Source organism: Schistocerca piceifrons, chromosome 2, assembly GCF_021461385.2.
Source record: "Schistocerca piceifrons isolate TAMUIC-IGC-003096 chromosome 2, iqSchPice1.1, whole genome shotgun sequence".
In the NCBI taxonomy this organism is placed as follows: domain Eukaryota; kingdom Metazoa; phylum Arthropoda; class Insecta; order Orthoptera; family Acrididae; genus Schistocerca; species Schistocerca piceifrons.
Window position 1 is genome coordinate 908,027,232 of NC_060139.1, and position 144,179 is coordinate 908,171,410.

The 144,179-nt window shown below is 41.6% G+C and overlaps 1 protein-coding gene across 2 annotated transcripts; it reads right to left on the reverse strand.

Moving 5' to 3' along the window:
• Positions 1–24,184: 24,184 nt before the first annotated feature.
• LOC124772690 (transcription initiation factor TFIID subunit 3-like) lies at positions 24,185–93,082 on the reverse strand. 2 transcript variants are annotated; one of them, XM_047249341.1, is made up of 2 exons: positions 92,831–93,082; positions 24,185–28,255 (listed from the first exon to the last, which is right to left on the reverse strand). In XM_047249341.1, the coding sequence occupies exon 2, from the start codon at positions 28,157–28,159 to the stop codon at positions 24,971–24,973; it is 3,189 nt and encodes a 1,062-aa protein (XP_047105297.1). In that variant the 5' UTR covers positions 28,160–28,255; positions 92,831–93,082; the 3' UTR covers positions 24,185–24,970. The 2 variants fall into 2 exon arrangements, with proteins under 2 accessions (XP_047105297.1, XP_047105298.1); XM_047249342.1 differs by lacking the exon at positions 92,831–93,082 and adding an exon at positions 49,712–50,114 and having other exon boundaries at positions 24,185–28,251.
• Between the last annotated feature and the right edge of the window lie 51,097 nt (positions 93,083–144,179).

Genomic DNA, 144,179 nt, shown 5'->3' on the forward strand with positions numbered 1-144,179 from the left:
CCAGTAGGCCACTCGTGGCCTGAAGACGGAGTGCTTTTTTTACTGTAAACATTAGGGTTTTAGTATCATTTCTACCTTATATTGTAAGACCGATGTTATTCTACATTTTGGGGATAGTAACTTTGTTTTTCTGTTTACATGTTAAACTATACAAAGACACTCGTCAAAGGCAGTCCATGCATGCCCCTGCATTTGTCAAGAAATTTATCAAGATGTTTTTGTACCATATGACAAAAATACTTTCTAAGGATCTTTGGCCAATTCCCCAATATTTTGTAAAACTGTAACATTGATATCTCCGATATTCTCTTCAGAACTGGTCTGTTTAAACATGTTATTAATACGTTTGCCTTTAAAAGTTCTGTATGGTATAATAGAATTCCTGATATGCTTTACGTATGAGACATGGCCATTATTTAAGTAATGACATATGATGATGTGGCTTAAACTGTTTTAACCATGTTAGTATTCATGTATATTTTGCACTTCTTTGGAAAAGAATTTGTAACATTTCCTGTGTACCACATGTATTTTTTTGTATCTTCGATAAAATCTATGAAGATGGTATGCAACTGAAATTGAACAATATTTGGGTTTTAAGTAAAATAAGCAGCTGATGGTCAAACACACATTTCTGAAATAACATTAAGGTTCAACTTGAATGATTTGGCAACTCAAGCACCTTATTTGGCTCTCCACATGGTGAACTGTTGCTCCTAATGCAGTGGCACCACTGTTTAGGATAGGGAAAGTTAGTTTTGTGCAATATTCTGAGCACAAGTTACAGCCAGGTGCAGGCCGGATTGCAGTGAGTTATACATACCAACAATTGCAAAGTAGAATAGAGGCCACAGGGCCGTCAAATAGCTGAAAGAGTATACGTAGTGGTTTTGCATGTCGCAAATCACAGGCACAAGGGGCCCACTGATCAACATAGTGTGTTGTGAGTACGTGATGCGAAGCAGCAAGTATGGCAAAACAGAGGCGCACAACTGCATATAAATAGGTGCGGGTTTCTAGTGAGATTCGTTCAAGTGTGTGGCGGCTCTCCTGGAAGGTGGGGAGTATCACACCATCAGCTACATGCAGCAGCAGATGGGGTGCCAGCGTTCCAGTCCATGGCGGGTCGCTGGTTCGACTCTTTGAGGCCAACGCGGGGTCCATAGACAGTCAGCGGTGGGACACTCCACGGCTCGCTACCGAGGGCAGTCGTCCTGGATTCCAACACATGCCGGAGGCATCCTGAGGCAAGTGCCGCAGATTCGGACTCTGGATCGCAGGCGCGCATTGTCGCCCCAGTCTCAGCCACGCTGGCAAGAAGGATGCAGCTGGCTGTCCCCGGCTCACACCGAGTGGTGCTGAGTCAGCAGGGACAGAGACCACCGAGTCAACACAACAAGGCCGATCGACACAGCATTGCACCCCCTCTGGGGTGCTTCCTCAGCATTGCAAGGCCCTGTGACGCAGACGAGGTGTATGAGGGCACTGTGGTTGGAAGCAATAGATCATTCGGAAAGCTCTGACGAGTCTTAATACGGCACCTAGTGGCACTAGACACTACATTTGGTGTCAGAATAGCGGACGTCATCTGTCCAGTACAACGTTCAAGCTTACTGCCCACAATACATTCACAAGATGTGGTGAGTTTTGACCAGTTTTCTTTTGAGTATTGGACGTTTTCTTACCTTTGTGTGCTTTTGAGTATGGCTCATGGCAGGCCATTTTAGATGTTTTGCATAGGCATATTAATTTTTTTTTTTTTTTTTTTTTTTTTTTGTCAGAATAAGTCTTAGTGTATTTGGGGCAGTAAGATCTATTATTTTTCTTTTTGTGACATTTAATTACTTTTGTATTAGTTTGAGTATGATGTTACTGAGTATGATGACACTGAGGTGCAGGGAGTTGAGTTTGTCTTGTACTTAAATGTTTTGTTTCCGGACTAACTGGGAACGAAAGCAACACAATGGCAGAGTTAGGGACGTGAGGTGTGTCGGAACCAGAAGCGGTACGGATTTTGTTGGAAAAAGTAGCACAATTGACAGCAGACAATACCCAGTTGAGAAATGAATTAACATCTAGAAGTGAGCGGGAAACCGCATCTGATCAGTCGTTGTTGCCTAGGGAGCAGGGGATTGATCCAGCCGCCGCAAGTTTGTTTACTCCTTTTTCTGGCAAGGCATCTGAGGATGTGCGTTCATTTGTGGAGGACTTAGAAATTTCAGCTGCGATGAATGGTTGGTCTGATGATCAGTTGTTACATGTAGCCAAGACTAGACTAATGGGTGAAGCGAAAACATATGTAAGGTGTTCTGAGGCCTTAAGGAAGGTAGGACAGTTTAAGCAGTTAAAGGAAGGGCTTTTACAAAGATACAAGAAACAGAATAGTGATTGGTACTTTAGGGAGAGGTTAAGTACAATGATGAAGATACAGGGGGAGAGGGTGGAGAAATTTGCGGACAGGATAAGGGAAATTAATGAGTATACTTATGAGTTGGGACAGAGCAATGAAGTGAATAGTGTTCTGTTGCAGGAGGCTGAGCAAAGGGCACTTGATGTATTTTTGAAAGGGTTACTGGCATATTTGTCACGGAAAGTGCGTGGGAAAATTTCTATTCGGCCATTCAGCTGGCAATTCAGTGTGAGGAAATAGACGTGACAACAGGAATACGCGAGAGGCAAACAGTATTTGCAGCAGGTATAAAATGTTATAAGTGTGGTCGTACAGGACATGTGCAGAGGCAATGTACAAAGTCACCAAGGAATAGAGGAAGGGGTGGAAATCAGCAGCTTGGAGGACGGAGAAATGGAGATAGGAGAGGTGGACAAGCGTTAAATGACAGACGGGGCCCAAGACCCACCTAAAGGAGCTCCTGTTTAATTTCAATGCTACGAATACGTATACAGAGGTGGAATGTTCAGTGGTAAGATCCGTAGGACCTAAAAAATTTAAGATTTTGTTAGACACAGGGGCGCAAGTGTCAGTGGCTACAAGAATATAATAGGACGAAGGAAGTTAGACCTGCCACGTTATAGGTTGCGTGGAGTGGGGGATAAAGAGGTCACACTTTTGGGGTCGGTGACAGTTGACTTTCGCATAGGGATGCAAATTTAGATGTGCCAGATGATGAAGACTGGTGTTCGAGAGGTAGGCGAAGCGATCAACCACTAACTGCCGATAGAACTGCATTGCGTGACAAAATTAAGCATTTGAAAGGACAAGAAAGGGAGCAGATGGAAGAATTATTGTGGGAATTTAAGGATTTGTTTTTTTCCACAAGGGCCGTTACCAGCAACTCCATTAGTTCAACATAGGATACCAACAGGGAATGAAGCACTGGTTTACTGTAAATCATACAGAATACCGAGGTATTTGCAGCCGATTGTGGAGGATTTCATCGATCAGCAGCTTGCAGACGGTATTATAGAGCAGAGAAATAGTTGCTGGGGAGGGGCATTGTTGACGTGCCTAAAAAAAAAGATCTATGGATGGAACTAAGAAATACAGGTTCTGTTGTGACTACCGACACCTCAGTAATAAGACAGTAACAGACGCATACCCCATTCCAAACATATTGGAGACTTTGGATTACTTAGGACAGTGCCAGTACTTCTCTACGATGGATTTGACAAGTGGTTATCATCAGTTAGAGGTGGCTCCAGAGGATCATCCAAAAACTGCTTTCTCTACTCCTGGAGGCCATTACCAGTACATTAGAATGCCATTTGGTTTGCAAAATGCTCAGGCAACATTTCAGAGGTTGCTAGAGAATGTCTTGATGGGTTTGAAACCACGGCAGTGTCTGGTTAATTTGGATGATATTATAGTGTTTTCGAGTGGTGTGGAGCAACATAGACAGCAGTTAAGTGAAGTCTTTGGAGCAGCTCGTTTGATGCTGAGACTGGAGAAGTGTCATTTTGCATTAGAAGAAGTATAATATTTGGGTCATATTATCAGTAAGGACAGAGTGCGAACAGATCCAAGGTTGCTACAGGCTGTAAGGGATTTTCAGGAACAGAAAACAGTTAAGGAACTGCAGTCATCCATCAGAATATGCAATTTATATCGAAAGTTCGTGAAGGGTTTTGCAGATTTAGCACAGCTGTTGACGCGATTTTTACGGAAGGGTGTAAATTTTGAGTGGACAGAAGAGTGTAAGAAAGTGTTTGACAAACTGAAAGAAGTGTTGACATCAAGTCCGGTTCTTGTGTTTCCAGATTTTGAAAAGGAGTTTACACTAGCATACGATGCATCAAATCAAGCATTAGGATGTGTTCTTATTGTTAGTCAGGAAATTGATGGGAAAGAACATCCTGCAGCCTATGCGTCTTGACAGTTGAATGCAGCAGAGAGGAATTACTCAACAACTGAGAGGGAGATGCTTAGCGTAATCCATGGAATCAGATATTTTAAATGTTATTTATATGGGAGAAGATTTCGGGTAGTGACAGATCATGCTGCATTGAATTGGTTGTTGGGGTTGAAGGATCCATCCACTAGACTTGCTAGATGGGCTGTGAGGCTTAGTGAATTTGACTACAAGGTGGTGCACAAGCCTGGGAAGAAGCACGGTAATAGGAAGGCGGCAAAAGTAGAAGTCATATGTTATGACCTAGCAGTATGGCAAGAATTACAGGATGCGGACAACGATTGTAAATTGTATTGGACACAGCCACAATTTAATATGTATGATGGTCTTCTGCGCAGGGAAACAAAGTTAGGACCAAGCGTAGTAGTGCCAGCGAAGTTGAGGGATGAGGTTTTAAAGAAAGCACACGATAACGTGCTATCTGGTCATGGCGAGTGTAGAGCGATAAATAGGAGAGTGGTGGAGAAGTATTGGTGAAGAGGTAGGAAAGGAGATGTGGATCAGTATGTCAAGAATTGTATACCATGTGTGCAAAGAGCAGATTTGAGCTGGGAACAGATACAGCTACAATGATTACCAGAAGCGACATGTCCATTTTCTCTGTTGGGGATCAATGTCTTAGGACCTTTCAGGTGAACACCATCAGGGAACAGATTCGTTCTCACAATAATAGATCATTTTTCGAGGTATGTGGAGATAGATGGTGGCTATGCCAAATCAACAGGCAGCAATGGTCACGCAAGTGTTGGTAAACAACTGGACTTTGAAGTTTGGTGTACCAGAAACAATAATTACTGACCAACTTCATGTCGGATTTAATGAAGGAACTGTGTAAACTGTTGAACATAAAGAAGTTGAGAACGAGCGCGTTACATCCACAGGCAAACGGTAGGACAGAACGGGTGCACAGAACAATCGGGAAAATGTTGAGTTTTTATGTGGATTCTCATCACTATCAGTGGGACGAGTATATGAAGCATGTTGTATGTGCATATAATGCAAAAGTCTATACAAATTCCGGTATGTCTCCAAATGAGGTAGTGTACGAGTGAAAAATGCCGTCACCATTTGATTTAGTGAACCTACAGAAAAGGAAGACTGTCAATCTGTATGTCAATTTGCAAGGACAATTCGGGATGTTTGGAAACAGGTACAAAAGGTGAATATAAAGGCTTTGGAAAGGCAGGAAGATGCAGTAAAGCAGAAAGGAAGTTTAACGCAGTATAGAGTGGGGCAATGGGTAATGCTGTCCAGCCCCTATATGCAAAAAGGGAAAATGATGAGTCCCTCACGAGGTCTCAAGGGCCATACCAAGTTGTTGAAACCACATCCCCCATTAGTGTTAAGCTTCAGCTGCCAACTAGAACAACAACAGTACACATTGGGTGGTTACGGCCATTTAAGTGTTGCCCAAATAAGATTCCAGGTGTGTCACAGGAAGGAAAGAGGATGAGAGAGAGAAGAGAGGTGCTAAGCACAGAGAGAACCAGGAAATTGGAGTACAGCATGAAGTACCGTATGCTTTGTGATCCAGAAAGTAGTAGAGTATTTGTAGTTTTCTGTTTGTTTTCATGTCATGTATCATTGGGTTTGCGTAGAGTAATTAGGCATTGTATTTTCATATGTTGTATGTATTTTCGAATAAGCCTGCTGCAGACAGCTGTCCTTTTGAAGAGGGAGGAAGGCTGCTGGTGATCCCTGTCCTCAGGTCACTGAAAAGGGGAGCATTGAGCAAGTTTGTGGAAGTGAAAACTGAAGAGGTGTTGCTGATCTCAGCAACTAGAAACTGGTACGCCGAGATTGCAAGGGAGGAATTATGAAGCTGCCATAGAGAGAAGGTAAAGGTATGTCCAGCCAGGGTGGTAAGTACCAATCTGGACATATGCACAGTGCAATTATATTTAGCCAGGGGAAAAGGAATAGACTGTCCAAGGGACATTGTGGAGCCAAAATTGAGCTTGCAACAGGTCGGGATGCATTGGATCTTCTCCACCTACGAGAATTTGGTAGTAGTAGCAGCAGGTTGTCTTGAGCGGGGAGTATTTGCAGAAGCGAAACACATAGAGCTCGGAGGGAGCAGAATTTTAATCAGTGGAACTAAGTGTAACATAATAGGACCAACCTCCCACCTGCCAGCATCAATTTCAGGAGTCACGCAACTGAATGTTACGCAGCCACAGCTGTACTGGTCAGAAGCCACTTTAGAGTTTTTGCCAAGGCAGAATCTGACCTTGTTAAATCAAACTCTGGAGCCAGGTCTGTTGAGATCCATAAACCAGTTCATTTTAGAGCAAGAGGGGCACATATCATCCAAACAGCTTGTGCAACATGTCGCTCAGTATAGAGAAAGGCAACGACGAGTAACAACCATTTTGAGCACCTCTGTGCCAAGTGTCACCTCAGCCTTCACTTTGTTATGTGTTGTTTTCTTTCTGATCAAGCGGAGAGCTAATTCCACGAGGGAACCAAGGGTAGTCAAAATCCCAGTGGATTGGATACAGAGGTCATGAGATGAGTAGGTAAGGGGTTGATCAAGCAGTGGTCGTCCAGTAAGGAATTTTTACATTTCATGTCATGGTTTTAAGAGGCACTAAACCACATTTAAGATTTCTAATAGTAAGGATATATGCCATAGGTGCCGACCCAAACAAGTTAAGAGCTACTTAAGGGTTGACCCAGGGACCGGGTCTTTCTGAAGAGGGGAATAATGTAGTGACACCACCGTTTAGGACAGGGAAAGTTAGTTTTGTGCAATATTCTGAACACAAGTTACAGCCAGGTGCAGGCCGGATTGCAGTGAGTTAATGCATACCAACAGCTGCGAAGTAGAATAGAGGCCACAGGGCCGTCAAATTGCTGAAAGAGTATACGTAGCGGTTTTGCATGTCGCAAATGACAGGCAGAAGGGGCCCACTGGCCAACCTTGTGTGTTGTGAGTACATGACGCGAAGCGGCGCGTATGGCAAAACAGAGGCACACAGTCGCATATAAATAGGTGCGGGTTTCTAATGAGATTCATTCAAGTGTGGCAGCTCTACTAGATGGCGGGGTATGTCATGCCACCAGCTACACACAGCAGCAGATGGATACCAGCGTTCCAGTCCACGGCGCTCGCTGGTTTGACTCTCTGAGGCCGACGTGGGGTCCGTAGCCAGCCAGCAGCGGTCCACTCCACGGCTTGCTACCAAGGGCAGTCGTCGGAGGCATCTCGAGGCCAGGGCCACAGATTCGGACTCCGAATCGCAGGCACTCGTCACCGCGATCTCAGCCACGCCAGCGAGAAGGATTCAGCTGGCCGCCTGTGGCTCACACTAAGCGGCGCTGAGTTAGCAGGGACACAGACCGCCGAGTCAACTGCCGGCATCCTGACGACGACGCAACACCGCTGGCATACGAGGCAGGCTTGACACAGCATTCCATTGCACGGGCTGCTGGGGTGCTTCCTCAGCATTGCAGGGCCCTATGACGCAGATGAGGTGTATGAGGGCACTGTGGTTGGAAACAATACATCATTTGGAAAGCTCAGACTAGTCTTAACATGGTGCCTTCTACCTCTTCCAGCTACATTTTGGTCATCCTTGATACATTCGGTGGCCGAAGTTGCCACTGCACTAAGGATTTAGCTAAGGAGGTCAAGGAGAGGACACAAATACTTGGCAAGCTTGTACTCTCAGAGTCGTGTCCTAAGCAGTACACTCCTGTGAAAAGGACATTACACCCACACACATTGAAATGTGGACACCAATACAGGGAGTAAAAATTACTGGCGTTTAAATTCAAAATAACGGGCATGAATATAAATGCCAGGGGTGACTCAAAGATAGACTAATCCACTGCAATTTAGGTTTTACACTGATGCGCTAAAACCTTATGACTACCAGCATAATAGTGTGTTGGTCCAGTTTTTAAATGCAAAGTAGCAGTGATTCTGAATGACTTGGATTCAACAAGTCCACATACATGGCACCAGATGTCTATGCACAGGTCATGCACTTCCTATGAATGTGGCATGTGGGTGCACAGCTGGCACCCAATAGCATCCCAGATGTGTTCCATCAGGTTCAGATCAGGTGAATTCGGTGACCAAGACATTATGAGTTCACCACTATGCTTTTCAAACCACTGCAGCAAGATTTTGGCCTTGTAACATCCGTTTGCTTGTTGGATGATGGCATCGCCAGTGGGGAAGATGTCAAGCTTACCCAGGTGACTGTCCCCAAAACACAATACTGCCCCCCCCCCTCCCCCCAATGGCCTGCACTCATGGTGCAGTCCACGTCTTGAGCAGCCATCTACCTGGATGATTATGTCCTGGTCAAGACCACAGACCTGGTGTAACAAGGAATGTGATTCACATGACCACGCAACACATTTCCACTGAGCCACAATACAATCTAGACGATCCCAAGCCCACAGAAATCTTAATTGATGATGATGGGTCAACATGGTAAAACGTAAAGATTGTCTTTTGTGGAGCTCCATGATCAGTACCATGCACTAAATGCTGTGCCTGCATCAAATCTTTACCTATCCTGCTTTAAAGAGTGGGCTAGCCTCTGTCTTCCACATTATGTGATGAAGTGCGGACATCCAACACCCTGTCACTTATTCATGGTTTCACCGTCCCTCACCAAAGACTGCATTTTATTGGCAGAACACTTGTAACTACTAAAAGCCTGTCTATAATATGCTTGTCTGTCCTCTGTTAAAGTACTGCTGTGCAGTATGGGATCCTTACCAGATAGGACTGATGGAAGACATTAAAAAAAATTCAAAGAAGGGCAGCTAGTTTTGTATTATCAGGAAGTAGTGGGGTGAGTGTCACGGATATAGTACACGAATTGAGATGGCAATCGTTAAAACAAAGGCATCTTTTGTTGCTGTGAGATCTTTTCACAAAATTTCCATCCCCAATGTTCTCATCTGAATGTGAAAATGTTTTGCTGGCACCAAACTACACAGGGAGAAATGATGACCATAAAAAAAATAAGAGGAATCTGAGGTTGCACAGAAAGACCTTTTTTTCCTTTCCTGCGCACTGTTTAAGAATGGAGTGGTAGAGAAATAGTGTGCAAGTGGTTCGATTAACCCTCTGCTAGGCACTTCAGTGTGAATTGCAGAGTAGTCATGTAGATGTAGCAAGCTCGTACTCTCAGAGTTGTGTTCTATGCATTATATTGCTATGAAAAGGGCATTACACCTGCACATACTTAAGTGTGGACATCAACATACGCACTGGGCCATTCCCTTTGTCAAAATTGCTCATCGTGGATTTCCAATTTGTGACCCATGTCATCACTTTAATATTTCCAATTTATCTCTGCTCTGCTTATAAACTTTTCTTAATGTGCCATATGCCCACAATGTCACTAGATGGGATTCCCTGTCACGTGGCTTGTCAGTGCCGCTTGTTCGAGAACTACAATCTCAACAGCTGAAAACTAGTCTGGTACTCCTCTTGCACTTCTTTAGTTGTAGGGATCACGAAATTATCTTCAGCTACACACACATACTCTGCAGACCACTGGGTAGTGCACAGCAGAGGGTACTTAGCACGGTACCACATGTTAAGGTTTGTTCAGATGTGTGTGAATTCCTGAGGGATCAAACTGCTGAGGTCATTGGTCCATAGACTTACACACTACTTAAACTAACTTATCTTACGAACAACACAAACACCCATGCCCTAGGGAGGACTCGAACCTCTGGCAGGAGGGGCCACGCAATCCGTGAAATGGCGCCTCAAACCACCCGGTCGTTAAGGTTTCTTCCCTTTCCAGTTGCATATGGAATGTGGTAAGAATGACTGTGTAGACTAATTACAGCATGCACAGAGGCATTTAATTTTGTCTTCATAATACCTATGGGAGCAATACATATGGGGTGAATAATAAGTCTAGATTCTACATTTGATACTAGTTCTTCTTGTCCGCATGAAAATTTGCGTCTAAGAGTCCGCCAATTCAGATTTTCATCATTTCCATGACGCTCTTGCAAGAATTAAAAAATCACTGGCCATTCATGCCATCTTTTTTTGTACACATTCTTATTTGGCATGGGTCTTACACACTCGAGCAATATCCTAAGACTAGATGCAAAAGTGTTTTGTAAGCTGTCTCCCCGTCTGGACTGACTACAGCCTGCCAATGAACTGAAGTCTGCTATCTTCCATACTCAACAATTGAGCACATGCCATAATTCCATTTCATATCCCTACAAATTGCTATGTCAGTTACTTTTACAAGTTAATGTTTCCTGAAATGTGCAACTTTACATTTCTGCACACACATAAAGCAAGTTGTCAATTTTTGCATCACTTTGAAATCTTATCAAAATTTGTTGGAATATTTCTGTAGCTTATTTAAGACAGTACTTCATTATAGATAAAAGCACCGTCTGTGAAAAGTCTGAGGTTCCTATTAGCACTGTCGCATGGTAACAACAACCAAGTACAAATCTGACAATCAAGTACAAATTTGGAAGCTGGGTCATCAATGTAGTACAGCACTTGGCACTAAAAGCACATATGTTATGGAAAGCAACATATAGGCATTACAGAACTACCTCCTGGATAGAGTGTACTGCTATCAATACAAACATAGAATATGCAAACATTACAACATAAGAAATTTTGAGAACCATCTAGAAAAAATAAATACTAAACAACAAATGCTTGCTAATGACTGGATTTGAACTGGTGACCTGCAGCACACTAGCCAGCAACACTAACTGATACTCCACGCTGAAAGCATCACTGACGGTGACAATATTGTCTGCCGGTTCATTTATACAAGGGCGAGTCAAATGAAAACCTTAAATATTTTTTTTAAATATTATTTATTGTGCAGGAGTGGTACAAAGCTGTATTACTTTTCAACGTAATCTCCCCCACAGTCAACGCAAGTCCTCCGGCACTTACAAAGTGCACAAATTCCTTTAGAAAAAAATTCTTTTGGTAGTCCGCGCAACCACTCATGCACCGCGTGGCGTACCTCTTCATCAGAACGGAACTTCTTTCCTCCCATTTCGTCTTTGAGTGGTTCAAACATAAGGAAATCACTTGGGACAAGGTCTGGTCAGTATGGTGGATGAGGAAGACACTCAAAATGCAGGTCTGTGATTGTTTCAACTGTTGTACGGGCAGTGTGGGGCCTTGCATTGTCATGTTGCAAAAGGACACCTCCTGACAGCAATCCACATTGCTTTGATTTGATTGCAGGCCACAGATGAATTTTTTAGGAGATCTGTGTATGATGCACTGGTGACAGTGGTCCCTCTAGGCATGTAATGTTCCATAATGATGCCTTTTTTGTCCCAAAAGAGTCAGCATAACCTTCCCTGCTGACGGTTCTGTTTGAAACTACTTTGGTTTTGGTGATGAGGAATTATGCCATTCCTTGCTCACTCTCTTCATTTCCGGCTGGTGGAATTGAACCCAGGTTTTCAACCCCAGGAATGATTCTTGCAAGGAAACCGTCACCTCCTCGTTCAAAGAGCCGAAGAATCTTCACAAGCATCAACATGTCGTTCTCTCATTTCAGGAGTCAGCTGCCATGGCACCCATCTTGCAGACACTTTGTGAAACTGGAACACATCATGCACAATGTGGTGTGCTGACCCATGACTAATCTGTAAACATGCTGCAGTGTCATTCAGTGTCACTCGGCAGTTTTCCTTCACTATGGCTTCCACTGCTGCAGTGTTCTGTGGTGTCACAACTCGTTGTGCCTGACCTGGACAAGGAGCATCTTCCACTAAAGTCACACCATTTGTGAACTTCCTACTCCATTCGTAGACTTGCTGCTGTGACAAACATTTATCACTGTACTGAACCTTCGTTCATCGAAGAATTTCAATAGGTTTCACATCTTCACTATGTAAAAACCTTACTGCAAACATAAGTAGAGTGCAAGCCCATTAACATCACTCCATTTTGTATTTGTTGAAAATATAATGACTGAAAAAGTTATACAGACAAGGTATCTAAATTTGAATACCATACTAACAAATTGTGTCCCCTTAGGTAAAATATTCCGGAGGTAAAATAGTCCCCCATTCGGATCTCCGGGCAGGGACTACTCAAGAGGACGTCATTATCAGGAGAAAGAAAACTGGCGTTCTACAGATCAGAGCATGGAATGTCAGATCCCTTAATCGGGCAGGTAGGTTAGAAAATTTAAAAAGGGAAATGGATAGGTTAAAGTTGGATATAGTGGGAATTAGTGAAGTTCGGTGGCAGGAGGAACAAGACTTTTGGTCAGGTGAATACAGGGATATACAAACAAAATCAAATAGGGGTAATTCAGGAGTAGGTTTAATAATGAATAAAAAAATAGGAGTGCGGGTAAGCTACTACAAACAGCATAGTGAACACATTATTGTGGCCAAGATAGACACAAAGCCCACGCCTACTACAGTGGTACAAGTTCATATGCCAACTAGCTATGCAGATGACGAAGAAATTGAAAAAAATGTATGATGAGATAAAAGAAATTATTCAGATAGTGAAGGGAGACGAAAATTTAATAGTCATGGGTGACTGGAATTTGGTAGTAGGAAAAGGGAGAGAAGGAAACGTAGTAGGTGAATATGGATTGGGGGTAAGAAATGAAAGAGGAAGCCGCCTGGTGGAATTTTGCACAGAGCACAACTTAATCAGAGCTAACACTTGGTTCAAGAATCATAAAAGAAGGTTGTATACATGGAAGAACCCTGGAGATACTAGAAGGTATCAGATAGATTATATAATGGTAAGACAGAGATTTAGGAACCAGGTTTTAAATTGTAAGACATTGCCAGGGGCAGATGTGGACTCTGACCACAATCTATTGGTTATGAACTGTAGATTAAAACTTAAGAAACTGCAAAAAGGTGGGAATTTAAGGGGATGGGACCTGGATAAACTGACTAAACCAGAGGTTGTACAGAGTTTAAGGGAGAGCATAAGGGAACAACTGACAGGAATGGGAGGAAAGAAATACAGTAGAACAAGAATGGGTAGCTTTGAGGGATGAAGTAGTGAAGGCAGCAGAGGATCAAGTAGGTAAAAAGACGAGGGCTAGTAGAAATCCTTGAACAAAAGAAATATTGAATTTAATTGATGAAAGGAGAAAATATAAAAATGCAGTAAATGAAGCAGGCAAAAAGGAATACAAATGTTTCAAAAATGAGATCGACAGGAAGTGCAAAATGGCTAAGCAGGGGTGGCTAGAACAGATGTAAGGATGTAGAGGCTTATCTCACTAGGGGTAAGATAGATACTGCCCACAGGAAAATTAAAGAGACCTTCGAAGAAAAGAGAACCAATTGCATGAATGTCAAGTGCTCAGATGGAAACCCAAGTCTACGCAAAGAAGGGAAAGCAGAAAGGTGGAAGGAGTATATAGAGGGTCTATACAAGGGTGATGTACTTGAGGACAATATTATGGAAATGGAAGAGGATGTAGATGAGGATGAAATGGGAGATATGATACTGCGTGAAGAGTTTGACAAAGCACTGAAAGACCTAAGTCGAAACAAGGTCCCGGGAGTAGACAACATTCCATTAGAACTACTGACAGCCTTGGGAGAGCCAGTTCTGACAAAACTCTACCATTTGGTGAGCAAGATGTATGAGACAGGCGAAATACCCTCAGACTTCAAGAAGAATATATTAATTCCAATCCCAAAGAAAGCAGGTGTTCACAAATGCGAAAATTATCGAACTATCGGTTTGATAAGTCACGGCTGCAAAATACTAACGCGAATTCTTTACAGATGAATGGAAAAACTGGTAGACGAAGACCTCGGGGAAGATCAGTTTGGATTCCGTAGAAATATTGAAACAATTGAGGCAATGCTGACCCTATGACTTATCTTAGAAGCTAGATTAAGAAAAGGCAAAGCTATGTTTATAGCAATTGTGGACTCGGAAAAAGCTTTTGACAATGTTGACTGGAATACTCTCTTTCAAATTCTGAAGGTGGCGGGGGTAAAATACAGGGAGTGAAAGGCTATTTACAATTTGTACGGGAACCAGATGGCAGTTATAAGAGTCGAGGGGCACGAAAGGGAAGCAGTGGTTGGGAAGGGAGTGAGACAGGGTTGTAGCCTCTCCCCAATGTTATTCAATCTGTATACTGAGCAAGCAGTAAAGTAAACAGAAGAAAAATTCAGAATAGGAATTAAAATCCATGGAGAAGAAATAAAAACTTTGAGCTTCACCGATGACACTGTAATTCTGTCAGAGACAGCAAAGGACTTGGAAGAGCAGTTGAACGGAATGGACAGTGTCTTGAAAGGAGGATATAAGATGAACATCAACAAAAGTAAAACGAGGATAATGGAATGTAATCGAATTAAGTCAGGTGACACTGAGGGAATTAGATTAGGAAATAAGACACTTAAAGTGGTAAAGGAGTTTTGCTATTTGGGGAGCAAAATAACTGATTATGGTCGAAATAGAGAGGATATAAAATGTAGACTGGCAATGGCAAGGAAAGCGTTTCTGAAGAAGAGAAATTTGTTAACATTGAGTATAGATTGAAGTGTGAGGAAGTCGTTTCTGAAAGTATTTGTATGGAGCGTAGCCATGTATGGAAGTGAAACATGGACGATGAATAGCTTAGACAAGAAGAGAATAGAAGCTTTTGAAATGTGGTGCTACAGAAGAATGCTGAAGATTAGATGGGTAGATCACATAACTAATGAGGAGGTTTTGAATAGAATTGGGGAGAAGAGGAGTTTGTGGCACAACTTGACCAGAAGAAGGGATGGGTTGGTAGGACATGTTTTGAGGCATCAAGGGATCACCAATTTAGTATTGGAGGGCACCGTGGAGGGTAAAAATCGTAGAGGGAGACCAAGAGATGAATACACTAAGCAAATTCAGAAGCATGTAGGTTGCGGTGGGTACTGGGAGATGAAGAATCTTGCACAGGATAGAGTAGCATGGAGAGCTGCATCAAACCAGTCAAGACTGAAGACCACAACAACAACAACAACAACAACAACAAAGAAATGCACAAATATTTTTAGAATTGTTTCATTACTAAGAGTCATAACTTTCCTGAGTTTTTGATACAATTGCAGTTTAAAAGAAATGTGCAATATTCATCTCAGTAACACCACTTTCCTCCCTAGTCACAAAACCATAGCACACTTTAATCCTTACCAAGCGAGGTGGTGCAGTGGTTAGCACACTGGACTCGCATTTGGGTGGACGACGGTTCAAGCCCGCGTCCAGCCATCCTGATAGTTTTCCGTGGTTTCCCTAAATCGCTTCATGCAAATGACAGGATGGTTCCTTTGAACGGGCACAGCTGACTTTGTTCCCCATCCTTCCCTAATGGACCCAGTGATGTTTTCAAGAGACATTACATTTTATAATTAACTTGTTCAATCTATTTTCTCAACCCCCATGTTTACAAACACCCTGCATACAGGTGTTTGAAACAAATATTGATGTGTGTATAGGATTGCTGCAGACAGGTGTCCCAGTCACAAAATTCAGGTTGTGAGAGAAGCATCTGCTGATGGTAGTAGTGTTGAATGATGAATGGACTTTTAAAAGTTTATGGAGACAGATAATGGATGTAGCTGTTGCCACATAGTGAAGAGCTTACTGACACTGTTTGGCACTATTTGGATACTGCACAGCAATTTTAACCGCCAGTCAGTTATTAAGAACTTTGTATATTAGTGTGTACCAGTTGTGTGGCACATAGAATATCATCAGAACCAAATGTACACCAAACTACCAATAGCTTTTGATTAATTTTCTTGAACTAGGGAACTTTCATAGCTTATAAATTACTTCAAATACAACAAACTCTTAGTTAAATACTGCAAAAGGCTTCTCTGCAAGTGGCAATTTCTGAACTAACAGGCATTTATTAATCCATGAAGGAGTTCTTATTGACTGAGTATTAAGTCTTTAGCCACTCTAAGCCAGATCTAGCTAAATTTCTCTTTAAGTTTCTGAAACTATACAGTTATTGTTCAGTAAGCTAATTGAGATTTCAGCATGTGGAAAGCAGAAAGCAGGTAATCAGTTTCTGATTATTTTTTAATTACCCATATTAGTGTTTTGTTGGCCATTGTTCAGTTGGTGGCAAGAACAATTGTTTACAAACATTGGTGAGAATGGTAACAAACTATTGGAAAGAACTATACAAAACCTACAGGTAACTGCACTGCCTCTCCACAGTGTGGCATTAGGGCTTGTAACATCGCCGTGTCAATAAAGCAGCAATAAGCTGCATTTAAGAACCTTTAACTAATTCTGTGTTATACTTTGTTTAAATAAACGAAAGATTGTTTTGTCTCACTCACTGCCATGAAGAAGACACCTTCTGTTTTACCTCTAGTTACGATTAGACATCTTTTTCCATTAGAGGTGCGGTGACCATTTTGCAATGTGTAATATTTACTTAACTATCATAAAATATATTTATGTGAACTCAGTCATTCTAATAATTTAATTAACAAAACTGAGAGACTGTCGCTGTATGTCAATAAAGAGATACATTTGACCAGCAGAAGTTGTCAATGCTGCTAGTGCAAATTGAACGGCCAAAATATCTAAGAACCTTGTCTTCTCGAATGTTTAATTCAGGGATTTCAAACTCTGATGCCTTAAAATTATCTTGTCCTTATTTCAGTTTCAAGTAACACAGTCAAAGCATCCCTTTTGTTTAACAGGCAATGGCACAACTGTTAATATTTTTGCAATAAGACTGCAGGTCTTCCAGATAGTCTCACGTACTGATGTCATTGCACAAGTAAGGTGCTTCTTTCAATCCGATCCTCGCATCTGACCTAAACTTTATTTCAATCTCTAATTCCGAAATCCAATATCCAGCCGCAAAACCTTTCACACAATTGTCTGGTAAACATTATTGTCTTTTTTTCACGTCACCCCTTCTTAGTAAAAGAACAGATATAAACTAATGAAATACATGACGGAGGAAGATACAGATATAGGCTTTCACACAATCTGTACTTACTGGCTGATTAAAATTTTTTTTTAAATAATGAGTGAATTAAGCACACTAAACATAAAGACACTCATCAATAGTATTTAACAAAAGCAAAGAATAAATAAATAGGTCTAAATGTAGGATATACAGTAACCAGAGAAGTACAATCTTTCAGTATGTCGGTAAACCTAGTATAACTTCTGGTTGTGCCATAAACTTCAAAGATCTACTGAAACGTCTTAAATGTTTCATCCATGAAAAGCGTATCACTCCTCACCCTCCGGTCATTTCTCTGTTTATCATTTCCGCCTTGCTCTCAAAATAGCAGAACTTCCAGACAGAATCAGTTACATTAAGTCTAGAATTTTTAAAATTGAAGGAGAAACTTTGGCAAATGTCCTTGTTCACCCAACCCATATCCAAGTATGGATGACAAAGTATACTAGAAATTGCCCGAGTTTTGAAATACATATTTACTTTCCTTCAAATGCACGGAACTCCGGAAATGAAAGAAATTTTTTTCGTTAGGTTATGGCTATGAAATTATCATAAAGATACATGAAGTGATTATCTTGCACACTTTTGTGAAAAAACATCTGCTGTGTGTGTGTGTGTGTGTGTGTGTGTGTGTGTGTGTGTGTGTGTGTGTGTGTGAGAGAGAGAGAGAGAGAGAGAGAGAGAGAGAGAGAGAGAGAGAGAGAGAGAGACTCCTCAGTTATCACTGGAAATGCCAGAGCTCCGTTAGCAGAGATCAGGTGATCAGAATTCAACTAAAAATGTTACTCTGGCCACCTGCTCTCCCCCAACTCTCACCACGAGGAGGTGGAGATGGTCTTTGAGAGTCACACAAATTTTTTATATTATGCAACAGTGAATAGCACCATAACAACTTAAAAGAACATTAGCTAACTTTGCAAAAGGCTTCTTAATTGTGTAACACAGCCAAATTCACTTTAAAGGAAAAATGAAGCAAAAAGCTTAAAAATTACCTAATCACTGTATATTAAAAAATATACTATAAATTTTGACAATTTCAATTCTGGACATTAACCAATGTTTATATTTGTGACTGAGTAAATGTTTATTGTATCTGCAGGAATCTGAAATCATGTATCATCTTTTCAGGCTATTGGGCCTTACAACTGCTGCTATGGAAGTACAGATCCTTGTTCTGCATCATCAGTGTCAAAAATGGCCCTACTTTGAAAATAAATGAGTAGTACATTGAAATGTGTGTAGTTCATTATCTGATGATTATCATTATCTGGAATAATGTAACAATTTCATAGTCTGTACCTCAACGATTCCAATCACAGCAAACACTTAACCATTTTTAAATTATTTTGTACGAGTATAACACATTAACTGCTACCTGGAATCTGTGTACACAACAGGTGCCTCTGCTGCGCCATCACCGGCCTTGTGACAGTAAGCATGTTAAACTCTACAAATGCTTCATATAGATATTTTATCCAGTGCTTTTAAATTTTACATAAGCAAATATTTAACACTTTCTCATTACCGTGCACAGGTACAATATTTGGACTACCTTCTTTTCAACAGAAACAAATATTAACACAAACAATAAGGATACAATGAAATTATTTTATTTCAGTTTTCTGGTGGTATGAATGTGCAGCATTTCAATGACTTTTTGGGAGGAGAAAGAATTTTGAGGCCATTATTTAATGTTTAAATTAAAATAGGGAAAATACCATTCTCATGTTGTACAAGTTCATCTAAAGTAGTCAAAAAGTGCAGCAAACAAGTCATTTTTAACTTAGACCAACTTAGTTATTTCCAATATTCTCCCACCCCTTTCTTCGTTCAATTTCTAATGCTTCAGAAAGGAACAAGTTGGTGCTGCCACTTCAGAAACTGTTGCATTATAAAAATTATCTTTTGATTTGATCCATTATGAATGGTTTTTGAAAGCCTGCGACTGTAGATACAATAGGTTTCTTTATAAATAAATAAATCTTCTGCTACCAGTCACGATTTTTCTTTATTTTACTATTCGCACGACATGTTTCGAGAAATAATTCCCATTTTCAAGTGCGTTTTTTGATGTGTGTTAAGCCATTTCTTTTGATGTTGTCAGTGTGTGTGAGTCTGCTTCATTTTGTTGACTTTTACTGTAACACATAAGAAACGCGATTTTTAGTTGGGTATCAATTCTTTCTGTGAGGTTAGTGGCTAAGTTTGAGAACAATTTGTACTTACAGTTTTCTAATGGTCCATTTGTGTAGAGTCTCACACACACTTAACATTACACACAACTTGTACACTTTACACATCGAAAATATCTTATATAAACAAAATGGTTACAAAGATCTTCTTACAGGTAGTTCACAGAGATAACATTATAGGTCTTCCACAGATTATGTTATGCTTTTGTACAGAGGTTATTTATCTTAACAATTTGGCTCATGAAAACTTATATTGATTTTACAATTGTGCTTATTTCTATGTTTTTACTATTTTTATTTCGGCCTGTTTGGCCTACATAGAACTTGGAGCATTCCTGGCATGTTATCTTGTATATTCCAGAGTCTGAATATGGATCATGATTACATTTTATATTTTGTGTTAGTTTTTGGTGTACTTTATTGGATGTAGAAAACCCAATTTTTACTCTGTGATTTTTGAAAATATTTGCAATCTTCTGTGATACATTGCCTATGTATGGAATGCTAGATATATATTTGTTTTTCTCTTTTTCTTCTGTGGTGCAGTTTGTACCTGGGTTTCTCTTCAGTTTGTCTAAGATTGTGTCAACCATGGAAGCATTGTAACCATTGGCAACTGCAATCTTCTTCACTGTGTTTATTTCTTGTTGCATATTTTCCTGGTTCAATGGTATTTTTGTTGCCCTATGCAGCATTGACCTGTAAGCTGCCTGTCTATGGATATTTGGGTGACATGAGGTTGCAGGGATTGTGGTGTCAGTCATTGCGTTTTTCCTATAAATTTTGAATGTGCATGTGTTGTTGTGTCTTGTAATATTTAGGTCCAGAAAGTTGATACTTTTATTTTGCTCATGTTCCACTGTAAATTTGATTTTCTCATTTAGATTATTGAAATGATTAAGAATGTCTGTGATGTCTTTGGTATCTCCTTTCACTAACAGTAGTGTCTCATCTACAGATCTCCTATAAAATTCTATTTTCCTTAGGCAAGGTTCTTGGCTGTCAAATAATTTTTGTTCTAAGTGATTTATGTATATGTCAGCTATGGTACCGGATATACATGATTCCATTGCTAGGCCATCTGGTTGCTTATAAATGTTGTCATTAAAGGTAAAGTAGTTGTAGCTTAGGGTTAGCTGAAGGACTTCCATAAATTCGTCAATCTCTGTGTATGAAAGTTTCTTGTGTTGCATAAGGTTCTTTTGTATTACTGTTAGAGCTTCTTGTATGGGTATGTTTGAATAAAGGTTGGTGATGTCAAGTGATATAAACTGTGCATCTTGGGGGAGCTTTCTAGTTCTTAGTTCTTTGGCTGGAATCATGCTGTTTTTTATGGAATATGTTGTTTCATATGTATAATTTTTCACCAGTATGTTATTCAGTTTTTGTAACAGTTTGTATGCTGGGCTGTTTATAGAGTTGACCACGGAACGTATAAGGGTATCCATTTTTGTGTATTTTTGGCTGTGCTCTTAGGCGTGGTGCTTTTGGATTCATACATGTAAGGTATTTCTTTTCAGTTTCTGTCAACAGGAAATGTGTGTTCTTTAATTGTTCCTTAATTTTACTTTGGAAATGTTTGGTTGGATCTTTTTCAATGTGCTGAATGTTATTAGCAGCAAAAAATTCATTTGTTTTGTCTATGTATTCTTTTTCTTTCATCACAACTAATGTATTACTTTTGTCTGACTTTACAACTATGGATTGGTTGTTTTTCAAATTATTATTTATAGATTTTAAAGTTTTTGTTTTATTTATTGCATATTTAGATCTAAAATTATCTTTATTCATCTCTTTCTCAAGAAGCTTGCTTACTTTGTCACCTATATTGCTGCTTTTGTATTTGAATTTAATTTTGCAGCATCTGCTGCACTTTTAGTTGCAACTATAACCTGTTTCAGTGTATGATTGTTGAGGTTAGGTTTTACATTGTATTTTAGTCCTTTTTGGAGTAGATCGTTTTCTCTTTGGTTGAACTTTATGTCAGTGTTGTTCACCACTCTACTGTAAAATGTGTGTTTGCTTTTGTCAGTTATCTCAAGGTTGGATCTCTTGTCTTGTTTGGATGTCAAGGTCCATAGTTTCTTGTTATGTGTGTTGCAAATGGTCAAGTACTCCTTGTCGACTATGTCCTGGATATGCCTGCAAATGCTGTCATAAACAATGCTTCCATGGTTGACACAATCTTAGACAAAATGAAGAGAAACCTAGGTACAAACTGCACCACAGAAGAAAAAGAGAAAAACAAATATATATCTAGCATTCCATACATAGGCAATGTATCACAGAAGATTGCAAATATTTTCAAAAATCACAGAGTAAAAATTGGGTTTTCTACATCCAATAAAGTACACCAAAAACTAACACAAAATATAAAATGTAATCATGATCCATATTCAGACTCTGGAATATACAAGATAACATGCCAGGAATGCTCCAAGTTCTATGTAGGACAAACAGGCCGAAATATCAACACCAGGTACACAGAGCACATTAGAGCATACACACACAACAAACACACTACATCAGCAATAGCAACACACATACATAATACAGGACACCCATTTGGAAAAATAGAGCAAAATGTCAAAGTACTCCACCGACTAAATAAAGGACATAAAATGGATTTGCTTGAAGAACTGGAGATATATTCACATTACACACAATATGAAGATAAAATATTAAATGAAAAACTTGAAAGTGAATCAGTGAATTTCTTCAGATGTTTCAATAATATACTTAAATAAAAATAGTAAAAACATAGAAATAAGCACAATTGTAAAATCAATATAAGTATTCATGAGCCAAATTGTTAAGATAAATAACCTCTGTACAAAAGCATAACATAATCTGTGGAAGACCTACAATGTTATCTCTGTGAACTACCTGTAAGAAGATCTTTGTAACCGTTTTGTTTATATAAGATATTTTCGATGTGTAAAGTGTACAAGTTGTATGTAATGTTAAGTGTGTGTGAGACTCTACACAAATGGACCATTAGAAAACTGTAAGTACAAATTGTTCTCAAACTTTAGCCACTAACCTCACAGAAAGAATTGATACCCAACTAAAAATCGCATTTCTTATGTATTACAGTAAAAGTCAACAAAATGAAGCAGACTCACACACACTGACAACATCAAAAGAAATGGCTTAACACACATCAAAAAATGCACTTGAAAATGGGAATTATTTCTCGAAACGCGTCGTGCGAATAGTAAAATAAAGAAAAATCGTGACTGGTAGCAGAAGATTTATTTATTTATAAAGAAACCTAAAATTATCTTTTTTGTGTGTGTTCATTTTGTTATGTTTAACAAATACACCATATTGTGGCTGAAAGTCATTAGAAAAAACTATATCTTATACTTCGCAAGCCATAATACAGCGCGTGGCAGAGCATTTAAAGTTATTTTTAAAACAAAAAACCAGCAGGCCTTTTAAGACACACCAAATGATGCTGAATTATCAGGTTTACTTTGCATTAATGGAGGCAGTACACGCTATGTTTTTCCTGCTTGGTTACTGATTTATTGAAATGCCAAGTTGGGCACCACCACCACCAAGAACTTTCCATCCTGGTAGACTAATTGCCATGGAAAAGAAGACAGTACCATCTAATCCATACACAGAATATGAAGCTATACAGTGTGGAAATTAAAGTTATGGGCCTTATATAATGCCACAAGTTAAAAATTGAAAAATTAAGAATTATCCAATCAGCTGACAGGTCCCCTCAAACCTGCAACTTGCTCTTATAAATCAGTGACATCTCTTCAATCCCGTACTAAAGTCTGGATGTAAGAAAATTGTGCATCCATAATTAAGAGTAACAACTGTAAACTTACAGTCACAACAAAGATGAATCACAAACTAATTAATGCTCTCCAAATGAAATGTGAACACTGACTTTACAGAACAGCCATCACAAAGTATAAGCCTTTTTATTTTGACAATAACTCAATAATGAAGACACCAATATTTTTGAAGAAATTTGGTTGACAATAACTCAATAATGAAGACACCAATATTTTTGAAGAAATTTGGTTGACTTCCAGTTACTGAACATACAGGCATGTGTGTGTGTGTGTGTGTGTGTGTGTGTGTGTGTGTGTGTGTGTGTGTGTGTGTGTGTGTGTGTGTGTGTGTGAGAGAGAGAGAGAGAGAGAGAGAGAGAGAGAGAGAGAGAGAGAGAGAGAAAATATGGCTGAAATTGGAATTGTTACCAGGACGTTCTTGTTTACTTTCCAGTTTTTAGGTGTTTTCACAAAAACATTTTAGGTTTCTTAAAAAGAATTATTCTGGGACCTTAATCGACCCAAATGTAATGTGTTACCATGTTGTAGGATATAAATAAATAAATCTCTGGATATACACAAATTAATTATAAAGTACGTAAGTGCCAGCATATTTTTATGCCACATAATGACTATCTTACAGAACATTTAAGACTTAAGTTATGTTTATTACCTTATTGCTGAATATATCTGAACAATACTTTTTATATTTTCTGTAACAATGTACCAAAACATTAAACAAATATGGTACAAAAACATAACTTTCCTCTGACATATTTAACAATATCCACTTTTTATCACAGTACAACTACAAATAACAATTAAAACACAAATATAACAGTTTATTTCTTAACATAAGCAAGGTTTTGCACACACTTTCTAATTACAAAACATTTTGGCATGGATTACAAACACATTTCATTAACACATACACAAATTAAACCATTATAGCAAATGACAATGGAAACATATAAAAATACAGTCTTATCAGAGGAAGTTTTATCTTTAAAGCTTGCTTTCATAGGTAACAGTACAAAATTCTTTGGTGCATAACATGCACAGGAAAATAATCATCATTCTAATACATCAAATAACTGAATTAGTGCTCTGTTTTAGTTTTATGTTGTCCTTAGAGGTACATCTAGCAGTATCAGTCAGAGTTACAAACCAATATCCACTGTACAAAATTTAGGTAATTATGAAGTATGCAGACAAAAAAAAAAACCATCAAAAGCTGTAAAATGATGGATAAACAATCTGCAACTTTTAAAAGGTTCAGTCTTTTGTAAATTCTACAATTACTGCACTCACAAAAATACTTTCTTCATAGAATGACTTACAGGTTTTGTACTAATAATACAGATGGACTGGAAGGAATATCACAGTGGCAACAGAAAAAACAAAAACACACAATTCAAGTAGCCAGAAATAATATGTCAAAAGGATGCATTACTACAGCTTTTAACAAAATGAAATCAATTTTTCAAATGATTTGAAAACAACTTTCACAACTCACCTTCCTACACCACAGATGATATATATGTATCCGTTTCACTCACATATTTAAAAAACAGAATTTGCATTTAACATGTAAGCAAAAGACATGACCTTAAACCCTTCAAAAGTGTTAATATAATTTCTTCAGGTACACGAGTATATCATTTTTTCGAAGATTTGCTATGAGATTTTTTACGATGGACTGAAGAACTTTTATGTTTCTTCATCTGCCTATCATTTTTGGAAAAGCAATATGAGCAAAACCAATCAACATTTTCATCTGGTGCAGAGTCAATTCCTACACATGCCCAGTGGTACCATGCATAGCAGTCATCGCAGCGTATCATTGGGCTACCATCATCTTGTCCACCACATGAAGGGCACACCCAAACACGGTTGCCAGATTCATCAAAATAGAATCCAACAGGACCATCATCTGAAATAGTTACAGGAAGGCCATTCACTGGTACTTGAACTTTGGGAAGCGAGGGTTGTTGCGAGACAGAAGGAATAACAACAGGTGAAGATGGAGCCACAGGTAATGATGCTGACAACCCATGGCGCTTTTTGGAGTGTTCTGTCAGTGCTGAATGTTTGTGTTTTCTCTTCACACCGGAAACAGTTTCTTTGTGCGACAGATCACCAGACCGTTTATCACCTGAGAATGATGTCAACTGCATCAGACCTTCCGCAGCCACTAGATCACTCTTTGAGTGAACCTTATCTCCATCAAACTGTACCTTTTCTTTCTTTGGGCTATGTTTCTTTTCATGCTTCTTTTTCTTTTTCTTATGTTTGTGCTTCTCTCTGCCTATTTCAACAACAGGTGGTGTCACTTTACCCGGTGTTGGTGGTCTTGCAGGTGGGGGAGTGCCTAAATCTAAGCCAAGCTGTACCTCTTGGGCATCACTTATAACTTTTTTACATCTAGAATGTACAGAGATTCCTGTAGGAACATCTGGAGTACGTGGTGTTTTTGGTGTTTCAGTGATTCTTACAGCTGATGGTGTTCCAAATAAAGCTTTAGCTGGTTTCACCACATCAATTTCTGAGTCACTGCTACTGCTATAAATGAGAGCTGCCCTTACACGCCAAGTGGGCATATTAGTTGAACTAGATATTTCTTCTTTCACCCTTTTATGCGAGTGCTTTGACAATGACTCTTCTGTTGTAACAGAAGATGTTCTCTTACTTGAAACACACTCTTTTTCCTTTCCTTTAATGTCCATATTAGCAGGTGTCATTACCTTACTTGTTTTGTTGGGTTTTGTTGTATCATTTCCCACAACTTTATTCACAACTGGGGGCTGGGAGATTCCTTTATCACTGTGCAGCTTCTGTACTTCATTTGTAACTGGAGGTACCTTCTGTGCACGTATGAGATCTGTTCCCTTGGTAGTGTTTGATTTATGATCTTTGTCCTTAACAATGTCACACTTTTTCTTCTTTTGGACAATGTCTGGAGCAAATAGATTATCTAAAGTAGTATCCCATTGGCTACCTGTTTTCTGGGGGAGTTTAGAAAATGATCCAGCATGTTTCACTTTTTTACTAGAAAGGTTCCCTTTATTGCTTGTGCATGCTTCTTTTGTGGATGATTTTGCAGAGGAATTAAGCAGCTTTTTTGACGGTGTTGCAGTTTCAGTCTTTTTATCTTGCTTTTCTCTTAATTTATCAGCTGGCACAGGAAGATGGGAAGTTCTTTCCTTCGATACAGGTTTATTTCTCTCGTTGATATTCATATCCACAACTGTAGCTAAGCTATTGCTTTTATATGTCGAAGATGGTGTAACAGCAGTATCTGTGACCTTATTAATTTTTGGTTGCTTATTCTCAATAGGATCAACACTTGACTGAGTTTCAGCAGAATTACCACCTACACACTTTGGACTGTTCCTTTGGTGATTGATAGGCTCAGACTTATCTACAGTCTTTACTGATTGGGGATCTGTCAATAACAAAGGTTTAGCAATTTCTTTTGGAGTGCATGTGAGACTTCCATCATCTAATGAGCTCTTTCCTTCCTTATTATTAATTGTTATTTCAGTCTTAATTTGTGACTTTTGAGGCATTAAATTATTTGAATTAAGAGTAGATGAAGTTTGATCACTTGTTACAGGATTTACATCCATGGGTTCTTTTTTAATAGGAACATCGCTCCACTGCGAACTCTCAAGTGGTTCAGACTTTGGTTTATCCCCTAATTTTTTACACTGAGGTAGCAGATTATTAACAGTTGTGTCTGGTCCAAAATCAGAACTATCTTTATAAGATGTAGCACCAGGCACAGGTTGCATATTGTGCTTGAATGCCAATTTATTGTCCGTTGAAATATGCTTTGCACCAGGTAATTGTAATGGCTTAGGATTTCTCTCTTTTGCTGATGCAAGGGTTAAGGATTTTTTATCCACATGATGAGAATGTTGCAGAATATCCTTTGAAGTCATAGAATTCAATGGATTCCCCTTAGAATTAATGTATTTTTGTGAATTGAATGGTTGTGTTTTGTCACAAAATCTTGAAGTAAAAGCTGAGTCAATGCTTTGTCCAGAGGAACATTCAGGTGGAGGTCTTACCTTACCCATCCCTAAAACAGTTTTGATTTTTGTTTTACCAACTCCTGTGTTCTCCTTCCCTTTAATTTTTTTCTTTTCCTTCTTTGTATGGAAGCCACTCAAAGCACGCTGTCTGTCAGGAGATGGCGAATATCGAGGTGGTGTAGTTGGCCTGCGAGCAGATGGCTGTCTACCATCACGTGATGCTGAGAGGATACCACATTCTGTCATCGCCACCACTGAGGCTTGTGATGCCTGAGGTATATTGTCTGTTGATCTGGATATATCCTCAGCCTTACAAGATCCTCCTGTGACATCAACTGAAACTTCAGATGGATATATACCAACATTTGAATCTGTATGCTGTGTGGGTGGTACCAGATGGCTACAGCATTCATCTTCTGATTCAGCCCAACTGTCAAAGAACTGAAGATGTTGTTCCACCCCATTACGGCGGGAAGGCACTTGCACTGGGAAGACTGGGACTGCACCAGAAGAGGTAGTGCCACTGTTCTCAGGCCACGGAACTTGGCCAACTTCATGAATATACTCCTCTAGAGGAGGGATAGTAACTCCTGCATCACTAAGAGCAAGAGCAAGATCTTCAAGAACTGGAACTGTTGAACCACGTTGTTCAGCATACTCATGAGTTCCCTTACCAAGGCTTTTGATATAATGTTCTAGAAGATCAATCAGTACTTCCATAGATGTTGGTTTTATCTTCCTCCAACCAATCGTCTGGCAGAGTGCAGCAACAACAATTCGTAGACATTTTCTTGCGAACACATTTGCCATCGCAGTCACTCCTCCAAATTCACTTGGAGCTACAGCAAACTGGCACTAACGAATGTGTGTGCCATGTTTCTTCATAAAATTTCGCAGTGCCTCTTTCTGGAAAATCATAGGAATTACATACACACACACACATCATCAAGACAGAGTTTACAACAATATTTATTTCTGATAAGTAAAGGAATGACAGGGAAATTTCTTTAACGTAGAAAGAGCTCAAAGTTGTTCTCACTGTAAACTAAAATAATGGGCTCTGCTAGGATTCCAAATGCATAATCAAATATTCAACACACAAACAGTTATCAATTCCTATTTGAACATTTATATGTGAGTTTAAAACTATAGTTAAGTTCTGAAAACTTAAACTGGAATTACTATACAGTGTTGCATTGAATGGGGGTGGGGGTGGGACATGAATAATCAAAATCAAGTTTAATTAAACAATGACAAAATAAATTTACATTGTATGAGCTAAATCACTGTTTAATTAAAAATAATAATAAAATAAACTTTCATTATACTACTCTGATGCCACTGCATACAAATCTTACCCACAGTAATGACACACTATGCATTAAAGAGCGCAGTTGTATCCGATCACAGCCAATCACTTATTAGATTGCTAATTACCTTGTATAGACCTACCTCATTGTTGGATTGTGGTGCTAGCTCAGAATCTAGGTAATTTTCTTGCACATATCATACATCTTTTCCCACCCAGCACTCAGTGTATTTTATATTACTGCTGTTGGGGCGGCACAACTAATCACTGGGTTAGCTGAAGCAACAACGAAGGAATAGGTATGGGCTCATATTTGTAAAGCGAAAATGGGACAGCAGAAGCCAATATTATTTGTGGTTGGTGTACTTTATACGAAAGTGCATCTGCTGGAGGGTTAATATAATAGGGGGAATGATAAAGTAATGGCAAGAACCAGGTAATGCAGTAACAACTATTATTACAAACAGCAGCCTGGTATAATGACAAAAATTTGTATTCATGTGCAGCATTAACACAAATTCAAAGCCATCAAATTTCGGATGGATGATTTTCCTGAAGCTGTGAATGTCAAAATTTTGATAACTCCATCAACAGAATGCTTAGGAAAAAAAGTTTAGGAGACTCTAAAGGAAGATATTTCGTTTTTCATCTCAGGATCTTCTCCTGACATTTGTTTAATGATTTTTCTGATTTTTGTCAGCACTAATTGCACTGTCAAAGGTTCACCCTACATTGTTGGTTGTGGGCAACTAAAGCCTCAACAGTTTTTCTGTTTGAAGTTTGGGTGGCACTCTAGCTCAACTAACCACAGATCAAATGGCAAATAGGCTGCAGCTCAGTGAGGGAATTATCTTGGCATTCACCTGAACAACAGGTGAACCACACTATGGGAAACTAAATACATTGACAAGGTGGAAATTTTAAGCCTGCTCCTCCTGCACACAAATCCAATGCCTTAATCCTTTGAATGTCAAGGTAACAATCTATCTTTATCCTTTACAGATGCCAGTACTGTCAGAGACGCAATTTGTCGCTACTCTGTTTACTTTCACATAGCTTATAATTGTAGCTAGCAGGCTTGTATTGATGCTCAACATTTCGATTTACATGTACATTGATAGTTAACAACTTTTGAGCACCACTGCAGTAAAATATTGAATATTGACAACACTGCTACTGCATTATTAGTTTGCTGACATCATGCTTTGTAACTTTTTTACATTTTGTTATTTCATCAGCAGGCATTATTTAGGCGAAGTATTTTTATTTACTGTTTTTTTTTTCTGTGCTATTTCTCTTTAAGCTAATGCTCTCAGTTTGTTTCATTTGCCTTTGCAATTTATTTTTTTTAAATTTGTCCAACAACGAAATTTGAAAGTTACTGGAAAATAATGGTGATACAGAGTATTTTCATGAAAGTAGCTGTGGTTCAGAAAGTAAATCATGTTCCTGCTGATATACTGATTGAAACAGAAGACAGAATGAAAAATACACAATACACTGAAGTGATTGCACTTTAACCCATTATATCCCATTGAATGATTTATCATACACTTGCTCTTCTCAGGCAGATTTGTTTTCAGAAGCTCTCAGTCAACAACTGAAATATTCCTTTTATGTTTTACTGTTAATCTGAAACTCCATCATTGAAACTAACAGTAGCAGTGGAGATCAGGATTGTTTATTTCCTGGTGGAAAGCATTTGTTCTAGTGGTATTTACTCTGCTGCTTCTCATCATGGACAGTTGGTAAGTAATAAAAGTATGATGTGCAGGTTCATAATTTCGCTCATATTATTACGGATTAGTAATTTGAATATTTAAATGCAATATATAAGCACACACTGGAAAAGAGTACTTTATATGCTTTGTTGTGGTACTTACTTATGTCTTTATGTATGAAATATCATACAGTGGGCAATAAGGGGTCATTTTCTTGCAGTTGGTCCGATTTATTTCAGATATAATTTCGAAAAGGAGTGGGACTCAGAAGAAGTTCTAAATATCCTGTTCTCCACAGATGATGATGAAACTTTGTCAGACATGTTTGATACATGCCAGGAGCTAGAATTTGTTCTTGTTATGCCAAATGATGGTGTGGACACTGATGATGAAGGTAGTGATGCAATAGTTGCTGGTTTAGGGAAGAAGGTTCTGGGACAAACTGCAGGGATAAGATTAGTAAATACTTACAGCCTTGCTGAAAATGTTACATCTTCATCCACTTAAGAGGAAAATCCCTGCTGTTCCAAATCGCGAAAGTGGTCTCGAGTTAGGAAAACAAGACACTGTATAGAAGACTAGGCTCTTCACCAAAAATTGGCGTATCTCGTGATCCTACACCTGATATAATAGAACATCTCCCCACATCAAACTCTACTCCAATAGATCTTTTTCGGAAAGTTTTTGATGCTGATTTGGTTGAGATTCTGACGAGAGATAGAGAGAGAGAGAGAGAGAGAGATAGAGATAGAGATAGAGATAGAGATAGAGATAGAGATAGAGATAGAGATAGAGATAGAGATAGAGATAGAGATAGAGATAGAGATAGAGATAGAGATAGAGATAGAGATAGAGATAGAGATAGAGATAGAGATAGAGATAGAGATAGAGATAGAGATAGAGATAGAGAGAGAGAGAGAGAGAGAGTAAATATGCTGTTCAAAAAGGACACGACATACAAATAAGTCATAATGACATACAAATAAGTCATAATGACATCCACAAATACATTGCTAGTTTGCTGTTATCCGAATATTGTGAATATTGTAAGATCATGCGTAGACATATGCACTGGGAGACCAGACCTGACACAAACAATGACCTTGTTTCGAATTCTATCTCCAGAAATACTTTTGACAAAATTCATAGACTCTTCTGTGTTAATGATAATGACAGCATTGAAAAAGAAGATGAAGTCTATAAGGTTCAGCCATTATTTCACATCTAAATAAAAAATTTCAAGATATCATATAGCCTCTAGAGTCAAACATCTCCTTGGATGAGGTCATGGAGCCTTATTATGGTCATCACTTCATGAAACAGATTATAAGAGGCAAGCCAATTCACTATAGTTTCAAATGATGGTGTTTACTACATCTAATGGATATCTCAGCCAATGACCTTGCCGCAATGGTAACACCGGTTCCTGTGAGATTACTGAAGCTAAGTGCTGTTGGGCTGGGCTAGCACTTGGATGGGTGACCATCTGGTCTGCTGAGCGCTGTTGGCAAGTGGGGTGCACTCAGCACTTGTGAGGCCAACTGAGCAGCTACTTGATTAAGAAGTAGTGGCTCCGGTCTTGTACACTGACATATGGCCGGGAGAGCTGTGTGCTGACCACATGCCCTTCCATATCCGCATCCAGTGACACCTGTGGGCTGAGGATGGCATGGCAGCCGGTCGGTACCATTGGGCCTTCCAAGGCCTGTTCGGAGTTTATTTTAGTTTGGTTTAATGGATATCTCATCGAATTTAAGCCATATGTTGGAGTAAGTTGAAGAGATCCCCATAAGCCACTGGGGCATACTGTAGTTGAAAAGCTCTCTGTGGGCTACATCCCTCGCAACAGCACAGTGTAGATTTATAATTACTTTAACTCTTTGCCCCTACTTGAATCTCTTACTTCAAATTGAATCAAATGCATAGAAACCCTAAGAAATGACTGCTTGGATAAGGCACCCATACCAGATATAAAGAAGGCACCATGAGGTACTACTCTTGTGTTACATGATACAGAGAATACTATCACACTTTTAAGATGGAATGACAATCGTCAAGTGACTCTGGGGACAAATGTACTGGATGAAAGTGTATTGGGTGAAAGTACAAGTTGGTGGTGGAATGGACAATCAAGAAAGAAGGTTTCCATACCACAGCCTTCCCTTAGTTGCCACGTGGGAGGGGTAGATCTTTTTTACGATCTACAAAGTCTACATCGCATTCGAATAAGATCAAAGAAATGGTGCTGGCCAATGATCAGGTTCTGCCTAAATGGTGCTGTTGTGAATATGTGGATTCTATACCAGCAGCTAAATAACAATGTAAGCTTAATGGAATTTACCAGACATATTGTACTATCCGTTCTGACTTCACCCAACATTGAAAAGCTAAGAGTTGTGAGGCCAAGATTTCTGTCACAGGTGAAAGACATAAGACATAAGATTTGATAATGCTGAATACATGATTCATGTGCAGAGCACACAAAGAAGATGTGGGCAGTGTGGTAAATGCACAAAATTCTACTGCGTAAAATGCAATGTGAGACTCCATCCGAAGTGATGTTTCATTTTGTATCAACAGTGGTAAGAAGACTAAGTTGTCTAATGAACTATTATTTTTATCATTTGTCCTTTATTATTGCAACGTCTTACTTTATTCATGTAATGCAGTAGTTATTTTGTTGGTTCTACTATATAGATTTGCCATGTCTACTTGATGTATAAATAAATACTTTAACCTTAACCCTTTAGTGACCAGTGGGAACTATAGTTCCCACTTATTTGTTTTCGCTGTAAGTTCAGTGGCAACCCGTGTTCCCACTTCTAACTTGTGCTGTCAGCTCTGTTAGAGGATGCTACCTACATGTAAATTGTCAACGGGTGTGCGAAAGCGGTTGTATTTCTACCTTGTTAGTCAATCAATGCAGAAGCGCAGTTTCCACGTGAAAACGAGCCACTGTTTCGACCACCACAGCGTTTTTTGTAGTGTGCTTTCCTTTTACGTGTGTATTTATCTACTTTTACATTTGTGAGGGAGATAGTATTCGTGTATATTTGCTGGATTTGACTGAAAATTACATAAATATTACAAGGTAAGTTAGTGGGAATTATTTTTCCCACTGAACTTGGGTGAAGTGCAATGCATATGGCTGCGTAATTGGCATCATAGTTATTGTTTGTTTCTTATTGTTTAGAATGCCTGGACTGATGGCAGAAGATGTTTTCAGAATTTCGTATGCTTTACCAGAAGATGTAGAAGATTCAGATATCGATGCTGATTTTGAGTCACCAAATACTTCACAGATATGCTGAAAAAAAATTCTAGACTTAGCAGGGGAGAATTCGAATTTTCTGTCAGGTCGTGTGTTGCTGCAGTGAAGTGGCAGGATAGCAAACCTGTTTGTATACTATCAAATTACCACAATCCAAACACATTACAACTGTTTTGAGAAGAAACAGAGATGGAAGCAGAAGTGAAGTAAGTATTCTGCCCATTGGCTGTGGCAGAGTATAATAAAATAATGGGAGGAGTGGATGGATTTGATCACCTGCGTGAATGGTATGCTGTAGGCTATCGTTCATGAAAGTGGTGGCACAGACTGTTTTTCTTTCTTGTAGATTTGGCAGCTGTCAATACCTACATTATGTGGAAGCTACAGAAGACAGAATCAGACCAGCTAACATTTAGACTGCACTTGGCGAGGCAGCTTATCTCTGGAATCTCAGGTCATAAGCGAAGAGGAAGGCCTGTTCATTTCCAAACACCAGAAAGGGGACAGGTCTGGAGTGCCAGATGAAGTTCATCTGGAGAAAGTTGGAACTCATTTGCCTACAAAAGGTACAACAAACACAAGATGCAGCCAATGTAGCATCAAGAACAAAGAAAAGAACAAAACTAATGTGCAGCAACTGTCGGGTACCTTTGTGTGTAGCACCATGCTTCTCTAAGTTCCATAGTACATCACCTTAGTGAACTCTAAGGACAATATGAACATATACTAATATAAATGTAATGTTTAACATGCTTTTTGTACTAAAAAAGGATATACATTTTTTTTTTAATTGGCAAGAGAAGTTAGTCCAGAGTTCGGTGGGAACAATAGTTCCCACTAATTTTTTTATACTCTTAGGCTAATCTCTCACTTTTAAGATTTAAACTATGATTTTATGAATGGTTCCTTAACCCAATAAAGTGTTCATAAAAAGTCTACAACTTATGGAAATAATTTGGTCACTAAAGGGTTAAAATATAAATAAAATGAACATTACAATACCTAGGTATTATTATTGTACTTTCTCTTAATTTATTTGTGTAATGAACGATAATCATGAAAAATTCAACATATTACTTGTGAAAAAATTGTGTAAGGAATTCTACCTCTTACTGCCCACCGTATGTTATATCATATGTAAAAATGATTTATGAACTGACGACTATCATCATAAACTAACATCAATACTGTGATTATTAATCCACGGGGGTAGTGGATCTGAAATTTTATCAAAACCTAAAAAAAAATAATTCTGGGATATAATGGGTTAAACACAACAGCTACTACCACATCCATCTCACAATGTGCCTGGACCAAAGCACATGCCAACAGTGTGGGATATTCTGCACCTGAATATTTGAATTCATTTTTCAGTGGAGTGTTACTTCAACTAATTGTCACCACAAGAAATCATTCAGCTAAGTTATATATATATATATATATATATATATATATATATGAGAGAGGGAGGGAAACATTCCACGTGGGAAAAATTTATCAAAAAACAAAGATGATGTGACTTACCAAACGAAAGAGCTGGCAGGTCGAAAGACACACAAACAAACACACAAAATTCAAGCTTTCGCAACAAACTGTTGCCTCATCAGCAAAGAGGGAAGGAGAGGGAAAAACGAAAATATGTGGGTTTTAAGGGAGAGGGTTAAGGAGTCATTCCAATCCCAGGAGCGGAAAGACTTACCTTAGGAGGAAAAAAGGACGAGTATACACTCGCGCACACACACACACTTATCCATCCACACATATACAGACACAAGCAGACATATTTAAAGACAAAGAGTTTGGGCAGAGATGTCAGTCGAGGCGGAAGTGCAGAGGCAAAGATGTTGTTCAATGACAGGTGAGGTATGAGTGGCGGCAACTTGAAATTAGCGGAGATTGAGGCCTGGTGGGTAACGGGAAGAAAGGATATATTGAAGAGCAAGTTCCCATCTCCGGAGTTCGGATAGGTTGGTGTTGGTGGAAAGTATCCAGATAACCCGGACGGTGTAACACTGTGCCAAGATGTGCTGGCCGTGCACCAAGGCATGTTTAGCCACAGGGTGATCCTCATTACCAACAAACACTGTCTGCCTGTGTCCATTCATGCGAATGGACAGTTTGTTGCTGGTCATTCCCACATAGAATGCATCACAGTGTAGGCAGGTCAGTTGGTAAATCACGTGGGTGCTTTCACACGTGGCTCTACCTTTGATCGTGTACACCTTCCGGGTTACAGGACTGGAGTAGGTGGTGGTGGGAGGGTGCATGGGACAGGTTTTACACCGGGGGTGGTTACAAGGATAGGATCCAGAGGGTAGGGAAGGTGGTTTGGGGATTTCAAAGGGATGAACTAAGAGGTTACGAATGTTAGGTGGACGGCGGAAAGACACTCTTGGTGGAGTGGGGAGGATTTCATGAAGGATGGATCTCATTTCAGGGCAGGATTTGAGGAAGTCGTATCCCTGCTGGAGAGCCACATTCAGAGTCTGGTCCAGTCCCGGAAAGTATCCTGTCACAAGTGGGGCACTTTTGTGGTTCTTCTGTGGGAGGTTCTGGGTTTGAGGGGATGAGGAAGTGGCTCTGGTTATTTGCTTCTGTACCAAGTCGGGAGGGTAGTTACGGGATGCGAAAGCTGTTGTCAGGTTGTTGGTGTAATGGTTCAGAGATTCCGGACTGGAGCAGATTCGTTTGCCACGAAGACCTAGGCTGTAGGGAAGGGACCGTTTGATGTGGAATGGGTGGCAGCTGTCATAATGCAGGTACTGTTGCTTGTTGGTGGGTTTGATGTGGACGGACGTGTGAAGGATGGTTTCCGGGGGTAACAGATTGGGTAAGGATTCCAGGCGTTCGAGAAAGTGGTTGGTGTCTTTGATGAAGGATGGGAGACTGCATGTAATGGGCTGAAGGTGTTGATCTACATAGGCAGAGATACGTTCTGTGGGGGCTTGGTAACCAGCTACAATGGGGCGGCCGGGATGATTGGGTTTGTGAATTTTAGGAAGAAGGCAGAACGTAGGGGTGCAGGGTGTCGGTGGGGTCAGGAGGTTGATGGAGTCAGGTGAAAGGTTTTGCAGGGGGCCTAAGGTTCTGAGGATTCCTTGAAGCTCCGCCTGGACATCGGGAATGGGATTACCTGAGCAAACTTAATCTTTCCCTCTCCTTCCCTCTTTCCTGATGAGGCAACAGTTTGTTGCGAAAGCTTTAATTTTGTGTGTATTTTTGTGTTTGTTTGTGTGTCTTTCGACCTGCCAGCACTTTCGTTTGGTAAGTCACATCATCTTTGTTTTTTGATAAATTTTTCCCACGTGGAATGTTTCCCTCTATTATATTAATATCATTAATTTGAACCCAACAATTACGTTTGTAATTGTCACTGTTGCATTTCGAAATCTTTCCTGTCGTCTTATTTTCTCTTTGTGTTTTTGCCAGTAGTTTCACTTTGTATTCACCTTCTCCTTTTTACTGCAATCTGCTATACAATTTTATCCCGCCTATATATACTCATTAATACGTAACCCACTTTTAAACCATAACCAAAAAAAATTTTTTTGCCGCTTTCAACACTGCCGCTGCTATAAAATCCACCGTTTCTAGTTCACAAACAGTTCCTTTCACCTTTTCAACAACCATTTCGGCTATTTCTAATAACTTTCGCTTTATTTCCGTTTCCGTTTTTCCCACATCACTGATAATTTTTAGCCGCTTCCCACAGGTTTTAACATCATTATTTCTTCGTCAGACAATTGTTAGCCTCATTTTCATAATCTGCCACCACAAAACCACTCCTTTTAATACATTACACGCAGTTTTTTCGAAATTTTCCCGAATTTCTCCGTCCTTTAGCGTGTTTTGGTGGCAACACAACCACCTAACCTTTGTGCACATCGTTGTCTACCAACCCAAGTCCAACATAGCCCAGCTGTAACCAACACCTTTTCGCCTTTTTCACACCAGATCTCCAGTTACTTTCCAGTTCACCTTTATATCTCCCCATATATTTTTATTTTCATTTTCATTTCAGCCTCATGTTACACTTTCCACCTTCCAATACCATGTCACCCTCACAACACCCCCACAACGACCCCATTAAGTTTTATTTACATTCCCTCCGCAAACATGCCTTCGCCCTAGCCAGATTACGCTCCCATATTCTATTTTCTCAGGCTTGTCTAACATTTGGCATTACCCCCAAAGGCTTCACACAAAGTTCCCATTTCTGGCTGCAACCCTTCTTTCCATCAGTCCCTATACCAGTTCCAAACTGAACAATCCATTACCCTCACCCACCTAATCCTTCACCTACACATCAACTTAGCCAATGAACACAACCGTCAACTCCTATCCTTAATAAAAGTCCTTAATCTTTCCTCTCCCACATCCACACCGGCTGTTCAGAGCATCCTCCTACAGGCCAACTGCAAATTACTCCTACAGGCCAACCACAAATTAGAACAGCATGCCACCCTCCACCTCAAAAAACTATCCAATCTCCTGGTTTCCCACCTCCGGAAAGGCAACTCACTCACCCTTCACAACCTTTCCAGCAAATCTCAACCTCCTCTCATTGCACACAAACCCAGTCTCTCCCATCTACTCAACCTCCCACTTCCAGCTCCACTCCCTCCAAAACCTCAAAATTCCAATCAACACTATTTGGAACCACAATCAGTAGTTAACTTTCCTCCAAACCTCTCTCCCAATCCGAAACCTCTGTCCTATCCAAAGGCCTCACCTTCAGCCCCACTCCCAGATTCAACCAAACAGCCCTCGTCAAATATTTACTGTCCTACACTCTTACTCTCTGCTGGAAGTATCACTTTGCCACAAAGAAAAATGATCCTAATCCTACTCCTAATGATCCAACTCCCCAAGACACTATCCAAATTAAACCCTGCCTGGAACAGTTCCGTCCTCTGTCACAGCGGGACCCACCTCCTCTTCCTCAAAATCACCCTCTCCAAACCTTCCAGGAATTTCTGACTTCCAGCCTTGCCTCTCAATCCTTCTTAAGAAACCTTAATCCTACTGCCAACATCACCACTGCTGAAGCCCGGGCTATCCGTGATCTGAAGGCTGACCAGTCCATCGTCATCCTTCCGGCGGACAAGGGTTCCACGACCGTGGTACTTGATCGTCAGGAGTATGTGGCTGAGGGACTGTGTCAGCTTTCAGACAACACCACATACAAAGTTTGCCAAGGTAATCCCATTCCTGATGTCCAGGCGGAGCTTCAAGGACTCCTCAGAACCTTAGGCCCCCTACAAAACCTTTCACCTGACTCCATCAACCTCCTGACCCCACCGACACCCCGCACCCCTACCTTCTACCTAAAATTCACAAACCCAATCATCCCGGCCGCCCCATTGTAGCTGGTTACCAAGCCCCCACAGAACGTATCTCTGTCTACGTAGATCAACACCTTCAACCCATTACATGCAGTCTCCCATCCTCCATCAAAGACACCAACCACTTTCTCGAACGCCTGGAATCCTTATCCAATCCGTTACCCCTGGAAACCATCCTTGTAACCATTGATGCCACTTCCTTATACACAAATATCCCCCACGTCCAGGGCCTCGCTGCGATGGAGCACTTACTTTCACGCCGATCACCTGCCACCCTACCTAAAACCTCTTTCCTCATTACCTTAGCCAGCTTCATCCTGACCCACAACTTCTTCACTTGTGAAGGCCAGACATACCAACAATTAAAGGGAACAGCCATGGGTACCAGGATGGTCCCCTCGTACGCCAACCTACTCATGGGTCGCTTAGAGGAAGCCTTCTTGGTTACCCAAGCCTGCCAACCCAAAGTTTGGTACAGATTTATTGATGACATCTTCATGATCTGGACTCACAGTGAAGAAGAACTCCAGAATTTCCTCTCCAACCTCAACTCCTTTGGTTCCATCACATTCACCTGGTCCTACTCCAAATCCCATGCCACTTTCCTTGATGTTGACCTCCACCTGTCCAATGGCCAGCTTCACATGTCCGTCCACATCAAACCCACCAACAAGCAACAGTACCTCCATTATGACAGCTGCCACCCATTCCACATCAAACGGTCCCTTCCCTACAGCTTAGGTCTTCGTGGCAAACGAATCTGCGCCAGTCCGGAATCCCTGAACCACTACACCAACAACCTGAAAACAGCTTTCGCATCTCGCAACTACCTTCCTGACCTGGTACAGAAGCAAATAACCAGAGCCACTTCCTCGTCCCCTCAAACCCAGAACCTCCCACAGAAGAACCACAAAAGTGCCCCACTTGTGACAGGATACTTTCCGGGACTGGATCAGACTCTGAATGTGGCTCTCCAGCAGGGATACGACTTCCTCAAATCCTGCCCTGAAATGAGATCCATCCTTCATGAAATCCTCCCCACTCCACCAAGAGTGTCTTTCCGCCGTCCACCCAACCTTCGTAACCTCTTAGTTCATCCCTATGAAATCCCCAAACCACCTTCCCTACCATCTGGATCCTATCCTTGTAACCACCCCCGGTGTAAAACCTGTCCCATGCACCCTCCCACCACCACCTACTCCAGTCCCATAACCCGGAAGGTGTACACGATCAAAGGTAGAGCCACGTGTGAAAGCACCCACGTGATTTACCAACTGACCTGCCTACAATGTGATGCATTCTATGTGGGAATGACCAGCAACAAACTGTCCATTCGCATGAATGGACACAGGCAGACAGTGTTTGTTGGTAATGAGGATCACCCTGTGGCTAAACATGCCTTGGTGCACGGCCAGCACATCTTGGCACAGTGTTACACCGTCCGGGTTATCTGGATACTTCCCACTAACACCAACCTATCCGAACTCCGGAGATGGGAACTTGCTCTTCAATATATCCTCTCTTCCCGTTATCCACCAGGCCTCAATCTCCGCTAACTTCAAGTTGCCGCCACTCATACCTCACCTGTCTTTCAACAACATCTTTGCCTCTGCACTCCCGCCTCGACTTGACATCTCTGCCCAAACTCTTTGCCTCTGTATATGTCTGCTTGTGTCTGTATATGTGTGTGTGTGTGTGTGTGTGTGTACCCGTCCTTTTTTCCCCCTAAGGTAAGTCTTTCCGCTCCCGGGATTGGAATGACTCCTTACCCTCTCCCTTAAAACCCAAATCCTTTCGTCTTTCCCTCTCTCCTGACGAAGCAACCGTTGGTTGCGAAAGCTAGTATTTTGTGTGTATGTTTGTGTGTCTATCAAAGTGCCAGCACTTTCGTTTGAAGTACACACAAAATTTCAAGCTTTCGTCAGGAAAGAGGGAAGGAGAGGGAAAGATGAAAGGATGTGGGTTTTAAGGGAGAGGGTAAGGAGTCATTCCAAACCCGGGAGCGGAAAGACTTACCTTAGGGGGAAAAAAAGGACAGGTATACACTCGCACACACATATCCATCCACACATATACAGACACAAGCAGACATCAGATGTCACATTGGCTGCAGTAAGAGATTTTATAACATGCTTACAGAACATGGGATTCAGCAAACGAATTACACTGTTTTCACACAGGAGCACAAAACCATCTACGGCATTTCCATGGTTTGGTAAAATGTATTCTGCTCCAAAACACAACTGCATACATTGAACGTATTAGTTAACTGTCCAGTTATTATCTTTGTAAACAATATTAAAAAATTCCTTTTTCTTGTGTCACTTTACTCAGCAATTTGTATAGATATTAAAAACATTAGTGAGCTTCCTTTAAAGCAAGTACAGTGTTAATTATGTTGAAACAAAATCGAATCAAATTAATATTTACTATTTTTTAGAAATGCTTTTTACTTCATCACTTACATAAACAATTTTAAGTGGAGAAGTGTGACAATCTGGATATACCATAACAAACTACACATTTTTGTGTGTAAGTGGCATTTTTTCCATGTTTTTAAATTGAATGCAGCATGATATATGGTAATTTAAACAGAATACTATATGACAATGTATAAACTGTAAGACATTTTTAGCAGTCACCATTGTAAAAGGCTGATTAAAAAAAGGTTAACTAATGCATCATAAGCTTAGTTCCAATCAGTGAAAATGAAGTAGTAAAGGTAATTAACCACTTCAATGCTATAGAGTTCCTCTTTGCATTCCACGCTGAGGCGGCTTTTGCTATGACTGTACTGCTTGCCAAATGCTGGTGCCTGTGCTGAGAGACAGCATTACAGCTGATGTGAAATACGTATCACCCAATTTTTCAAAAATTATTAAGTGGGGGGGAATGAGTTTTGCATATCTTACCATCTGATATCTTCGACTGATAAAGGACTAATTTTTTTTCCGCTAAATGTCAGCTATTATAATGCACCACATTAGGTAAAGCATTGCTTCGACTGATAAGGGACTGAATTTTTTTTCTTCCTTTTTCATTATATGCTGTAGTTATTATTATACTGCTTCAAATTAAGTACAACATAGAACAATACTACACTCCTGGAAATGGAAAAAAGAACACATTGACACCAGTCTGTCAGACCCACCATACTTGCTCCGGACACTGCGAGAGGGCTGTACAAGCAATGATCACACGCACGGCACAGCGGACACACCAGGAACCGCGGTGTTGGCCGTCGAATGGCGCTAGCTGCGCAGCATTTGTGCACCGCCGCCGTCAGTGTCAGCCAGTTTGCCGTGGCATGCGGAGCTCCATCGCAGTCTTTAACACTGGTAGCATGCCGCGACAGCGTGGACATGAACCGTATGTGCAGTTGACGGACTTTGAGCGAGGGCGTATAGTGGGCATGCGGGAGGCCGGGTGGACGTACCGCCGAATTGCTCAACACGGGGGGCGTGAGGTCTCCACAGTACATCGATGTTGTCGCCAGTGGTCGGCGGAAGGTGCACGTGCCCATCGACCTGGGACCGGACCGCAGCGACGCACGGATGCACGCCAAGACCGTAGGATCCTACGCAGTGCCGTAGGGGACTGCACCGCCACTTCCCAGCAAATTAGGGACACTGTTGCTCCTGGGGTATCGGCGAGGACCATTCGCAACAGTCTCCATGAAGCTGGGCTACAGTCCCACACACCGTTAGGCCGTCTTCCGCTCACGCCCCAACATCGTGCAGCCCGCCTCCAGTGGTGTCGCGACAGGCGTGAATGGAGGGACGAATGGAGACGTGTCGTCTTCAGCGATAAGAGTCGCTTCTGCCTTGGTGCCAATGATGGTCGTATGCGTGTTTGGAGCCGTGCAGGTGAGCGCCACAATCAGGACTGCATACGACCAAGGCACACAGGGCCAACACCCGGCATCATGGTGTGGGGAGCGATCTCCTACACTGGCCGTACACCACTGGTGTTTGTCGAGGGGACACTGAATAGTGCACGGTACATCCAAACCGTCATCGAACCCATCGTTCTACCATTCCTAGACCGGCAAGGGAACTTGCTGTTCCAACAGGACAATGCACGTCCGCATGTATCCCGTGCCACCCAACGTGCTCTAGAAGGTGTAAGTCAACTACCCTGGCCAGCAAGATCTCCGGATCTGTCCCCCATTGAGCATGTTTGGGACTGGATGAAGCGTCGTCTCATGCGGTCTGCACGTCCAGCACGAATGCTGGTCCAACTGAGGCGCCAGGTGGAAATGGCATGGCAAGCCGTTCCACAGGACTACATCCAGCATCTCTACGATTGTCTCCATGGGAGAATAGCAGCCTGCATTGCTGCGAAAGGTGGATATACACTGTACTAGTGCCGACATTGTGCATGCTCTGTTGCCTGTGTCTATGTGCCTGTGGTTCTGTCAGTGTGATCATGTGATGTATCTGACCCCAGGAATGTGTCAATAAAGTTTCCCCTTCCTGGGACAATGAATTCACGGTGTTCTTATTTCAATTTCCAGGAGTGTATAAAGATTTTACAGAGACAAAAACGCATTGCCTAAATGTTGCACATGGTTGATTCAGCTCGTACGTTGCAGTGAATTAAATGTAGATAAGACATTTTCATCCCCTTGCACATCATGAATCACTTGGTCATAACAATCGCATTATCTCAAACAATTCAAGATGTCAAAATAAGGTTTTTTGCAAATCACATGCACTGAGGCACATATGTTGTATGATAAATACTCAAAAGTTTTTTTATTAAATGAGATACTGAAGTAACTCGTCCACAGCAGTGAGAGGTCAGCAGCTCAGGACACAATCAGGTGTCCATACCACTGTAGGAAAATCCAAGCAGTACGCATATAGAAGTCCACATCACGTGGCGAACAGCTTAGCAGCAAAAGTGTTGAAAACCTTAAACTCAACAGCCAGTAGATGCAGATGAAATACCAGTGTCACTTATTATGCAAAGTGCTTCAGTAACTGCAAAATCCTTGGTACACAAATGAGGAAGTAGATCCTGAGACATTAACCATTTCTCAGTTGATAGCTTTATTTAAAAGCTATCAACTTATTATTCCTCTCAGCATTTTCTAAATTCCTTGAGAGATCATATGAAACAACAAATCTATTACTTAAATGACCACAAGCTATTTAATAGTAATAAACATGACTTTCAAAACTGGCAGATGTAAAGAAACAGAAATAATGGATTAGACACACAAAAAATTTAGTAAACAACAAGACAGTTGTAGGAATTAATTTTGAGCTTTCCAAAGCTTTTATACTGTTTGTCATCAAATTGAGATAAGAGAGAAGCAACTGGAATCAAAATAGTAAAAAGTAAGTGGTTCAAATCCTATATATCCAAAATACAACACAAGTAGTGGAACTTGCATCAACTCATTCTAATCATGAAGTCAGATTAGTATCTGTCACCAAGAAAGTTAAACAGAACAGGTAAAGAGCAAGATGGTATGGAGGACCCCTTTTGTTCCTTACTAAGGGGCTCCGGAAAGGCTCAAAATCATGAAAAGTTCAATTTTTACTTTTTTGCGTTTTCTGAATCTGCAGACTATTACCTTTTAATAGATATATAATTTATTCAATTCCGAAGACTACAACCATTTTTAAATTTTTTTTGAAATGTGTTCTACATGAGCGTGACCCACTGTGGCGCTGTTAAACTGCTGTCAAATGGTGTTATTATTAACGTCCGTGTTCATCAGGTACATTTTAGTGATGTGAGATAAAGTATGTGTTGTGGCTAACCTGTGATGGTTAAATATATATCGCTGGTGTGATTGTCGATTGTTTCATGTTTATTTACTCTGTCGTTATCTCGAAAATATTCGTAATTAATTCTGTTTCTTGAGTCTCTGTTTTGTTGAAGTATAATAATGAGTAAAATTAAAGTTATTAGAAATCCTCTGAAGCCTTTTAAGAAAAGGAGAAATGTTGGAAAGCCAAAGGTATGTGTTATTACTGTAAACAATAAAGACGATAACCAAGTGAGTGAACCTAACCTCTCAAGTACACCTGCCCATAGCAGTCAAAGTGGGAAAGAAAATACTTCACAGAAGAAGCTTGGTTCAATGAGTGAAAACTATGAATGTTTTATGGGCAAATCGGATGTGAATGAAATATTTGATATGTCGGTTCTCAAAGGAATTTTTTCAAACTGTGTAAGATGTATTCATTGTAGTGAAGTTGGTCTGGAACTCGCCATAATAAAGCACATAGGACTTGCTAGTAAAATACAACTGAAATGTGATAAGTGTTCATACATGACCACCTTTTGGAACAGTGTTGCAGTAACTGCAACTGAAGAAAATGGTAGCAAAATCTACGAACACAACAACGAGCGATGCTTGCTTTAGACAAGGAACGCCTTCGGGCTGCAGACAGGGCTGTAAAGTCTAGAAATACAAGCAAGAGTAAACAGGAGGAGGAACAAGAGGAAGCTGGAGGAGGAGTTTGCAGAGGATGAAGATAATCCATCCTATGGACCTGGAATGCACTAAAAAGTTAATCCAATCTTTGTCGCTCGATTCCCAAAACTTTTATTTTCTCATACTAATTACATGTTTTCTAAGGATCTTCCAAACATATTTGTTTCAAACTTTCAGTAAATGTTACACAGTACCTTTTGCATAATTTAACACAGCCTTTTTCCAAAAAACTGTATATTTTTGAATATATAAATAAAAAATTGCAAAAAAATGTTGTGAATTTTCATACAATTGAAAAAAAATCATCTTTAATAACTGAACTAAAATTTTGTAAAATCCCTGTGGTAAGTTGTAGCCCATATTCCAATAAATAATCTGTAAAAAGTTCAACTTCCTACCTCAAATACTTTGTGAGGAAAGATGTAATTTATAAGCGTTATTTTAACATTGCAAGTATAGGGTGTTCCGGAGCCCCTTAACATAAACAATATACAGACCTCAGACACTGCATCTAAATTACATTTGCAGATGATACTAATGTAATGAATGAATTTAATTCTTTGGGGAGGCTGAAAGGGACTAAACATGGTATTGCTGGCATGTGATCGGCAGAGGTGATACCCTTCACAAAGGGCAAAGAAAGATGATCATGCATTCGTGACACCTTTTACGGTACACAGCTTGTTAGTAGTGATGCCATTCTCCGTTTCAAGCCTCCAAAAGAAGAATACATAGTGTCAACTGCAAATTGGATCACAGTATCCACATCTCCAGGGTTTCTATCTCAGTGCTTCCTTTGCTAACTGGTCTATAAGATAATTTCCAGGAATCCCAACGTGACTTGGGGCCCAGAAGAATATAATTGAGCAACAAGTATTGTGGACACAAGAAAGATGATCATGTCAAGACCAACGGGTTTCAAGGATAGCATTTGGCTTATGGCTAGTAAGCTGCTTGGAGCGTTACAACAGATAGGAAATTTTCATGAGTGCAAATGTAGAGGAGAATTTTGATAATGCCCACTAATTGTAATGTAAACACACTACACCCGGACAGCAGTGAGTGCTGAAAAATGTGCCCAGGAACGTGTGAAGGCATAACTGATTTAATTGTCGACCTCTGCGTTGTCACTACAGATGACTATTGAACCATGAACTTCACCAAGAACTGAAAGAAACAAATGCCATAATGCAGGCCAACTGAAATGTTCAGCCAGATCTTTGGATGAAGTACACACAACTGTTGTAGGGGAGGTTGGTTTCACGAAGGTAACCTGACAAGAGGAAACCGAGGTCAGGGTGAAGAGACTCCAGGTAAACTGCTGTTAGAACACCAGGCTTAGGTCACCCTTGTGGGCGGTAAATCCCCCTGTGAGGGGAATGTAAATAGTAATTTGGGCGTACAGGGTAACTGTGGATCTGTAGGACGATGAATCCCAGTCTCTATCAGGAGACAATGAGGGTGGTTTGATAAGACTGGTAAATTTCCAAGCAAGAATGGAACATTTTTGTTGCAACTTCACAGTTGGTAAGTTCGATTGTTCCAGGATTGTGACTAATCTCAACAATGTACAGCATACTGTTCAGAGTTGACAGCTGTCCAAATTGCTCGGTGTGTCCACTGTGATTGAAAATGGAGAACAAGAGAGTTCTGTGCTAAACATGGTTGGACAAGCACTGAAGACGAAACATGCTCCCTTCGTCCAACTGAGGTCACCACCAAGGAAACCATCGATGAAATTCATGATTTGGTAATGCAGACTGCCGAATAAAAATGCATGAGATTGCCAAGACTGTAGGCATCTCACTGAGCAAGTGCATAACACCTTGCATGGAGAATGGACTACGAAGAAACTGTGTGCGAGGTGGGTGCCGCGATTGCTCAGTCAATGAAAAGTACATGTGGCACAACATTTCAATACCATGTTTCACGATGTATAACCACAATCCTAATAAACGTTTTGTGCTGATTTGTGACTGTTTATGAAATCTTGGTCCATCATTACACTACAGAATCAAAATGGCAGTCGAAACAATGAAGAACGCTGGTGAACGTGCACCAAAGAAGGCAAAGATAATAATTTTATCAGTTGGTAGGTGATGGTCACTGCCTTTTGGGGTTTGCAAGGAATAACTCTTGTAGATTACTTGGGGAAAGGTAAAATCATAACTGGAGCCTATTAGAATGACCAAGGTTGGTATGCAAATATTGCTCTTTCAGCAGGATAACTACCACCCACACACCATCAATAACAATGGCAACAGTGCATGAACTGGGTTTTAAATTGGTTCCTCATCCACCCTATTCACCACACTAGCCCCAATTGACTTTTCTCCGTTTCCTAACTTGAAATTTTGATTTGCTGGGAACAAATTTTCTCAAATGAAGAAGTGATGCTTGTAGTTGATGAGTATTTTGTGGAGTTTGACAGAACCTATTTTTCCGATGGGATGAAAAAAGCTGGTGGAGTGCTGGATCAAATGCATATCCCTCAAAGGAGACTATGTCAAGAAAGTCAAATCCTGCAGTAGTGAACTGGGTCTGACTGCTGTTATATTGAACGGCTGCTTATTCATACACGAGGCACCTCAAATCAAGACGGGACAAGACTAGTACTTTGTACAGATGCAAGAGGGTGTAGTAGTCTCCAGGCAGTAGTGTTGAGTTTTAATTGGCACTTCTTTTTAAGTTGGCAAATATCTGGTAGCCATGTCAACTGAGAATTTAAAAACCCTAAACAATGATATGACAATCACATTGAGCAGTTCATTACAAAAGTAAAGTTCAATGTGCGGATGGACAGTTCCATGTTAAATCTGTGAGTGAGAACCCAGTATTGTCCTTTGCTAATGACAAATGTGCAGCTGTCATTCAGAAAAATTCATGGTTATAGATACATAGTAAATACAAAAGTCATTTGGATGCGCAGACATTGAGAAAAGGGCCCCCCTGCCTCTTCAGGCCTATTATTTGCTATTGGAAAAAGGATTACACTGAGCATGGACCTCTGTGGGACTCCCTTTTGCTATATATGGAGGATGCTGTAGGACACTCCAACTCCTACAGGCAACTGCAGAGAAAGAGAAAATTCTGGATGGAGATCAGGACAGGGTCTCTATAATCTCACTTGTACAATGTGGTAAGGATGTGGTAGCACCATGAGGTCACATTGGCCTTCCTTAAGTCAATGAAGAAAACAGTGAGTTCCTGGGGAATCGCCAGTTCTACTGTGTGTAGCACTGAAGCAGTATTATTGTGTATTACCTATTCACTGTTTTGTTGGTTAGTAGCACTGGTGTTTATAAAGTATGGCCGTCACATTCTTGAAGGCCCATCACTGAGGGCATTTGGTTGGTTAATTACAGGTGGAGACATATGACAAGCAGGAAGTGACCACTCTTGTAGAGACTGCCAAGAACAACAGACTAAAAGATCGATAGCAGTATAAGTTCCATTTGCCTTGATAAATGGGTTGGTGTGCCACTCTTTAGCAAATAGCATTCAGCCCCCCATTCACTGATTCTTTAAAAATCTAACTCCCACATACAAATCAGCTTCAAATACATGATTACCTTGCAAGTGAGTTAATGTACTAAATATTTGATATCAAAGGCATGCAAGAGTGAAAAGTTCAGAAAAGGTTTGAAATTGAATGTAAAGTTTGTTTGAAGTCACTAAGTGCTCTCACTCTCAAATAATGGATGAATAGTTGGCAAAATATTGCATGCCCTGAGTTACATTGCCTCAAGACACACAGACATTTTCGAACTTTAGCACTCAACTTTTGTGTTCGACCTTTAACGTAAGACTATACCTCTTAATGAGCAGACTATGACAGCATTTAAATTTGGTCAATCACTATTTGAAATACTGGAAATCAAAATTTTGTTGCCCTGGAAGTAGTTAGGTAAGCAACCTGCAACTGGAAATGGGCACTGCTTTACCCATTTTGCAGTACAGGTATGCGAAGGTCTGTGATTATTTCTTCAACTAGAGTACTTTCATTACATGTTCTATTACCACCCCACACTGGGTTACGGGATCACCAAGGTGAAAAGGTGGAGGTAGCGGACAAGATCAGTTCAACTATATCTTGTTATTTCATCTCCCTGTGTGGAGAAAAACAGGCATTACACAGAGTAAAATCTGTAGTTGTCTGTGTGTAAACAATCACAGCCTCTAATGCTGTATTGTGTGGTACTTTATCACTAAAAATGTCCACCAGTATCAATTTACAGACCACCTGACAGGGGCATACTTACCATGTTTGCATCATTTATGGTCATTTGAACTGGATGGCATTATTCATATTTTTCTTGCCCTCAGAATGCAAAAGGTAGTCAAGGGTTTTTTATTCCTGCAACTTGTTTTCTTTAGCATCAGACAGTTCAAAGAATTATGGGAATGTTCCTCTCCTCAGTTTATATATGAGGGCCACTCAGAAAGTAAAGAACATTTGCACTTCTAGTTCGTGCACATGTCTTGTGGCAGCTGCTCATTGGATCCTGGTGTCAGTCTGAAGTGGACAGTTGCCACACGTGGTTGTTAAATTGGACCTTGTCACATGGTAAGAGCAGAAATATCTGTGACCATGGCTGTGCTAAATGCAAATCCCGCCAACTGAAGTGCAAGGTGATATTCCTTTTTTGAAGGTGGAAAACATTAGACCCTGTGATATTCACCACAGACTCGTTACCACTTATTGCGAAGGTGTAAGAATGCAGCCCGTCTCCGAAAATGGTGTATACTGTTTAACAATGGGAGAACCGATGTTCAATACCCTCCATCATCACCGATGCACTGAAACAAAACATAGATTGCATCATTCGAGAGAATCTATGATTCACACGCATGAAATTGTTACTTAGAATACCACAAATATCTTTGCACAGTGGGTGACTCGCACGCTCATTAATAACTAAAAAGTTGGGGGGATGGGGGCTGCATTAGTGTTCTTGGCGTATTATAAAACAGACGGCAACATGTTCATTGACTATACTGCTACAGGAGATTGAACATGGGCTTCTCACAACACCCCCACGATGAAGAAACAGTCTTTGGTGTGGCATCATCCTCAATCGCCACAGAAGACAATCAAGTTTAAACAAACTGCACCAACTCAAAAACTGACGGATTCTATATTCTGGAATGGTGAAGGGTCCTTACTTGGTAAATTCACACCCTGCAAGACAACAATGAATAGTGATGCATACTGTACTACTCTTTAATATTTCTGTCAGGCTATTCAGAACTGCCAAACAGGCAAGTTCTAGCAAGAGTTTTTCCTAGTGCACAACAGTGCACCTCCACATGCTGCCTGACGGACAAGCCTACTGCATGAGAAATTCCAGTAGAACATCGAGCAGCCTCTTTACAGTTCAGACCTGGCACTGACTGACTTTTTTCTGTTTCCGAAACTGAAGTAGGACTTTGCTGGTACAAGTTTTGCACATGGAACTGGTTCGAACAGCAAGGCAGCCACATGGTAAGAAGACGGTATATACAAACTGGTGCCAATGTACATCAAGTGGCTTACTTCAAAGGTGACTACAAGGGGAAATAGATGAAGTATGTGCCAACACGTGTACATTCAGATGCTGTATTATTATTATTATTATTATTATTATTATTATTACTTCCTTTCTCAGACGTTATGTCTGGTTAACAATGAAAAGTGACGCGGACCTTGATCAAGGGTGACTTCCTTTCAACTGTATGGTATATATTACATTGCATTTAGGAACTTTCGGGTAATTGAACATGTATCAATAATTACAGATTTCTGTAGTTTTATATATACGTTTGGATGTAGCTGTATTGCGTTGATGTACTGGTGGATATTGGGTGGTATGACTCCTGTAGTTGATAGTATAATTGGTATAATGTCAACTTTATCCTGATGCCACATGTCCTTGACTTCATCAGTGTTATATCCTAGCCGGTAATGCCACCCGAGCCCGCTGCCAAAAGGTTGGCAGCATCAAAGTCCGGACGCCGTCCGCATAAGCAGCGCCAGCGAGACAGGAAATCGCCGCAAGTCTGCGCGCGCCACCGCTGGCTTCTGGCTTCTTAAGCGCTGGAGTCGCGAGCGCTAGGACAGTTCTGTATTTGCCGCTCAGTTGTATACTCGCCACCGAATTGTGTACTTGCTAGTCAGTTGTGTGTTCATCGCAGCAGAGTTGTTGTTTGTCGTCAGCCGACGCTGACCTAGCCGCTCCGACTCGAACTAGACAGATCTCTGTAGACACGGAGTTCACTATTGTGTTTCTGTATCTTCATCAATAAAGATAAGTACCGACTTTTATTTAATCAGAGTGTTTGGGTTTTCATCTTTCTGTTCACTGTTCCAGCGGACCGGTCGGCCCGCTATTAAAAGTGTGGCGGTGACTTCGTAAGCCGTTTCTACAGCGAATTGTTTGTCGCTACGAACGCCGCCACAAAAATCAGCCAGTTGGATGTATTTTTCAATTTTTTCTCCTGTTTTCTTCTGTATTTTGTTGTATTGGGTATGGATATTTTGATTAGTTGTGTTAATTTCTTCTTTTTATTGGTGAGAATGATGTCAGGTTTGTTACGTGGTGGTGTTTTATCTGTTATAATGGTTCTGTTCCAGTATAATTTGTATTCATCATTCTCCAGTACATTTTGTGGTGCATACTTGTATGTGGGAACGTGTTGTTTTATTAGTTTATGTTGTATGGCAAGTTGTTGATGTATTATTTTTGCTACATTGTCATGTCTTCTGGGGTATTCTGTATTTGCTAGTACTGAACATCCGCTTGTTATGTGATCTACTGTTTCTATTTGTTGTTTGCAAAGTCTGTATTTATCTGTTGTGGTATTGGGATCTTTAATAATATGCTTGCTGTAACATCTGGTGTTTATTGTTTGATCCTGTATCGCAATCATGAATCCCTCCGTCTTACTGTATATATTGCCTTTTCTTAGCCATGTGTTGGATGCGTCTTGATCACTGTGTGGCTGTGTTATATGATACGGGTGCTTGCCATGTAGTGTTTTCTTTTTCCAATTTACTTTCTTCGTATCTGTTGACGTTATGTGATCTAAAGGGTTGTAGAAGTGGTTATGAAATTGCAATGGTGTAGCCGATGTATTTATTTGAGTGATTGCTTTGTGCATTTTGCTCGTTTCTGTTTGTTCTATAAAGAATTTTCTTAAATTGTCTACCTGTCCATAATGTAGGTTTTTTATGTCGATAAATCCCCTTCCTCCTTCCTTTCTGCTTAATGTGAATCTTTCTGTTGCTGAATGTATGTGATGTATTCTATATTTGTGGCATTGAGATCGTGTAAGTGTATTGAGTGCTTCTAGGTCTGTGTTACTCCATTTCACTACACCAAATGAGTGGGTCGATATTGGTATAGCATAAGTATTTATAGCTTTTGTCTTGTTTCTTGCTGTCAATTCTGTTTTCAGTATTTTTGTTAGTCTTTGTCTATATTTTTCTTTTAGTTCTTCTTTAATATTTGTATTATCTATTCCTTTTTTTTGTCTGTATCCTAGATATTTATAGGCATCTGTTTTTTCCATTGCTTCTATGCAGTCGCTGTGGTTATCCAATATGTAATCTTCTTGTTTAGTGTGTTTTCCCTTGACTATGCTATTTTTCTTACATTTGTCTGTTCCAAAAGCCATATTTATATCATTGCTGAATACTTCTGTTACCTTTAGTAATTGGTTGAGTTGCTGATTTGTTGCTGCCAGTAGTTTTAGATCATCCATGTATAGCAAATGTGTGATTTTGTGTGGGTATGTTCCAGTAATATTATAGCCATAATTTGTATTATTTAGCATGTTGGATAGTGGGTTCAGAGCAAGGCAGAACCAGAAAGGACTTAATGAGTCTCCTTGGTACATTCCATGCTTAATCTGTACAGGCTGTGATGTGATATTATTTGAATTTGTTTGGATATTAGGTGCAGTTTTCCAATTTTTCATTACTATGTTTAGGAACTGTACCAATTTAGGATCTACTTTGTATATTTCCAATATTTGTAGTAACCATGAGTGGGGTACACTATCAAAAGCTTTTTGGTAATCAATGTATGCGTAGTGTAGCGACCTTTGTTTAGTTTTAGCTTGATTTGTCACCTCTGCATCTATTATCAGTTGCTCTTTACATCCTCTTGCTCCTTTGCAGCAGCCTTTTTGTTCTTCATTTATAATTTTGTTCTGTGTTGTGTCATTAATTTCTGTGTAATGACTGAAGTTAATATTTTGTATATTGTTGGTAGGCATGTTATGGGACGATATTTAAGCTGGGTTTGCTGTGTCTGCTTGATCTTTAAGTTTCAGATAAGTTATTCCATGTGTAAGTGTATCAGGGAATGTGTATGGGTCTGCAATGTAACTGTTAAATAATTTAGTTAGATGTGAATGTGTTGAGGTGAACTTCTTTAGCCAGAAATTTGCTATTTTATCTTTTCCAGGGGCTTCCCAACTGTGAGTAGAATTAATTGCTTGGGTGACTTCATGTTGCAAGATTATCACTTCAGGCATTTGTGGTATCATCTGGTAGGTGTCTGTTTCTGCTTGTATCCACCGTGCATGCTTGTTATGTTGTACCGGGTTTGACCATATGTTGCTCCAGAAGTGTTCCATGTCTGTTATGTTTGGTGGATTGTCTATTTTAATGTGTGTGTTATCTATTGTCTGGTAAAATTTCTTTTGGTTTGTGTTGAATTTTTGGTTTTGTTTCCTTCTATTTTCACTTGTTTTGTATCTTCTAAGTCGTTTGGCCAATGCTTGTAATTTCTGCTTCTTTTCATCTAATTGCTCTATCGCTTCTTGATGTGAGATTTTACCTAACCTTTTTCGTTTTTTTTTCTGACATTTTATTTCTTATAAATTGTGTTAGCTGTCCGATGTCTTTTCTCAGTTTTTCTGTTCTGATCTGTAGCCTGTGTTGCCATGCTGGTTTTGTGGGTTTCTTCTGTGTGTTGGTTGGTTCTGATCTCTGCCTAGTGTGTATATTTAGTGTATTGAGTGCTCCTATATAAACCAGTAGTAGTAACTCTTCCATAGTTATGTTTTCATTTATTTTGTTGTGTATGATTGTGTTGATAGTTTTTATTGTTGTTTCGATTTTTGGGTTATTTGGCAGTCTATGCAAGAATGGTCTAATGTCTGTATTTGTGTCTTTGTATTCTATATATGTCAGCTGAAATTTCTCTTCTATATCTAACATGTGTGTCACTTCGTGTTCTATTTGTGCTTGTTCTGGTGGCTGTCTTAAGATTTCGTTTTCCTCTGATTGTTTAATTGATGCGTGTTGGTCTTTGTTTGTTTGCTCTGGGATGTTTGAGTCCATTACTGTATTTTCTTCTTCTTCTGATTGCACATTATTTTGTTCCAGTATTTGTTGTACTTGTTGTTTGATGTTTTCTAATTCTGACTGGGGTATCCTGTTATTTTTGATTATTACATGAATCTGATCAGCTAGACGTTCTGTTAAAAATTTTAATTCTGGGTATCTGGTAATAAATGTTGTGTATACTTGTGATATGTATCCAGTTGTGTTGGTTCCTAGGTTTGTTGATTGGTAATAACAGAACATGAGGTGTCGGTTAACTTCATCTGACCATCTCATGCTCTGTCTTTGTTTTCCTTCTATGGTGGTTGCAGGAAGCATATCCTACAAAACACCTCTATTTGGATTTAAATCATTTTCCAGTTGGCTAGCAGTGTCGTTACCATTGTGGGCGGGCACAGGGTTCAAGCGTCGTCCCCGACCATGATGGCGCTTGTCCGAGGCTTCTTTAGTTCTGTCCTGAACCAACTAATCACACACCCTATTAGTGGTTTGTTCTTTTCGTCGCCTTTTACGACTGGCAGAACATACCGGAGGCCTATTCTTTTCCCGGGCCTCCACGGGGATTATTATTATTATTTTAATGAGTATCTTGGAATACCGAATGTTCTTTGTTTTCTGGATGGCCTTTGTATATTGGCAGTTGGACACATGGAATGTTCTGTTACTTCAACCATCTGCTGTCACCACATACAGGTATTGTTGCAGTGAGATGTGTCCAAAACAAGAACATGGAGCGATGGAGAGTATAGTTTTACATCAGATTGGCAAGCCATTACTCTGATCTTTTCAGGTAATACAATGGCTCTCTGATACACTCTGCTATCCTCTGGCCCCATCGGATATGTCAAACATAACGGATGATACATTCTGTGAAGTTTGTTGTGCAGTTCTTCAAATGTCTGTAAGGTGAGATCTTGATGAAAAATAATACCCTGTGTGTGTGTGTGTGTGTGTGTGTGTGTGTGTGTATGTGTGTGTGCGCGCGCGCAGGAGAGCAGTGTCTGTGACTGATCACTTGTTGCTGATTTAATAAGGATGCTCCCACTTTGCATTTTGCTAATGGATGCTACTTCCACAAATTTTTCTTCAATATTTTTAACAAAGAATAATGACTTTGCAGTAAAAAAGAACCTCCCATCAGTTTGAGGACCAACTAGGTATTGAGGACACATTTCTCTTCACCTTTATTGAATTTACTTCGACCTTTTGAACTTTCACATTTCTGCATTTCACAGATATGTTCAGCCTGGTGAGGCTGCTGGGGTCTTGCAGCTGCCAGCATACAAAGTTTGATACTTTTCATTGTGGATCATCTGCAATGGTGTCACCCACTCTGAGCAAAGACTCTTGCTATGGGCCACACACTGTCACAGCAATGGCTGTCTGGCACTGTAACCAGTGCTTTGAGCATCCATACCCCAATTAAGACTGGGATCCTTTATGTGCATTGGGTGAGGGAATGCAGCTCTTGCACCAACAATTTGTTCCACCTGTTGTGAGGGTGCTACAACTGCAGGTACCTGATGACCACCCTACAACAGCCTGGCTAATGTGTTTAATCTTTAGCACCTAACTAGACTTTTCACAAAAAATGAGATCAAGACAGAATTGCATAGTGAGTGGAATGTGTGTCACAACATACCTGATACGCACTACTATAAAACTGGAGGTCAAACTGGTTATGGGGACCAAATGTAAGTTAGTCAACAGATGTGGAAAAGACAGTAAGAAAGAAAAGTAAGCTTATTCTGTGTCCAAAAGAAAAGCCAGGTTGCTGACAGGGAAGGTGTCCTACAGATGGATTACGAGAGGAGGTGCAGTCAGATAGTAGGCTCAAGCACCAAAAAGACAGTCTTGTGAAATACTTCTGAACACGTTTTCTGAAAACTGTCTTGAGCAGCTAGCTCAGCAGCCCGCACATAATGAGAATATCTTTAAGTCATTGGCACACGGGATGAGTTATGTAACATTGACGTGGCACTGAACGAGTTTTGTTATGTCACTTTCTGTTACTTCTCATTGAGAAGCATTTCGTCACGTGAAACACACAATAAGTTCTGTGATATTTCAGCAACTTGTCATGTAAAGTAGAACCGAAAGGAAGCAACAGCGCTCCCTATGACAAGCAGAAAGCCGTGTTCATGCCGTGTTCAGCAGGAAGCCCACATTTGATGTGTTTTATGTTATACATTACCTCCTATGAATATATGCTGTTTCTAAGCACCAGCATATTGAATGTCTCGAGATGACTCATTATTGGTAAGAGTTGCTATAATAAAATGGCCGTAAAGTCATACTGGTGGTTAAAGAATTTTCATATTTAGTTATTTTCAAGTTATAGATGGGTGAAAACATTGTTATTATGATATATTATATAATTAAGAATCAACAACATTTCTCCGAATAAAATACAAAAAAAGGTGATATACATAAGGCGTGCTTCAACTTAGCATTGTTGGTTGAGGCACTGTGACAAAGAACCAGCAGTAGTTTGGACAGGACATGGGTACATGCCCCACTACATCCATTTTTATTTTTCACCTCCACATTTTCCAGAGAGTTGTGGGAGTTTGATACAAAATTAACAGAAATAATTTCTGTGATGTAAGTGCACTCACTGTCAGAAGTGAGTGTGTCTGATTTGGTGAACTTTCATAAGCCGATGTCTTTCCCGAGTGGACATGCATCCATTTTTGTTTTGTTACATATTCATGGATATCAAAACTTTTATTTATGTATACCACAGAACATGACTGTCATACAGCCAGGAAAGGAAATGTTTGTTTTAACAGAGCTAAGGTCGGAATTCTAGGCGCATTCATTTTTGTGAACAAGCTGTATGGTTCGTGAGCCAAATAAATCCAACAACTGCTGATGGAGAGTGCAGGAGTGCAAAATCACATCCACCAGGTCATGCTGCGTGCCAGCGGGGCATGTCTTGTGACGTGGGATATCCCTCTGCGTGCATATCAACGTTAGCTGCCTAGTCCTGTATGCCGATGGCTTTAGACCTGGTAGCTACAAATATGCTGGACCTTATAAACAATGCTGGTACAGAAACAGGGATTAGCGATCATTATGTCATTACAGAAACTATGATTATGAAAATTAATAAAGCAGTCAAGAAGGTTAGGAGTGTGTGTCTGCTAGATATAGCAGATAATCAGTTATTAGCATCTCACTTAGACAGTGAATTGGCATTACTTAGTTCCAGTACGACGGATGTAGAGGAATTACGGGCTAAGTTTTAACACATTATAAATTGTGGTCTGGAGAGTTTTGTGCCTTGTTTAAGTGGACAAAGAATGGAAAATACCCACCATAGTTTAATAACGAAACATGGAGGATGCTGTGGAAGTGCAGGCTGATGCACTCTGTTCAAAAGGGAACACACAAATGACAAGTGGAAATTAGTAGAGATTCACGCATCTGTGAAAAGATCTACGCATGAAGCATAGAACAACTACCACTGTCAAATCTTAACAAAAGATCTTGCAAGAGAGCCCGAGAAAATTCTGGTCTTACGTAAAATCGCTATGCGGGTCTAACGCTTCCATTCAGTCGCTAGTTGACCAACTGGTGCGGCATTTGAAGATAGCGAAACAAAAGCTTAAGTTTTAAATTCGATGTTCAAGAAATCATTCACACAGGAGAATCATACAAACTTAATGTCATTTGACAGTGGACAGCCTCCCGTGTGGATGACATAGTAATTCACATTACTGGCATAGAGAAACAACCAAAAGATTTAAAAGCAAATAAATTACCTGGTCCAGATAGAAGCTTTCATTCATCATGAATCTCTCACTCAGCACGAAGTCCCAAGCAAGTGGAGAAAAGTGCAGGTGACTCAAGTAATAAGGATGAAAGAACGGACCCACAAAATTACAGACCAATATCCATAATTTCTGTTTGCTGCAAAATCCTTGAACATATTCTCAGTTTGAATATAATAAACCTTCTTGAGGCTGAGAAGTTTATGTCCACAAATAAGCATGGCTTTAGAAAGCATCACTCATGCCAAATTCACCTTGTTCTTTTTTCATATGATCTACTGAGAACTTTGGATGAAGGGAACAGGCAAATTCCATATTTCTAGATTTCCAGAAAGCATTTGACATGATGCCCCACTGCTGGCTGTTAACAAAGCTACTAGCATATGGTATAAGTTCACAGATATGTAACTGGCTTGAAGACTTCTTAAATAACAGAACCCAGTATGTTGTCCTCGACGGCGAATGTTAATCAGAGACAAGGGTGTTGTCAGGAGTGTCCCAGGGAAGTGTGATAGGACTGCTGTTGTTCTCTATACACATAAATAATTTACAGGCTAGGGTGGGCGACAAACTGTGGTTGCTTGTTGACAATGCCGTGTTGTACGGTAGGGTGTCGAAGTTGAGTGACTGTAGGATGATATAAGAAGACTTTGACAAAATTTCCAGTTTGTATGATGAATGGCAGCTAGCCCCAAATGTGGAAAAATGTAAGTTAATGTGAATGAGTAGGGAGATCAAACCTGTGATGTTCGGATACAGTATTACTAGCGTCCTGCTTGACACAGTCAAATTGTTTAAATATCTGAGCATAACCTTGCAAAGCGATACGAGATGGAACAAACTTGTGAGAACTGTGGTAGGGAAGGTGAATGGTTGACTTCAGTTTATTGGGAATATTTTTGGGAAAGAGTGGTTCACCTTCAAAGGAGACCCACATACAGGATGCTGGTGTGACCTATTCTCGAGTACTGTTCAAGTGTTTGGGACCTGTACCAATAAAGGAAGACATTGAAGCAATTCAGAGGTGGACTGCCAGATTTATTACCTGTAGGTTCAAAGAACACATTAAGTGAGATGCTTCAGGAACTCAAATGGGAATCCCTGTAGAGTAGGCGACATTCTTTTCGAGAAACACTACTGAGAAAATTAAAAAAAACCAGCATTTGAAGCTAACTGCTGAACGATTGTATTGCCACCAACATATAGAGCTTAAGGTCCACAAAGATAAGGTATGAGACATTAGGGCTCATATGGAGGCACACAGACAACCATTTTTCCCCTCACTCTATTTGCAAGTGGAACAGGAAAGGAAATGATCACCAGTAGTGGTACAGGGTACCCTCTGTCACGCAGCATGTGGTGGCTTGCAGAGTACCGATGTAGATGTACATGCCTCAGCGCTTCATGCTCACCACACACATATTCACAAAATAATTGTTAACCCCTGCAGAGAGCAAAAAGTTAGTTAGTTGGTTGGTTGGTTGGTTTAAAAGAGGGGGAGGGGGGGTACCAAACTACAAGGTCATCAGTCCCTTGTTCCTAATAAATCAATGCCAGAAGTGTGAAAATAAAATGGACAAGACATATAACACAAAACGGAAAGAAAGGAAAAATCACAAGAACGAAGGAAAGGCAAGAACACTAAAAGGAACGAATGAGGACTAGAAAACAACAGGGAGACGCTAGAAACAGAACAGAGTAAAACAATAAAGCAGATTACAGTGGCTGGCCGACCATGAGAATAAAAAGGAGAAGCCAGACACTCTGCAACACATTAAAACCTCCACCCGAAAAGCACTAGGGTGGAGGACACAGAGGAACAAAGGACATGCGCTAAAATCTACATAGAAGTATAAAACCCACTCTCACCGATAAAACATAAAACTAAAGTTGCTGTTGAGGCATTGTCGCCCAACACTGAAAGCAAGGTGCTGAGAAAGTTAAAAGTCTGCCGCAGAGCAGCTAAAACTGGGCAGTCCAGCAAGAGGTGGACGACTGTCATTTGGGAACCACAGCGACACAGGTGGGTCCTTGCGATGGAGTAGGTACCCATGCGTTAGCCATGTACGGCCAATGCCGAGCCGGCAGAGGACAACTGACTCCCTGCGAGCGGACTGCGATGAAGACTTCCACACATTCGCAGTCTCCTTAATGACACGCAGTTTGCTGTATGTACTGTTACGCCATTCCGTCTCCCAAAGCCGGTAAACCCTGTGGCGTAAGACAGAATGCAGGTCAGCTTCAGAGGTGCCCATCTCCAGAAGTGGTTTCCACGTCGCCTGTCGGCAAGTTTGTTACCAGGGATTCCGACATGTGCTGGGGTACACACAAACACCACTGAACGGCGGGACCGTTCCAGAGCATAGATGGACTCTTGTATGGACACTACCAGATGATGGCAAGGGTAGCACTGGTCGATAGCTTGTAGGCTGCTCAACGAGTCAGAACACAGGAGAAATGACGCGCCAGGGCACGAGCGGTTGAGCTCACGAGCACGAGATATGGCCGCCAGCTCTGCAGTGAAAACACTGCAGCCATGTGGGATGGAGTGCTGTTCAATATGTACTCCATGAACATAATCAGAGTCACGGAACACATCAAAAATCAAGAGGAGGTGACAGCGGAGAGCGGCAGGGTTAACGGAGTCCTTAGGGCCACGCAAAAGGTCCAGACGAAGCTGCGGCCGAGGCGTACACCATGGAGGTGTATGAACAGACCGCAAGTAGAAGTGATAAAGGAAAGGACTCCAGTTCAGAGAGAAGGAACCGCACGCAAACAGCAATCATAGCCCCGACCTGGGCTGCCAATGCGGGAGATGGACTGCCGTGGGCGAGAGATGGAGACGTTAATTCAGATGTTCAGGAGACCTATGAATGTGTACAATGTCACTGGCAAGCAGTTGTGCACTCTGATCTTCAATCGACGGACTCCAGCCTCCACCAGTATGCCCGTCACCGGAATCGTTCTAAGACCTCCTGTCGCTAGTCAAACTCCACAACGATGCAATGGGTCGAGCAAACGTAATGCTGAGGGCACCGCCGAACCATAGTCAAGACTGGATTGAACAAGGGCTCTGTAAAGCTGCAGCAGCGTGGAGCGATCTGCACCCCAGTTGGTGTTGCTCACGCAGCGCAGCAGAAGGCATTGAGGTGCTGCCAACACTTCCGTTTAAGCTGACGAAGACGAGGAAGCCAAGTCAAACGAGCGTCGAAAAAAAGACCTAAGAATCGATGTCTCCACTACAGTGAGTGGATCATTATTAAGGTAAAATGCTGGTTCTGGATGAACGGTAAGATGCCGACATAAATGCATGACACACGTCTTCATGGCAGAAAACTGAAGTCAAGAGCTAGAGCCCATGACTGTGCCTTGTGGATGGCTCCCTATAGGCGTCGCTCAGCAACACCAGTACTGGAGCAGCAGTATGAAATGCAGAAGTTGTCTGCATACAGAGAAGGCAAGACAGAGGACCCGACAGCTGCTGCTAGACCATTAATGGCCACTAAAAATAGAGAGAGACTCAATACAGAGCCCTGCGGGACTCCATTCTCCTGGATATGGATGAAACTATGGGAGGCACCAACTTGGACACGAAAAGCAAGGGACGACAGGAAGCGGGAGCAGGCCCCGGAGACACCACTCATACAATTTGTCAAGGATATGATGCTGCCAGGTCGTTTCGTATGCTTTACCTAAGTCTAAAAAGACAGCAACCAGGTGTTGGCATCCGGAAAAGGCTGTTCGGATGGCAGACTCGAGGGACGCAATATTATCAGTGGTAGAGCGACCCTGGCAGAAGCCGCCCTGACATGGAGCCAGTTGGCCACGTGACTCCAGGACCCAACCCAACCACCGACACACCATACATTCCAGCAGCTTACAAAGAATGTTGGTGAGGCTGATGGGCCGATAGCTATCCACATCAAGTGGGTTTGTACCAGATTAGAGCACCGGAATGATGGTGCTCTCTCGCCACTGCAATGGAAAGACACCACTGCACTAGATCTGCTTGAAGATGACGAGGATATGTTGCTTGTAGTCAGATGAGAGATGTTTAATCATCTGACAGTGGATCCGATCAGGCCCAGTAGCTGTGTCGGGGCAATGTGCAAGGGCACTGAGGAGCTCCCACTCTGTAAATGAGGCGTTATAGGATTCACTGTGGCACGTAGTGAATGACAGGACTTTCCCTTCCAGCTGCCATTTGAGTGTGCAAAAGGCTTGGGTAAGTATCCGATGCAGAGGCTCGAGCAAAGTGCTCAGCAATCACGTTTGCAACGGTAGATAACAAGCAATTTGTGTTAACACTGGGAGCACCTGTTGGGGTCTGGTACCCGAAAACACGTATGATCTTTGCCCAGAATTGGGAAGGTGACGTATGGTACCCAATGGTCACAACGTGTGTCTCCCAACACTCCTGCTTCCACTGTTTGATACGTTGGTGAACGCGGGCACGTAGCCGTTTAAAGGCTATGAAGTGCACCAGGGAAGGGCGCCGCTTATGCCACTATAGAGATCGCTGACGCTCCTTAATTGCTTCAGTGACTTCCGGCAACCACCAAGGGACTACCTTATGCCGGGGGCACCCTAAGGAGTGAGGGATCACATTTTCTGCCGCAGACACAATTTTTGTTGTCACCTGCTCAAACATCACATCGATGTTACCGTGTGAGGGCGATTCAATGGTGACAGCAGAGGTGAAAGTTTCCCAGTCCGCCTTCTTTAAAGCCCATCTGGGCAGGCATCTGTGGCCCTGACGCCGGGGCAGTGACAGGAAGACGGGGAAGCAGTCACTACCACACAGGCCATCATGTGCTCTCCAGTTTATAGATGGGAGAAGTCTGGGGCCGCAAATTGACGAATCAATGGCCGAGTAACTACCATGAGGTACACTGAAATGTGTGGCGGCCCCAGTATTTAAGAGGCAGAGGTCAAACTGAGACAGTAAAGTTTCGAAATCTCTGCCTCGGCCAGTAAGCATGGTGCCACCCCACAATGGGTTATGGGCATTAAAATCTCCCAAAAGTAGGAAATATTTAGGGAGTTGATCGGCAAGTGCAACTAATACATCCTGGGCTACTGCACCATCTGGAGGAAGATATACATTGCAGACAGTTATTTCCTGTGTCATTCTTATTCTGACAGCCACAGCTTCAACAGGGGTTTGAAGGGGCACAGTGTCACTACAGACTGAGTTCAGGACATAATCGCAATCTCCACCTGACAGTCTATTATAGTTGCTACAGTTCCTGTAATATCCCTTATAGCCATGGAGGGCAGGGGTCTGCATTGCCATGAATGAGGTTCCTGGAGGGCAATGCAGATAGCAGGTGTAAAGCTTAACAGTTGCCGTAGCTCCAGCCAGGCAGTGGAAAAAACGGCCCCAATTCCACTGGAGGATGACGTCTTTGTGAGACTGGGAAGGCATGGAACATTCAATGAGGTCGTTTACGCCTCAGAGTCACCTGCTGCCACCAACTTATTGCCTGAGCAGTCTATATCCATTGTGTCTGAGGGCCTGGCGAGATCCAGGTCCTCAGTGGACGCCAGAATCTCCACCCCATCCTCAGATGCAAAGCTTGTAGGTAGCGGTGGTGTGGGTGCCACCGCAATTTCCTTGGTCTTAGGGGGTCTTCTTTTTGGATTTCTCTCACTGTTCCTTGGTTTTCCCTACCTGGGAGGACTTCACTGACTCAGTCTCCAGGAGTGAGGATGAGCATGAAGCCCTACGACCAGCTGCTTTTGAGCTTTTCAGCCACTGGTGGGTGCCATCTTTCCCACTAGCAGAAACTTGGGTTGGGAGTGACCCAATGGACCCCTTCCTAGCAAGAGAAGTCAAAGAAGGCTTACACTTCTCCAGCTTAGAAGTGGGGACCGACGTCCCCAATGGTTGGGGGGGAGTGGGGGGGGGGGGGGGGGGGCGGGGGGGTTGCTCCCTAAGTAAGTGGTGTGGGAGCAACAGGGAGGGAAATGCCTCCCACCACCAAGGGGGCAGGTGTAGTCTTCCAGATGTGAGAGGTGACGGGTTGGCGGAGCTGATGGTGCCAGAACTGTTGTAGTGGCAGCATAAGACAATGTCATACGTACAGGATAAAGGCGTTCAAATTTTCTCTTAACCGCAGTGTAGGTCAGTCGGTCCGGGGTCTTGTACTCCATGACTTTCCTTTCTTTCTGGAGAATCCTGCAGTCTGGCGAGCAAGGTGAATGGTGCTCTCCAGACAGTTGACACAGATGAGAGGTGGGGCACATGGAGTATTGGGATGTGATGGGCGCCCGCAATCTCGACATGTGACGCTGGAAGTACAGCGGGAAGACATATGGCCGAACTTCCAGCACTTAAAGCACCATATTGGGGGAGGGATATAGGGCTTTACATCACAGCGGTAGACCATCACCTTGACCTTCTCAGGCAATGTATCACACTCTAAGGCCAAAATGAAGACACCGGTGGGACACGGCTGACGAAATGTACACCTCGCCGATCTAAATTGGCACGCAGCTCATCGTCAGACTGCGAAAGAAGGTCCCTGTGTAATATGATACCCTGGACAATATTTAAGCTCTTATGGGGCATGATGGTTACAGAAACATCCTCCAGCTTTTCGCAAGCGAGTAATGTCCGTGACTGGGTTGTTTTGATCAAGACTGACCCAGATCTTATTTTGGACAATCCCTCCACCTCCCCAAACTCGTCCTCTAAATGCTTAACAAAAAACTGAGGCTTCATCATCACGAAAGATTCCCAATCAGCTCTCGAACACACAAGGTACTGGGTCGAATAAGATCCGCAGCCATCCTTAGCACGACGTTCCTTCCATGGTGTGGCCAGGGAAGGGTAGGATTTGAGGAAGTACTTCTGTACATTGAATTGAGCTTGTGAACGCTTAGAGACTGCTGGTGTTTCACCACCAGCAAGGGACAATGGACTAAGCATTATCGCGTGTCGTCCGACCTGATGTCACCCACTCCGACCAGGGGCCCTCCCTACAGCCGCCACCCAGCCGCAGCAAAGGCCACCTGGCACGATGGCCATTGCCGGGAGTCCCAATACCCCAGGGGGATGGGCATCTATCTACCCCTTGGCATACGTGGGGAGTTAATGGTGCAGGCTTCAGCAGAGCGATCCCTGTGTAGTCAGGGGGCTACAACCAACAGGCTACATGGCGGCCCCACCACAATGAACTGGCTACAGTGCTGGATATTAGGTGCAAAGAAGTCCATGGTCATCGTCGACGCAGAAAGCAACACTGCATAGTGCATGGTGGAAAACGTACCCAGGAAGGTGTCCTTGCCCAAAAGATTGAGAATGGGTGTGACTGAAATGTGATGACAAGAATGTGGGATGAAGATCTCAATGCACGATGGACATGATGCACCGTGTAAGGCACCCTTCTCCAATTGGCTCGCTCTTTGGGAAAATTTTGAAAAACGGAGGTCAAACCTACAGGGGACCATCACAAAGGCCAAAACATGTCAGACTCCTTTTAGTCACCTCTTACGACAGGCAGGAATACCTCGAGCCTATTCTAACCCCCGGAACTGCAGGGGGGAGAGGAAAAAGTGAGCAATGTTGAGGGGGGGGGGGTCTGTATAAACTTATGAATCCCAGAAGTCCATGCAGTTTTGGTTCAGTGCCAATAGGCTGATCTTATACGAAGGAAAGTTGGTTGGTTGATTGGGGTTGAAGGGACTAAACAGCAAGGTCATCAGTCCCTTGTTTCACAGATTGTCCATTCGGATGTATTTACATCTCGTAAATGTGATGTGTTGTTAATGATGAAAAAAGGAGGGAAATCAGCAAGTGGGCAACCCCAAGACTATGCTAGAGGCAGGAAATATCCCACCTCTGATGCAGTACAGGCGAGACCACCTGCTATTCAACTGCTAGAAAGTAAAAGTGTGTATTGTAAAAGGAGACTAACCAAATCCAAAAAGCGATAAAAACAGAGTTAAAGGGAGAAAAAAAGAGAATCTTGGCCAAGGAGATGTGTCAGGAATCTCCAAACACAGCTTACAGTGGGAGACACCCCAACCCTCACTGCCCTGCCCCTACTCCAGAGGGAGATTAAAAACCTTAGAACTGAAAATAAAAACCACTTTCACAGAGGAAACTGAGAACCAGTTCAACCATCCGGGAATCGTCTGCCAATATTAAAAGTAAGGTGTGGAGTAGTCTGTACTTAGTACGCAGAGCCAAAAGAAGGGGACATTCCACCAAAATGTGGGCTACTGACTGGAAGGCTCCACAACAACAAAGTGGAGGTGGCTCATTACACAAAAGGAAACCATGGCTCAGCCTGGTATGGCCGATACAGAGACGACATAGGGTGGCCAAGTCCGTTGGGAGAGGCAGAAGGAAGAACGCCACAGGACAGGTGTCATCTTAATTGCACAAAGTTTATTACACAGGGAGGTAGCCTCCCAAGAGTTGGCCCATGATTTTGCGAAGTGGGATTTGATACGAAGCCGTAAATCCTCCACAGGAGGAATTAAAGGGGGTGGGGGGTAGCTGACTGCTACCCCAGCCAAATGATCAGCAAGCTCATTACCTGGGATACCCACATGTCCAGGGACCCAAAGGAAGTCAACGGAACAAGCAGCATGATAAAGATCAGCAAGACGTCATGGACGGCCGAGACCAAGGGATGGCAGGAAAAACACCGATCAATAGCCTGAAGGCCACTCATTGAGTCCGTACATAACAAAACGCAGTTGAGTTGAGACTGTTTAATAAAGGTAAGGGCTTGGGAAATTGCCGTTAATTCTGCAGTAAACACCCCGCATGCAGTTGGCAGGAGATGATTTTCGATGCCAACAGAGGACGTGAAGGCTTATCCCACATGATCAGCAGGTTTAGAGCCATCAGTGTAAAAAACAACAGCATCCCAAACTCCCATAAAAGTCAGCGGAAAAAAAACGGAACATCATCATGGAAACGGAATCTTTCAGACCTCGGCAGAGCTCCATCTGAATCCAGGGCCGAGGAACTAATTATTATTTTATCTGTTACTACAATTTTTTGTTGTGCGACAATGAACTATATCAGAAGCAAATTCATCAACTGTCATTCGGGTGAAATGTTTGATGTCACTCTCTCGGCCAGAGGATAGTTACACGAGGTCAGTCAAGAGAAATTGTTTGCGTGTTACATGCCTACACTGTCAACAATTGTGTTTGATAATGCTCCCAACCACTCTCTTCATGACACGAGAGCTACAGCTAGCACAGTGGTGGAGGATCTTAGAATCTAATCTCTCTCCATAATACACAGTTCTCAAGTAAGAAACTGACAACTGCAAATACATAATGGCATACAGTCTTTAGGCAATTTCAATCCAATAGAATTGATATTTATTTTATTTATTTAACATGATCTGGACCCAATTTAAATGTTACATTGACCACCTCCTCCTCACAACCCAAAAAATGTGATGTCTCAAGACTGGAAAAATGCGGTCTGTCATATGCATCACACCACGGACAAATACTTCTAGCAACTGTGTAGTTCAAATGGCTCTGAGCACTATGGGACTTAACATCTGAGGTCGTCAGTCCCCTAGAACTTAGAACTGCTTAAACCTAACTAACCTAAGGACATCATACACATCCATGCCTGAGGCAGGATTCGAACCCGCGACCGCAGCGGTCGTGCGGTTCCGGACTGAAGCGCCTAGAGCCGCTCGGCCGCAACTGTGTAGTGACTAGAATAATGTCACTAAAGTTAATAATAATAATAATAATAATAAGAAGAAGAAGAAGAAGAAGAAGAAGAAGAAAGGAGGAGGAGGAGGTTCCAAACGGAATTTCAGCTAAATATTTGATGTGCCAAATTTAAGTACCTGCACATCGAAATTATACTTTTCTAAGACAATAACCAACAAAAATGATCATGTTCGATAATGTTCCTGCCTGCATTACATGTTCACACCTCTCACCATAAGAGGGTTCGTGCCACCACCTTTCACCATATGAGGATACATGATGCACCCATGAACATTGTCTAACATGATCATTTGTTGGGGTGACTTCAATGTAATTACTGTCTTTGAATAAAAATGTCATTTCCTTTTGTCTCATTTTGTGTTTCTTTCAGTTACCTTATACACTATAGTGAAGCAGTTCTTAATATGTTACTGGCACTGACATCATGTGAATGTTATTTTCATCCTTAAGTTTTGCACACCAGTGTATTAGGTACAGAAAGCAGGTTAAAACATAAAATTCACAGCAATGATATATTTTATTTAAATTTAAGTGTACATCAAAACAATGGGCTAGTGGTAAACTGAGGTGGTGTATTTGTTATAGTATGTTCTAACAATAGTTTGCCAAGTACAATTTTGTGATCTCTCATGCATAACCTTTGGAATGGTAATTGAATATACCAACAGAGTAATTTTTCTTATTTTGCTCTGTTCTATACCCACTGTTGACGTTTTCTATAGCTGGGAGAATCCTTTACGAAAGTTAAACTGAATAGCAGTTAAAAAGTTCTGCACAGTTAAATGAGGCCACTTTCCCATACACTTTTGGAGACCGGAAGCAGTGAAGAGTTTTACAATTACATGTGGTTTGCTTATCCCATTTTTTTAATATGGTTATTTCTATATCATATTTAAAAATTTAAGGAAATGTGCCACAAGTCGCAGATTGAGACTAGCCCCATCATTTCAACACAATCTTTAAACCCGGCGATGATGTAACAGTGTCAATTTGACCCTGCTCATTTTGTTTTGTTGGCAGTTCTTTGTTGCGCAGTTGCACATTGTCGAAGTCCACAGTAGCTGTAATTACTGAACTACCCTCCCTAATGTGCACACGCACTCAATCGGCTGCCATCTGTGAAAGGAGATAAACGAGTTCAATAGGTAGGAGGGTATTTTTTATCCTTCCACACCCGCAAGTACTATTTCTGTGCCATTTTTACATTTAACTTTTTTCACGAATGTTTCATGTTTTTGGTGTTTTTAGCCAAAATGGACAACGAAGAAAAAGAGGCTGAGCGTATACATCGTTGGCTGGTGGAATTATCAGACAGTGAAAATCGCTTTACAACAGATGGCGGTGAAAATGCCAGTCTCCACCACAAATACTGAAATTGATGAATCGACAGGAGATAAAAAGAAACCAAAAATAAACATGTTTTATAATTCAACGAAAGGTGGAGTTGACGTTGCAGATGAGCTGTCAGCGACTTATGATGTACGCCGCAACTCAAAAAAATGGCCTCAGACTGAGTTCTACACAATACTGAATATGGCCAGCATAAATGCTGCTATTGTTCTGCAATCAAATAACAATAGAAACCAATAGTGTCGAATTTCATAAAAACACTAGGCTGTATGCTCGTCAGTGAACACTTGAGTGCCCGACAAGAAATACCGCAACTACCAAGCACTTTGCATAAGAGAATCGGCCCAAGAATTGACTGTCAGAGTCCGAGGCATACAAAAAAGATGTCAAAGAGTGTCCCCTACTCTAGACATCGTAAGACACCTCAAGTTTGTGAAGGTAGTCCTAAGTACATTTGTCAAGAACACATTGTTCCATTCTGCCGACAGTGTGGTATGGCAAGAGATGATTAACAGCTTATGTCAAAAGTTTATTGTTCATTTTGCGTTCAAAAAGGATTTATCTTATCTCTTAAATATTTAGCTAAAATCTGAATTACTGATGAGAATGTATGGTTTTGTAGGATTTTAAAAAATATGCAATGTTAAGAGCTGTTAAAATGGTTATTTTTAGACTTTATGTAAAAATTAAGTAATAAAGCATTTGTATGCTTAATGGTGTTTATATGAAAATTCTTTAATTAATAAATAATTCATAAATTTAATCCCCATCTTTTCTTAAAAAGTGTCAATAAATACTTAAAAACTATAAATGAAAAACAGAGCCAATATGACCCTTCACATCCTTTGTGTACCCTTTTTGCACCACATCCTCGCTGGGTTAATATTCTATTAGAAATATCATCAGCATAAATAATACTTTTTAGTGATCTCATGAAGTTAGCAATCTCTATTTTGCAAGTTGAAATTTTAAAACTAATGTCTGTTAGCAGTTTATGCAATGCATGCACAAGTAAATGTAACACTTCTCCCTACCACACTAAGTTGTAGCACCCCCCCCCCCCCCCCCTCCTCCCCCCTTTAAGCTCCGCGAGTTCACACAGTTTGTGGATTGTTGAAAACTCATGAAGACGAAACCACTGAATTTAATTGTGCAATTTCAACCATCAGAATACAAGTATACAAAGAACCACATGTGCTGCAAACATTGCTGACAGTTTCTTTCTTTTAAATCACTAGAAAGCTTCAATGACAAAATAGTCGGATGTAACTTTTGCCCAGTATCAATAGACTCTAGTGGAAGTTAATCTTACCCTCAAAATCAAGTCCAAGGATACTGCTGGGGTTAAGACTTTCACTGTACAGCCTATTATATTTTACTTAAACAATAACACGTTACAGATTTGTTGGACGACTCGTGACAAGATGTGCCTGTATTGCCTAAAAGGTACAGAAAACTGACAGATTTTATCAAAGAAATGCATTGGGAACATTTCCAAGGTTGTTTCTACAAACTATCCTCACCCAAAACTACTATGGGTGTCCCACTACACATTGGTTTTCAGAGCTTGGATACATTTTTACGACACAATTGCTATTTGTTTGCACAAGTGATGTCACAGTTGCCATACAGGATTTGTTATTCTTACAAGAACAGATAACCATTGTTTGTGTAGCCATCGCAAAGCAAAATAATATAATGAGTACTTTGGATTACAATGAATCACAACAAAATCCATCATGATATTTGGACAAAGAGGAGTGGAAGCAGTTTTTAGCTGGCATACTGTGGACCAGAATTTAACTCCTAATTACACTTGGTGCGCTGCAGTATTTTTTATCTGTGCCTGTAAATATAAAAAAGGAACTTAATTTTGGATTATTTTTCATAATTCTCATGTTGTGGACTGTGTATGATGATGTATACACCGATCAATCACAACATTATGACCACCTACCTAACAACCAGTATGTCCACCTTTGGCACACACAACAGCAGCTACACATCGTAGCCTTGTTAAGTTACTGAAGGGAGCTGGCACCACATCTTCTGTCACCCAATTCCCGTAAATTCTGGGAAAGGTGCGATGAGCTCAGACGCCATGTTCACTCATACCCAGATGTGTTCAATCAGTTACAGATCCGGCAAGCTGGGAGGGCCAGTACATCAACTGGTACTCACCAGTGTTCCTCGAACCACTCCATCACACTCCTGGTGTTGCAACATGGTGCATTAGAGTTGAAAAATGCCACTGCTGACGGGAAACATTATCGTCATGAACGCATGTATGTGGTCTGCAAATGGTGTACGACTCCTCAGCCATCATGGCACCTTGCATGTGTTCCACTGGACACATGGATGACCATGTGAATGTTCCATAGAGCATAATGCAGCCACCGCCAGCTTGTCTCCATCTTGCTGTACAGGTGTCAAAGAGCTGTTTCCCTGGAAGATGATGGATTTGCATCCTTCCATCAGCATAATAAAGAAGGTATTGGGATTCATTAGACCATGCAACACTCTGCCACAACACCAACGTTCAGCGCCAAAGGTCATGTGCTCATTTCAGTCGTAGGTGCCTATGTCTTGGTGTTAACATTGGGACACGCATAGGGTCATTGGCGGTGGAGGCTCATTGTTAGGAGTGTTCTGTGCACCTTGTGTTTCGGCACACTTTTACTCTGCCCAGCATTAAAGTCTGATGTTAGTTCTGAAGCAATTTGCTGCCTGTCCTGTTTTACCAGTCTGCCCAGCCTACGACGTCTGACAAACGTAATGAGGGGTGGGTGCCCAACCCCGTGATGTCTGGATGTGGTTTCACCTTGGTTTTGCCACACATCAAATACACTCATCACACCACTCCTCAAACATCCGACAAGTCATGCAGTTTCCGAAATGCTCTTGCCAAGCCTCTGAGCCATCACAATCTTCCCTCTCAGTCAAACTCTGATAAACTGTGTGTCTTCCTAATTCTACAAACAGACAGCACACTCTCTGACACCACATGCACTGTGTGTGTGTGTGTGTGTGTGTGTGTGTGTGTGTGAGACTAGCAGTCAATCATGCTTAGCCAGATGACACTGCTATAGCTACTTCATGTATTTTTGCTAGTCTTGTTAATGATGTTGCAATAGACACTCCTCAGTTACGGTGATCTCTCTTAAATGTTGCTCAAATTTTTACAGTGTACTTAAAATTACCTTCCCTCATACTTACAGAGATTGGTTGGTTGGTTTAAAAGGGGGTGGTGGGAGGGGGCGGGGGCGCATGTAAGGAACCAAACTACGAGGTCATTGGTCCTTTGTTCCTGGTAAAATAATTACACAGGGGAAAGAAGAAAAGAAAGGAGACTTACAGCACAATAGAAGGAGAAAGGAAGAACCATAAGAATGACAGAAGGACAACCAACACTACTATGGATAAAACAGGAAAAGAAAACCACAAAGAGAAGCAAGAAACAGGTAGAAGGTGTAAAAATAAGAGAGCAGATGGCCATGGCTGGCCGATCATGAGAATAAAAAGGAAAAGCCAGCCACTCTGCGACACATTAAAACGTCAAGCCTAAAAGCATTAGAGTGGAGAATACAAACAGACAAAGGACACACGCTGAAACTTATAAAAAAATGTTAAAACCCATCGTCACGTATAAAACATAAAACTAAATTAGCCAATGAGGCGCAGTCAGCTAAAATTAATGGCAACAAGTCCAGTAACAACTGAAGAGTCCATTGCAGGGCAACCAAAGACAGATAGCTCAACAAGATATGGGCCACTGTCAGCCGGGCGCCGCACCGACACTGAGGTGGGTCATCACGGCGCAGGAGGTAGCCATGTGTAACACAAGCGTGGCCAATGCAGAGCTGGCAGAAAACCACAGACTCCCTGCGAGAGGCTCGCATGGAGGACTGCCACACATTTGTAATCTCCTTAATGGCACACAGTTTGTTGTGCGTGCTGAGGTTATGCCGTATCGTCTCCCAAAGCCGCAAAACCTTGCAGTGTACTACTGAACGCACATCAGTTGCAGAGAAGCCCATCTCCATTAAGCAGTTTCCGCGTAGCCTGTTTGGCCAGGCTGTCGGCAAGTTCGTTGCCTCGGATTCCAGTGTGACCTGGGGTCCAGACAAACACCACTGAATGCCTGGACCATTCCATGGCATGTAGATAGACTCCTGGATGGTCACTATCAAATGATGATGAGGGTAGCACTGGTCGATAGCTTGTAGGCTGCTCAAGGAGTCAGTACACAGAATAAACGACTCCCCAGGGCATGAATGGATGTGCTCAAGAGCACGAGATACATCCACCAGCTCGGCAGTGAAGACACTGTGAAGCCATCGGGCAAGCAATGCTGTTCAATACGTCCTCCATTGACATACACAAAGCCGACATGAGCATCAGCCATCAAGGCGTCTGTGTAAACCACTTTGTGGCCTCTGTACATGTCAAGAATCGAGAGGAAGTGGCATGGCAGAGCTAATTGAGTCCTTAGGGCCATGTGAAAGGTCCAGGCAAAGCTGCAGCCTAGGTGTACACCATGAAGGTGTACGTGAATGGACCTCAAGTATAGGTGCTAAAGGCAAGGACTCCAGTTCAGAAAGGAGGGATCGGACGAGAACTGTAATTGGAAGCCCTGACCTGGGCCGCCGATGCGGGAGATGAACCGCCATGGGTGGGAAAAGGAGACGGTGATTCAGATGTGCAGGAGAACTATGAACATGTGCAACGTAACTGGCCAGCAGCCGTGCATACCTAACCTGCAATGGAGGTACTCCAGCCTCCTCAAGGATGCTGGTCACCGGACTTGTCCAAAAAGCTCCTGTTGCTAGGCGAAAGCCACAGTGGTGCACTGGGTCGAGTAAACGCAACGCTGAGGGTGCCGCTGAACCATAAATCAGACTCCCATAGTCAAGGTGTGATTGAACAAGGGCTCTGTAGAGCTGCAGCAATGTAGAGCGATCTGCACCCCAGTTGGTGTTGCTCAGGCAGTGGAGGGCACTGAGGTGCTGCCAGCACTTCCGCTTACAAAGGTGAGGTATCCAAGTCAATTGGGCGACTGAAACCAGTCTTAAGAATTGATATGTCTCCACTACAGTGAGTGGATCATCATTAAGGTAAAGTTCTGGTTCCGGATGAACGATATGACGCCGACAGAAGTGCATGATGCACGACTTCGCGACTGAAAACTGGGAGCCGTGGACTAGAGACCATGACTGTGCCTTGTGAATGGATGGTTCCCTGTAGGTCCCACTCGGTAACACCAGTACTGGAGGAGCAGTATGAAATGCAAAAGTCGTCTGCATACAGAGAAGGTGAGACCAATGACCCAACAGCTGCTGCTAGACCGTTAATGGCCACTAAAAAACAAGAAACACTGTACACAGAGCCCTGTGGGACCCCATTCTCCTGAATATGGGGGAACTACGGGAGGCACGAACTTGGACACGGAAAGTACGAAGCGACAGGAAATTTTGGACAAAAATCGGAAGCAGGCCCTGGAGCCCCCACGCATACAATGTGGCAAGGATACAATGCCACCAGGTCATGTCGTACGCTTTGCGCAAGTCAAAAAGGATGGCAATCAGGTGTTGGCGTCTGGAAAAGGCTGTTTGGATGGCAGATTCGAGGGACACAAGATTATCAGTGGTAGAGCGACCTTGGCAGAAGCCACCCTGACATAGAGCCAGTAGGCCATGTGATTCCTGGACCCAACCCAACCTGCCGACACACCAGACGTTCCAGGAGCTTACGAAGAACATTGGGAGGCTGATGTGTCAATAGCTACCCACATCAAGTGGGTTTTTAAAGGGTTTTAGCACTGGAATGATGGTGCTCTCCCACCACTGTGATGGAAAGATGCCATCGCACCAGATCCAGTTGAAGATGATGAGGAGATGTCGCTTCTAGTAAGATGAGAGATGTTTAATCACCTCACTGTGGATCCGATCTGGCCCAGGAGCTGTGTTGGGGGAATATGCAAGGCCACTCTGTAAATGGAACGTTATAGGATTCACTGTGGCATGTAGTGAATGAGAGGACTTTCCGTTCCAACCACTGTTTGAGAGTGCGAAAGGCAGGGGGGGGGGGGGGGGGGGGGCATTCTCTGATGCAGAAGCTAGAGCATAGTCCTCAGGAAAGTGCTTGGCAGTCTCGGTAGATAACACGCCATTTATGTTAACGTTGCCAACACCTGTTGGGGTCTGGTACTAGAAAACAAGTTTGATCTTTGCCCAGACTTTGGAAGGTGACGTATGGCACCCAATGGTTGAGATGTATCTCTCCCAACACTCCTGCTTCACTCGTTTGATAAGTTGGCGATGTGGGCACGGAGACATTTAAAGACTATGAGGGGGCTCCAGAGAAGGGTGCCGCTGTAGAGCTCGTCAACACTCATTTATTGCTACAGCAACTTCCAGTGACCATCAAGGGACTGGTTTTCATCGGGGGCACCCTGAAGAGCGAAGGATCGTGTTTTCTGCAAAAGGAACAATTGTTGTTTGCACCTGCTCAACCATCACATTGATGTTACTGTGAGGGGGAGATTCAATGGTGACAGGAGAGGTGAAAGTTTCCCAGTCCGCCTTCTTTAAAGCCCATCTGGACAGGAGTCCGTGGGCCTGCTGCCAAGGTAATGACAGGAAGATGGGAAGTGGTCACTACCACACAGGTCATCATGTGCTCTCCAGTGGGCAGATGTGAGAAGTCCTGGGCTGCAAACTGGTAAATCAAAGGCCAAGTAACTACCAAGAGACACAATGAAATGTGTGGCGACCCCAGAATTTAAGAGGCAGATGTCGAACTGAGACAGTAAAGTTTTAACATCTCTGCTTCGGCCAGTAAGCATGGTGCCGCCCTACAAAGGGGTTATGGGCGTTAAAATCTCCCAAAAGTAGGAAAGGTTTAGGGAGTCTGTCAATCAATGCAGTTAATACATTCACGGATACTGCATCATCTGAAGGAAGATCTACTTTGCAGACAGTTACTTCCTGCATCGTCCTTGTTCTGGCAGCCACAGCTTCAAGAGGGGTTTGAAGGGGCACAGGTTCGCTACAGACTAAGTTTAGGACATAAAAGCGAATTCCACCTGACACTCAATTGTAGCCGCTACGGTTCCTGTAGTATCCCTTACAGCTGCAGAGGGCAGGGGTCCACATTGCCGGGAACGAGGTATCCTGGAGGGCAATGCAGAAATCAGGTGTAAAGCTTAACAGTTGCCTAGCTCAGCCTCAGGGTCACCTGCTCCCACTGACTTTTTGCCTGAACAGTCTACATCCATTGTGTCTGAGTGTCTAGCAAGATCTAGGTCCTAAGCAGACGCCAGAATCTCCACCTCATCTGCAGACACAGAGTTTATAGGTAGCAGTGGTGTGGGTGCCACCGGGATTCCCTTGGTCTTGGGGACCTTCTTTTTGGATTTCTCTCACTGCTCCTTGGGTTTCCCTGGCTGGGAGGACTTCACTGACTCAGTCTCTGGGACTGAGGATGAGCGTGAAGCCCTACGACCATCTGCTTTTGGGGTTTCAGCCACTGGAGGTGTCACCTTTCCCATTAGCAGAAACCTGGGAAGGGAGTGACCCAAGCGACCCCTTTCTAGTGAGAGGAGCCGAAGAAGACTTACACTTCTCTGGCTCAGAAGTGGGGAGTGGTATCCCCCATATTTGGGTTGCGGGGGTGGGGGTGGGGGGGGGTGTTGCTCCCGAAGTAGGTGGTGAGGGAGCAACAGGGAGAGAAGTGCCACCCACCATCAAGGGGGCAGGTGTAGTCTTCTGGTGCTGAGTGGCGACAGGAATGCGAGGAACTGATGGGGCGTCAACTGTTCTAGTAGCAGCGGCGTAAGAGGTGGTCATAGCCACAGGATGTAGGTGCTCAAATTTCCTCTTAGCCTCAGTGTAGGTCAGACAGTCCAGGGTCTCATATCGCACGATTTTCCTCTCTTTCTGTAAAATTCTGCAGTCTGGCGAGCAAGGTAAATGATGCTCTCCGCAGTTGACACAGATGGGAGGCAGGGCATGTAGAGTATTTGGATGTGATGGATGTCCACAATCTCAACATGTGATGTTGAAAGTACAGCGAGACGACACGGCTGAACTCCCAGCACTTAAAGCACTGCATCGGTGGAGCGATATATGGCTTTACCTCACAGCGGTAGACCATCACCTTGACCTTCTTGGGCAAGATGAAGACACCAGTAGCAACCTGATTATCCCTAGGACCCCGATGGACACGCCGGATGAAATGAACACCTCGCCGCTTTTAATTGGTGTGCAGCTCGTGGGCAGACTGCAAAAGAAAGTCCCTGTGGAATATGACACCCTGGACCATATTTAAGCTCTTATGGAGTGTGATGGTAACAGAAAGGTCCCCAACTTGCCACAAGGGAGTAATGCCCGTGAGAGGCAGAGGATGCTGTTACTATCCAAGACTGACCCAGAGCACATTTTGGACAAGCCCTCCCCCTCTCCAAACTTGTCCTCCAAATGCTCCACAAAAAACCTGAGGCTTTATGGACATGAAAAAACCCCATCAACTCTCGTACATACAAGGTACCTGGGCGAATAAGCTTGATTGCCATCCTTAACCTGGCGTTCCTCCCACAGTGTGGCCAGGAAGGGGAATGGTTTGGGGTCATATTTCTTAGCACTGAAGTTAGACTTTGCCCACTTAGAGACTGCTCGCAGCGGACCACCAGCAAGAGATGACGTACTACACTTCCAGGTGTGTCATCAGCGCTGACGCCACCCACTCCGACCAGGGGGCCTCCCCACACGCGCCACCCAGCCTCAACAAGGGCCACCTAGGAGGATGGCCATTGCCAGGAGTCCCAATGCCCCAGGGAGATGGGCATCTACTCCATGGCATACAGGGGGAGTTAACAGTGCAGGCATCAGCAGAGCGATCGCTGTGTTATCAGGAGCCTACAACCAACAGGGTACAAGGCGGCCCCCCCACAGGCAGGAATACCTCGGGCCTATTCAAACCATCAGGCCCATGGGAGGAGGAGGTGGGGGGGGGGGGGGGGGCTGGGGGCCTCGCTCAGGAAGTGTGGTATGGATTCTAGCCATCGGACCCGCAAGGGTGGGGGGATGGGGGGGCTTGCACAGAAAGTGTGGTGTAGGGAAGGGGACAACAGCAGCAGTGGGGGTTCCACTGCAGGTGGCCACCCCATGGTAGGGACGTGCAGTTCAACAGCTGAAGGTCACTGACAAGCAGATCTTGTAAGATACAGATGGCAAGTCTGCAAATGATTATATTAACAGTTTGTGCCACAACAATCAGTAATTCAAGTCAACCACTTATTAAAAACACAATGGGTTAACGAATTAAGATGAAATTGCAACATAAGGGAAAGTTATTTTCGCTTGACTTATAAACTTATTTTTCCTTTCTGTTGTTAGCATGTTAAAATTAGCTTATTTCGCCAAAATCCAGCATGGTTTACAGAATTTTAACTCACATGGTACTACAAGTTCAATTGCAACAAACTCCTGAAACAGTCTTATTGAGCAAACAACCGAGGACAGGTCTGGCCAACAGGTTAGGAAAAGGCAGTGTTCTGTAACTAACACTCTTCACTTGTAAATCTGTACTAAGTCTCATTTCAGTAGCTATCAAAGGCCCTTAAAAAATTACATTACATCATTGGGGTGGGGGGTCAGGGGGAACTGTACGTACATCACCATTGGAAAAATGCTTGTGTCGAAGCACATAAAAGATGAAGATGTTCATCTTTAGAAAACTGGCAGAAACTTTGGAAACCACCTACCTCAATCCTCATTCTGCCTTTCTCACCAAAAGTTTTGGCAGGCGAACATATTCATCCTCTTTTACATGGAACATTCTGCGGCCTTTTACCCAGTCTCTCTTTGAAAGCCTTCATTCTTAGGAACTTCCTCTCACTGCCGCTATCTATATGCGGCACACTCCCTCTTTTTCTCCTCTCACTTACACTGTCTCCTTTTGCCTTTCTTTCTCACAGCCACTGCTATATTTACATCACTTTTTACAGTCAATTTAAGTTCTTTTGAGTCAGGTTAAGAGCATTTGCAACCTATTTTTTGTAACTGTGGTACTACACAACACAATGGCTTATGTTGCAATCTTAAAATAGCCTAACATGTGGTACACACACAATTTACATAAATTCAATGAGAATTATACACCATTGATTAGGATATTAGCGAGACTTGGCAACACATGTAAAGTAGAAGCACCAGCCTTTTGACAGTGCTCCAGTCTTTGTCACTTCCAAATTTTGGTAAGTAGTAAAGGAAGTAAAATCATTCGCTTTTGTATGGATATAGGAAATTTTATGTCTTACTATATGGTAGCAGGATGGGTTGGCAAGATGGCGAGTCAAGGACAAGTGTCATTTAAGTCCTTGGTTGAAAGGTAAATTTGTATTATATTTTTGCTCTTTTTGTACATTTCACATTTTGGATACCTTATCAATGCTGATGGTGGGTACGACACTTGTCAAATTGTCATGGTATTTTAAGACTGGCACAGAGCTGGAAACCTGAGCTCTGCACAAATGTCTGTCTTGTTTACCTGAACTCTGTTTTATACACATTCCCATACTTTTTGCTGCAAATAGCCACATTTGTGCACTCACCTTTAGGATCGCTAAATATAATCAGTTAGTTAAGAGGGTGGGACAGGAAACTGCCTGTATAGGTATAGGATGTACAACATAGGTGGTTCCCTGAAGACCATAACTGATAGCACCCAATGTTAGCATGGTTGAGCTGTTCCATTTACACATGGTCATATCTTGCCAGCATTGTATGGCAAGTCAATGAGGCGCTGCAGATGACTGATGAATGCTGACTAAGTTCACACTGCACTGTTGCTGATGGACACTATTGGGAGATGGAGTAACACCAAGCATGGCCTACACCCCCTACAGAACTGGGAAAAAAAGTTCATAGAATTAATTAGTGAGAGTACCGCAGATCAGCGTGGGGCAAATCCATGCATCATGCCAGACTTACGCCGCCTCTTCTGATTACATGATGACTAGCCGAGCTCATCTGTACTGGGAACATAAGAGCGCGAGAGGCAATGCACTGTTGAGGGCCGCTGGTCGTTCAGGTATCTGACTGAGCCTCTGTCAACATGGTTCATTGTAATAGGGAAGGCAGAAATGTAGCTCTAAGCAGACAGTTCAGCCCAAGACAATGAACTGACCAAAGTGTAAGCAACTTGCACTTGGAGTTGGTCACGGTCTTTGAGGAGGATGGTGGTATGCATAACAGAACAATGAAGTGGAGACAAATACAGCACATGGTGGTACTTCATATGAATGTCCAAGTTGCTCTTTAGAACGACCTTAAAGAGTGTTGTATCATATATTTATATCGGTGGTGGCACACATATTAATGCTGGAGAAAATCCAATCACAATTAGTGTAAAGATTTTCAATTGATAGCTGTTGAATTAACAAAGTTAAACACCTATAAGAAGTTACTCATTTGTGCGTGCGTGTGTGTGTGTGTGTGTGTGTGTGTGTGTGTGTGTGAGCACACCACTCACCTACTGGTAATGAAGATACTTTCTTCAATAAATTAACTTAAGTCCCGGGAAGATCTTCAGCGCCCAAAACTAATACAGGATATGGATACATGAATATTAAGACAAATTTAAGCATTTTGGCATGGCAAGAAGGTTAACGCTGCTACTAGGATATCAAAAATACAGCAGCAGTCTTAGACCATATACATACATACAGGTAGCACCAGAAAACAAAACTGCAGGTCTATAAAAGGATCTTGTCTGAAAGTAACAGTACAAACTTTTTCTAGGGTATTGGCAAATCAAACCCAGAGTAATGCATATTTGAAAAAGAATGTAGATCCTAAGTTCTCTAAATTCCGCATATTGATTAAATTAATTTTAGGAGACATTTCCAAAAGTAGGCACTTCGACCACAGTGGCTGTGGTTATTAGAAAGGCCTCCCACACACTTACTTCCCACTTCTGTACATAAGCACTACACTAACCCACAATTCCTAGATTCAGGTCAACGGAAGTGTCTGATTCCACCAGTCTGCTTTGACCCGTAATGTAATGGTGGTGGTGTGTGTGACGTCACTATGGCGCGGTGTTTCTGAGTTGATGTGTTTGTAGACGTTGTGTTGTATTTGATGGTGCTCTCTGGCGATGGATGTGACCGAGCTGAGTTTAACATGTGGTATTTGGTGCATTTGATTTTTGGTTGTCATTGTAAATATGTTTATTTGAGTTTAGGTAGTTGGTGTGTTACCGTGGATTATGGAAGTGTTTTCGGTGAGTTATTAATGCTTTCTTGTTTGTGTGTTTGGCATTTTTGTTAGGTCTGATTAGTTTGGTGTTTGTTGTGCAGAAAGAAGCTAATTTCTTTATTGCTTTTTTGTTAGTGAAGTTCACGAGTGTATCATTACAATCTGCGATGGGTGACGATATGATGTCTGTCACAGTTTCTGCAGATGTTTGGTCTTATTGTTAAATATGTTATGTCTCACGTTTGTGGCAACAACATGAGGCTGACGAGAGTTCCGGCGGCTCGGACCAGGGGAACATACATGTGGTATTGTTGGCATGACACTTTCTGGCAGCTGATAAGCTGTGGCACCTAATATGAGAAAGCTAGGTTGGCCATGACGGAGATTGGCCTCCTTACTTATTATTTTTGTTATCGGTCCACTATAAATTTTTATGTGCATGAGACTAGTATGAGTGAGAGAACTGTTTTGGATTGGTTTTCTTTTCATCGAGAGGTTTATTCAGAGGTCTTGAGCTAGGTTGTGGGTGTGGACGGCTGTTATTTGGGGGTGGGAAGGGTGACCGTATTTTTAGGATTTTGTAGGGTCATAGGAGGGAACTGGTGGGTCTGATTGAGGAATGTATCAAGGGAGATAGTACTATAATTTCTGATTCAATTTAGACTTATATGGGTTTGGGGAAGAGAGGCAGTAAGCATTTAGTAGTTAACCACAGAACTGAGTTTAAGGATTATGACACTAGAGTTTGTACTAACACTATAGAGAGATTTTGGGTGGCAATTAAATCAGTGATGGGGTCTTCCAACCTGCAATCTAATTTAGATGAGTATTGCTGGCAGAGAGTATCCCTGATAATTATTGTATTTTTCACAATTTTTTTTTGAGGGTTGTGGGAAGATGTAAATATAGGCTGAGCGTGGTTAGTTGAGGGGGTTGTGTGTGTGTGGTGGATGGGGTGTTTGTGGGGTTAATGGGGCAGGTTATGGGGTGGGGTGGCGTTTAAAGATTATATTGGAGAGGACCAGTCTGGCTGCTATTAGTTTTTTTGTAAGATGTGACTGATTTTGGTTTACTTCCGTGTTTCTTTGCTGGTGGTGTTTTTTCCAGGCGTAATATCAGTGGATGGGGTTGGTTTATGGGTGGCAGATTGCGGATGTTTTAGGGGATTATTTTTTGTTTCTGGTGTGTGTATGTGTGCATGCACACTGTGGCCAACACATGTGGTGTTTCCGGGGTGTCTGTTGATAAGTAATTTTTGTTTTTATTTCATTCTATAGTAACTGTGGTGTTCTGTCTGTTGCATATTTGCGGACAGTCAGTTTTATTTTAATTGAAGTAGTAAATATGGGATATTTGGGTTTTTGAGCTGAGGTTTTGGTTCCACTTTTCTGAGTTGTAGATGTTGGTTTTTTGTTACGGATATCTGTGATTGAGCTATATAGGTCAAGGGAAATAGCAGATTCCTGTGGTTTGTTGGTGTACTGGAATGCCGCAATTAATTTTTTTTTTTTTTGGATGTCATTTGTTTTGGGATGGTCGGCGTTTTTCTATTATTGTATATTTCGCGTGTCCCTGCCAAAAACCCACCATTTTTCACAACTGTCCCATTAATTTAATTTTACTTTTTAAGTGACATGTTATTGTGTCATTTTTATTTTTGTTTGCATCTGCTGCTGGTGCGTGTATGTAGTGACGTCATTGTCACCATTTTGTATACAAGGAAACTAGCCGTCTCTGCCACACTAATGATATCATGGATAAAAGCAGACAGGTGGAATCTGACACTTCTGTAATGCCCTTGATATGTGTCAAGTATAAAAAGCATACATGAGGGTACTGCTTGCTTAAAAAATCAGAAATAAATATATTCTGCAGGAAACAGAAACAAAGTAGTGTGGAATGCCATAAAACATGACACTGGGAATGACAGACAAATATAACAACATACAAATCACAGATAAGGGCAATATAAAAGAAAATCTTCAGGAATCAGCAGATTTTCTAAATGAATAATTCTCTAGTCCTCCACAGAACTTGCAGCCAAATCTTCCCAATACATATGTAGCACTCACAATGACACATATACCTAGCACGGCAATTATGTTTTACACAGAGTGTGAAGTCAGGAAGACAATTTAGAAATGAAGTTAGCAGGCATGGACAAGGTTCCAGTCTTTGTGCTGAAGGTGTGCATCAACAGCTTGCAAGCCTCATTAACAAACATGCAGTTTCACTATGGTCTCCATTCTGAAAAGTGAGTTGCATGAATAAATATAAACTTTTTAACAAATAACAGTTTGGTTTCTGAAGTGGGAGAACAATATCGACAGTTACAGAATTAACAAAAGTGGTCAAAATCCTTGACAAGGATTACTGTGTTAAAGATATGTACTTAGACTCGTCTTATATCTTAAGACTCTTCTAAGGTTTATGACACTGTTGAGCATAAAATACTGCTAAAAAATCAAGAAGCAATAGGAGTGAGAGGTATGGGGAACTGGTTGTTCCAGTCTTACCTGAAAAACTCTGTGAAAAATAGCAGAGAGGGTGCACATCGTAACTGCTGATAATATTTTAGTTAAACAATTGTCAGACCAGAAAGACACAAACATAGGTGTACCTCACGATAGTTTACTGAGACCTCACAGTAGTTTAATGATTCTACTCTGTTCCTAATATATATCAATAACTTTTAAGTATTAGACATGGGGAGAGAGTTATTTTTCCGATGATCTCAATTTCATAGTGACTGTTAAAATAGCAGATCTATTATAAGAGAAAACAAATGAACCTCTGAAGGAGTTTACAATTGAGAAGTATGTAATAAATTAACATTTAACACAAAGAAAACAAATAGTAGGCACTTCTGCATAAAGAAGAAAAGTAACTCTTGTTGCATTAAGCATATATCAGAAATCTACAGATTGCGTACCACAATGAACAGAGTTTTTAGGGACAAATATCAACCATAACATGGAATGAACATAAAAAAAATTGTAAAAAATTTCGGAAATACGGAAGCGTCCGATCCGACCCGTCACAAATATGGCGGAAACAAAAACAAACACACACACTTTCCACAAGAAGCCTAATGACACTAACGGGACAAGCGCGGGAAATGGGGTGTTTTGGGTGGGGGGCAAACTACAAATTTAGACGCCTTGCGTAGCTACAACATGTAAGTGAAGACAGCCATGCATGAATACCCACCCACCTCCCCAGGGGGCGTAACCCCTGCAACCCACAGAAGATAAAGATGCTTCAGTGGCTGATTAGTGTTTTTTGTCTTTTTTAAAAAAAAAAAACAACTCACGGGGTAGAACAAACAGATCAGAAAGATAAATATAATAAACTAAAACAGAAATTCGAGGAAACAATTAAAATAAGTAATAATTGTTTTTAAATTAAAAAAAAAAAATCTCACATGATAGAACGAACAGATCAGAAAAGTAAATAAAATAAGATAAAACGGAACTGGACACAGTCACACTCAAACCAAACTCCGCGCCGTCATGACGTCACACACGACAACACCCTTACGTCACGGGTCAAAGCCGACGCGTTGGATCGGACGCTTCTGTCGACCCAAAATTTCATCAGCATGTTATGTTGTTACAGTTCTAACATTAGTTTTTAAAAGCCAATGTTGTGGTTACACAATATTTTAACATACATTCATATCTTACTATGAAAATTTAAGGCACAAAATACGGATAATTTTTAAACTGCTTGAAAGGATCGTAAGAATATAACTGGATGCAGTAGTCTGGCTTACCTCTTTTTTTTTTTTTTTTTTTTTTTTTTTTTTTTTTTTTTTTTTTTTTTTTTTTTTTTGGGGGGGGGGGGGGGTATGATGATAGGTATCCTTACTGCACCAAGTGAGCAGATCTACCAGTCTAGTGAGTATATAAAGGAAGACACCACTCAATATTCCATTAATAATACTCCCAGTGATCAAGAAAGAAAATTCGGTTTGGACTTACATTTATAAAGGAAAAACAAACTCAAAACAGCATTTTCTATCAGGGAATAAAATTGTACAACAAAATACCATATGAGATGAAGAAGAAGAAAAAAGTGCTAAACACATCATTTAAAAGTAACCTAAAACATTCACAACTAATGAATGCTATACAATTAAATACTACCCGCATTAGATGTTAACACTGAAAGGGGATAACAAACATCCTGTCACACTACAATACATGATCACAATGTAATGCTATTACAAGGGAACACCACTAATGTATCATTCTGAGTTTAACATCTTAGTCAGAATAATGTGATGCCGACTAAGGTCTTCAGGTGGATTCAGAACAGGACAAGAAGACGTGCATGTGGCATAACTGCACATTCACAGGCCCGACATCAGTTATCCAAACAGACTGGAATTAGCTCAAAGAGCATAGCAACAAAGGGGTCAAGAGAAATTTTTCTGATTACGGTTTTAGGGCGCAAAACTGCTATGGTCGTAAGCACCCATTCTGTGACTCAGGGAAGTGTAAAAAAACCAAATGTTAGATCAGCATCAATGGGAGCGAAACAATGTCATCTCACTAACACTGATAAACTCAAGGACGTGATCGGCTGAGTTCGTGTCATCTGCTAGAAGGGAAGATATATCAGGCAACAGCTGTAAACAGGCACGTAGCGGATTAAAATAGGGGCACTGAAGTAAAAGGTGTCTCACCATCCACAGTTGAGAGCAGTGGGTACAAAGCGGCGGAGGATCGCCGCTTAAAAGAAGTCGATGGCTAAAAAGACAGTGCCCTATCTGGAGTCCAGTTAAAATTACCTCCTCTCAATGACAAGTCCAGGAGGAAGAGGTCTGATCACAGGGAAGAGGTTTTACATCCTGTAATTTATTATCGGGAAGTGTAGACCGATGTGTGTGCGTAAAAGAGCAACACGATGACATAAGACGCTCTGCAGATCGGCAAAGAACCGTGCGAACAGCGGGCTGAGGAAGAGAGACTGCAGCCGCTATATCAGCTGCCTTGTTTCTGCAGATGCCAATGTGCCCTGGGATCCAGAGGAATGCCACGAAGATGAGCCCCCCCCCCCCCCCCCACTAGTGGAGGCAGTCCTGAATCCGGAGAACCAGAGGGTGGACAGGATAAAGAGCTTGGAGGTTGAGAAGAGAGCTGAGCGAATCCATGCATATAATATACTGTAGCCGCTTATGGCGACGGATAAATTGGACAGCCTGCGGAACAGCATTAAGCTCCGCAGTAAAAACTGAACACTGGTCGGGAAGCCGAAATCTAATAGGGGTGTCGCCAAAACATATATGGGCACTCCCAACACCAAATGTGGTCTTTGAGCCGTCAGTGTAAATAAATGTGGCATCCTCCATTTCTGTGCACAGAGCAGTAAATGCCCGATGATAAACTATAGGGGGGAAGGGGGGATACTATCCTTGAGAAGCTGAGAAAGGTCACGGAGAAGGCAGGTCTGGGGACAAAGCCACGGTGGCACCGTGCCCCCATTTGTCGAGAATGTTTTAGGAAAGTGGAAGGAAAGAGAACGTAACAGACTCCCGGTGATAGAAGAGAGGAAGAGCAGCCCCTGCATACCCTAAATCCAAGGAGGCGTCGAAAAAAAGGGCATGGGTCAGATGAGCAGGCATGAAAGACAGATGACTAGCGTAATGAGCTCAGTAGGACAGCTCGCCAATTGGACAGCGGAAGTTCAGCAGTTTCAGCATAAACGCTCTCCAAGGGGCTGGTGCAAAAAGCTCCAGACACTAAATGCAATCCATGATGGAAGGCATAGTCGAAATGCCGAAGAATTGACAGCCATGCGGAGGAGTAAACTATGCTTCCATAGTCCAATTTCAAGAGCACTAAGGCGCGATAGAGGCGGAGGACGACCACTCTGTCCACTCCCCAGGAGGTACCACTCAGAAAACAAAGGGTGTTGAGGGATCGCAGGCTGTGAGCTGAAAGATATTAATCGTGGGAAGACCAGCACAGTTTTCTGTCCAATGTAAATCCCAAGAATTTGGCAACGTGAGCGAACGGAAGGTCAACAAGGCCTAGATGTAAGGAAGGCAGAGGAAACACTGTATGACACCAAAAATTTACACAGATGGTCTTACTGCGAAAAAATCTGAAGCCAGATTCGTTGCTCCACGAGTGGAGGCGATCGAGACATCCTTGAAGATGTCGTTCAAGAAGGTTGGTCTATTGAGAGCTGTAGTAGATTGTAAAATTGTTGACAAAGAGGGATCCCATGACACTGGGAAGGAGACAATCCATAACTGGATTTATGGTGATAGCAAACAGTACAACACTTACCATGGAAACCTGGGACACCCTGTTTGCTTCAGAGAAAGAACGGGAGAGAGTAGTATTCACCCACACCTTAAACCCGTGCTCTGTCATAAATTCACAAATGAAAAGGGGTAGCTGACCTCGAAAGCCCCAAGAGAACAGTGTGCGGAGGATGCCTAGCCTCCAACAGGTATTGCATGCCCTCCCCAGATCAAAATACATTGCTACCATTTGGCGTTTCCTGAGACAATTGTTCATGATATAAGTAGAGAGAGCAACAAGATAGTCAACAGCAGAATGATGCTTTCGGAAACTGCATTGAACAGGTGTTAAAAGGTTTCGGGACTCCAGCCACCAGCCTAAACAGCAATTCACTATATGCTCCAAAACCTTACACACAATATTCGTGAGAGATATGGGGCGACAACTAGAGGGGAGATGTTTGTCCTTTCCAGGTTTTGGAACAGGAATTTTGTTACACCTTGTGACGTAACTGTCGTCTTGTGTGAAGTCCACAGGGGCACAGCACATTTAAAATGGACTCTGTTTGCAGAAGGTGTATTGGACTATGTGGCAGCATTCTCTAGTGTGGGTTACATATGTTTCTAAATTGTTTGCGAGTGCTGTTAGCGATTTATTCCACTTCTTGAGTGCTATTTGTGACAATAATATTTGAGGAATTTGTGGCAGTCTGTTAGTGATGTATTTTGATGTTGGCAGTTGTGGGCATTAAGAGTTGTTTTCAGATGTGGAATTATTAGTACAGGGTGCGTATGCATGCAGATCTAATTTTATGTCGTATATTTCGGTAGTTATGGATTGGGTCCAGCATATGTGGCGTTGTCACAGGACAATACATGGCTTTCTATCTGGACCAGTTCCTATTCCAAGTAGTCTACACTGACCATTCAAGAAATTGTGCTGTTGACATGGTTATAATTTTTTGTTGTAGAATGTATAGTATGTTTATGTGCATAATTATGTGCTTCCTGTTAACCAAAACTGGTGTTAATGCACTTTTTTTATGAATTTCTGGATTTTGCTAGTTTCTGGTGATTATGTTCAATTGTGACTGGAAAGTATTGTGGAGTTTGTTTTACCTAGATTTGTGAGTTTTGGTTTTTAATATTTGTTACATGGGTGAGTTTGGTTTTGTGGTACCACAGACAGTTTTAAATATATAGTCAAGTGAAATTACTGGCACTGGGTTTTAGATCTGTGCATGTGTTCATGGTATCGTGGACTTTGTTTAAAGTATATACGTTAAGTGAGATTTCTGATACTTTTTCTAAAATTGTGGTTTTGTTGACTATTGAGGATTCTGATTGCTTCATTTTTGCTTAGCATTTATTTAGTATCTCATCAGTATTAGGACAATATATATTTTGTTTGTCAACGTCTAAAATCCTCAAATCCCTGCAGTTGTCCCACTAGTTACAGTTTAAATATTTTTCGTAATATTTGTGTGTCTTTGTGGGTAATGAGTGATGCCATGATCACCATAGCTTAAAATAGGTATGTCCACCATCTCAATGACATCACAGGTCAAAGTCGATGGGTGGATACACAATCTTTGATTTTGCCCAAGATGTTCATGGTGCAGGAATCACCAGCAGTCACTGTGTGTGTGTGTGTGTGTGTGTGTGTGTGTGTGTGTGTGTGTGTGGGGGGGGGGGGGGGGGGGGGGGGGGGGGGGGAGATAGTTATGAACCACAAAATTTTGTTTTGCATTGTAAGGTATTTTGAATAAATTGTATGTAAATCAAGGAAACTGTACAGTAGGAACAACCAAATGAGGAAGGGCAGTTGTTAAAACAATGAACCTTTACTCGGGAGGTTGGAGTTTGTTCTGAACAGATCCCGATTTGTTTTTCTAAATCATTTCAACAAGACCGTGGCTGACCGATTGCCCTACTTCTTAAAATTAGAACTATATATCCTACTTGTATGTGTATTTTGAGCAATTTATTTTCACTGTATTACCATGACAGATCCTATACTATTTGAAGATGATCCCTGAACGATTAAATTGAACGTTTACAAGATTTTTATTGCTCAGTTGTTTTGTACGGGAAATAAATTATTAAGTGATCGATGATGTTCTGAGAGAAACTTTCTCTATTTTTGCAGAGACAAATGTTAAGAAAGGGCTTTTCTTTAATGCAAGATATGTAACATTCACTAGTTAGATTTACTAACAGTATATATCACCCACACAAAGGTGCAAAGACTGGTGATCACGGCGCCAACTCTCTCATGGCCTTCAAACACTGGCAGTGAAATTTTCTTCCACCATAAGGATTCTAACTGGCTTACCTCCAAGTCGAATGCAACTGAACAAATGTGCGTTAGTAGCTCAACTACAGAGGCGAGTATATTCGAAGTTAAGACCCATGAATTTATATAAAAATGCGATCTCCCTTCATTTTGACATGGCCAATCAAAACATGGAAACAGTTTCAGCGACAAGACCAAGGGAATGTGAAATGCTTAACAAGATTCAGAGGACTGGAACACCTGGCTGTTAATAACTGATGCAGCTTGTTCCAGGTTCAAGGCCAAGAGAAGTTACAAGCTACAAAAACGAACAGGCAATAAAGGCTATCCAGGGAGGCACCAAATGTCTACTGAAGCCAAAGATAATGGTACGCCAAGGGTGACGAAAGTGTCAATTTTTGCTATTTCACAACACCAGCTGAGGATAAAGGAAATATTTTAGTCCAGCAACTTTTGTTGACTGCTAAAGCACTACACAAAATTCTGCTGGACAGTGTATAGTAACTAGTATGTAAAAAGAAGAGACAAAACCCATTTACTAGTGGAAGACCAGGCAGAAAATGATATAAATCATTTACTAAAATATGTCAATTTTGAAAAAAGAGAATGACACAGAATTTGACAACATCTTGTGAAATTGTTCACTGAGCAAAAATTTTTTACAGCTAGTTCCCAGGGATAGACCAGCATTTGAAAGCGGGAAAAAAATGCAAATAGCAAATACTGCACACAGTTTTCAAGCCATAAGAAAGTTCATTTTTTCCAACTGAAGGGAGAAAAAGTGATCACACATATGGGGTATGAAGTTGATTACAGTGTCCGAATGATTTTTGAGAAAACCTGACCATTTGACAGTAAATGCTGCCTGTAAGCTAGCTCTGCCTGTTGTTTTTTCTTAAGAGATAATTCCTACAATATCAGCTAATAGCACACCAAAAACAAGGTGGAGTGTTAGTAACGTCCCATATTCTATAAACACACAGAAAATGTGTTCCTGCCTTCAAGAAATCCAATAGCCTATAATATTTTTCCCTGGTGGTTGTATATACCATATGACTTTACCGTTGTCCAAGTTCTTTTCAGGGAATGGTATAGTGGTTTTGCACTGTTCCTAGCTCAACACACTTTCGTACCCTAAGTACTACAGAATTCTTTGCAACACTTTAAATAGTTACTTGAATATTCAGCAAAACTAAGAGATGTATATCATAAAACACACTGAAGCTATGGATCAACAACCTTGTAGGAAACACACCAACCTACAATATACTGTCAAAGACTGCTTCATCTACCTTGGTGGAATTTCCAAACAAGTACAGGCCTACACCTTCCTCACAAGAGGAGCAATTAATGCTCAAAGTCAAATGGTTGCTAGCAGATCAGAAGTAATTAACGATTGTTGTTATACTGACAACAAGAAACTGTTCAGAACGAAGTATAAGACGACACACAACAGGAAGGTGAAGTACAACACCACCGTGCTTTATTAGGCATGGTACTTTTGGTCATTCCCTTGTCTTTCTACAGCAACATAAACTATGATACCACAGTATCAACATTAAAAACATAAGAGTCATGAATTATAGTTAAACAGAGAAACTTAGATACCGGAAAGTTTAAGAAAGATGTCTACGACAGTCCTTATAATGACAAAGTTAACAACAATTTCATTAGGTCTAAGTCATAGAAATTGTTAACTTGCTGCAAAATGCAGTAGAAATCGAAAAACATAGATTAATAACTCGAACAACTAACCTTGGCACAGAATGTTGTATGCAATAAAAAAATAGAAACACACTGGTACTGCCGGTGTTAAGTGAAACCAGTGCAATGAAGGAATTGTAAAATCTAACAACAATCTGATTCGAAAGTAGAAAGATTTAAAACAGGGTCACTTTATAATCTCTGCGAATTAGCAAACTCCTCTCTTGATAATGCAATGTAACACTCGACCTAAGATGCATCAAAATTAGAGCATAACATGTCGAAAATAATTTGTTGCAAAATTCAAGCACGTACACCAACAAAGTCCATCATCTCTCCATACAAAATAGGTACGGTATATATTCCTTTTCGAATGGTAAATGAGAATGGTTAAGGTGCAATCTGTTGACAAAACTGTCATCTAACATTCACATTGTCTCCAGTTTAATTATTTCTCAATTAAGACTCCACTTTACCACCATTAATACATATTGCGTAATCTCTCGAAAAACAAATTAATTGGAGGGATGAACTTGGCCGCGTTGTTACAGGTTACATTCTCAAATTTCACGAAATTTTTACCAACACTGAAACAGCATTTTTTAATTCAATCATAACCAAGCAAGAAGACAATAACAAAACTGCTACTAATAAAAGATTAAGAACCTGATTAACATCTTACCTTACTCTCCGCAGCGATAATCACTTATATAAGATATTGGCATATCTTTGCCATGCAAACCAATTGCAGTTCCAAGAATATTATCAAATATCATATTACTCATATCACATTATTAACACCATGTGTTCCAGTTTTGAAACGAATATGCAACTTCATAGATAACATTATCCTACACGGCTACCAACAGCAAGACCACCACGTATGTGAGCTTTGTTATTTCTGAAATTGTCACGGCAAGGATACACACCTTTAAAAATCTAAAGATTTACAGATTCCTGCATAATGTTTGCCTGAAAACTGTTCAAAACTTTCGCAACAGAATACCAAACTCCACACTAAACCCTCGACAGGGATGGAAAGTATATAGTATATATACCAAGCTCGTCTTGTTACAAGAGTTAAAATTTATAGTAGTATTTGTTTTGGCCTATGTCCTCATTAAAAATATTTTTCACAGCCCAAAATTGTTTCACCTTGTTCGTTCAACATCTTTCTAACCACAAACACAACACGCTTCTAAACAATAAATATTCAACTGTCTTTCTCTAAATAGATATGATGCATGTAACAAGTACTTTCTCTGATCCGCATAGTCAAACAGCATAAAATAGTTTCACTGATCGAGTCATAAATGCAGACTCCTGACTATATTCGAGATAGTTTACTGATCAAACGATGGGAAGAAGTTCACCAATGACAGACAGTGGATGATAAATCATATTATTTCCTAAACACATTCACACAATGCTATCATTAGATTTGGCCAAAGATCGCTCTTTGCGTGGCGTTGACGTGACTGAGACTAGGTACACTGAAACTATAGCAAAATGAGAGAAAGTGTCGGTAGCATTTGGGATAAAAGTGACTCAAGCCGGTTCGCACACGCAATGAAAATGTCGCGACAGCTACTGGTATTCTGTAGTGGTAATGTAGCGTGAATTCCCAATTTTTAGTGGCGCAACTTTAGAGCCGCAACTTCAGTCATGCCACAAAAGTTCAACTTTGCGGCGCCACTTTCCTTCCACCACCGCTCCCCGGTGGTTGTATTTCGAAACACAAGCATTGTGTCGGAGTTAAGACAGATACTGAGGAGTCATTGCACTGTACTCCATTCAGTTTCAGTGTATTTTCCTTTTATTGTTGAAAAAAGTGAAAACAGTATTCGACAGGCACAGTTTCGCAGCTTATTGATTGACTATTCCGTCGGCTCTTAGTAGAATATTTTATTCATTATAAATGAAGAAGTGATTTCACTCATAACTTATATTTGATTGATTTTCTGTAGCAGTGTGTGTGTATGTGTGTGTGTGTGTGTGTGTGTGTGTGTGTGTGTGTGTGTGTGTGTAGGTAATATTTGCACACCAATGATGTATCCTACAACCTTAAAAATTTTTGGATGAATAAATAAATAAACTTATTATCTAACAAAAAAATGAGTCTATAAACTTAGTGATTGGCAAGACAAACCACTGTATAAATTGTGGATTATAAGCTGGAAATAGCCCCTAAATATGATGAGGCAAATGTTAAACTAAAAATTAGTTATTCCAAATGCCTTTGTTGACGAATACAATATGATTCTAAAATCTCGGAAGAGTGGCATGTTTGCAGATGATGTTTACATGCCAGCTGTTCGATAGTTTGGCATAGTGTACAGCACCTTTTTTAAATATGTGTTTGCGGCCCCTGATTTGTGCCTGCATGAAACCTATTTTCCAATGGCATATTTGGGTTTCATCTTCCTGGTATTTAACTCCTGTGACGTCTCTAATGCCACAAGATGCACTGATACCTGCACATATGATTCCAATTATTGCCATACTGAAAGATGTGCAAGTACACAGAATTTGTGGCGTCCTTTGTGAATTGTAGTTCACGCTTCCACTACAGAAAGCCACAAGCTGTGGTTGTGAGTGTGAACCCGGCTTTACACGAGGAAGAGACGATCAATGACTAGCTTTTCACAATAAGGAGTTAAAAGTTCACTGCAAGTAGTAGCCTACTGGAAAATCCTCCACCTTGTCTTAAAAAACACAGTGCAAAAGTACAAAATATCAAGAAAAAAGCAAAGATAATTTGTAAATATTAGCCCTACACATGAAAGTAATAAACTCGATGAGTTAAGTGTTGGAACTCTCTGATGACAATATCTGTGAAGCAGATGAGCTATATTCTAATTACAAAGGCCTACAAATTTATATTTTGCATTTTTTTTTTTTTGCAACACTGGTAATCATTCTGGGTGCTCCTAATGATTATTGATGTGGCGAGTTCACAAAAGCCAGGGGTTTCCCTCTATATGTAAAGTTGTTTGACAAGAAATGATGAATATCCAGAAAATTCACAAAAAACACATACATTCAAGAAAACTTTTATTTAACATTATGAACCAAGGCAATAATATCGAGGATGACCTTTAAAAGATAGCTTAGATTAGATTAGATTAGATTAGATTAATCATTCATTCCAAGACCCACAAAAGATGGGATCCTTCTGGGTGAGAAACATGTTAGTTAAACACATTACAAAAATGTAATTAGAAAAACTTAAGTTTCATTAATTTTAATGATCCTCAGTCAATAAACAGTAAAATTATGTACATGAATTAAAATTAAACTTCTAATATTTACAGGTTTAATACTTACATCTGCTTTCATTAAGTCCATCATTCACACAGTAGCTAGATGCTTGGCTATTGCAACCAAATATTGACAAAAAATAAAGCAAATTATTCATTTCAATTATCCTCAGTTAAGAACAGTCAAATTATGTACAAGATTTAAAATCAAACTTCCACTATTTACAGACTTAAGACTTACATCTGTTTCCATACAGCCATCATTCACGCAGTAGGTAGTTACTTGGCTGTTACAACCAAGTAGTGTCAAAAATTATAGTATAATAAATTTTCATTAAATGGTCTACTGCACTTGTTGAGTAATTCATGGATGGAATAGAAGGGGTTGGCCATCAAAAATTCTTTTAAATTATGTTAAATTGTGCCTTGTCTGAAACTAAACTCTTAATGGTTGCTGGTAATTATTGAAAATATGCGTTGCTGAATACTGGGCTCCTTTCTGAGCAAGAGTAAGTGATTTTAAATCTTTATGTATATCGTCTTATGTCTAGTATTGATACTGCTTACTAAGCAGTTAGTTGGAAAAAGAGATGTATTATTTACAGCAAATTTAATTAAGGAATAAATATACTGAGAATCTGTAGTTAGTATGCCCAATTCTTTGAATAAGTTTCGACATGATGTTCTTGGATTTACACTACATATAACTCTTATTATACGCTTCTGTACTATAAAAATTTTTTCTCGGAAATGAATCACACAAATAACGAGATTGTTCATGTTTTCAGGCATTATTATTGTCCTAGTTGAACAGCTCTGTGAGTCAGATCATTATGAAGTTAGATTGACCACTACTGTCAGATGCTGGGTCGAATATGAATTTTGTTTCTGTTGATGCTATTGACAGATGGTGTTTTACAAGACATCTGAATGGGAATGGGAAATGGAAATTAGAAGAACTGGTAAGTGGGGACACTGACACTTACGAGCATATCTCTTCATCACTTAATTGCCATGTCATCTATTAGCAGACTATTGAGAAGGGCTTTGAGATCGTTGCCATGAAACTATCAAAGTTTAAATTAATAACAGTCGCTTTTATTACTCTCCATTTATTGGTAAGCTAGATTAATTTCTGAATAAATCAAGAACAATGACTTGGGTTGGAACTTTAAAGGAGATTACAACTTTTTGTTTACTTCAAGTGTTACAATGTTATCCCCCCTCCCCATCACACACAGACACACACACACACACACACACACACACACACACACACACACACACACACACACACACACACACACACACACATCTGTCACAATTGATACCTAAAAAGGAATTGTGGCTTTTCAAATTAAATGCCTCAATGCTTCACACTTAAATAATCGCAAAACACATTTGGCTGAAAAACAACATGCTACACAGACAGTTGGCATTTCATGTTAAGACTGAATGACCTGATGTAGCAAAACTAACTGATCAATCTTATGGCAAATGAAACTCCATTTTCACTAAGACATTACACAATTACTACCAGCTACTGGAAGAATGCAGTTAATTCCATTTTTATGCCTACATTTGGTGTAAGGTACAGCGGACCCTCAACTTAAATGTTTCCACATGTAAACTGTTCTGCGGTGCATTTCAGGTGTTACAGCGGTATCTACACATCTAAGTTACTTAAAAGATGTAGACAGTTCAATCAGATGCCATGTTTTTCTATATTGCAAAAATACACTGTCAAAAAAATTTGCAGCACCAAGAAGGGGCTATACAACATAAAAAAAAGTTGGTAGGCATATCTCTACATCTGAAACATAATGTCTATTCAAATTTCACACCAGTCGCGTAAGGGTGGCGATAGTAGCATCACTATCAGGATCCAAATTATATTTGCTTTAAATATATGCTGTAACGGTCGTGAGCGTTAGTTATCTTTGAGACTGGACACGGTGAGTTGACATGAGTTGATGCTTGTCAAGAATGCCTCTAAGGCGACAAAAACGCCATTATTATCACCTCTCTGAATTTGAATGAGGTCGTATAGTAGGGCTACTAGAAGCTGGACTTTCCTTCTGCAGTACTGCAGAAAGACGTGGCAGGAATGTAACCACTATACACGATTTTTGGCAGCAGTGGCCATGAGAATGTGAGGTCACAAGAAGGCTAGGCTCCAGATTGAGACATGGCACCATGGAGAAGGAAGATCACTATGTTTGATTTATGGCTCTGGCACATCGTACTGCATCTACAGGAGCAATCTGAGCAGCAGTTAACACAACAATGACACAACGAACTATTACAAATCGATTACTTCAATGTCAGCTTAGAGTCAGATGCCCTGTAGTACACAGTCCACTGTCCCCAAATGGTGTCAAGTGAGAGCTCATTGGAGGTCTGATGTGTTTTCTGATGAAAGTTGGTTCTGCCTTCATGGGCGATGGCCAGCTATTAGTTAGAAGAAGGCCAGCTAAGGGTCTGCGACCAACCTGTCTGCATGCTAGACACACTGGACCTACATCTGGAGTTATCGTCTGGGGTGCTATTTCGAATGATAGCTGGAACACTCTCTTGCTATCCCATGTACCCTGACAGTATATCTGTGTATCTGTTTGTTAATTTGACTTGTTGTACTGCCATTCATTAACAGCATTCCATGGAGTGCTTTCCATCAGGGTTATGCTCGCCCACATACAGCTGTCGTTAACCAATATGCTCTACAGAGTGTCGACATCTTGTCTTGACCTTCTCGATCACCAGATCTGTTTCCAGTGGAGCACTATGGGACTTCATGGGACAACAACTCCAGCGTTATCCACAAACCATGTGAACTGTCCTTGTATTGACTGACCAAGTGCATTGAATGCCACCCGACAAAACGACATCTAGCACCCGTACAACACAGTGCATGCACATTTCCAAGTTTGTATTCGATGTCCTGATGGTTGCGCCAGTTATTAATGTACCACCATTTCACATTTGCATTGACTTACCTGACGGTTAACTTAACCTGTGATCTTGCAATGTTAATCACTTAAATATGTTACATAGTCAACTGTATTCCCGAAATTTCATTACTTCACAGTAATTATTTCTTGGTATAGCGATTTTTTCCCATTGAGGCGTAGCGCCTCTAAATCGTCCATATTGAGATGGGGGATTTGTGAACAGGTGTGCAGTATGAGTTAAGTGCAAGACAGGTGGCGTCACATGGCTCGAGTGTATGTAGTTTCTATGCCACATAATAGAGGCCACTGGCTGATGAACACTGTTGGAGATGTAGACAAACTACTGTTTATTTTATTTCTGATTTTGTTTGTTTAATTTTCTAATTTTGTTTTAATTACTACTATTATTCTACTTTGTAATTAGAGTAAAAGAAAGTGTAAATGCAATTGAGTAAAGCTTTTATACTATACATTGAAATAACAGGTGTCTGAGTAATGTTTGAGAATGAGGTGTGTTATTCATTCGTCTCAGGGAATTTTTTATAAACTATTTCGTCACTTTATGGTACTGTGTAAATGAGATTATGATTTTGGCAAAGTAATTTTGGTAAGAGGGAAGTAATTTCATATTTGTGGGTTTTCCAAATTTATTTATGTTAATCTACCATTGTGATTCAGTGAATTTTGATTGGTTCTGTATATATGCAGGGGATTGAGCGAGTTTGATGCTGATTTCCAATTGGCTGTGATGTTTCTCTGCCAATCAGAAATTAGCATATTCGCGCGTTTTTTGGGACTAGAAGAGGTAGAGTGGAGCCAGGGCTTGGATCTCATAGTGATCAGACGTACTGATATGTTATTTCATTGTAAAAATACAGCAACCAGCCACTTTTTAATGCGTTTTATTTATGCCAATATGCATTTCGGGTTTGCACCCATCTTCAGCTGGCAAATTACATGGATCTTCAGTTACTACAGTAGTACAATCTCGACAGCAGTTTGGATGCTGCAGCAGGCATTCTCCTCTCCTTGTTTTTTCTTGGCTTTTCTTCTTTCTTGCAACAACACAAACACTTTTTACCACGTATTTTACACAGGCGCACTGCGTTATCTGCCATGTTGTCGACAACCACCTTTAGAATTTGAAAGAGAGTATTCCAGTCAACATTGTCAAAAGCTTTCTCTAAGTCTGCAAGTGCTAGAAACGTAGGTTTGCCTTTCCTTAATCTTTCTTCTAAGATAAGTCGTAGGGTCAGTATTGCCTCACGTGTTCCAACATTTCTACGGAATCCAAACTGATCTTCCCCAAGGTCGGCTTCTACCAGTTTTTCCATTTGTCTGTAAAGAATTCGCTTTACTATTTTGCAGCTGTGACTTATTAAACTGATAGTTCGGTAAATTTCACATCTGTCAACACCTGCTTTCTTTGGGATTGGAAATATTATATTCTTCTTGAAGTCTGAGGGTATTTCGTCTGTCTCATACATCTTGCTCACCAGATGGTAGAGTTTTGTCAGGACTGGCTCTCCCAAGGCTGTCAGTAGTTCTAATGGAATGTTGTCTACTTCCGGGGCCTTGTTTCGACTTAGGTCTTTCAGTGCTCTGTCAAACTCTTCACGCAGTATCATAGCTTCCATTTTATCTTCCTATACGTCGTCTTCCATTTCCATAATATTGTCCTCAAGAACATCGGCCCTGTATAGAACCTCTATATACTCCTTCCATCTTTCTGCTTTCCCTTCTTTGCTTAGAACTGGGTTTCCATCTGAGCTCGTGATATTCATGCAAGTGGTTCTCTTTTCTCCAAAGGTCTCTTTAATTTTCCTGTAGGCAGTATCTATCTTATCCCTCGTGAGATAAGCCTCTACATCCTTACATTTGTCCTCTAGCCATCCCTGCTTAGCCATTTTGCACTTCCTGTCGATCTCATTTTTGAGACGTTTGTATTCCTTTTTGCCTGCTTCACCTACTGCATTTTTGTATTTTCTCCTTTCATCAATTAAATTCAGTATCTCTTCTGTTACCCAAGGATTTCTACTAGCCCTCGTCTTTTTACCTACTTGATCCTCTGCTGCCTTCACTATTTCATTCCTCAATGATACCCATTCTTCTTCTGCTGTATTTCTTTCCCCCATTCTTGTCAACTGTTCCCCTATGCTCTCCCTGAAACTCTGTACAACCTCTGGTTCTTTTAATTTATCCAGGTACCATCTCCTTAAATTCCCACCTTTTTGCAGTTTCTTCAGTTTTAATCTAGATTGTGGTCAGAGTCCACATCTGCCCCTGGAAATGTCTTACAATTCAAAATCTGGTCCCTAAATCTCTGTCTTACCATTATATAATCTATCTGAAACCTTCTAGTATCTCCAGGGTTCTTCCATGTATACAACCTTCTTTCATGATTCATGATCATTAAGTTATGCTCTGTGCAAAATTCTACCAGGCGGCTTACTCTTTGATTTCTTAGCCCCAATCCATATTCACCTACTATGTTTCCTTCTCTTCCTTTTCCTACTGCTGAATTCCAGTCACTCACGACTATTAAATTTTCGTCACCCTTCACTATCTGAATAATTTCTTTTATCTCATCACACATTTTTTCAATTTCTTCATCATCTGTAGCGCTAGTTGGCATATAAACTTGTACCACTGTTGTAGGCGTGGGCTTCGTGTCTATCTTGGCCAGAATAATGCATTCACTATGCTGTTTGTAGTAGCTTACCCGCACTCCTATTTTTTATTCATTATTAAACCTACTCCTGCATTACCCCTATTTGATTTTGTATTTATAACCCTGTATTCACCTGACCAGAAGTCTTGTTCCTCCTGCCACCGAACGTCACTAATTTCCACTATATCTAACTTTAACCCATCGATTTCCCTTTTTAAATTTTCTAACCTATCTGCCCGATTAAGGGATCTGACATTCCATGCTCCGATCCAGTTTTCTTTCTCCTGATATTACTATAATACTCTCCTGAAACTGTAAAAAGATTGTAAAGGTGAAGAATCATTATGACTCTGGTAGTCACTCTTGCATCCACATTAAAGGACCAACTCATTATCTTCAATTGGTACTTCATTGAAATTTGGAAACTACTACTGCTTTTTCTTTCTCTGAAAGTGATTATGGTCCGAGTTCATACTAATTATTTCCATATGTATTACGAAAAGTACTTAGCAATAAGCTCCTTCATTTTTAAAAGTGTCCTGATTATGTGAAGTATATTGTAATTTGTGCAAATATTGTGATTCATGCCAAAAAAACCAGCTTCTTCTTTGTTGTTGAAAGTAACTGAAACAATGAAAAGAAAAGAAGAAAACAGCAGGAGGAACATTCCTGTACCAATATCAGTACTGGAAAACATTTCGTCTGCATATGTACTTTAATTTAAAACGTTCTTATTTGGAAAAGAAGTCTCCAAAAATAACTATAGTCGAGATTGTGTAAGAAGATTCCTCACACCTCGCACCACTGTTGTCAACTTTCAACTGCAAAGTACAACTGGCGGATGACGAAAACAATAGCCATCTACAAAGCTTTGACAACAGTGTGTCATTGTCACAGAGACATTTATAAAATTGCATTATGGAACTGGTCGAGCTAGGCAAGCAAAGCTGCCATGCCCAGCTCACTGCACTATATGCAATATATGGCTCTGGCTTTGCCTTATACCTTCTGATGATATTAACTGCTGATATATTTTTGTCCTACTTTTAATTATAATAAATCATACCAATAATGATATATGGTTTTGAGATCATTAATATTTGAAGCAGCATATTTTCATAGTAACTTAAAATCTGCCAAACACAAATCCAACTAAGTGACGAAACGCAGTATGGATCTTATTTCTCAGAACTTTATATGACCTCGAAAGTCGATAGACATCCCCAATGGTCGTAACAGTGAATCTACATGTTGTAGTGATGTCAAAGAGAAGTGTCACGGAAGTGAATGAAATGTCTCCCAAGATGGTAGTGGAATAAGGCAGAGATGAAAAATAGCCAAAGATAGTAATGAGACAAGACTGAAATGAAAGTGTGTATCTCGCACACTTGCACAGATTGGTTATTGTAGTATGCAAGTATAGTTATAGTTCTCCGATTGTGAACTTCTCAAACTTGGCAGTAATACAACGTATGCAGCACTACTTTCATAATTTAATTATTCTGTAAGATTAAAAATAATAAGAACTGCTGCATATTGGCAGTGCTGATAAAACTCAACAGTGTTTGTTGACAACCGAATTTCGATTGTTCTATCACATTTCACAACACTCTGGAACTTCAAATAAAATATTTCCACATCTAAATTGTTTGTATTAATTATTAAAATAAATGCATCTTGCTTGCTGACAGTACTTAACTGAGTTATGTATACTAGATAAGTGTAGTTCGATCTTTGTACCACACATCAAATTCATAAAAATAAAAAAGTTGTATAACATTGCAAAACACACATGAACATTATTGCCGATCTACAGCTTAAAGTAAACTTGTTGATGAGGATTACCCCAAAATAAACAATATTAGTTACATGTATAAATCAGTCAAAAACTCGTCTCAAAATCAATATCAAATTCAGTCTATCGTTGTAGGATCCCATGTTAAAATCTTAAACGGTTTGGAAAGCATAACAACCCTCATTTCTTCACTACACAAATATGTATTACCACTGTTTGTATGCTGTTTCACTGACATTTGGTGTGGTCTCCACTGCGTGACAGCAGAATATGACACTTTGAAATGCAACATTAAGTTAATACCCTAGCATGGCATCAGTGTAATGTTTGACTGATTCTGATATTCGTTTTAGAGACTACTTTTTGACAGATTTAATATGTAAATAAAAATGCTAACTTTGGTAATCCTCACTGATTAGCACACTTTAAGCTGTAAGTTAAATTAGTGAATGTTCAGTTAAAGAGGAGCCTAGGAGTTATTGATGTACAACTCCTTCTACTCCATTGACCGATTTCTGAATGGAATCAACTAATATATAACATCAAATAATGCAAGTATTAGTACAATGTGACTTCTGTCCAAATTCAGTGCTGTAATACTAATATTGTAAATAAGCGTTGCAAAATAATTTTTTGTTTGGTATTTATTACCTTGTAAATGAAAATGTGTTGAAATCTTTTTTTTTTTTTTACTCATTCCACATCCGTGACAATCATTTCACTTGGGATCTGTGGAAGGTACAAGAGCAACAGCTGATGATGGCCTGAGAAGCCGAAAGACAGTTTGTGAAAAAATAAATGTAATTTTGCAGAACATAAGGAAATGTTTCCTTTTTAATATTAATACTTGTTTTTCATTAAAAAATTTGTATTCTTGTTTTTTATATGTTCTAAATCCTAGAAGACCTGTACAATACAGCTCAATTGTCAGAAAAAGTACATCTAATCTAGTTTCTAACTGGTGTTCATGCTTGTTTTGCCATGTGATAGAACCAAGATTGAACTATGTTCATCTAATAAACTATAATTTATTTCAGGATTTCCAAAAGCAATCCATGTGTGTTTTGCTAAGCAATGCAGACAATTTATATATGGAAATATTTAATTTGAATATCCATTGTACTTGCAAACTGTGATAAAAACAGCTGACCTTTCATTGTCAATAACTGCTGCTTAACCTATAAGATCTATCAGTCATGCCAATATGCAACTGAAGTGTATTTTTTAGTGTTATAGAACAATTAACCTATGACACTAGCAACATGTGTGTTTTGTGTTCGAAATCTTATATATTTTGAGATACAACACAACTTTATTTTGGTGCCAAGTCTGAATTTTCGTTCACAATTAGCGAGTTGTACTTATACTTGTATATTACGATACGCAATCTGTGTATAGGTGTGAGTGTGTTGTGGACATGTTTTTGCAAACGTTGTAAATGTGGAAAAAACATTGTTACACTCAACAAGCTTCACAGAACAATCTAGATATGGAAAATATTTAATTTGAGAGTCTGTTGTCACTGACACCAGACATGGCACGATAATCGAATTTTGGATGTTCTCACATGCTGGCTTAAGACCAGTTCACAGTGGCAATCACATATCATGTCACAGCACATTCAGTTTTTCTTGGGAACAAAGTTTTGACTGGTGACATGATCGCCCATTATTGATCACATGACCCCAGAGCTGATTTCCTCTAAATAGACAGCCTTGCTGTCATCGCAGATACTTCATATCATTGTGCTTGCATTATCAGTCACTATTCTACACTTTTTTATACATTCTTTGTGATTTTTTTGTTGTTACTTGTCATAGATCCTTGGTTTGCTTCGTTATTTCCTTTATTAAATTTAATAATATAATGAGGAATGACGAAATTTTAGTTGAAGCAATGTGATGCGAGTCTGAATTGTATGACATGAGCCATAGCAGGTCACCTTGTGTGTTAAGATTATTAATGTTTGCTAGTTTATCTGAAGCATTGTTTGGCACTACATGGTCCTTTACATAATCGTGCAAAATGTACACGTCATTATAATTCTGTATTAATTTTCTGGAATAGCCTGTATTCTTCTGGAATATATTTTAAATTTTCGTGCTATTGGCCAGAGGAATTTTCTGAACCTCTCGTGGCACTGTATTTAAAATTTGATTTTCGATGTTGCATGTTGTTTGTGATTTTGGGATGGACGTAAGAGACACATTTTATATGAGAAAGCCATGTCTCTTACAATTATGTGATGTGGTTGCATATTAGTGCCTGGCAAATTTTTCTTCTTGGGGACAACCAATTTATTTGCTTCCAGTACTCTGCCAAGATTCAAATGTGCAAAGATTCCGCCATCACTCCTTTTGCTATAGGTTCCAACAACCAAGGCAACGAATTTACACTGTGTGACTACCAATGCTAGCAGCACAATCGAATAGGTTTTTTTATAGCGTTGATAATCACTATATTACGATACCACAAGTCATGCATATCTATTATCAATGGCACCCAAGTATTTTGGAAATTTCCACATCTGCCAAAATTCTTCTGCAATTCACTTCCAGTCCCCCTCAGTTGGCGGGGGGCATTACCTCAGTTATTATGTCATAAATTACGGCTTGACAAACTACCTTTATAGTATTTTGCACTGTGTAGAGCCCAAGGCAGAAACTGCAAGAAATAGTTTGCAATGAATCATCAGTTTCAAGGTACCTGCAGATTTTAAGTAGTGGTGTTAAGACATGCAACTTAAAACATAGTATTCATTATTATTGCATCTGAAAAATAAGTTCTAGTGCTATCATTTAGCTCATGTGTTATTGCTAGTTCCTGTTTCTGATTTGTGAACTACGCATAAAGCCATTTTAATGCTGTACTTCTAATGTCATACTTTTGAAACTTTTCCGATAGAATTTTGTGATCCATGATCTAAAAAACGTTATTTACATCTAACAAAATACTAGTAGCATTCCTGTTTTTGGCTGTTGCTTCTAGAGCATTTCATAAAAAGTTAAAGAGGGCACTAGTAGTAGATTATTTTTCTCAAAACTACACTGGGCATCAGCAAGTGTGCCTGTGCACAGAGGCAAGGGGAGTTTGTGTCCCTCTCATATCCCTAGCTCTCAGGCAAAAGAAAAATATAGTGTAGTCAGGTGCTTTTCTTTCAAGAAGCTGATTTAGAACTTGGTATTACGTAAATTTTAACTGGGTCATAATTGGAAGTTTTTAGTGGCCATTTAAAGTCGTCATTCCTCTTACAAAATAATCCGTACTTACAAGTCTTGGCCCCTCCTGCCAACAATCATATGGACAGCCGTATGTATCAGTGAAGATTTTGTTCTTGTCCAGGAATTTCAATAGTCTGTTTTGCCAGCTTTCTCAAAAATATCTGAAAACGCCATGTTCAAGTGTCTCCTTAAGCATCTGAGTGCAAATAATATATTGTACAACTTACAGTTTGGATTTCTTAAGGGTTCTAATATAGAGAAAGCTATTTACAGTTACAGAGAGAATGTACTTAATTGATTAGATAATAAATTAGACTACTGGCATTTTCTGTGACCTTTGACTTTGTGAAACACAGCACTGTCTTAAGTAAATTAGAATATTATGGTGTTACTGTTAATCCTGCAAAATGGTTTGAGTCTTATCTATCTAACAGGAAACAAGGGGTGTTGTTCCGAAATACCTGTGTAGTAAGCAGTCAGTCTTCATGTGGTGTTCCTCAAGGTTCCATCTTGGGTCCACTGTTTTTTCTTGTGTACATTAATGACCTCTCATCTGTTACATTGCCAGATGCTAAGTTTGTTTTGTTTGCAGATGATACAAACTTTGCAATAAGTAGCAAGTCAAGTACAGATTTAGAAATAGCTGCTAATCAAATTTTCACTGACAATAAGTGGTTTAAAGCTAATTCACCGTCATAAACTTTGAGAAGACCCACTATATGCAGTTCAGAACCTGTAAGAGAGTTCCTTCCAGCTTGTGTATAACATATGAAGACATGTAGATAGAAGAGGTTGACAGTTTTAAATTTCTGGGAGTATAGCTCGACAATAAATTCAGCCTGGAGGGCATACCACAGAATTGCTTAAGTGCCTAAATGAGTCTGTATTTGCTGTGAGAATGATATCAGATGTAGGAGATACAAATATAAAAAACACTTACATAGTTTGCTTATTTTCATTCTATAATGTAAGATGGGATAATATTCTGGGGCAGCTCATCAAACCAAGCAAAAATTTTTAGAATGCAAAGGTGTGTGATAAGAATCATTTGTGGTGTAAATTCAAGAACATAATGTAGAAACCTGAGCAAGGAACTTTGTATTCTAACCATTGCTTCTTAGTATATGTATTCCTTAATGAAATTTGTTGCAAGTAATACATCTGACAGCGTGTTAATTCTGTAAATATTAGCTGTTCCAGTTTACCACATTGTATTCACCTAGTTCGACAATCTCCTGAGAAATAATCAGGGTAGTAAGTATTGTATTCTAATGTTTTATGTTATACTTCCAGACATGTTCCACACCCTCGAGAATCATCTCATTTTTTGGGTATACTGAACGAAAATTGAATCTAATCTAATTCAATCTAATCTAAAACACACTTCTTTCAGTGATTCTGAGAAATCCTGATAATGAAGCGACTTGTGTACAGTTTTCGAAACTTGCTTTGTCACGATTTTATGAATAAGGGTCACTTTGGAAACTTTAAGACAGTCAGGAAAGGCTGGAGACTTGTGTATAGTTCTCTATACTTGATTTGTCACCTTTTTATGCATAAGGATCACTTTGGAAATTCTAAGTCAGGCAGGAAAGACTCCTGTCATGAAGGATGAGTTGATTGTCTCTGCATGGGGTGTTGGAATGTTCATAATACTCTCCTTTATGATGAAGTCTGGAATACCAGCAATTCCTGAGGACCTTTTTTGAAGGTTTTTGCTATATGAATGATTTCATTTGGATCTATTTCATGGGAATAAATTGTGTAGATGCTAGAATTTACTTTGTTATGGTGGCTGATTTTGCTGTCTCTATTATTACTGATTATTCGATTTCTTGTATTGTCATCTGAGGACTGCCTGAAGAGATTTGCAATCTGTAGTTCCCTTGTTGTCACAGTTGTGTTTTTACTATGTCATTCCTGTTGCATTACTTTGTATTACAGATTGCTTTGCACTTTTCTGACTCTGACAGAAACTTATCATTAGCCAGCATTTTTGCCTGACATACTACTTTTCTCTATATCTGAATATATTTTGTAGTATAATTGTTGCATCAGCATGAAGCTCTTCTGAGTTAGTAAAACAACTCTTGGATCACAGAGCACAGTGCCCCCATTTCGTTGTTTTTTACAGACATGATAGCTACTGTGGAAATTATGCCAGCACAGAAACAGAGAACTTCCACTGATGAAGTTTACTTCCTATAAAGTGAAGAGGCAGATATGAGAAGTTACACCTCAGGTTTCAACCCTGAGTAATATCTGAAAATGTAAATTTCTTTTTGTCAAAAATGACTTAAAAGAATATGTGAGTTCTGATTCATAAACATTTTAAAATTTTTTTCCACATATATACAGTGATGGTATGTAACTGAGTAAAAGTAATTTAAATACATGTAAGAATTACTTTTCATGTAATTTTTCCTTGTAATCGATACATTTTAGAAAATTAATTAGTACTTGTATTGTACTTATTTGAATAAAATAGTAATTATACAGCACTGGAATCGTTACCTAACTGTCGTAAGTCGTCACAGAGGGCTGAGCGCAAAACCTCTGCATGAAGTCACGATACTCTTGCAAACCTGTGAAGAGTCTTCGATTCTAGTAAAACATTATTATAGTTCAGTTGTTTATTCACAGTGCTTACAAGTCATCATGCTTTCTCACCGGCCTCGGCTGTTGCTCTTTCAGCCATGTACTGGGTTCTAGCTGACGTTTGTCATGTCAGCTCAGCGATTATGCGCCAAGGAGAAGAGGTCAGTGATCCAGATGCCACAGCCAACTGTCGGCAAGCAAGCACGACCATTTATGGCTGGCTGCTGGAATGTACTTGGTCCCACTCTGAATTCTACAATGGCCTTTGATAAGCCGTCTGACATGTAGCTGGTGTCAGCTGTTGTGTGGCCAGTTGATCTCCTTCCTACCGTTGTTATGCGTCAGCAACTGAGTCTTGAACTGGAATGGGGATACCAGGAGGCCCTGTTGCTGACTTGCACTCCATGGAGTGTTAGCGGAAGACAGTCAGTTTCTTCATCAAATGGTAGATTGTGACCAGCATGAAGTTCATCCAGTGAACGTAATCATCTTGAGTACATATTTGGCTATTTCATATGCTATGCTGGAACATCTAATACATAGATTCATTACAACATCGTAACCATGGAATCGAGTGCTATTACTGTGAACGCCGTCAATCCCAATGAACAATGCCTCATGAGAGCTGGAGTATTTCAAGGAAGATAGCGTGAGGCTATGACGCAAGGCTCAGTTCACAATGACTGAATTGTCCTTTTTCTCCTCTGTTCTCATAATAGGCTGTTAACTGCTGTGACAGTCCCTCACTATGTGCTCTTATGAAAGAGATAGAGTCTCTTTCAACATGTCTTCAAATAAGCTAACCAATATACTTGTCTAGCTTACTTTAGTTTCATGTCACAGTCTGCATGCATATCCTTACTCGGCAGACAGTGTCGTAGCCCTGACCCACTTGTGACATACTGGTTTGCTTCCTCCTTCTACCTCTATCTCTTGCATGACTTGAATTATGAATCTGACTGAGTTAATAAAATTTTTCTAATTTCTACCCCTTACAATTCTGTGTGTATCTTGCAGGTGATGAAAGATGTGTCACCTGTACATTCTTTGGCGCAATCCTCATTTGTTCTTTCATAAAGCTGAGTGCTTTGAGCGAAGGTGAGAGCTGATTGTTTCTTTGATGTACAGTATGGCCAGCAACAGTAAAAACAGTGGGAATGAGGTTATAGCAGTTCCGTTTCCTTAAGGAGTTATTTTGAGTTAAACGTTGCCCAAAGAAAAGAAAATATGACTAAAGTGTAAACTTTGTCTGGTAAATAGATTTTCGAAGTCCACATAGTGTATGGCAACTAATTTAAGGAAGTAACTAAAGTTTGTAAATATATTATGTTACCTTAAAGCTACAAATTAAAATACAAGTATGTTCTCCTTAGTGACGCCACAATTTTTCAAGAAATCCACTGCCAAACTAAGGAAATAATGTAGATACAAATGTTACTAAATGATTAATATAATGATTATCATTTATTACAGTAAAAATATAACAAATGGCAAAATAAAACCATTTTATGAGTAATCACACAAGCTTTGTTTCCACTGCTAAGGATTCATCAAACAAAGGTATCTAAAATGGAGCAAATTCGGAAATGAAGGAAGAAGAAAAAAGTCTGATCGTGAGACAAAGTACAGGTGCAAAGAAAACAGAATATACATTTTCCTTCACAAATAATGTTACCAACTCAACAAGTGTCAACAACGTGGTTTTATACGAGGGCCGTTCAGAAAGTAACCTCCGGTTGATTTAAAAAAATACACCAAGTTAAATAAAAATATTTTAATATATACATCTTACAACTACATCTTTGCACTATTTTTCTACATAGTCTCCATAGCGATTGAGGCACTTATCGTATCTCTTCACAAGCTTTGAAATTCCTTCTGCATAAAAATCACCCGCTTGTGCCTGGAGCCAGCCTGTGACCGCATCTTTGAGCTCTTCGTCGTCATCAAACCGCTGTGACCCGAGCCATTCCTTCAAATGCATGAAGAGGTGATAATCACTTGGCGCCAGGTCTGGGCTGTAAGGTGGATGGTTGATAACGTCTCACTTGAAGGACTCAAGAAGGGCCGTTGTTCTGCGAGCAGAGTGAGGACGGGCGTTATCGTGCAAAAAAACGATATCGGAAGTCAGCATACCACGGCGTTTGTTCTGTATAGCCCGTCGTAACTTTTTTATTGTTTCACAGTACACGTCTTGATTAATGGTCGTACCACGTTCCGTGAATTCAACCAACAACACCCCTTTGGCATCCCAAAACACCGTTGCCATCAGTTTTCTGGCAGAAAAATCTTGCGAGGCTTTTCTTGGTTTGGTAGGCGAATTTGAATGTGCCCACATCTTTGATTGTTCTTTTGTCTCAGGGTTCACGTACTTAAGCCAGGTTTCGTCACCAGTCACGATTCTGTTTAACAATGGTTCTCCTTCGTCCTCATAACGTGACAGAAAGTCTAATGCAGAGGCCATTCTTTGAGTTTTGTGGTGGTCGGTAAGAATTTTGGGCACCCATCGTGCACAGAACTTACGGTAACCCAATCTTGCTATCACTATCTCGTACAAGAGAGTCTTAGAAATCTGTGGAAAACCAGTAGACAACTCCGACATTGAGAAACGTCGATTTTCACGAACTTTTGCATCAACTGTCTGAACGAGTTCGTCAGTCACCAATGATGGTCTACCACTCCTCTCTTCATCATGAACGTTTTCTCGTCCACTATTAAATAAACGTACCCATTCACGGACAACTCCTTCACTCATAACTCTTGGTCCGTACACGGCACAAAGCTCACGATGAATAGCTGCTGCAGAATATCCTTTGGCTGTAAAAAACCTTATGACAGGACGCACTTCACATCTGGCGGGGTTTTCCATTGCAGCACACATTTCAAACTGCCACAAAAACTAAACTAGCGCAGGTACGACGTTCACTCGACCATGGCTTGATGCCGACTGACCTGTTGAGTGTGTGAACGCACAGATGGCGTCGCTACTCCCCCACAACCCGCACTGTGACCAGTCGAAGGTTACTTTCTGAACCGCCCTCGTATTTTGTATGCCACTCTATTCAGCCATTTTCATTGATAGAAGAAGGGTTGTTCTTAAATTTAATTAAGGTTTGGAAGCATATAGGATAGTGATGTGTAGACAGGCTGTTGCTGCACAACTACAGTAAAGGTACAATAACCAAAAACTGAGATTCATAGGAGAGGTGTCAAGAGTTGATGCAGTTACAACCACAGCAGATTGCTGGACATATTAAGAGACACTACATAGGAAATCAGCTGCTGTTTACTATAAAGATATTGTGGTTGCTGCTATGCACAGCATACATCTCGATTTTAATATTCAAAATAAAGTGGTGTCTTTTGTAACAGACAATGGCAGAAATTTTGTCAAAACTAATAATTGATTTAAAACAATATATCAAAAACACTTAACAATGAAACTTTAATTTAGTTTAATATGTTATCTTGACCAAGAAAAACTTTACAATCTGAAGTGACTATAACACAGGCACTCATCATACCAAAATTACTGCAGCTCCTCATTCGTCTATCGTAGCTCAGTGCAAACCGTTACAAAAGAATTTGTCTCTGGAAAGGACACGAAAATAACCATCTGAATATAGGTCAAATGAATAGCATGACATGTTTTCGAACTCTCCCTCCCACACAGTTCTCTTAAACATACGCCAGAGCTGAGCCACATAGAACACGCCCAGTATTCAGACCTCTGGGCGACGACCATTCCAATCACCACAACTCATTATAACTCAAAAAGGTTAATGATCAGTACTACCCACGGTGTCACCTATACCGACCAAATGCATCTTCCGTCTAGAACACGTCGTGTAGTATATTGATGCAGTCTGGGGCTCCTCTCCTCTGTCTCGCTCTCTGGTTGCAACCATTCTTCCTGTAGCTGGCTCCGGCGCCCCTCATGGCAGTCGGCAGAGCGCGACACCTGAGTGGCGCTAGTCGCGCCACACTGTAGTACCGGCGTGGGAAGGTTGTGCGCAGCATTCAAAGGCATCGGGAAGGTGGCGATGACAACATCAGCACACTTTTACAAATATCAGCTTTCAAATTATTTGTGTTAAGGTTAACCTGATGAAGATTTAGTTCAGGCATTTGATGAATCAGAAGAGATGGAGTTCATTCAAGTAGCACTCATTCTTGATGAAAGTGTAAATGAATTCCAATGTCACTTGGCACCTCATCAATAGCGTGCTGCACATGCACTTAATCTGAAAGCAGTAAAGGAAAATGGGAACTTTTTTCTAGTTCCACATCTACATCTAAATTCACATCTCCTCTCTGCAAACCACCGTGAGATGCATGGCAGAGGGTACATCCTACTGTATCAGTTATTAGGGTTTCTTCCTACTCCATTCACATATGGAGCATGGAAAAAATGATAGTTCGAATGCCTCTGTGCATTCAGTAATTATTTTAATCTTAGCCTCATGATCCCTATGTGAGTAATATGGTTCAAATGGCTCCGAGCACTATGGGACTTAACTTCTGAGGTCATCAGTCCCCTTTAACTTAGAACTACTTAAACCTAACTAACCTAAGGACATCACACACATCCATGCTCGAGGCAGGATTCGATCCTGCGACCGCAGCGGCCTGCAGTTCCAGACTGTAGTGCCTAGAACCACACGGCCACTCCGACCGGCTGTGAGTGATATGTAGAGGGTTGTAGTATATCCCCAGAGTAATCACTTAAAGCGAGTTCTTGAAACTTCGTTAATAGACATTCTTGGGATAGTGTACATCTGTCTTCAAGAGTCTGCCAGTTCGGTTCCTTCAGTACCTCTGTGACACTCTCCATTGGATTAAACAAACCTGTGACCATTCGTGTTGCCCTTCTCTGTATACGTTCAATATACCCTGTTAGTCCTATCTGATATGGCTCCCACACACTTACTAGAACCGGTTGCATGAGTGATTTGTAGGCAGTTCTTCCACACACTGAGGGCACTTCCCCAGTATTCTACTAATAAACCGAAGTCTACCACCTCCTTTACCCATGATTAATAAACAATTTGTTTCTTACCAATAGTCCCATTGTGTATTACATACTTACATCTGTATTCACTGTAGGGCAGCCAGAAACAGAGAATGATCCTCATATTAAAAAGATAGCAAGAGCAGCATTTGCATATTGCCAAGCTGTATGAATAAACAAAGAAATACTGTGATATCTGATTCCATCCTCATGACGATTCATAAGTTGCTTGTGACTCCAACTGGTACAGTATGAAAGAGCACATACAGCAGTGCTAAACGTCTGATATCTGCAATAGGAAGTGCAGCTGAGATGCATGAGACGACCTCATGGACAGTACTGGGCTTGTACACTTTTGATCAGTTGATATGGCATTTCTGAATGAATATACTGAGGTGAGTTTTACAATTACAGTACGAAAGACACATAACTTAAACATTTGTATAGAACAGTTTAATAGATTTTAAAGTAATAATATCCATTTTGTGTCATGAAACCTATTGCAGTCTAACTGAATATCTTGCAAGCTAAAAGAATATGTATATGGGGTATCTGGTTCCTACTATAAAATGTTTACTGTGGAATCTCAAAAAAAAAAAAGTAATGACAGTTCCCTATTATACCGCAAACCTCTCACAAAAATCTAACAGAAGGTGTTCAAAAATTGTTTGGCCCGATCATGCTATATAAGAAGTTAACCACAGCAGCAGGTTTGATCCTAGCGCTTGGGTGAACATGAGAATGAAGAAGCTATTACTTACGATCTGTAGGATGGAGTAGGGCGAAACATTGTTTCTGAAAAATGACGAAACCTCAGAAGTAAGCGACAAAGAATGTATGTTTTTCAAAACTGTTTCTTCAATAGCAGTTGCTACACTGTTGGATGAGACAGCTTAATACTTCTCCAGTAGTTCAGCTGAAGTCAAACTTGTCGTCCAACATAGTTCATTACATCGATTATTTGTAAAACTAAAAGCAGGGATACCCTAAAGTGTGCCTGTGGAGTGTCTCTTTGGTGTATGCAAAGATATTCTTTCACACAAGGGAGGCAGGCTCGCCGTTAAAAACTTTTGAATCGCAGCTTTTTCGCAAGGTCAATCGTAATCTAAAACTATAAATGAATACTGAGTATGTTCCTAATTTGTATATTTATTCTTTTATCAGCCCGGTTTCATATGCTATATATGTCGATTATTCCCTTTTAAGAGAGTGATTGAGCCTGAGTAGTCATGATTTCTTCTTCTTTCTTTGTTCTTCCCAAATTTTCTTCATACATTCACTATTGCGTTCTTCTGACCATTTTTTCTCGTTCTGTTCTCTGTGTGTTCATGTTTAAGTGTGTGTTTCTTTATGATGTTCCTAAACTGTTCTCTATTGTTTATGTTGTTTTATTTGATTCCCAGTTCTTTAATGTCTTCTTCTGTTTCAGTGATATCCATCAAAAAATGTTTTGCATCACTTCAGTTCCGAGAGTTGCAGAACCTGTACAGATGTACACATATTTGGAATAGAGATCAACCAAACATCATTTCCGCCCTTTTTATTGCTCATGAAAACCACACACTGTATGTTGTACCACCATACAGCGAGACCTTCAGAGGTGGTGGCCCATATTGATGTACACACCGGTACCTCTAATACCCAGTAGCACGTCCTTCGTCGTGGCATACTATCCACAAGTTCATCAACGCACTGTTAGTCCAGATTGTCCCACTCCTCAACGGCGATTCAGCATAGATCCCTTAAAGTGGTTGGTGGGTCACATCGTCCGTAAACAGGACTTTTCAATCTACCACAAGCGTGTTTGAAGGGTTCATGTCAGGAGAACATGCTGGCCACTCTAGTCGAGCGATTTCGTTATCCTGAAAGAAGTCATTCACAAGATGTGCACGATAGGGCGCGAATTGTCGTCCAAGAAGACAAATACCTCGCCAACACGCTGCCGATATGGCTGCACTATCGGTTAGAGGATGGCATTCACGTATCGTACAGCCGTTACAGCGCCTTCTATGGCCACCAGCGGCGTACGTCAGTCCCACATAGTGCCATTCCAAAACAGCAGGTAACCTCCACCTTGCTGCACTCGCTGGACAGTGCGTCTAAGGCGTTCAGCCTGACCGGTTTGCCCCCAAAAAACGTCTCCGACGATTGTCTGGTTGAAGGCATATGCGACACTCATCGGTAAAGAGAACGTGATGCCACTCCTGAGTGGTCCATTCAGCATGTTGTTGGGCCCATCTGTACAGCGCAGCATGGCGTCGTGGTTGCAAAGATGGACGTCACAGTGGTCGTCAGGAGTGAAATTGCGCATCATGCAGCCTACTGCGCACAGTATGAGTCGTAACACGACGTCCTGTCGCTGCACGAAAAGCATTATTCATTATGGTTGCGCTGCTGTCCTCCGAGCCATAATCCGTAGATGGCGGTCATCCTACATCTACATCTACATTTATACTCCGCAAGCCACCCAACGGTGTGTGGCGGAGGGCACTTTACGTGCCACTGTCATTACCTCCCTTTCCTGTTCCAGTCGCGTATGGTTCGCGGGAAGAACGACTGTCTGAAAGCCTCCGTGCGCGCTCTAATCTCTCTAATTTTACATTCGTGATCTCCTCGGGAGGTATAAGTAGGGGGAAGCAATATATTCGATACCTCATCCAGAAACGCACCCTCTCGAAACCTGGCGAGCAAGCTACACCGCGATGCAGAGCGCCTCTCTTGCAGAGTCTGCCACTTGAGTTTGTTAAACATCTCCGTAACGCTATCACGGTTACCAAATAACCCTGTGACGAAACGCGCCGCTCTTCTTTGGATCTTCTCTATCTCCTCCATCAACCCGATCTGGTACGGATCCCACACCGATGAGCAATACTCAAGTATAGGTCGAACGAGTGTTTTGTAAGCCACCTCCTTTGTTGATGGACTACATTTTCTAAGGACTCTCCCAATGAATCTCAACCTGGTACCCGCCTTACCAACAATTAATTTTATATGATCATTCCACTTCAAATCGTTCCGCACGCATACTCCCAGATATTTTACAGAAGTAACTGCTACCAGTGTTTGTTCCGCTATCATATAATCATACAATAAAGGATCCTTCTTTCTATGTATTCGCAATACATTACATTTGTCTATGTTAAGGGTCAGTTGCCACTCCCTGCACCAAGTGCCTATCCGCTGCAGATCTTCCTGCATTTCGCTACAATTTTCTAATGCTGCAACTTCTCTGTATACTACAGTATCATCGGCGAAAAGCCGCATGGGACTTCCGACACTATCTACTAGGTCATTTATATAGATTGTGAAAAGCAATGGTCCCATTACACTCCCCTGTGGCACGCCAGAGGTTACTTTAACGTCTGTAGACGTCTCTCCATTGATAACAACATGCTGTGCTCTGTTTGCTAAAAACTCTTCAATCCAGCCACACAGCAGGTCTGATATTCCGTAGGCTCTTACTTTGTTTATCAGGCGTCAGTGCGGAACTGTATCGAACGCCTTCCGGAAGTCAAGAAAAATAGCATCTACCTGGGAGCCTGTATCTAATATTTTCTGGGTCTCATGAACAAATAAAGCGAATTGGGTCTCACACGATCGCTGTTTCCGGAATCCATGTTGATTCCTACATAGTTGATTCTGGGTTTCCAAAAACGACATGATACTCGAGCAAAAAACATGTTCTAAAATTCTACAACAGATCGACGTCAGAGATATAGGTCTATAGTTTTGCGCATCTGCTCGACGACCCTTCTTGAAGACCGGGACTACCTGTGCTCTTTTCCAATCATTTGGAACCTTCCGTTCCTCTAGAGACTTGCAGTACACGGCTGTTAGAAGGGGGGCAAGTTCTTTCGCGTACTCTGTGTAGAATCGAATTGGTATCCCGTCAGGTCCAGTGGACTTTCCTCTGTTGAGTGATTCCAGTTGCTTTTCTATTCCTTGGACACTTATTTCGATGTCAGCCATTTTTTCGTTTGTGCGAGGATTTAGAGAAGGAACTGCAGTGTGGTCTTCCTATGTGAAACAGCTTTGGAAAAAGGTGTTTAGTATTTCAGCTTTACGCGTGTCATCCTCTGTTTCAATGACATCGTCATCCCGGAGTGTCTGGATAAGCTGTTTCGAGCCACTTACTGATTTAACGTAAGACCAGAACTTCCTAGGATTTTCTGTCAAGTCGGTACATAGAATTTTACTTTCGAATTCAATGAACGCTTCAGCATAGCCCTCCTTACGCTAACTTTGACATCGTTTAGCTTCTGTTTGTCTGAGAGGTTTTGGCTGCGTTTAAACTCGGAGTGAAGCTCTCTTTGCTTTCGCAGTAGTTTCCTAACTTTGTTGTTGAACCACGGTGGGTTTTTCCCGTCCCTCACAGTTTTACTCGGCACGTACCTGTCTAAAACGCATTTTACGATTGCCTTGAACTTTTTCCATAAACACTCAACATTGTCAGTGTCGGAACAGAAATTTTCGTTTTGATCTGTTAGGTAGTCTGAAATCTGCGTTCTATTACTCTTGCTAAACAGATAAACCTTCCTCCCTTTTTTTATATTCCTACTAACTTCCATATTCAGGGATGCTGCAACGGCCTTATGATCACTGATTCCCTGTTCTGTACATACAGAGTCGAAAAGTTCGGGTCTGTTTGTTATCAGTAGGTCCAAGATGTTATCTCCACGAGTCGGTTCTCTGTTTAATTGCTCGAGGTAATTTTCGGATAGTGCACTCAGTATAATGTCACTCGATGCTCTGTCCCTACCACCCGTCCTAAACATCTGAGTGTCCCAGTCTATATCTGGTAAATTGAAATCTCCACCTAAGACTATAACATGCTGAGAAAATTTATGTGAAATGTATTCCAAATTTTCTCTCAGTTGTTCTGTCACTAATGCTGCTGAGTCGGGAGGTCGGTAAAAGGAGCCAATTATTAACCTAGCTCGGTTGTTGAGTGTAACCTCCACCCATAATAATTCACAGGAACTATCCACTTCTATTTCACTACAGGATAAACTACTACTAACAGCGACGAACACTCCACCACCGGTTGCATGCAATCTATCCTTTCTAAACACCGTCTGTACCTTTGTAAAAATTTCGGCAGAATTTATCTCTGGCTTCAGCCAGCTTTCTGTACCTATAACGATTTCAGCTTCGGTGCTTTCTATCAGCGCTTGAAGTTCCGGTACTTTACCAACGCAGCTTCGACAGTTTACAATTACAATACCGATTGCTGCTTGGTCCCCGCATGTCCTGACTTTGCCCTGCACCCGTTGAGGCTGATGCCCTTTCTGTACTTGCCCAAGGCCATCTAACCTAGAAAACCGCCCAGCCCACGCCACACAACCCCTGCTACCCGTGTAGCCGCTTGTTGCGTGTAGTGGACTCCTGACCTATCCAGCGGAACCCGAAACCCCACCACCCTAGTCGAGGAATCTGCAGCCCACACGGTCACAGAACCGTCTCAGTCTCTGATTCAGACCCTCCACTCGGCTCTGTACCAAAGGTCCGCAGTCAGTCCTGTCGAAGATGCTGTAGATGGTGAACTCTGCTTTCATCCCGCTAGTGAGACTGGCAGTCTTCACCAAATCAGACAGCCGCCGGAAGCCAGAGAGGATTTCCTCGGATCCATAGCGACACACATCATTGGTGCCGACATGAGCGACCACCTGCAGATGGGTGCACCCTGTACCCTTCATGGCATCTGGAAGGATCCTTTCCACATCTGGAATGACTCCCCCCGGTATGCACACGGAGTGCACATTGGTTTTCTTCCCCTCTCTTGCTGCCATATCCCTAAGGGGCCCCATTACGCGCCTGACGTTGGAGCTCCCAACTACCAGTAAGCCCACCCTCTGCAACTGCCCGGATGATGCAGACTGAGGGGCAAACTCTGGAACAGGACAAGCAGCCATGTCAGGCTGAAGATCAGTATCAGCCTGAGACAGAGCCTGAAACCGGTTCGTCAGACAAACTGGAGAGGCCTTCCGTTCAGCCCTCCGGAATGTCTTTTGCCCCCTGCCACACCTTGAGACGACCTCCCACTCTACCACAGGTCAGGGATCAGCCTCAATGCGGGCAGTATCCCGGGCAACCACAGTCGTAGTCCGATCGGGGGATGCGTGGGACGAGCTGGCCGTCCCCGACAAACCCCCATCCAGAACCCCACAGTGACGCCCATTGGCAACAGCCTCAAGCTGTGTGACCGAAGCCAACACTGCCTGAAGCTGGGAGCGAAGGGATGCCAACTCAGCCTGCATCCGAACACAGCAGTTGCAGTCCCTATCCATGCTAAAAACTGTTGTGCAAAGAACGTCTGAACTAATCTACAGAGAGCGCAAACAAATCGACACAAAATTTAAACGGTTATTAAAATACAAGATTGCCTAGTAAATGCAGTAATGCTGCTACTTGCGCACTGCTGACACACTCCTCGGCGGCGGAAGGAGACTACGCTATTTTACACTATTCAGGTACTAAAACGCGATGCTACAACTCTCAAATACTATAATACGCCCGAAATTTGTGAATTAAACAATGCAAGTACCAAAAACACGCAAAGAAATTAAGAATTAAACTATGTAACAAATGAGTGAGCTAGGAGTATACGACTTGCTGCTGCAGCTGCTTATCCAACGGCGGCAGGGAGCACACTCTGCTGTAATAGGCCTTGGGCGGCGTGAGCGAGGCATGTCATCGACAGTTCATGTCACTCTGTCCGAACAACATCGCTTTGGTTCACTCCGAGACGCCTGGACACTTCCCATGTTGAGAGCCCTTCCTGGCAAAAAGTAACAATGCGGACACGATCGAACCGCCGTATTTACCGTGTAGGCATGGTTTAACTATAGACAACCCGAGCCATGTACCTCCTTCCTGGTGGAATGACTGGAACTGATCAGCTGTCGTACCCCCTCCGTCTAATAGGCGCCGCTCATGCATGGTTCTTTAGTGTCAATATATATATAGTTGAAGGATATTTGCTATCGTGAGCCACCGACAACGCGAACATTACGGAAGGCGAACTACTCGCTGTTGAGAGGAATGTCATTACACGTATCGCCAAATGCATTGAGGTTTCGGACATCATTTTGAGCATTTATTGCATTAATGTGGTATTTACAGGTAATCACGCTGTAACAGCATGCGTTCTCAGAAATGATAAGTTCACAAAGGTACATGTATCACATTGGAAAACCGAAATAAAATGTTGAAACGTACCTACGTTCTGTATTTTAATTTAAAAAACCTACCTGTTACCAACTGTTCGTCTAAAATTGTGAGCCATATGTTTGTGACTATTACAGCGCCATCTATCACAAAGCGAAAAAAGTGGTCCAACTAAAACATTCATATTTCTTTACGTACTACACAAACATTTAATAAAAAAATGGGGGTTCCTATTTAAAAAAAACGCAGTTGATATCCGCTTGACCTATGGCAGGCCGGCCGAGGTGGCCGAGCGGTTCTAGGCGCTACAGTCTGGAACCGCGCGACCGCTACGGTTGCAGGTTCGAATCCTGCCTCGGGCTTGGATGTGTGTGATGTCCTTAGGTTAGTTAGGTTTAAGTAGTTCTAAGTTCTAGGGGACTGATGACCTCAGATGTTAAGTCCCATAGTGCTCAGAGCCATTTGAACCATTTTTGAACCTATGGCAGCGCCATCTAGCGGGCCAACCATAGCGCCATCTGGTTGCCCCCATCAAGCTAGACAAGTTTCGTTCTTTGTAGTTTTTCCGTTTGACACTTATTTCGTGAGATATTTGGCCCAGTCACTATCAATGGACCACCCTGTATATACAGGGTGAGTCGCGTAAGACGTAACACGCCCATTATTCTGGGGGCGATTGCACGTATCGGCATACGGTTTTCGGCGAATCATAGCCGGCTATGGGGCACATACTTAGGTACATGCACAATAATCACAACGTTTATATTGACCGAGGTAATGAGGCAAGTACATGGTTTTTATATGGGACGCTGTACTTTTTTTATCATCATTCGAACGCTCTGGAAAAGACGCGTATAGTGATGTAACGCATGTTGCTATTGTGATTCAAACATCGCTTAAAAGACGCTGGGAAATATCGTACGATTGAAGGTCGAGGCCGTCGGAAGCGGCTGCAGACCGTAAACACGCCTCGCGCGACCCGCTGGCCGAGTTGCCGTGCTCTATGCAGCATGCACGGCCTACACTACGTAGGTACATCCTCATCCGCCCTCTTTTAAGCAAAGTTTGAATCGCAATAGCAACATGCGTTACATCACTATATGCGTCTTTTCCAGAGCGTTCGAATCATGGTAAAATAAGTACATCGTCCCATTTAAAAAACATGTACTTGCCTCATTATCTCGGTCAATATAAACGTTGTGATAATTGTGCATGTACCAACGTATGTGCCCCATAGTCCGCTATGACTGGCCGAAAACCGCATGCCGATACATGCAATCGCCACCGGAATATATATATAAGTACATACATACACTATTAACTGTTGTGTTGTCCTGTTCACTGTCTTTTTCACGTGTGAAGCATTCAGATCTCTAATCATCAAGGTCCTTGGGTAATACAGTAGCGAAGGGGACGTGAATGGGTTGTAGTAGAGGATGTTGGACTCTTTAATTTTGTATATTAAGCAATCTATTCTCTTATAATGGATTTTATGTTTGCTCCATGCAGTCTTTATACATTGACTGAAAAAAATCGCAACGCCAAAAAATAACTAATGAAATTTTGGGAATACATTTGTCTAGTTAACATATGTAAGTGAATAACACTGCAAGATCATAGGTTAATTTAAGTGCGAGATAAAAATGCGAAATACTGGTATGAGGGTGGGAACTTAAATAGTGGCAACTATTTATTCAAAACCGATACAAAAGAGTTATATGTTTGCACCTGTTACTGTCCCTCAAAGCAGTCGCCAGCGTTGTGTAGAACCCGTTGCCAGCGATGTGGAAGGCGTAGTATACCGTTAGCAGAGCCTGTTCTGATGATGGTGCAAATGGAGCGGTCTACTGTCTGTCGAATCTCTGAAACAGTTCTGAAGCGAATGACACGAAGAGGTTCCTTCATCTTCGGAATCAAATCAAAGTGGTTCAAATGGCTCTGAGCACTATGGGACTTAACTTCTGAGGTCACCAGTCCCCTAGAACTTAGAACTACTTAAATCTAACTAACCTAAGGACAACACACACACCCATGCCCGAGGCAGGATTCGAACCTGCGACCGTAGCGGTCGCTCGGTTTCAAACTGTAGCGCCCAGAACCGCTCGGCCACTTCGGCCTGCAATCAAATCAAAGTCACAAGGACTTAAGTACGGGGAGTATGGTGGATGATACAGTACTGCCCAGTCCCATCAACCGAACATAGCAGCCACAGCTTGCACTGTATGCACCCGCGCATTGTCGTGCAAAATGATGGGTGGGTTGCGCAAAACGTGCCGCCACTCTTTCGCTAAGCTGGTCGCAGGTGATGCTCCAAAAACGAACAGTAATACCGTGCATTGACGATCTGCCGTGAAGGAACGTAATGCGTTAGGATAACACCATCACAGTCATACACGAGAATCACCATAACTTTCGACTTTCGCGGCGAACCATAAAGATGCCATTCGTTGGATTTGCGTTTCAGTTTTTGCTTCGTGGCATTCGCTTCAGAACTGTTCCAGAGATTCGACAGGCAGTAGACAGCTCCATTCGCGCCATCAACAGAAAAGGCTCTGCTAACGGTATACTACACCTTCCACATCGCTGCCAACGGGTTCTCCACAACGCTGGTGACAACTTTAAAGGACAGTAACAGGTGCAAACATGTAACACTTTTGTATCGGTTGTGAATAAATAGTTGCCACTATTTAAGTTCCAACCCCCGTATATTAGTAACCGGTGTAACTGCCAGAATGTTGAATGCATTGTCTTGAACAGTACTGGACGTCACTTTGTGGGATTGAGTTCCATGTCTACTGTACTCGGTGAGTCAATACAGGAACAGTTAATTCCATTTAAGGATGAAGTTGAAGTTGTTATCTGATGATGTTCCATATGTGCTCGTTTGGAGACAGATTTGGTGATCGAGCAGGCCAAGGCATTTGTTGACGCTCTGTAGAGCTTGTTTGGCTACAACAGTGGCATGTGGCGAGCGTGACCACCGCTGCCACCAGTCATGCACGGTGGCAATATTCCTGCCAAGTCCTGCAATATCGCAGATGGAAGATCCAGCTACTTGTAGCCCTATTACACGACCTTATTCAAACTCAGTGAGGTATTGATTACGATCTTTGTCACCTTAAAGGCATTCTTGACTAACATCAATTCACCACGTCCAATGACAAAGGTAATTAAAGCTCATGATCAATACAGCGTGTATTTAAAGCAAACTTGATTTGCATCCTCATAGTGGAGCTACTGGCGCCACTCTCATGTAACTTGCGCGAAATCTGAACAGACATCATTTTCAGATGTAGAAACACGCCTTCCAACTTATGTTTATGTCGCACAACTCTTTCTTGATGTGCTGATTTGTTTTTTCCGACTTAGCATTCTTAAGCTGTGTCGTTAATGCAACCAGCTGAATAGTAATTGTAATTTGTAACTGTAATCATACTCAATTCTTCTTGAAAATGAAGTTTTTAACCGTCATTGAGTACATAATTTGCCAAGTACTTGTAATTAAATCCAATTACTTTTTTTTATTACTTTTGCCATCACTGTAGGCAACATGACCAAAGACGGTGAGGAGATACTAGATGCACCTATGTGACACTTCTCCGAGACTACACTAGGACGTGTACGTGACCAGTTTCGACTGTTGGGGTTGTCTATCGACTTTCGTGGTCGAACTGAGTCTGAGTATGGTGAGCCTCCTGTGGCGTGAAAACCTACATTCGATATACTTGCTTCTGTAACTTAATGCTTCTTAGAAATAGTGTGACTGGCTGCTGTTTTCGGTACCTAATTACTTCCAAACATTAAAGTGTGGCTATCCAGGACATGTTCATTTCAGAAATGCTGTCTGCAAATCCACAATCATTGTTTGTGTCTCTTCAGCATTAATCAATTGAAACATATTTATAGGTTGTGCCCAGTGGAGCGGATAAGTCACATCTTGCCTCATCTTATTCGATCTGTTTATTGAGTTAGTTTTAATTGATCTGGTTGTTTGTTTGAGAACCATGTAAATAACGTTATATCGTTACATATACAAAATTAAACATACTTCGCACATCAGAATAATTAACTTACTATTACAGTAATACTCTCCTGAAACCGTAAAAAGATTGTAAAGATGAAGAATCATTGTGACTGTGGTAGTAATTCTTGCACCCACATTAAAGCAGCAACTCGTTATCTTCAATTGTTACATTCATTGCAGTTTTGGTAACTACTGCTGCTTTCTCTTTCTCTGAAAGTGAGAACGTTCCGAGTTCATACTAGTTACTTTCATATCTATTACGAAAAGTACTTAGCAATAAGTTCCCCCAATGGTAAAAATGTGTTGGTTTTGTGATGTGTATTCTAATGTGTGCAAAATATTGTGATTCACTGCTTCCTCCCTTCTCTCGCCATCTGAGACAACCGCAGATATGTTTCAAACCACTATGGGCAACAACGGAAACCGCATTTTGTAGCTGCGAAAGGTGACATACTGGAAACTGTTTTTCAGTCGTATCGTCCAGATGGACAATTCGTTCCTAACATCTAGCAGTTTACACCGTCGTTCGCGTCTTGATTGTGTTTTCGACCTTTTGCCCTATGTTTAATGGTGGTTTTTGGAACAGTGGGGGCTGGCAACGTTAACATATGTAGAGAATACACATCCCGCTTCGGCGACAGCGGAATCGTCATTCGGTTTGCTGGCTCCAGTATTTTTTATTTCATATACAGTAGGTTTATTCCTGTGAAGCTCTTCTACAGGGTGGCGCAAGAAATGTGATACCAATTGTTTCTTTCAAAATTTACGACGCACATTAGATATCCCGCTGGGATCTCTACAGCAGTACCAGCATAGCTTGGAAAAACAAATTAGTTACGAAATGACGTGTAATTCACGATGCTGCCGCTAGGAGACTAGTAAGCAGCAATGGCTGACAATGGAAGACTGACGACACAGCAACGATCGGCAATTGTGTTACTTTTTCATGAAACGAAAAGCCTTGTTGTGACTCAGAGGCGTTTCCGACAACAGTTTAACACACGATGAGTCCCTTGCAAGAAGACCATCCACAGGTTGTACGATAAAATTCTACAGGAAGGAACAGTATTGGAAGCGAAGCGACCTCGGCCTAAGACTGTTTGTTCGCCGGAGAATATCGAAGCGGTAGGAGTTGCTGTACAGAGAAGTCCCGGGAAATCGTGTAGAAAGGCAGCAGTGCGACTGGGAATATCCAGACGCTCCGTTCAACGCATTCTTAAAAGTGACCTCCATATGTACCCATACAAGATGACCTGTGCACAGAAGCTCACCTGAAGAACACAAGCAGCAGAGACTACTGTTTGCTCAGTGGGCGGTGGATAGGGAGGAAACTCTCAACAACGTGTGGTTTTAGATGAGGCGCATTTTCATTTAGACGGTATGGCTATCAAACAAAACGTACGCTTTTGGGCCACTGAAAACCCCCAAGTGCTTCATGAACGACAACATTATGCTCAGAGGATTACAGCGTGGGCAGCAATTTCCAGTCACGCACTTATTGGACCCTTTTTCATTGAAGAAACTGTGAACAGCGAGCGTTATTTGAGCATGCTTCGCAATAGCTTCATTCCACAGCTTCTCGTTACTGCCTCGCCCTTCAACACACAGTGGTTCATGCAAGATGGAGCGAGGCCACATACTGCAAACACCGTGTTGGAGTTTTTACACGAGCATTTCGACATGCGGATCATTTCGCTCAGGTTTCCAGGTCGCTTCAATGACGGACAAAATTGGCCCCCCAATAGTCCAGACCTCAATCCATGTGACTTTTTTCTTTGGTGGTACCTACAGAAAAAAAAATTACCGAAACGTCCACGTGATTTAATGGAGCTCAGAAGACTTATTCTTCAAGCTTGCAGTGAAATTACGGAAGACATGTGCCGTAGGGTAATCACTAACTTCAGTGTTCGTTTGAAGGAAGTTAGGAAACGAAATGGTGGACATATTGAGCATGTGCTGAGTTAGAAGAAATCTCCATGGAGTATATGTTCCTTTCAGATTGTATTGACAGTAAAGTTTATATTCAGAAACAAAATGGTATCACATTTCGTGCGCCACCCTGTATATCGATCGAAGCGCTAACAGTAATTTTTATCACGTTAGAATAACAGGGGCGGATCAGAAATATGGAAAGACCGCGAGAAACACAGTTTGAACATCAATGCACATCCTGGCCAAGCCTGTACTATTTTACCACAAACACCACTTGCGCAATGTCCTCAATATATTGCAAGTGTTAGTTGTGGTCAGAACAGTGGTCTGTGTAGTTGGTGAGGTGACAGTGGATGAGGGATACCGATATGCACATATACAGATGACGGTAGGATCGCGCACACAAGGTGTAAAAGGACAATGCATTGGCGGAGCTGTCATTTGTATTCAGACGATTCATGTGAAAAGGTGTGCGACGAGATTATGGCCGCACGACGGGGATTAACAATTTTGAACACGGAGTAGTACTTCTAGCTAGACGGATGGGATATTCCAATTCATAAATCGTTAGGAAATTCAATATTCCGCGTCCAAAGTGTCAACAGTGTGCCGAGAACGTCAAATTATAGGAATTACGTCACCAAAGACAACGCCTTCATTTAGCGACCGAGAGCAGCGGCGTTTGCGTAGAGTTGTCAGTTCCAACAGACAAGCTACACTGCGTGCAATAACCGTAGTGGGACATACGACGCACGTATATTTTAGGCCAGTGCAGCGAAATTTAGCATTAATGGGCTTTGACAGCATATGGTCGACGCGAGTGCCTTTGCTAACAGCACGACAACGCCTGCAGCGCCTCTCTTGGGCTCATGATCATATCAGTTGGACCCTAGACGACGGTGGCCAGGTCATAAGAGTTCCAGTTTCAGTTGGTAAGAGCCGATGGTAGGTTTCGAGTGTGCCGCTGACTCTACGAAGCCGTGGACCCAAGCTGTCAACAAGGTACTGTGCAAGTCGGTGGTGGCTCCATAGAGGTGTGAACTGTGTTTACATGGAATGGACTGGGTCCTCTGGTCCAACTGCACCGATCATTGACTGGAAATGGTTATGCTCGGCTACTTTGAGAACATTCGCAGCCATTCATGGACTTCCCAAACAACGATGGAATTTTTAAGGATGACAATCCTCCATTTCACCTGGCCAAACTTGTTCAAGATTGGTTTGAAGAACATTCTGGAGAATTCGAGAGAATTATTTGGTCATCCATATTGCCCGACATGAATCCCATCTAACATTTACTGGACATAATCGCGAGGTCAGTTCGTGCACAAAATCCTGCACCGGCAACAATTTCGCAGCTATTGACGGGTGTAGAGGTAGCATGGCCCAGTATTTCTGCAGGTGACTTCCAACGACTTGTTGAGTCTATGCCACGTCGAGTTGGTGTACTACGCCGGCCACTGAGAGGTGGCAGGAAATTAGGAGGTTTCCCATGACTTGTCACCACAGTGTATGTATAAGTTACGTGAATTCGCGCGTGGGTAAGTTGTTGGTGCTCTTACATGGGTACTTCTATAACCAAGGTAGCCGAAGTGTTTGGTGTTTCAGCACGCAGCTTATCTAAAATAGATACTGCATACAGTGAAAGGGGAAAAACATCAACCGCTAAGTCACAACAAGGACGAAGGTATGTATCGTGTGGCCATGAGGGACGGTCACTGAAGAGGGCTGTGGCGAAAATAAGAGGATGACAGCTGCAAAAGTCACCACAGGACTGAAGTCGCACTCACAACCCCCTATCAGCATCCAAACAACACTAAGGGAGCTACATAATTTAGGGCGATCTGGAATACAAGCACCACACATCAGTAATGCAAATGCTCACAAATGGAAAATGTTTAGTCTAAGTCTGCTTGATGCCTAGAGTGAAATATGGTGGTGGTTCGGTGATGGTTTGGGTACCCATATCGTCGTATTCCATGCGCCCCAAGGTGACATTACTATCAAGGGTTATGGACAATTTGGGCTCCTCAGGTCCATACCATGGTACGATGCCTGTTCCCCAATGGTGATGCTGTGTCTGAAGACGACAGGGACCCTTTTCAGACAGCTTGCATCGTCCGCGACTGGTTTTGTGAGCACAAGGATGAACTGTCGCATCTCCCCTGGCCGCTGCTGTCACCAGAACTCAGTATTGCTAAGCCTTTGTGGTCTAATTTGGAGAGAAGGGTGGGTGATCGCTATCCACCATCCACCTCCATCGTCACCACTTGATCTAGCCACTGTTTTGCAGACTAATGGTATAAGATTCTCTTGAAAACCATACAGGACCTGTACTTATCCATTCCAAGATGATTGTTTTGAATGACAACGGTTTTCGTACACTGTATCAGACATGGTATTGTTGTTTTTTTGTGTTTCCGTATTTTTGTCCACCCCTGTAGATAATAGGCAAAATGGTTCTTTTTGAGTGTGTGCAGAAAGCATGTGTGCATGACACCGACTTACAGAGGGAAGCATTTGTAATGCATAGAAGGCAGGGGGTGAACAAAAATATACAAACACCAAAAAACAACACGTTACCACGCCTAATACGGTGCAGGGAAACCGTTGGCATTCAAAACAGCATCCAGTCGTCTTGGAATGAATAAATGCAGGTTCTGTGCGATTTCTAGGGTGATATTACAGAAAAAAGTGGCAAGTTTAGTTAACGATGATGTAAGTCGACAGCGATCCGCACCCTTCTCTCTAAAACAAGCCACACAGGCTCAATAATATTGAGATATGGTGACTGTGCTGGTCAAGGGAAAGTCGACGATTCATCCTTATGCTAAAATAAAAACCAGTCCTGGACGGTGCGAGCTGTGTGAACATGTGCCCTCTTGTCTTGGATCACCACAGCTGGTGAACAAACACAAACACAGTAGCACGGAATGGACCTCATCAGCCAAAATGGTCGCAATAAAGACCGTGCAGAGTATTCATGGGGCCCATGGAATATACCACAATACGGATGCCCAAATCACCCCTGAAACATCACGATGTTTCACTCTTGGGGCGTCAACTCGGCCAGAATTTGGAAACAGTATGCTACAAGACTCATCGGACTAAATAACTTTCTTACAATGCTTCATACCACAGGTTTTACCGCCTCGATATGACATTTTCATGTTACAGGCATTTGCTTCACTGATGAGTGGTTTCGGAATTCCAATTCACCCTCAATGCCTTGCTTACGGAAGCACCCACTGCACGAGCACCAACAACTTACCCACTCTGGAATTCCCTTAACTCCGACAGAACACACAACTACACGCGCCACTGTTCTGACGACGACTGACACTTGCAACGTACTGAGGGCATTCTGCAGGGCCGTTCGTGGTCAAATACAGTACACCGGCGCAACCTGCCGTCTCGAGTAGCATCTTCCTACACTTTTAGAGTAGATTAGATTTACTTTCTTTCCAATTGATCCGTAGTGAGGAGGTCCTCCAGGATGTAGCTTTGCTTTTGTTTTGTAGAAGGAGACCAGACAGCGAGGTCATCGGTCTCATCGGATTAGGGAAGGACGGGGAAGGAAGTCGGCCGTGCCCTTTGAAAGGAACCATCCCGGTATTTGCCTGAAGCGATTTAGGAAAATCACGGAAAACCTAAATCAGGATGGCCGGACGCGGGATTGAACCGTCGTCCTCCAGGATGTAGAACATGTCAGAAAAACAATAATACATGACAAATATTTGCAGCTGAAACTAATAAGCTAATGTACCTTCCACAGGTCCCAAGTGGAATGATCGTCATTTTTTTAATGAGCACAATATGAAAAACTCATTTTACAAGCACTAGTGCACTGAATTTAAAATATTTTATTTATTTATAAGGTAATAAACATGTAACAGACCTACTATAATACTTACAATGAACACATTACTGCACTGAAATGGTGCAGCAGTTAGATTGTACTGATTTTTTATATATATATATATATATATATACTCCTGGAAATTGAAATAAGAACACCGTTAATTCATTGTCCCAGGAAGGGGAAACTTTATTGACACATTCCTGGGGTCAGATACATCACATGATCACACTGACAGAACCACAGGCACATCGACACAGGCAACAGAGCATGCACAATGTCGGCACTAGTACAGTGTATATCCACCTTTCGCAGCAATGCAGGCTGCTATTCTCCCATGGAGACGATCGTAGAGATGCTGGATGTAGTCCTGTGGAACGGCTTGCCATGCCATTTCCACCTGGCGCCTCTGTTGGACCAGCGTTCGTGCTGGACGTGCAGACCGCGTGAGACGACGCTTCATCCAGTCCCAAACATGCTCAATGGGGGACAGATCCGGAGATCTTGCTGGCCAGGGTAGTTGACTTACACCTTCTAGAGCACGTTGGGTGGCACGGGATACATGCGGACGTGCATTGTCCTGTTGGAACAACAAGTTCCCTTGCCGGTCTAGGAATGGTAGAACGATGGGTTCGATGACGGTTTGGATGTACCGTGCACTATTCAGTGTCCCCTCGACGATCACCAGTGGTGTACGGCCAGTGTAGGAGATCGCTCCCCACACCATGATGCCGGGTGTTGGCCCTGTGTGCCTCGGTCGTATGCAGTCCTGATTGTGGCGCTCACCTGCACGGCGCCTAACACGCATACGACCATTATTGGCACCAAGGCAGAAGCGACTCTCATCGCTGAAGACGACACGTCTCCATTCGTCCCTCCATTCACGCCTGTCGCGACACCACTGGAGGCGGGCTGCACGATGTTGGGGCGTGAGCGGAAGACGGCCTAACGGTGTGCGGGACCGCAGCCCAGCTTCATGGAGACGGTTGCGAATGGTCCTCGCCGATACCCCAGGAGCAACAGTGTCCCTAATTTGCTGGGAAGTGGCGGTGCGGTCCCCTACGGCACTGCGTAGGATCCTACGGTCTTGGCGTGCATCCGTGCGTCGCTGCGGTCCGGTCCCAGGTCGACGGGCACGTGCACCTTCCGCCGACCACTGGCGACAACATCGATGTACTGTGGAGACCTCACGCCCCACGTGTTGAGCAATTCGGCGGTACGTCCACCCGGCCTTCCGCATGCCCACTATACGCCCTCGCTCAAAGTCCGTCAACTGCACATACGGTTCACGTGCACGCTGTCGCGGCATGCTACCAGTGTTAAAGACTGCGATGGAGCTCCGTATGCCACGGCAAACTGGCTGACACTGACGGCGGCGGTGCACAAATGCTGCGCAGCTAGCGCCATTCGACGGCCAACACCGCGGTTCCTGGTGTGTCCGCTGTGCCGTGCGTGTGATCATTGCTTGTACAGCCCTCTCGCAGTGTCCGGAGCAAGTATGGTGGGTCTGACACACCGGTGTCAATGTGTTCTTTTTTCCATTTCCAGGAGTGTATATATATGATAGAGGGAAAAATTCCATGTGGGAAAAGTATATATAAAAAGACAAAGATGCTGTAACTTACCAAACGAGAAAGCGATGGTATGTTGATAGACACAATAAAAAACACACACACAAATTTCAAGTTTTCGCAGCCCAAGGTTGCTTCATCAGGAAAGAGGGAAGGAGAGGGAAAGACGAAAGGATGTGGGTTTTAAGGGAGAGGGTAAGGAGCCATTCCAATCCCGGGAGTGGAAAGACTTACCCTAGGGGGAAGAAAGGACGCGTATACACTCGCACACACACACATATCCATCCGCACATATACAGACACAGGCAGAGAGGTAAGTCTTTCCGCTCCCGGGATTGGAATGACTCCTTACCCTCTCCCTTAAAACCCACCTCCTTTCTTCTTTCCCTCTACTTCCCTCTTTCCTGATGAAGCAACCTTGGGCTGCGAAAGCTTGAAATTTGTGTGTGTGTTTGTGTGCTTTTATTGTGTATATATATATATATATATATATATATATATATATATATATATATATATATATATATATATATATATAGGGTGTTACAAAAAGGTACGGCCAAACTTTCAGGAAACATTCCTCACACACAAAGAAAGAAAATATGTTATGTGGACATGTGTCTGGAAACGCTTACTTTCCATGTTAGAGCTCATTTTATTACTTTTCCTCAAATCACATTAATCATGGAATGGAAACACACAGCAACAGAACGTACCAGCGTGACTTCAAACGCTTTGTTACAGGAAATGTTCAAAAGTCCTCCGTTAGCGAGGATACATGCATCCACCCTGTGTCGCATGGAATCCTTGATGCGCTGATGCAGCCCTGGAGAATGGCGTATTGTATCACAGCCGTCCACAATACGAGCACGAAGAGTCTCTACATTTGGTACCGGGGTTGCGTAGACAAGAGCTTTCAAATGCCCCCATAAATGAAAGTCAAGAGGGTTGAGGTCAGGAGAGCGTGGAGGCCATGGAATTGGTCCGCCTCTAACAATCCATCGGTCACCGAATCTGTTGTTGAGAAGCGTACGAACACTTCGACTGAAATGTGCAGGAGCTCCATCGTTCATGAACCACATGTCGTGTCGAACTTGTAAAGGCACATGTTCTAGCAGCACAGGTAGAGTATCCCGTATGAAATCATGATAACGTGCTCCATCGAGCGTAGGTAGAAGAACATGGGGCCCAATCAAGACATCACCAACAATGCATGCCCAAACGTTCACAGAAAATCTGTGTTGATGACGTGATTGCACAATTGCGTGCGGATTCTCGTCAGCCCACACATGTTGATTGTGAAAATTTACAATTTGATCACGTTGGAATGAAGCCTCATCCGTAAAGAGAACATTTGCACTGAAATGAGGATTGGCACATTGTTGGATGAACCATTCGCAGAAGTGTGCCCGTGGAGTCCGATCAGCTGCTGATAGTGCCTGCACACGCTGTACATGGTACGGAAACAACTGGTTCTCCCGTAGCACTCTCCATACAGTGACGTGGTCAGCGTTACCTTGTACAGCAGCAACTTCTCTGACGCTGACATTAGGGTTATCGTCAACTGCGCAAAGAATTGCCTCGTCCATTGCAGGTGTCCTCGTCGTTCTAGGTCTTTCCCAGTCGCGAGTCATAGGCTGGAATGTTCCGTGCTCCCTAAGACGCCGATCAATTGCTTCGAACGTCTTCCTGTCGGGACACCTTCGTTCTGGAAATCTGTCTCGATACAAATGTACCGTGCCACGGCTATTGCCCCATGCTAATCCATACATCAAATGGGCATCTGCCAACTCCGAATTTGTAAACATTGCACTGACTGCAAAACCACGTTCGTGATGAACACTAACCTGTTGATGCTACGTACTGATGTGCTTGATGCAAGTACTGTAGAGCAATGAGTGGCATGTCAACACAAGCACCGAAGTCAACATTACCTTCCTTCAATTGGGCCAACTGGCGGTGAATCGAGGAAGTACAGTACATACTGACGAAACTAAAATGAGCTCTAATATGGAAATTGAGCGTTTCCGGACACATGTCCGCATAACATCTTTTCTTTATTTGTGTATGAGGAATGTTTCCTGAAAGTTTGGCCGCACCTTTTTATAACACCCTATATATATATTTACAACGAACACATTACTGCACTGAAGTTGTGCAGAATTTATATTGTACTTACACACACACACCCACACACACACACACACACACACACACACACACACACACACACACACACACACACACACAAATCAGTTGGTTCTACTGAGAAATTCATCAATGGAGTAGAGAAGGAGTTGGCCACCAATAAATCCTTTAGGCTTCTCTTCAACTGAATTTCATTGGTTGTTAAGCTTTTTATGGCTGCTCGCAAGTTATTGAAAATGTGTGTTCCTGAATAATGCACACATTTCTGTACAAGACTAAGTGACTTAAATCCTTGTGGAGATTATTCTTATTTCTAGTATTGATTCCATGAATTGAGGTGTTGGTTTGAGAAAGTGATATATTTTTAATGACAAATTTCATTAAGGAATAAATATATTGGGAAGCAGTAGTTAGTAGCCCCAGTTCCCTAAACAGTCTTCTGCAGGATGTTCTTAAGTTCACACCACATATAACTCTTACTGCACGTTTTTTTGCCTGGAAAACTTTAGCTTGGTTTGAGGAATTACCCCAAAAAATAATCCCATATGACATTATGGAATGAAAGTAAGCACAGTATGCCAGCTTTTTCATTTTTATATCACCTATGTCTGACACAATTCGCATTGCAAATAGAGATTTGTTTAGACGCTTCAGCAGTTCTGTGGTGTGTTCCTCCCAGTTGTATTTATTATCAAGCTGTAATCCCAAGAATTTAACACTGTCCATTTCTTCTGTCTGCTTGTCATCGTATGTTAGGCATATACTCGTGGGACACCCCTTACAAGTTCCGAACTGCATGTAGTGTGTTTTTTCAAAGTTTAGTGACAAAGCATTGGCTAGGAACCAGTTCAAGCATGCATTCCCGCGGTGTTTCCGTAGAACGTATTGGAGAATACATAAAAGTGAAAACGTGAATAGTTGTTCTTGAAGACCAATGAATAATTCCTAGTGTTGAGAAATTGAGCTTCATATTATTGGCTTTATTTTTTCCATGTTGATCAAGCATTTAGCGGCCTGTGTTAGGAGCGATACAAGATCGCTTCGTCGCTATTCAGTAATTCCGGAAAATAATAGCTTAAACACTCATGAAACTGCGAGTTGTAACAAGGGGAGGCCACAACGTTGGGGACTACAGATTTACTTCGAATTTTGTACACCTTTAGTAGACCACTAAACCAACATAACAGGCAAGTAATTAGGTGCACTACTCTCGTAGTTCCAAGAAAATCGCAAGAGAAGTTTTACGCGTCTATTACATGGTACGTAGGTGCTCAGCGTTACAGTTCATGGCGGTCAAGTGGATCAACAACGAACTGCAATGGATGTCATATGTTCAAATGCATCGAACAATAACGAACAAAATGCAAAAAAAAAGAAAAAAATGTGGTCAGCGTTCGAGCTTCGTAAAGCAAACGTGTCTGAGGAGGTGGTTAGCCTCCCGTTAAAACATAATAACTGATCTATATTTTTTCTTCACTGGTCATATTATTTAATTTATATGACATTCGAGACTAAAAAAACACGTTTATTTGCATGAGGTTTTAGCGGATTTCATTTTATTTGATTACTTAATATTTTAATTACATTTATTTATTAGAACAAACATATTTACAACTATCGACAAGTAAACGAAGAAACGCATAGAATTTTCCTGAAAATGGATGCCTGTCGTGACTTGCGAAGTCATTTATACATGCAATCTGGTAAGGTACCCGGAGTTGCTTTGCACCTCGACGCTTCGAGCAGCAGACACAGAGGCAGGCCCCATGTGGCAGTTAACCTGCGCAGTGGTGAGACTTTGCTAATGTAGCAAAAGCGATTAGTGTAGATGCAAATTTTTTGAATATCACAGAGTTTATACTGGTACTACAAAAATGAAATTGACTCCCTGTTTTTTGCATACTGCAGGTTAGGAATGTCACGCCGATTCGAGCTGTCGCCACGTCTACGACCTTCTTGCAAAGCGCGAAGGCGAACCACTTGACCACACTGATTTCTTACGGACGGCACACATACATCAGTACAACAGTTACATAATAGACGCGTAAAACTTATCTTACGATTTTCTCGGAGTTTTAAGTGTAGTACACCTTACTACTTGCATACTGTGTACAAAGTCTGAAGTAAATCCGTGATCCCAACGTCGTGCCCTTCCCCTTTGAGAAATCTCTATTACAGCTAGTTTAGATTCTGCTGATAGGACACTATATCACTCGAAAATTTCTTCAGTGTAGCAGCATACTATTAAGGGCGCCATTATTGCTTCTTTAGTAAAGCTCTGGTTCCACGAATGCTATTGGCATACGAATCGGTTTAGTAGCCATTGGGTGCTTTATAAGACAAATTTTTAGTAACCTACAGTTACTTCATGTCTCCAAATGGACAAATCTGCGAATTAGGTAGCGTATTTTGTTATTTGATACCGATCGTATGCTGAACACTCCGTAACGCGTATAGCCTGAAAGGCATAAGGTACCCCTAAGAAGGGAGACGAGAATCGGTAAGTCAACATTCCTGAAGAGCATTAACAAGCCAGAGCTCTCGCTGAGTCACGGGTTTTACTTCGGATATTGAAAAATGGAGAAAATTGAGGTGTCTTCAATACTGCAAAATACTGTACTGTTTAAGGTTATTTCCTTATGTCTAGCCATTGTAATTGAGGAAAATGACCATTCATTGGCCATCGAGACATTTGTGTTGCTGTGCAGGTGTGTTAGTGTGGACCACACCTGCTAACTTTCCCGAAAATGTGCGCGTCGTGTCTCGACTAGGACTATTCGCCATGCTCTTTTGTACCGTAACGTGCGTTCGTATGGCAGCGAGACTGCGAAAATATGTCGAGTTGACAGTTTGCGGGCTTTGAATGATATCCTCCCATGTGATAGCTACTCATCGAAAACACTAATTACCTACGTAGCATCCGGAGCACGTACCTGATAGCAGCTTACTGCGCTGAAACATGTTGCATTTTCGTAATATATTCCTGATTCTCGGCAGGGGTTTTGTTTTTATAACTATCGAATATCTGCTGGAAAGCTAGAACTGAGGGTCGACTGTATGTAGTCGTCGAGGGAGGCTTTTACTGTTTTTATGATCGTAATCAGCAGGTACTATGAAATAAAGTCTTGTGATGTATTAATCGAAGAGGGGTGCACTCTTCACCTATTATGGACGATCGCTTTTCTGGAAACTCAGAAAATGTTCTCGTAGATATGGTTTACAAGAATCATTCAGACATTCAGCACTGAACTGATCTCAACATACCTGCTTAGTATTGTGGTATGGGCCGCGGTACATTTGTTAGGGATAAAGAAGCACTAAATAAGACTAACTCAAAAGAGCGGCTATATAAGGTGCAATTAAAGGTGAAATTGAGGACGACAGACTCTCAGGAGTCAAGCAATGGTCAGATGTAGAAGATTAAAATTTGAGGAATATACAGGTTGATTATAATTTAAGCTAAACTTTCAAAATGCTGTAGAAATAACATGACTGGTCAGAATGAATATTATCGGAGAAGGGGGAAAACGTATGGCAAAAAAGTGTGAAAATTGATCAATAGATGGTGCTGAATGTGTCAGAATACGTAAATGAAAACACCTGTCATAGGCACGACCTATTGAAGTTGGTATAAGCACGCCGTGTACACGGCTTTTCCTCTTTTCGCGTCTGCGACGTTCGCCATGATTGTCTCACTGCAGGATAGCGCTCTGCTTGCAAAGCTGTAACAAGAATGATGACTGTGCACATGTCGCTCTGCAGAAGTTCCGGACGCTTAAGGGTTTGAAAAAAGGCATTGGTCCGATGACTGCCGTGGGACTGGAGAAAATGATTCGGAAATTCGAAAAGATGGGTTCTTTTGGTGTGCAATCTGGTAGAGGGAGGTAACGAATTGATTCGACGTCAGTGGAAGCAGAGGCTATAGGAAAGCAGGAGAGGACGAGTGGTTGTGTGCACAGAGAGTTGCCCGAACATTGGACATACCTATCAGCATGGTGCGTAAAATCCCACGAAACATCCCTCTTTGCTATTCATTCGAAATTACACTTGTGCACGATTGCTTCCTGTTAACCTGCTAGCAAGAGAGACCTCTGCTTTAGAATTTCTTTCTCACATGGAAGTGGCCAATGATTGGCCGTGGAAGATTTTGTGGACAGACGAATCCCACTTCATTCTGACAGGATATGTCAATACGCAGAATTGTCGAATATGGGCAACGAAAAATCCACACGCAAATCAGCCAGTACCACTTCATCCTGAAAAGTCACTGTGTGGTGCGGGTTTATGGCATCAAAAATCATAGGGCCATATTTTTTCGAAGGGACAGTTGCTTCTGGTCCTGTTACCTGTACCGCAACTGGTAAGCACTGTGAGTGTCTTTTGCGTAACCAAGTAATTCCAGCTCTCCAGCAGCCTGAATGTGTGGATGGGATCATTTTTATGCAACATGGCACACCTCCGCACATTGCAAATCCAGTTAAGCAGCTGCTGAAGCGCCATTTCGGATAATCTACAATTATCACCCGCCATTTCCCTACAGCCCGGCCGTCCCGATCACCAGACCTTAATCCGCGTGACTTCTGGCTGTGGGGTTATCTCAAAGATGTTGTGTTCAATGTTCCGATTGCAAACTTAGCTGCATTGAAGACACGCATTGCGCAACACATTCTGAACGTGACCCAGGGAGCACTTTGATCAGTTGTGGAACAAACTGTTTCACGATTTCAACTTGTTGAAGAAAACGGTGGACAGCATATTGAACAAGTTTTGCGCCAGTCACATGGAAATTAAAAATCCGATTTGATTTTGATTGATGTTTTTTATGCGGATTTTGACCTCAGGACAATTAAAAACGGATGTGAGCGATGCTTTTCATGCGGTTTTAGGCCTTAGGATAATTAAAAACCGATTTTTCGCATTCGATATGATATGATCTCGCTGTGGTGGATGGGCTTATGTAACTAACAGTATCACATTTGTACGCCCGTGCACACTGCGTAGTACAGTTTGTTTAACGTCAAACGTACACCTTAGGCATTGTTGTATGATTAATTTGTCGTTTTCAGTCGACCAGTATTAAATTATAATGCTTACAGCGCCCTCTATTGCTACATTTTATAACTATTTATTTTTCTTCCGCCATACGTTTTCCCCCTTCTCCGATAATATTCCGTTGCAATTTGACGTCATTCTGACCAGTCGTGTTATTTTTACATCGGTTTGAACGTCTAACTTTAATTGTAATCACCCTGTATGTACAAAATTAAACACGCATGCAATTAAATCACTATTTTAACATCACAGCTCTTGTATGCAGGCTTTTGCAAACGATAAACCTACAAGGAATCTTTCAATATACAGGGTGAGTCACCTAACATTACCGCTGGATATATTTCGTAAACCAAATCAAATACTCACGAATCGATTCCACAGACCGAACGTGAGGAGAGGGGCTAGTGTAATTGGTTAATACAAGCCATAAAAAAAATGCACGGAAGTATGTTTTTTAACACAAACCTACGTTTTTTTAAATGGAACCCAGTTAGTTTTGTTAGCACATCTGAACATATAAACAAATACGTAATCAGTGCCGTTTGTTGCATTGTAAAATGTTATTACATTCGGAGATATCGTAACCTAAAGTTGACGCTTGAGTACCACTCCTCCGCTGTTCGATCGTGTGTATCGGAGAGCACCAAATTACGTAGGGATCCAAAGGGAACGGTGATGGACCCTAGGTACAGAAGAGACTGGAACAGCACATTACGTCCACATGCTAACACCTTTTTATTGGTCTTTTTCACTGACGCATATGTACATTACCGTCAGGGGTGAGGTACACGTACACACGTGGTTTCCGTTTTCAATTACGGAGTGGAATAGTGTGTGTCCCGACATGTCAGGCCAATAGATGTTCAATGTGGTGGCCATCATTTGCTGCACACAACTGCAATCTCTGGCGTAATGAATGTCGTTCGCGCCGCATTACATCTGGTGTAATGTCGCCGCAGGCTGCCACAATACGTTGTTTCATATCTTCTGGGGTTGTAGGTACATCACGGTACACATTCTCCTTTAACGTACCCCGCAGAAAGAAGTCCAGAGGTGAAAGATCAGGCGAACGGGCTGGCCAATTTATGCGTCCTCCACGTCCTATGAAACGCCCGTCGAACATCCTGTCAAGGGTCAGCCTAGTGTTAATTGCGGAATGTGCAGGTGCACCATCATGCTGATACCACATACGTCGACGCGTTTCCAGTGGGACATTTTCGAGCAACGTTGGCAGATCATTCTGTAGAAACGCGATGTATGTTGCAGCTGTTTGGGCTCCTGCAATGAAGTGAGGACCAATGAGTTGGTCGCCAATGATTCAGCACCATACATTTACAGTCCACGGTCGCTGTCGCTCTACCTGTCTGAGCTAGCGAGGATTGTCCACGGACCAGTAATTCATGTTCCGTAGATTCATTGCCCCGTGGTTTGTGAAACCCGCTTCATCGGTAAACGGGTGGAACTGCAACGCATTCTCTGTTAATGCCCATTGACAGAATTGCACTCGGTGATTAAAGTCATCACCATGTAATTGCTGATGTAGCGACACATGAAACGGGTGAAAGCGGTGACGATGCAGTATGCGCATGACACTACTTTGACTCAGTTCACCGGCTCTCGCAATGGCCCGTGTACTCATGTGTGGGTTCATGGCAACAGCAGCTAACACACCAACTGCACCCGCTTCTCATGTGACGGGCCTGTTACGGACCCGTTTGCGTGCTACGACCATACCTGTTGCATACAGTTGGCGGTAGATGTTTTGCAATGTGCGGCACGTTGGATGCTCTCTGTCCGGGTGCCGTTCTGCATACACCCTGCAGGCTTCAGCTGCATTTCGTCGACACTCGCCAGAGATGAGTATCATCTCCGCCTTTTCAGAGTTCGAATACACCTTGGTCACAGTTCCTACAACACTACACTATCACAGACGTCTGGTAACACGGTGTACTACAGTTTGTTCTGCGTGCGGAGACGAATGCAGAATAGCAATAGCAGCAAGCGCTACATACGGACACTGCGACAGCTAGACCAAACCACAACAGTGCACTACAGCCACACTCGTAAACACGGTCGTCATCGTAAACATGTCCCTGCAGATGCTGCTCGCCGACCGTGGCCCGTGTTTGTTACAACACGGAACTGAACGTCGGAGGTTTCAAGCGTCAACTTTAGGTTACAGCATCCCCGGATGTAATTAACATTTTACAATGCAACAAACGGCACTGATTACGTATTTGTTTATATGTTCAGATGTGCTAACGTGGTTCCATTTAAAATAACGTAGGTTTGTGTTAAAAAACATACTTCCGTGCACTTTTGTATGGTTTGTATTAAACAATTACACTAGCCCCTCTCCTCACGTTCGGTCTGTGGAATCGGTTCGTCAGTATTTGATGTGGTTTACGAAATATATCCAGCGGTAACGTTAGGTGACTCACCCTGTATACGTCTACTACATCTGCTGAAACTGTCTACCAATCTGAAGGAATTGTGCTACAAAAGATAAAAATATACAGGAAAGTTCAGTGTACGCTGAGGTGAGAAAATTTATGGGATGCCTCCTAATATCGTGTCAGATCTCTTTTTGTCTAGTGTAGTGCGGCAACTCGACGACGTGGCATAGACTGGACTCAAGTCGTTAGAAGTCCCCTGCAGGAATGTTGAGTCATGCTGCCTCTATAGCCGTCTATAATTGCGCGATTGTAGCCAGTGTAGGATTTTGTGCACGAACTGATCTCTTGTTAATGCCCCATAAATGTTCGATGGGACTAATGTCGGGCGATCTTGGTGGCCAAATCATTTGCTCGAATTGTCCAGAATGTTCTTCAAACTAATTGTGGCCCGGGGACATGCTGCATTGTCATCCATAAATATTCCATCATTGCTTGGGAACATGAAGTCCATGCATGGCTACAAAAGATCTCCAAGTAGCCCAACAACTATTTCCAGAGAATTAGAAGACAGTGGACTGCTTGATATTTTATTTTAGTATATAACTTTATTTCGGCTTTATTGCCTTCATCAGTAAATGTCCTGACGCTGTAGATGGACATATGTCAACTCCGACTAGACCATTATTGCTATCCTCCAATTCTCTACATAATCTCCTACTGTGACATAATATATGCTACAAGTCACACAATAAAGAAAAAAAACCATTTCCAGTTAGTGATCGGCTCAGTTGGACGAGAGGACCCAGTTCATTCCATGTAAACACAGCCTACACCATCGTGGAACCACTACCAGGTCGCACAGTGCCTTGTTGACAACTTATGCCCACGGCTTTGTGGGGTCTGCGCCACACACTAATTGTACCATCAGCTCTTACCAGCTGAAATCGGAACTCCTCTGACCAGGCCACGGTTTTCCAGTCGTCTAGAGTCCAATCAATATGTTCCCATGCCTACGAGTGGCGCTGCTGTGTAGTTAGCAAAGGCACTCGCCTTGGTTCTCTGCTGGAATGGCCCATTGACGCTACATTACAGATAACTGTCGTAACGGATACTTTCGTCGTACGTCCTACATAGACTTCTTGTCTGTTAGCACCGACAACTCTACGCGAACGACGCTGCTCTCCGTCGTTAAGTGAAGGCCATCGACCACTACGTTATCCGTGCTGAGAGGTAATGCCTAAAATTTGGTATTCTCGGCAGACGTTTGACGTTGTGGACTCGGAATATTGAAATCCCTAAAGATTTGCGAAATGGAAAGTCCCATGCGTCTAGCTCGAACTATCATTCCACGTTTTCAGATTCTGTTAATTCCCGTCGTGTGTCCATAATCACGTCGGAAACATTTCACGTGAATCACATGAGTACAAATGACAGCTCCACCAATGCACTGCTCTTTTATACTTTCTGTGTGCGATACTACAGCCGTATATTCCATGACTTTTGTCACCCTAGCGTGTACAATCTTGAGAGATGGCCATTGTCTTTGGCAATGGCAACTCTCACTTATATTTCTAATAACGTAGCTATATTTAATTCAATGGATCGTCGTGTTCTTCTGAAAACACGAGTCTGATAGTAATAATATAATTTTTTGATCGTAATTATGTCACTTAATTTACTTAGCACAGACTTACTGTCAGTGTCTGCAAAACAACACCACGTTATAAAAGAATGACCAGCGGAATCGAACTGTTTTTATTGGTTGAATAGGTTAAGAATGCCCACTGTTTCCTATATTTCCTTATCCTATTGAGTCCACAGGAGGAGGGAGAAAGAAATGAATATATGAAAATAATTGCAGGAAGAATGTTTGGGGGAGAATAAGGATCGAACGACATTGTGGGTGTACGATAGGGAACAAGTAGTCGATAGGCAGCGATTATGGAAGCTCTGAAACTTCAGATTTTGGTTGTAGCGAGGTGTAGGAAGGTTGGATAGTCTGCAAAACTTACGTTTCAGTCTTTGGGAGGCAAAGCGCGGGCTCTTTCCCCATTGTGTAGAAGGGAGGTTTGACCGGCAACTTTAAACCGGATAAATTCTGAGGCTGATGATTGGTTGGTAGCCGCCCCCACCATGAGCGGTCAGGCGAGCAGAACAGTGGCGTGGGTCCGAGTCGAAAAAACTGCTGCTGGAGACTTGGACGAGAGAGGACGGTTTTCTGAGATGGGTCGAGCGATGCTCGATTTGAGTGTGGGAAATGTCCTATATTTATGATTAATGGTTTCATATCAGATGAACAACCCTCTTTTGCAGCTAGACGTAAAGTAATATTAATATTTTGGGGGAACGAAATTTATTTAGGTAGGTAATGTGCA

Coding starts and splice junctions, on each gene's coding strand:
- LOC124772690 (XM_047249341.1), bottom strand. CDS start 28,159: ATGGCAAATGTGTTCGCAAGAAAATGTCTACGAATTGTTGTTGCTGCA.